Source organism: Odontesthes bonariensis, chromosome 12 (genome assembly GCF_027942865.1).
Source record: "Odontesthes bonariensis isolate fOdoBon6 chromosome 12, fOdoBon6.hap1, whole genome shotgun sequence".
NCBI lineage: Eukaryota > Metazoa > Chordata > Actinopteri > Atheriniformes > Atherinopsidae > Odontesthes > Odontesthes bonariensis.
This window is the reverse complement of record NC_134517.1, coordinates 16,364,321-16,508,499: the sequence shown is the minus strand read 5'-3', so window position 1 is coordinate 16,508,499 and position 144,179 is coordinate 16,364,321. Positions and strand designations below refer to the sequence as shown.

At 42.0% G+C, this 144,179-nt stretch overlaps 4 protein-coding genes across 5 annotated transcripts; 2 read left to right on the top strand and 2 right to left on the bottom strand.

The window, feature by feature from the left end:
• Nucleotides 1-75,936: 75,936 nt before the first annotated feature.
• cmss1 (cms1 ribosomal small subunit homolog) lies at nucleotides 75,937-109,871 on the top strand. 2 transcript variants are annotated; one of them, XM_075479307.1, is made up of 10 exons: nucleotides 75,937-76,053; nucleotides 106,315-106,448; nucleotides 107,246-107,317; nucleotides 107,798-107,933; nucleotides 108,023-108,082; nucleotides 108,184-108,286; nucleotides 108,357-108,417; nucleotides 108,512-108,599; nucleotides 108,681-108,769; nucleotides 109,572-109,871. In XM_075479307.1, the coding sequence occupies exons 1-10, from the start codon at nucleotides 76,005-76,007 to the stop codon at nucleotides 109,653-109,655; spliced, it is 876 nt and encodes a 291-aa protein (XP_075335422.1). In that variant the 5' UTR covers nucleotides 75,937-76,004; the 3' UTR covers nucleotides 109,656-109,871. The 2 variants fall into 2 exon arrangements, with proteins under 2 accessions (XP_075335422.1, XP_075335421.1); XM_075479306.1 differs by having other exon boundaries at nucleotides 75,938-76,053; nucleotides 107,795-107,933.
• Nucleotides 79,474-96,046, bottom strand: LOC142396291 (filamin A-interacting protein 1-like). Its single transcript, XM_075478850.1, has 5 exons — nucleotides 95,698-96,046; nucleotides 90,577-90,746; nucleotides 90,275-90,445; nucleotides 89,833-89,999; nucleotides 79,474-82,357 (listed from the first exon to the last, which is right to left on the bottom strand). The coding sequence occupies exons 1-5, from the start codon at nucleotides 96,044-96,046 to the stop codon at nucleotides 79,795-79,797; spliced, it is 3,420 nt and encodes a 1,139-aa protein (XP_075334965.1). The 3' UTR covers nucleotides 79,474-79,794.
• Nucleotides 109,872-109,955: 84 nt separating the features above from the next.
• tmem30c (transmembrane protein 30C) lies at nucleotides 109,956-114,049 on the top strand. The gene is made up of 7 exons (XM_075479305.1): nucleotides 109,956-110,675; nucleotides 110,875-110,991; nucleotides 111,215-111,322; nucleotides 112,011-112,101; nucleotides 112,216-112,359; nucleotides 112,476-112,688; nucleotides 112,858-114,049. The coding sequence occupies exons 1-7, from the start codon at nucleotides 110,478-110,480 to the stop codon at nucleotides 113,043-113,045; spliced, it is 1,059 nt and encodes a 352-aa protein (XP_075335420.1). The 5' UTR covers nucleotides 109,956-110,477; the 3' UTR covers nucleotides 113,046-114,049.
• dcbld2 (discoidin, CUB and LCCL domain containing 2) lies at nucleotides 113,960-137,248 on the bottom strand. The gene is made up of 15 exons (XM_075479303.1): nucleotides 136,902-137,248; nucleotides 132,334-132,558; nucleotides 130,822-130,959; nucleotides 124,526-124,577; nucleotides 124,372-124,444; nucleotides 120,687-120,820; nucleotides 120,548-120,588; nucleotides 120,053-120,268; nucleotides 119,223-119,347; nucleotides 117,635-117,782; nucleotides 117,402-117,536; nucleotides 117,226-117,319; nucleotides 117,083-117,132; nucleotides 116,856-116,990; nucleotides 113,960-115,701 (listed from the first exon to the last, which is right to left on the bottom strand). Exons 1-15 carry the CDS (start codon nucleotides 137,002-137,004, stop codon nucleotides 115,283-115,285), a joined length of 2,088 nt encoding a protein of 695 aa, XP_075335418.1. The 5' UTR covers nucleotides 137,005-137,248; the 3' UTR covers nucleotides 113,960-115,282.
• Nucleotides 137,249-144,179: the final 6,931 nt, after the last annotated feature.

Below are 144,179 nucleotides of genomic sequence, written 5' to 3'. Positions count from 1 at the left end.
GAAGAAACCCAGTTGCTTTACATTTAAGTACTAAAGACATCAAAACATGTTCTCACAGCATTGTCTTCAGCATCTTAAGTCACACTTTCAGGACCTTTAAAGCCACATTGTGTACGGATGAGGAAGTATTTAAAAACCCGAATAGAATTTCATGTGCGTCCGTATTAGCATATATGTCTGTTAAAGGAAGACAGAAAGTCTGTAATGTAAGAAATCTATGGGTTGCTCTCGATAAGAAGCTAATATATTTTATTTCATAAGATATTATAAATGTTGATCTGAATAGGAGGGTCTTTGGTTGAAGAGAAAAAAACATCTAATCCCTAGATAGATATTTCATAAGAATCTACAATCAAATTTTTATTTCTGTGATGAACCAGAAAAGTATTCAGAAATAATGTATTTGCATTCCAAAATGACCTTTCTATGTATCAACAATGATGTTATGATGTACTGTAATGAGAAAAAAAAAAGAAAAGAACTAATTCTATTGTTTTGGTAAATAGTATGGAAGCCAAGTGCGCTCTTATTATGAATGAATTTATTTTGATGCTGTTATCACGAGATCGCAAGTTGATTATTCTGTTATCACAAGATAACACAGCTTTTTTTTTTTTGCATGACAACAAGGTCATTTATCTAATTTTCATGAGAAATCTGCCTTTTGTTTTCTCAAGATCAGGATATGTTATCTTGAGAAAAATGTGATTTGATTTCTTGAGAACGCGCGAGAGAGAAAAAAAGCAGTTTGATTTCTCAAGATCCCAAGGCAATTACGATGAGGTCCAAAATGAGTGTCTCTTTTGTTGATACCCAGTTTCATTATTCATCGTCGCAGCCATCTCACTTGGGGTAGGATCTAAAACGTTCAGTAAAGGCATGCATATGTATTTCTGTTTGCTACTCTGAGTTCAATAAATGTCTGCTCTTGAGCACTGACAGTGTCGTCTGTGGGCATAGATAAGACCTTAACCAACACTGTTTCAGCCAGAAACTGTTTCACTGTTTATTGGGCGCTAACGCTATCATACTGTACAACAGAGGAAGAAGCAGTAAAAAGCTACTTGCTAGTTTTATGTTACAAGCCAGAGTGATTTGGGGTTTGTAAAAGAAGTGTTTGTAGTTTTGCAGGGAGTGTTGATCCACAGTTAGCTTCAGGCTAGGAATACAACTAAGTTGATCACCCACCTTTGCAGACATCGTCCTGTGGCTTTCACCATGGTAGAGAGAGTAAGTTGCACATAGTTTACAATCTCTTAAATATTAATTTTTCCATTGAAGTCTTGGTTGTTTTGCCCAATCTAAGATATCATGACATTCTCTCTTGGATTATCTATTAAGCAGTGACAAAGAAGGGGGAGATGTTTTAAACAACATATAAGAAAAGAAAAGCAGACGTGCACGGTGCTCGTTCGGTGAAGCGTCGCTTAATCATCGGCCATCTTCATAGATGCGGATATGATGGCCTGTCGTAGTATGAGGAGGTCATGGTTTAAAGAAATTTTGAGGAAAAGTTGCTCTCAGATGTGCACCATACACGTGATATTGTTTCGGTTGACAAACTAATGTTTGAACTTTGTGGATATTTTGTTTTGCAGTTTACTCGATTGTCTCTTTCACTTTACATAAAGTCTTATTCCACTTCAATCTTATTCAGTATCTATTATAATATGAGTGAAATTCTTTTGCCAAACAAAAGGGAAAAATGTGCAATATGATATGTTAAGTTAAATATTAAAGGGATAATCCGGAGTAAAATGCACTTTAGATCAATTTACGGGATGATTGGGAGTACATATGTTGAGTTGACATCAAAATCATGTCATTCGGATGTGTTTTGAGAATTTCAATTTGACCGTTTTTAGCCAAAAGTCGTTGGCCTGGAAGTGAGAGGGGCATATCGTTTCGCCGCTACAAAACGCTATTTGTATACCTCTTCTGCAGCTCCAAACAACATAACACTTACGTGGTAGTGAGTAGAGGGTCCCTAAAGTCAAACCGAAGTGTCCCGAGGTCTTCATGTGGTCGGATAGAGAGTCCAGAATGAATTTAATCAAGCCAGTACCTGCTCTCAATCAGAGCCTCTTCCGTCAACAGGACGCTACCTCACGCGAGACATCACGTCACGTGAGTCCGTAGGAGTTGATTGCCGAGTGTGGAGTAACACGCTCTGGAAATTCACAATTTCGTTGCCGTTTTTTTTACAAACATAGTCCAGTATTTCTTTCGAAAGTGAAATGAAGTTGTATGCAACAGCAAAGCCTAGCTTACTAACAGGTTGGAATTTTGAAATGTCACGTGATGTCTCGCGTGAGGTAGCCTCCTGTTGATGGAAGAGGCTCTGATTGAGCAGCAGAGAAGAGCAGGTACTGGCTTGATTGAATTAATTCTGGACTCTATATCTGACCACATGAAGACCTCGGGACACTTCGGTTTGGCTTTAGGGACCCTCTACTCACTACCACGTAAGTGTTATGTTGTTTGGAGCTGTAGAAGAGGTATAAAAATAGCGTTTTGTAGCGGCGAAACGATATGCCCCTCTCACTTCCAGGCTAACGACTTTTGGCTAAAAACGGTCAAATCGAAATTCTCAAAACACATCCGAATGACATGATTTTGATGTCAACTCAACGTATGTACTCCCAACATCCCGTAAATTGATCTAAAGTGCATTTTACTCCGGATTATCCCTTTAAGTTAAATAGTTAAATATCAAATTGACTAAAAGCATTCTTCTAAAGATATCATAATCTGCACATTACTGTTTTTGATCTGATTGACATCTGCATCTCTGTTTCGGTCTTGTATACAAGGACTGTATCTGACTGTCGGACTGTCAGTGATGTAAATTCCAGCTTTTTAATTCCAGGAAATAAAAAGTCCCTTCGTCAGCATTTTTCTTGTGTTTTAGAGAGTCATCGAACAAACAAACAAAAAAGAAAGCATTCACTGTACGCCATTAGATGGAGAGCTGCAGGCAGTACAGCTCAACTCCAAATTGCGTTTGCAGTTTTTATCGACTGGCTTCTTTATTAAAACAACACAGGCCTGTTTGGCTGCTCTGTAATCAGGTGAACTTTTTGCTCTGTTGTCTCTGACAAAGTAGCTTTTGAAAAAGTACATCTAATTAAACTGTATTTCCCATTACCACAGCAACAACTGGTGTCAGCAAATCAACAATGACTGTAATCTTAAGGGGACACATAAAATTATATTGATTATTTCTAGGTTGTTTTTTTGTGGGGATTTAAAAGCCTTGTTGCCTCCACATCTGTGGGGTTACAGTTTCTGTACCCTGGTTCTTCAAACTGGGGCATGTTAACCAAGATCTACAGTACAATACCGTTGTACAGAATGCACTGACCAAGGATAAGAGCCTCGTACAAACCCCACTTCACAGAATCAGGTTATACTAATAATCAGATTCCAGCTTTCAGAAATATTACTCAATTCTAGTAAGCAAACTTAAGACTCACAATGATTCCTTCTTCTTCCTTGACGTCCACAAATGTGCTGTGTCATGCATGAAGAGATTAAAATGTCTGAATGGGCGATGATAAGATGTCCAACTGCAGCAACAATCTTAAAAATTGCTTTTTCTTTTACAGCAGATGCGAATGAGACCACCTTTAGCACACTTTAGTAGCTAAAGAGATACATGTCAGCGAGACACATGAAGAAACTGCACCAATCGACACACAAAATTGCATCATCTGAATTACGATTTTGTGATGTGAGGAAGCGGGAGTGGCCCCTCTCCCTTTGCAGTATGTAATTAGCTGAGCCATCTGTATGCTGTGGGCTGTTTGAGACTCAGAGGTGAGGACAGCACAGGAGGAGCGCGGCTGTCCATCCTTATTTACACTCAAATCATTACTTTGGCCAATTCATCTCCTTTATTCATTACTGCTTTTCGCTTTTCCCTTGAAAATGCTTTAACAGATTAAGCCATCAGTGCCAAACTGCTCTATTTCCTCTGATTGGCCGTGCCACCTCTCGGTCCTCTTTGTGCGCTGTTTAACCTCCCAAACATCAGTTCACAACAACGGCTGCTTCCCTGTGCTACATTTCCTCTCCTGTCAGTTTCTCAGCCCCATTCAACTTTCATTGTCATCACTTCTCCCTCTATTTTGTGTCTGCCGTTCTGTCTGTTTCCTCCTTCGATCTGTCTTCAGTGTATTTGCTTTTTCATCTGCTCATTCACTCTCTTCCTCCTTCTCACTCTGGGCTCCAGGCAGGAGTGTTGGACTCTCAGAGGAGAAGTACAGGTTTAAATGACGGGCTTGTTAACGGGGTCACTGATAATTCCGCTAATTAGCTGCCACATCACCTTCAGCTGCAGTCCCGGCAGCGAGATAACAGAGACAGTCGAAGAGAGAAAGAGGATAGAAAAGAGACAAACGCCCCACAGATCCTGGCCTCACCTAACGCGAGCAACAATAAGTTACGTCATCTTTTAAAGATTCTGGCATCTTCTTCAACTCCGTATCAGGTTTCGGAATGTCTGAAACTATTTTCACATTCTCAACTTCTTTGCAAAAAGTTTGATTGTGTTTCTAATGAGAAAACAATGCGCAATTTTTTATTTTTTATTTTTGATCCAGGAAAGAAAATGATGAATAAGTTGAATTTGTAAGTAATCTTATAGGCACGGGGTGTGAATTTCAGACTGTGTCAGATTCAAGGATAAACAATCATCCTGCAACGTGACCTATTTATGCATTCGCCATTTGTGTGATACCTTACAATTAGCGTGGCCTGCTTGAAAAAAATGGCAAAGCTTGACCTTCTGCGGTAGGGCAAATCATCACATAATTAGCATGCTACCAATCAATTCACAGCAGACTTTATGTGAAATGTGAGGCCACTTCTCCCATTAGCAGCAGATGTCAAAGTAGATACCCTTCTACCATTGTACCGCTGGCTGCTTAGGGAGTCACCGGACCTGCTATTGGTCCTGTCAACATGTTAATGAGCCTCAGATGTCCACTTCACTTAGCAGGATTATCGTGCTGTTTAATATTGGTATCAGCTGTGCTAATTAAAGTCTATTAATTATGGAATAAATAATTGAAAGTATAAACTATACTCCAGTTAGTGTAATTAAAAAATGCTAATTAATGCATTAATTGATTTTATCGTTAATTTAATTTTCCATGAAATTCGTCGAATCTTGGGAGAATAACAGAGTGAAGTGCAGGTCCTTGGTCAAGGTCGATATGATCTGAGGCAGTCGGAAATAAATGTTGGACAAGGCGGCCATGTGTGAGCTTGTTGCAGAGAGCAGAATTTGCTGAAAGAAGTTCACGTAAAGCACAGCAGCCTTAAAGGCTGGCTTGTGTACATAGTTATCAAGCATGCCATTTCTATTAGTTTTTGCATTTTTCTAAAAATGATTGGAGCCTTTTTATAAGTTGGATTTCAGAGAGATTGCTTACCCATCAACAGGGATTGTATCTCAGAGAATCCAAAACACAGAAATAGTAGAAAATGGTGGAAATGCACATTTGAGTGGAATGGAGGCACATATCTGAGGGCTAGATGAGCCTTTGTTCTAAAAAGAGAGTGAGAAAATGAAAAACCTTCTTCGTCACTGATCTGGGTCAGAGCTCTGTGTTGCAGCCCAGAGTGAGAGTTTCCTCCACGGCTCTGTGCGGCTCTGTAAAGACTGTCTCTAGATAGGCTATGCAGTGAAGCTCCTTGGTAAGCCATCACTGAGTAGATCAGTAACGTCACCCACATAGTCGGTCTACTGTAACAGACAAACGCAATCAGAATTAAAATGCCGTTTCGCCCAGTTGCATTCACATCTGCTCAGCCCTGGTCATGATATGCAGCGATACAGAGCCAATGAGGCGAGAAGCCGTGTCAGGTTTTAAGACAGTGAATAGGCCAGCTGAGGCAGACGGCTCCTGCTGGAAAAAATCCACCCCTCCCTCTCTGCTTGCCTGATGTGTTTTTCTTAAAATACCACAAGAGTTATTCTCAGAGTCAGCAGCAATACTGATTTATTCTCTCCTCAAAGTTTCAACTCACAACCAGACTCAGCTTCCCTGTTGTCAGCACAAATGAGCTCCATCTCCAAAATGTATAATGAGTTAGCATGTCTTCCTTTGTGGGTCAGTGCACTTATTGTGCCACAGGACTGCAACAAATACACAATTAATTCCCCGACATATTCTGGCTCATAAACACGTGCAAACACATACACAAAAGCAGCCAAGGCCAAATGATGGAAGCACCATTGAACGACATTAGCACAGGGGCTGTAGATCTAATTTTCCCAGCTTGGTGGAGAGGAACAGCAATGGAGAATGCAGCAAATCAGCCTGTCAGTCAAAGGGGCGGCCTGCTCCTGCGAGGATGACATTTCTGAAGCAGAGCAAGAGCAGGGAAAAAAAAACAGCAGCACAACAGGTACATCAGTGTTGCTGAAGCAGAAATGATTAATCCACGAGTCATTATAGGGAATATATTGTTGTAATTGTGCCAATAATTTGCTGCAATTATCGTGGCTTCAGGGTGGTAGCAACACAAGGTGAACAAGAGCAACAACTGTAATCTTACTCCATTTGTTATTTTTTATTTTTTTTAAATGAGATACAAGTGGAAAAAAGTAGTAGTAGAGTGCTGTTAACAATAACTTGTTAAACATGTTTTTTCTGTTTAAAATAAAAGAGATAAACTAGTTAGAACCCTGTGTATGTGTGGGTTCTGTTCAGGTACCCCAGCTTGCTCCCATTGTCCAAAAGCATGCATGTTAGGTTAATTGGTGATTCTTGAGTGTACCCTGCTTCTCGCCCAATAGCAGCTGGGATAGGCTCAAGCCCCTACCACCCTGAATTGTATTGAGCAGGAATAGAAAATAGATGTTCTATTTTCTATTAAGGTTCTGTGCAAAGAGCCTTTAAAGCTCATCTCTTGAGGTTCAAATTCAAGGTGCATTTTGGAACACAAGAGTCAAACAAATTAATGTAATTCGACACATGCCTGTTCTCACTCCCCATAGGGTCCTACACTGCCATCAGTTTTCACTGAACCAGGTAAATGTGGTGAAATAGGATTACAGTTTATTGTTCTATTTTCCAACGCACAGAAGTAATGTTGAGAAGTATTATAATTGAAACCAAACTATGATCTTTTCCTAAACCTTACCAAGTAACCCGTGTGCCTAAACCTAACCAAACAATGAGGAAGAAAGAAATTACAAAAAGGAAAAAAAGATGAAGATGAAGGGGTAAATTATCTCGAACCCTGCTCTTATCATTCAAACTACTTGTTTCCACGGCACATGGTTGCGCCATGTTTCACATCCGACACGGTCCCCCGCAGGTTATCACACTTGATTAAATGCTTGTGTCTCTATCAGATTGACTGTTGTAAATTTCAAAAGCATCAGAAATGGCTCAGAGGTTGTCTGATGTTAACATGAACTCCATAAACTAGTACAGATTGCAAACAGCAGAGAATGTGGTCAATTGTTAAGAATAAGAAAAAACAAAACACCGTGCAGCCTTCCAATCGCATATCATATCACTGCTTCAGAATAACAGGCCGAAAACAGTCAGGCTGAAATTTCAATTCATGTATGGAGATTCAGCAGTTTAAAAAAAAAAAAGGAACAAAGGAACAATGTTTGTACAATGACTGGCTGAGTGTATGAAACTAGATACTAGAGAAGAAATTGCAACAGAAATGCATGGTATTGCTCATATGGATGTGGCTTTGACAGTCGCACAAACAGCATGCTTCACCACTGAAACACTCCCAGTGTGACAGGAAAAGCAATGGCACCAACGCATCCAGTGAAAATAAAGATTTAGTCCTGTGATTTTCAACCACCATCCTTCAGCTTCCTTGTAGGCATTTCTCATTTGATTATAAGAAAACAGTACAGATTGATATAAAAATGTAAGCTCTCTGCTTCTGATGCCCCAGGGCATCGTCACTTTTGCATATATCATAAATAGCGGCTAACAAAACAGCTACTGTATATTTGATGGCCTGCAATGGTCTTATCTCAAATTCAATTCAACTTCACTCAGCTTTCTAGGGTCAAACTTTGCACGTACGTCTATTTCTTAACCGGGAGATGTTTAAGAAAATTCCCCTTTGACAAAGAAAATATCTTTGCCCTCATGTTGGAAACCTGATTCTTCTTTTAAACAGCAACAGCGTGCTCTCCTTCTTCCCACATGATATTAGGCGTTTTGTCAAGCTTTATGTCAAAATGGATTGTTAGGTAATACATCATCAGTTAATTCTTAATCAAACAGATCCTTCGGGGGGGTTAAACAAGGTGTATACGATCGATTTAGCTGCTTATAGAGGAGGATTAAACAAGGACAAGGTGGTGCTGTGGGGCACAAGACAAGCAGAATAAGATTTCAGTATTAGGGATCTGATGTATCTCTGCTTTGCTGCCGGGAAGAAGGTAGGTGTCATATATGCTGTTATCAGCAGAGTAGGCCTGCTTCCCATATCTCTGATATCTCTATTTTATATAATCGCTATAAACAAAAGGCTCTTTGAACAATAAAAAAAATGGCCTGAGGCCAAGTATGGCCATGTACCTGTCGTCTTTTCTTCGCATTCTCTTTTCCTGTCTTTTCCTCTCTGATGTCACGGTGAGGAGACCAAAAAGGAAATGTGCCCACTCAACACTGACAGCCCTTGCAGATCCCAATCTTTTCTCCTTCGTCTGCCCCTGTTTAAAGAGCCTTTGTCATGGTTGACCACAGGTCAAGGACATCAGCTGTTCTGCTCTGCTCTGTCTTGTCTTGTTCTTCCCCCCCCCTCTCTTTTAACTGATGAATGGTCAGGATAATACTTGGAGAGATTTTGAAAACAGACAATGTAATGCTTTTAAATCTCTTTCTCTCTCTCTCTCTCTCTCTCATATATACATATATAGATGTATATACAGTACAGTACTATATATACACCGATATATGCATAAATCAGCTCACCTGTGAGCAGTTTGATCATTACCGCCCTCTTACCTAAGGCTAACACTACCGTGGTTGGGTTTTTTGGCTCCCGTGTTTTGAGTTGACTTTGCTAAGTTGGATTTCTGCTTTCTTGGATCAAATCTGTTTTATTCTGTGCAGACACTTCCAGTGCTTTCCCAGTGAGAGAGATCCTGTGACAAGCAACCTGTGGTATTTTGGGTGGAGAGAAATCTGAGGCCAGCTCATCTCTGAAATAAGGAAATTAAGAAGTTTTGTGCCCTGCATTTGAATCCAGGTCTGAGTTTGCTCCTTGACACATTGATGCCATTTTTACACATCACATGCAGTTACTTTCGTGACAACTGGAGATAGTATTGCCTTCAAACATAATTAAAAGTCGTCTCTGGCTGTATTAGCATGCAACCCGTGGGGTCATATTTGAGAGGAAGACAAGATGGTTTTTTTGGGCACTCTTGGCATTTGAGTGCTTTGCACCTTGCGATGAACCCTCTGCACTTGATCACATGAAGTCTTTTTCTTTATGATAGACTTGGATGATGATATTTTTTCCTTTTGGTTAATCTTTTGAATTTAGCTGTAAGTTGTGAAGAAATTCTTCTACCTTGGAAAAAATTCCTAAATCATCCACCGCTGTTTTCTTGTAGACGTTCAGGCCCTTTTTTTTTAATGTTTTCCTTTCATGCTCGGAATGTACTAAACATTTTATTTGACCACTCATAATGTTCCCGTTTTCTCCGTAATGGATTAGTTTTCTTTTCTTTCACCATAACTCAGACAAGTTTGCTTGTTTTTAGTGAGAGCTCCTTTGACCACATATTATAGTTTACAGCCTTCGAATGCAAATGCTACACTTATAATTACCACCAGATTTTTTTTTTAAGCAGCTCAATTTAAGAAAGACGATATAGGAATGGCCCCCAATGTTTCCTCGAAACAGTTTTTCAGTCAATTGTTCAAAGAAATCTGAAAAAGGGATATTAAAGAGCTAAAGATGTGTAATTCCTCAACACTCCTCAATTAAAGCAAAGAGTTCACTTTAAGTCCATTTAAGTCACAGATATAATTATAACTGTGATGTGTTTTGGAAAAAAAGCTAAAATGAAAAGATCATTCTTTTTCTGTCTAGTTCTTTTTTTGGAAAAGTGTGTGCCTAAAAAAATCTGTTCTCTTTGCATGTACAGTCATCTCCTTGACTTCTGCTTTCATTAACCTCTGGGTGTGCTCTATCAGAGTAGGGGGACTGTGCTACAATAATATCTCAGTGACGACACATGGGTCAGGACCCCTCTGATCCTGAGAGGGGAGAATATCTCATTAAGACAGAAAGCCTTTGGGACACTAAAGCAATTTGGCTTGCCCTCTGTTCTCAGGAACCAATTAAAACATTAGCCTAAACTATCGGAGCACTCACAGATGTTGATGCAGCCACAGTAGCTCTTCGTATAGCACTGAAAAGTCAAAGCTACAGTAGCTACTCCCAAGGCTAAAATAGTAATCAGAGATGGTGACAAATATGCTGTAAAATGTAAATTAAAACAGCAATCAAGAGAAAATGAGACGAGTGCCATAATTATACTGCACATGTGTAAACGGCTTGTGTGTCCACACTGCATATCCTTGCCCCAAAGTTGAAAAAGTCCCAAACGAATTTGTCTCATGAGCAGATATGAGCAGGGCAACATAAATGTGGCGAATAAACTTTGATTCATGCTGTAAAAGTTGCTCCACGACACCTCTCTCCCACAGAGCTTCCACTCCATTTTCTGCTCCACGATTTGATTCCAGCCTATTAAACTGTGCTTCCAAGCCAGCTGAGAAACCCCCAACAGCTCCATTCTGCGCTAATGAAGCGCACCGTGTCCATAACCAAATCTCAGTCTGCAATGTACGGATGAAGCTGGCCTGTGTCTCAATCTTTCCTGCGATTTCCAACTCAGTTCAGCAATTGCATGCAAATGATCTACAAATTCAAATTATTCTGACACATAAGTGGTGTGACAGAGGAAAGTTCAGGTCAGGATTTTCCACAGATAAACACTGACTAAATGAAAAATAATCAAAAAAGACAAATGAACTGACAATGACAGATTGTCTATCAGCCATTCAGCGTTTTTGCCACCAGTATCTCAAGAATATCTGATTACTCATGAATACTCTTTCTTTGAGCTGCTGCCGTTTCTTTCACAGGCTATAATCAGAGGTATAATCTGTCTTCCTGTGTAAAACTAGGAGTCAATGCAGATCCTTTGATTGAACTTAGCTACCAAAGCATGAGGACGCTACTGCTAAATTTCTGTGTCCAAACAATATTTCAGACCATTTAGAAACATTGCTGACAGAGCGCGGCAGAGAGAAAACATTGAAGCATCACCTCTGACCAAGGGTTCCCTACTAGCTGATGTGATTGACAGGACATGTGTCCAGATGTGCTGAGTCCACAGGATGTTTCACTGAGTGATGTCACTATGGGGTCATGTGATGACAGCCCAGAGTAGTGGGTCATCACCCCCTGACCTCTGAGCTGAATAAAACCGGAGGAGATTCTCAATGAATCCCTGCAACTTTCTGGAGTGAGTGACAGACAGATGCTGCGGCTCCTCCCCGCAACAGTGAGTGTTCGTGAGAGCTACAGGGGGAGAAAAAGAACCTGCGCTCTGAAAAATGGAGCCGAAAAGCAAGAGAACTGAACTACTTTTGAGCTTTTATTCATCCAGTACAATACAGTTGCATCATTTGCAGATAGATGATGCCTCGTTATCCCTGCCCTTATACACCATCACTCTGCAGGTCAGTGCTCTAGTCACCCCCTAGACTCATGGGAGGATGACGTTTGGATGCAGGCCAGCACTGAGAGACAGGCTGGCATTTCACCCAAAGCGCCTAACATCACAGCCAAAAGTATGCCTTTGCACAAGACCCTTAACAGCTACAGATCAGTGATCCAGACATTGTGGTTTTTGGCTGACCCAGTGTATTGTGACCCTGCGATAGAGGACTGATAGTACGCATGTGTCCATGTGTGTGCGAGGCTTTGAGTGGTGGAAAAAACCTACAACATTGATATGACAGGTTCTTTCTACTCATTTCACTTAAAGATGTTATGTAAAAGAGCATAAGGGGAAATTTGTTTTGGAAATGAAGGCAGCTATTTCACAAACCATTGTCATTTTTAATGATTTCATGGGAGCGGAGGGGACACTGTAAATGTGTCATTTTATTGGGTTCATGCTCATCCTTTAGGATGGGAAGCAAACCTGGAAAGATACAGAATTAATGGAGGGTCTGGATGTATTCAATCAGAAAAAAGTTAAAACACACATTCTGCATTCATCCCAGCTAACCAAGTGTCTTTAGTGTGTATGTATAACCAAAGAAAAGTTCAAAACGTTGTCCAAGGCAAAAGAGGGCAACAATAGTTTCTCGTGGGAATACAGCTCTGCTCTCTCATGTTAGAGGAGGATGTTTTAGATCTCCTGCCAACCCTCCTTTCCCCAACAAGTGCTTATTTCTTGCTTGACGTCTGACACCAGATAATATAGTCAAGATAATCTGCAGTGAGTTCAAGGAAACCAACTTAATCACCACTTGAAAATAGCTTCAAAAACAGTAGCAAAAGCAAATCTTCCTGCCTAATTTCCTCCTAGCTGAAAAAGATGGATGTGTTTGCTCCACTTGCTTGATGGCAGCACTGCAACAGAGAGGGGTTTGCCAAAAGACTTTACATGTCATTATTCTGAACCTTCATGTAGTCTTCATGTCGACTGTATAATAGTTGTCTAATACTTTAATGCGTGAAAGTCATACCGTTTACCACATGCACCCATTTATTTGGATTGTCCGTTCAGAGAATGGCTCTGTATGGAGAAGACAATACCAAAAACATCAGAAAATCTTACAGGAGCACAAACAGTGCACATGGATAGGAAAAAAAACACGGAAACATTTAATTCACAGACCCTGACACACACACACGCGCACAAAATGCAATCCCTTTTGGCGATCTATGACCCAAATCCTCTATTAACCCTCCCTGTTGGCTCCTCCACATCTTTTTCTCTCAGTCTGTCTTTCTGGCAAAGGATGAGGACCTCATACATACAGTTACTTTTTTTTCTAATCAGTTTAAATTTTACATGAACAGAGACACGAGCACATCCAATTCTCAATAATGAATGTCTTTTACATCTCTTCAAGTGGATATGCCTGTCATTGCGACTGAAATGGCAACTTTATTTATGTATGGAAAGAAGATTCGGGTTGTGTGTGTCTGCAGACAGAGAGGCTTTCTTCATTGGAAGGCTTGACAGCCAAATTCCTCCTTGTGCCCCGGGAACAATTCTATACAAAAACGTACCTTGCAACTTACCTTTGCATGCTTCTCTCCTGTCACTCCATAATGTGATAATGTGTCTCTACCTTTTTTGCTTCCGCAACCACCCCAACTCATGTCGCTGGTCTCAGCTCTGAGTCAACAAAAACAAGTGTTCTTTTCCCATGTGAATAAAGAACAGGTGTCTAGGAGGGAGAGCGGCTGCTGGGTCTACAGAGGGTTAAATGCAGGCTCTGACCCTCACCGATCACCCTGCTGAGTCTATAATACCACCCTTAGACAGAGGGCAAAGGGAGACACGCATGGCTCTGCTCTGAGAATATAAACTAGGCAAGACTTCAGTGGGTAACAGAGAAAATAGAGGGAAGGGATTTCAAAGAGAGTCTTCTGAGAGTTACCATATGTGCAGTAAGCCATTTAACGCCTGCTCTCTTTACCATAAGCAGGATATTCACACCGTGAATAGATACTTCCATGCTTTAGAAAAGTCCTCTTTTTACAAGCCTTGAGTCAGGGACACAAGGAATATATTCATATATCCGTAATAATTTGAACGATAGATCTTTTGCTTTTTTTCTCGTGAAATCAAAATGCTTGATGACTTGAGTGAGCATGTACCAGTGGTTTAAGTGTACGACACCGTTACACTAGTGGTTGAAAGTTTGTAAACGCTTTGGAATTGTTCAAATTTCGTAACATGCCTGATTTAAAACATAATCAGATCTTCACACAACAAAAATAACAGAGACAAAAAAAGCTTTGCAGAATCTGATGTGACCCCTTGCGTAACGCTAACTGCAACTTAATGTTTCTGGCAACTGTGGACAGAACTCTGGCACCGTTTCTCCTGAGATTCAGACAAATGTCCTTACATTTTCTTTTAGCATTCAGTTACATGATTCAGAATTTAGAGCTAAATCAATAATCATTTGCCAGTCCAGATGCAGCAGAAAAATATAAAGACAAAACATCCACCATCTTTCACAGATGGAATAAGGCTCTGATGTTGCAATGTGCTGCTTTACTTTCTCCATGCGTAATGCTTGTAATTCAGACCAAAAGGTTCACAAGATATTTTTGTCCAAGTGATCTTTAGAAAACTGCATATGGGCAGCAATGATCATAATTGATAGAACCAGCTTTCTCCTCGCAGGCTGGCTGTGCACATAATTTCTTGCTCGGCATTGTCCTGGTGGTGAACTCATGAACGTTAAGATTAGCCAATGTAAGATAGGATTATTGTTGCTCTGGGATCTCAAAGCCCTTTTAACACTCATCAAATAACCCACTGACAACCCGCTAACCTCTGGCTTTTGAGTCCAGTGGCAAAGTGTTCAACTGGCACTGGCATGGGTATTAATCGGCTCGGCCTCAGGTCAGCACTGATTTGAACACAATACAACTGCAGCTTACTCTCAGTCCCACTGTGTGTGTCCAGTCAGAAACAACAAATTCGTCTGATTATCTCAGAAAGTGGAGCTCATCGCAGACTGCTGTGAAACGCAGCCCGTAGGATACAGTGTAATGCCGTTTCTTTACATTCCCATATAGGTTTTTCCCTTGGAAAGCAGAGGTAGTTACTGGACTGGGTCTGAATATGTTGTAGCCCTCAGAGCACTGAGGATGCACCTGCTGCTAATCGAAAAGGATTCCATCGACTTATTTCAGTGGTTGAATAGCCGGTTTAACAGGTTTAAATGGTATATTACACACCTTCCTTGTACCCAATCTTTGTATTTTGACCACTGGGGAGGGTGAAAGTGGTCTTGAATGTCACCCACTTTTTTACAAATTGTTTTACTATCACTGTTCGCAAGACCAAATTCTTTAAAAACGGCTCTGTAGCGTGTTCCAGCACTTTGAGAATCAAAAACTACGTCTCTGAAGTAATTAGAAATCAGTTTTGTGCACGTCGCGGTACACCTCTGGAAGCATGTGTTGTAAAGATCAGACATTGATTGATCCCCTTCTTAAATAAAACAAAGCATTCACTCCCAGCTGATTGTTGTCCCATTTATTGTCACTTTCCAGTTAACAACTACCAATCCTAAATACTCATATGTTTGCCACTCACAGATCTGCAATTTTGAAGCAATTTCCTCAATAAATCTGTTTTTCAACTTGGAATCTCTTTATTTATTTTTCGGGCTTACATGCAAATCAGATTTTGTTTTTTACATTGTATCGTAATAACCAACTACTTCTAGGGTTAAAAAAAAAAACTGCGTTATTTGCCAGATGATTTGTGGGGATAGAAAAGAGAAAAATATTTCTTCTGTATGAATTTTTATTAGCTCTTTTTTGGAAAACGTCTCTTTCATCCAACAGCAAGGGCATCTGAAACAAGAAAAAGAAAAGCCCACACATCTTTTTGTGTGTGCGTGTATGTGTGAGAGGTCACATGCCCAAAAGGTTAGGAACTCATTTAATCGTCAACAATGTATTCTCTAAGCTTATCACATACTTGGTAATGCCTACAAAAAGAGTCTCAGTGTCCACAGAAACAATGGCTCAAAGGTCAGCGTAATTCAACACAATGACTAGCAAGGAAACGAGGCCAGTTCAACAACAAACTCTAATCATTTTTCAGGCGCTTTCGAAATTACCTCCATTACATGGGTAACTCTGTGATGAAGTCCGGAGACAAGTGGCAGGGAGATAATGCACTTGTGCACAGTGTTGCAGAGTTACTAATATCCACTCTGGTCTGGCATTGATAAATGAGATTACAGAATTATGTGGAGGTGTATTACGTGTGACGGAGGAGAGAAAAGGATGCAGAGAATGGACAGAGGCAGTCGGATGATTAACCAAAGGTTGTTTGAATGGACCCCTCTGATAGTTATTTCAAACATGTATTGTTATGGGGGTTGCTCCACAGCGTTTGAATGTGGAGTCTTATTATTCTCATGGCAGATATCCAGAAACTCCAGAGGAGGAAGGAAATTCTTTATGCAGACACCATTTCACCAGGCAATCTTTTTCCAGCGCCTCTTTGGTGTTCAGTTTTCTTTATGGTTCCAACAAAGCTGTTGTTTTATATATCACCTCGGAGAAAGTCATTACTTTATCACTCATCTGAATCAAATTCACCCATGATAATTTGCAAGGGCTTGGGGTCGAAAGCTGATACTGAGCGTTGCAACACTGCGGTTCATTCTGTGGTTTGATCTGTGGTTTGATCGAGCTCCTGAAATGATACAATTGAATATGGTTTCATCAATATGCGCCAAAAGTCCATTGTAAAGATTAACAAAGCCTGTGTACCTGAGTACAGGACTCTGACTAATCTACGTTTTATGGTTCTGCGATGAAACACTATACTCTCTCAAGATAAAAACCATAATCCCAACCTTTTGGCTTATGTTCCCTGAACAAAGATTGTTGTTCATACCCGGGGTCTCTGGGCATGTTTGTAATATCGATCTATTGCGTATACGCATGTTTTCCTCCATTTCCTTTAATGCCAGTTTCCAAAATGAGCACAAACACAGACAAATGAAATAGACTAAATAAAAAGCTAGAGCGAGTTTTTACACTTCCCGGCGTTGGAAAAAAATTGGGGCCAACTGTGAAACTTCCTAATATTCTATAATATAGTCTTGTGCTGTTTGTGGCTGGGCTTCACAGCAGCTAGGGGTGACATCAAGGATCAGGATGCCTTCCAAATACCTCCAGCGAGTGAGTGTACGGCGGGATGGCAAAATTAAAGACGCGTTTCATTCAAGACACAAATGTCAGTGCACTACAAAGTAAGGAAAACAGTCTCTGTGAATTTCCTCAGACTTAGCCTGGCACACTTCTGTCTGTTTAAAGTAAAGCTCTTCTCGGTTTGACCTCATGGCTATTCTGAGGATCTGAAAGCACCTTCTCAGATCTATAAATGGGTACCTCATTATGAGTATGATGACACCAAGCAGAAATACTCTTCTGTTTCACCAGGGAGCTCACACAATCCGATTCATTCCATACTTCTGTCGCAGATGCTCCGTGTACAGAAACGTCCCCTTTTCAAAAGGATTGTTCAGTCACCTTTGGGCAAACTTGGAAGTTGACAGCATGAGCACTTGTCTGTCAAATTTTGCTATTTTTTTTTTCTCTACAGAGGACATGTTTGCCCGTTAACAACAGTGAAACACATCTTGTGTGTTTGCCTACACGCCGCTGAACAACAACACGTCCGACACTGTGGCTGAATCTGACCTTTAACCTTTAAACTGACCGAGGGGAGGATTCCCCGAGGCAACCCCCATAAGAGGAAAGAAACAGCTTCCCGTTATTTTGCGTATTTGTCCCGTAGCAATGAGCAGGTGAATCTGCTGCAGCTGTGACTGCACTGGAGAAAATCAAGCAAAACTGCCTCATACAAAAATGATTTTGAAGATACAAAATAATTATGTCAAGAAGTTCTTGAAATAAAAAGGTAAAATTGCTCGTTGTCTTCACAGGTCATATTAGTATAAAATGTATTTATTTGAATGCAGTTTTTGCAAATGCAGTAACATGTAGAAGGGGGCTGCATGGTGGTTAGCACTGTCACCTCACAGCAAGAGGGTTCCTGCTTCCTTGTAGCATTTTCTCCCCATGCCTGCATTTCTCCCACCGACCGAAAACATATTGGGTAAGTTTGTGATTCTAAATTGACCCTGGCAGTGGTTGTGAGAGTGCAAGGTTGTTGATGGCCGTGATGGACAGGCAACCCATCCGGGGTGCACCCTGCCTCTTGTCCAGTGGCAGCAGGGATAGGCTCCAGCATCCCCGTGACCCTGAATTGGATTAAGGATTAAGGTATAGAAAATGAATGAACGGTAACATGTGAGAAGTTGATTTTAGCTACTTATCTACAACTATTTAACCCATTTCATTTGCTTTCAATATAGTACGTTTGGGTTTAAGGCCTTGATGTGTACGTGTTACGGGCCCCGTGCACAGGGACCGCGTAGACAAATAAGTTACCTGTGAAAGCAGGTGAAGAACAGAGTAATGAAACACGAGGCTTCTTTGTTTTCCTCCAGAGTGTGTCTGAGTCTGATTTATTTTACATAAAATAAAAGCTATGTAAACACTAGACAATCTTCTTATTCACTGGTTCTTTGTTCACATTTAACTCAACTGACACATGTTCACTTTAACCCTCTTTTTCAGTTTCTCTACTCATCACATTTCTTCTTTTACACACAGAAATTATATCAAACAATATCAGTAAACACGTTACCTGTTTGTATTGTTCAGTAATTAACTGTTAAAACCACTATTTAAAGTGTATCATAGAAATCCAGTATGTTGGTAAGTAACCAGTAAGTAACTGTTAACCACACAGAATTGCTTAGTGCTCGTGTTCCCTTAGCTTATCAGCTCACCAGCTCAGTCACTTATATAATTAATATAACAGTAAATATTCATAAAACACCATAACGAAATACATTTTACCCAAAACAGTTTCACAGTATATCCAGCGCACCGGCTTCCTTAACGAGCGCTAAACCATAACGAGCTCAGCTCTAATGGCGGCCAGACGGGAAACTTCCCTCGTTACAAACTCGCTTTTCCTGTAATTAACTCGGCCGAAACATCTTAACTCTCTGGTTTATATTAACACAGGTAACAAGCAACAATACAAACAATATTTTTGTCGGTGTTCACCACACTACCGACCTGTGAAAGCAGGTGAAGAACGGAGTAATGAAACACGAGGCTTCTTTGTTTTCCTCCAGAGTGTGTCTGAGGGAGCAGCGAAAGGTGGCGCTCTATTACCGTACCCCCGAACACCTGGAGCAACCACAAACGTTCCTCCCCCCTGCTTTCAAACTAAAATAACCCGTTTTATATGTTTTTTTCGGCTTTTGTTTTAAATAAAAATAAATACATTAATGAAAAGTGTCCCATTAACACAGCATTTACATAAAATAATATTAATGTGGCCATTCCCTCTCAGGGGTGCCACATACGTGTAATGATAAATTAATCATCTATTTTACTGATCTGTTCATTGTTTTTCTTGAACAATCAGTCAGTTTATTGCTTGCAGAGTAAAATGTTATGAAGTGTAAACCGAGGGTTTATTTTGCATCACATGTTAATATTTGCCATTACAGCTCAGTAAAGGCATGAGAATAGTGGGGGATACTTTGATCATAAAAATATAATTACTAAGCAACAGCATTTCATTTCCAATATAGTAACAAGGTACTATATAACCTGGTATATAGATTGTCTGGTATTGTCGTTACCGGAGGCAGCCAATGGCAGGATGCACCTTGGAAGGGCCATGAGTGGATATTTTCTTCCAAATCCTAGTCCAAGCTGGTCATTTGTTCACAATAATGTTGAAACTTATCAGCTTCATATTCACGATATTTCCTTTTGTTTCACGCTGATACTTACTGATACTTTTTTTAATGTTGATTAATGCTGAATAAAATTAGAGATTTTCAATGACTTTTTATCTGAAAACACTTGAGGTGATTTCTGTCTGAGGATTAGAAGTCAGGACTGTAAAGGGATGGACTATCTATCTCTATGTAAATCACCATCAGCATGTCCTAGCATACTTGAATATTTTTCTTTTATTCATGTTTGCTCATTTCACAGGTATTTTCTTAGTCCTTGTTATGTTATTTTGATTGTGAGGCCGGGGCTGCACGGTGGTGTGGTGGTTAGCACTGTTGCCTCACAGCAAGAAGGTTCCAGGTTCAACACCCAGCTGGGGCCTTTCTGTGTGGAGTTTGCATGTTCTACCCGTGTATGCGTGGGTTCTCTCCGGGTACTCCGGCTTCCTCCCACTGTCCAAAAAATCATGTATGTTAGGTTGATTGGCATCTCTAAATTGTCCTTAGGAGTGAGTGTGAGCGTGCATGGTTGTTTGTCTCGTTTGTCTCTATGTGGCCCTGCGATGGACTGGCGGCCTGTCCAGGGTGTACCCCGCCTCTCACCCATTGACTGCTGGGATAGGCTCCAGCCCACCCGCGACCTGATCGACGGATTCAGCGGTATAGATAATGGATGGATGGATGGATTGTGAGGTCTTGTCATTTTGTTTTTTAAAAGAAACACACGAAAAGCATAAAACATGTTGGAATTAGCCCCATCCGAGGAAAATATAAGAAATGTTTTTCTTACACCTAAGTAAGAATCATTAATCTGCTGTTTTGTGCTAAATGACTAAACTTCCATTGTACTTTGCAGGTGGATACCACTCCTTTTTGCACTTTTTGCAATGGTTTAAGCACAATAACTCTGACTAATTTAATGTTCCCTGTTACATTCAATAGACTCTTTACCACTGGACCAGGGGTTATTACCATTAAGAAGTAAGGTGGTTGTTTAAAGTGTCTTTTTGTTGTACTGGAACATAAACAATTGCATTTCACAATTCTATGATAGAAGTAGAATTATGAACTCCTACAAAGCAGCCGGGCTATAATGTTGTGTGCTCGGGATGTTAAATTGATATTTTGCTCTTGTTTTCCAACACTGCTCTTGCAGTGTGATCACAGTGTGTTTACAGAGCTCCAGTACCATGACAAGCAATACAGCCTTTACGCTTGGTATCAGATTAAACATTTTAATAGAGTTTCAGATGCCCGTTGGAACAGCACTAACAGCCTTGCCCGATTCATGCTTATTCAATCAACAGGTGCTAGGTATGGTTCTGTGGCCCTTGGTTTTCAATTTTACAGGTAGTTTAGTATTTTCTTTCTCTGATTCGTGGTTGCACTATCACACAGAGAGCACACGTGTTTCCAGGTAACCGTTGCTCTTCTTGACCATTGCTTTAATCTAATGCCACCAAGAATAGATAGTGTACAATTTTGCATCCAGGCGTTACAGTTTTTGTGCTGAAGTTCATGAATTATTCAAGGCACAAGGGACAACGAACAAGGCACAGCGTCAGAGATGATCACTTTTGCTGTAACAGCAAAACAAAAAAGAAAAGTTTGGAACATCAGGGAGGAATCGTTTCAGCACTGTAACATTACCCATTTTTCAATCTATCTTACCTCATACTTACCTTTAATGTCTCTGTTAATCAAAACATTGCAATGATATAACAATTCAAGAGGTGTCTGGTTATCACGATGAAACCAAACAGTTTTGCCGAAGAGCTATTTCTAAATATGCCTCGGCATCATCACACTGGGTTTTTGCCCTCCTTCTACCATGTTATATCAATATCATTCATATATTAATGTGACAAATCTGTTAAATTCAGTAGTTGGAGGTAACTCTGGTCATAACATGGTAGTTACCCCTTTATTATCTACCTATCACCCCAGCATATGCTGGAAAGTGTTAAGTGTTATCCATGACAAAAAGTTTGAAAAACTTTACGGTCTGGGCGTCCGCCAGACCACCGCCTGTTCCTGCTATGCCGTCTGCGGGCTGGGCGTCCGCCAGACCACTGCCTCCTGCTGCCCGAAGCCGGTACCACATACCCGTTTCTGGTCCCCAGCCTGACCGGCTTCGAGCCCCTCCCTCCCACCCTCGGATTTCTTAAGGGTTGTCTGGGATCCACCCCTTGAGGGGGGGGCTCTGTCACACCCATGGACTCACGTTTTTAGTTTTCATGTTTAGGTTATGCTTTTGTTTTCAGCCCATGTTTAGTTTTTTGTCATGCCTTAGTTTCCCTGCACTGTGTTTATTAGTTCACTCACTTCACCTGTATTTTTTCCCTCAGCTGCACTCACTCCCCAATCACTCTCACTCCCTATTTAGTTTCCTGCCTCCCCTGTCAGTTTTGCCGGATCTTTGTTGTTGTTGGTTGATTGTCATGTTTGCCATCCATGTTCCACGAGCCCGGTCAAGCTAAGTATTTATTATTCATGCCATGTTAAGTCCTTTGTTTTGTTTTGTTTTTCCAAGTATTTATCAAGTCAAGTATTTTGAATCCGGCTCTGCCGCGCTTTTTGTTATTACTTTGTTTTTGTGAATAAACCCGTTACCTTTTTTGAAAGTCCGCATCCGTGTCCTTCCTTCCACACCCTCAACCTGACATCCATAACTGGTAACTACAAATGGTTGTAGCCATACAATAGATACAATATCTATGAGAAATCAAAGACAGTAAATTTCAAAGTCGTATATTCTATTCGGGAAGTTGGAGGAACCTCACCAGCCTTGATCTCTAAATGCAAGAGTTGTTATTAACTTGTGTTGCTGCCAATAGCGAACGTCGTCATGGTTGATGTAATGTCATTCCCAGCCCCTCAGAGGCATGTAGGCATATCTGTGTTCATAAATTTGATATCTATTTATTTATTTATTTATTTACCCCATAATAATCTATTTAGGCCTACCGACAGAGAAAATTCAAGGCTCAAAGAATCTGATTCTCAATGGAACAAATGAACGACAGCCATTGATTGATTTTGCTCCAGTGAATGAGCATCAGAGTGTATTTTATTTTCATTGCTGCAGTTTGTGCATGCTGGGAGGTTATGATGATTAATATTGCCTCTGTGTGAGCCTGAGTGATGGAACTTGGGAAACAGACAGACAAGGACAAGACGTGAATACGCCGCTGCTTGTTGGCCCTGGTTAACTGTACAGCCATGCAGGTTGATGCAGAGAGTGAATATAAATGGGCTAATAGGGTCCTTCAGCATGTTGTTGTCCAGGTTATCTGCACCTGTAAATGCAGCTGTTGAGAGGATTCATTCTTGCGCTGCACAAAGTAAATTCCACCGTTTCAACCCATGTTTTTTCTAATCACACTGAACAGACTGGTTGTATTGATGAACAGAAGATTAAATGTAGGAAGCATTTATTTGTAACTGTTTTACCCCGCGACGTCAATAAATCACTACATTTAGAGTAATGATTCTAAAAATGTATCAAAAATCATAAAACAGTGCTCACCAGGAGGAACAACATCCAACATTTGGAGAAATTTGAGTGTTTTTGCCTGTGTAAGAACCATTGTTATTTTGGTTCTGAATGCTTTTGCATTTTTTGAATGCGATATTCTCACCAACCCAAAGGTCGACAGTAGATTGTTGTGAGCTATGAAGCGATGCACTGCTTCAAATGCTCGCCTGTAACCTTTCCGACTGAGCTTATTTCAGTCCCATGGCAGATGTAATTTGCAAAGAAATCTGATTCTGAGTCTTTTTCATCTTGAGAATGTGAAAACTTATTATCTGTAATTCTTTATTAACTTAAATTACTACCCAAGGCAGACATTGCTACACCAATCTACCATATGATAGTGTGACTGTATAAAGTAAGAAATTAAATCTAAAGTAGGTTGTGGCATATGTTAAACTACTAATTACATTTTACTCGTTGGGGGAAAAAAAATGTAAGCCTTTAATTTCCCGGTGAGATCCTCTTTTGTACCTTTGCTTCAAAGAAATATAGCCCAACAATGGGATGTTGGTGGGTTCAGGTCGACAGCATTTCTCTTGGGTCAATGTCAGGACTTTGACTTGGCCATTCCAAAACCTTTACAGAATCTAATTCATCCACTGTTCTAGCATCTTTAACTTGATAGGTTGTATTTGTACCCCACTCAGCTCTACTATTGTTCAAGAATGATAATACACCTTGCTCTTTGTGTGATTATGATTAATGGCTCCAAGGGAAGGGCAACAATGGTCTTGAATTTCCTGGCTGTAGCCTGGCGTAGTCCAAACCCTTTAGAGATGGTTTTGGAACTATTTTCCTGCCTGATTAGCATCAACCCTTTCTCTGGGGGTTTCAGATATTTTCTATCTTTGTCCCATACGCTTCCACAAGTGTAATGATGAAGGATGGACCCACACACTGACACCTGAGTGAATTGGAAGAAATGCCTTGAAGCATCCTGTATCATAAAGTTATTATGATTGAAATTGTGAATGGACCCTCTACTTCCACAGAAGTGTGGGAGAAGAGGTTCCTCTGCATCCACTGTGTGGCAATGAAACAAAAATACAGAAACATGCTTTTTTTTCTGCTGTGTAAAGCACCATGACTGAAACATAAGTAACATGTCATGTATACTCATTTTACAGAGTACCACTGTTCTTACTGGTGCTCAGAAAGTTAAGAAAACAGAACTCTGAGTCAGTAACACAGGTAAGTTTAACCCTTGTATGGTCTTCACTTTTGGGACCCTTTGGTGTCCCTCTGGTCAAATTGACCCAGGACATATTTGGGACTTTAAAAACAATTTTAACAAAAAAATTGATTTCATAAACCATTAAAATATATTGTCTTTATTTCAGTTTCAAACAACTGAGATAATATCTATGTTTAATGAATACAATCAGTCTCCACTAGAACACAATTAACAATGGAAGTGTGACTACTCTTTTTGTCATAAGGCTATAATTGATGTTAAAAATCCACTATACTCAATACTTGGGTGTCATAAATCAAGCTTATCTTGGAGAATACATGGCATACATGGAAGCTTTTCAAAGACATTGCGACTTTAAAAATTGCTCTCCCTGTCTCAGCATCCCACAGGCTTTCAGTCGACTCCTCTCTTGACCTGTAGACACCAGCAAGGATGAGGATGCCAAAGTAGGCATGCAGATGCATGATGTCTATCTCTTTCCACTGGTCACATGGGATGAATACCATTAAATTTGTCCATTCTTAGACAAATATGTCTGTGAGGCTCTTCCAGTGGCTGGCTCTTGGGCTGCTCCGGCAGCCACCTGTGGTGCTCCTTGTGGTGCATATTCGGAGTGAAGACCATCTTCAAATTCACATTCAGATTGAGATCTAAATTATCCTCATATTTGGAAATATCTTCCACTTCCACATCACTATGTGCCTGACTCTCTTCAAATATGAGTTCCAAAGTCCTCTGGCAGGTAAATCTTTTGGTCATACTGATGCTGGAAGACTGTAATTTAGAGGTATGTATCTCTTTGTCTCACTCCCTTGATGTGCAGGTAGGTGTAAAGCATATAGTGCGAGAATTTTTTTTATTTTTACAATGTTATGGAATTTTATCTAAAAAAGAAAGTGAGAACAAACAGCTTCTGTGTGCTTTGATGATAATAATTTAACATTGTGTGTGTCTGTGTGGGCATGTTTCTGTGTGTCTCTGTGTATGCGGGTCAAAATGACCCGAAGACCATATGAAGGATGTAAAAAAAAAATTTAGTTTGTACATGTTTATCACAGAAAATAAGCTAAGGCCATTGAGTTTCAGGTAGAAAAAAATGTCTACTTGTACCATTTTTCTTCTTTTGAAAATTTGAAACGGGTCAATTTGACCCGAATACAAGGGTTAATCAACCTTGACTTTTGCATTGTTATTAATTTCCCAAAAAGGCAGCTTAGCATGTACACATAAGCATTTCATGTAGTTCATTGACATAATACAGACATTAGACATTACACATTAAGTACTTTTAGACCATCTGAGCTAATTCCTATCTTCTATCTGCTGAAGGGTATTTGTTGATAATAGCAAAGCAACTAAACAAGCCTGGAGGCTATGTTCATTTCGCCACTTTGTACATCAGAGACGATGTAATATTGATCTCCAACATCCCACTTGCGTGGTAAAGTCAATGTTAGAATTAGAGCCTTTCAGGTGGGCTGAACCATTGTGAGACACAGGAGAGGGAATAAAACATTTTTAAAACTTTAAATGACTTTGAGTGGTATTAAGTGTGTAATTAGCACATATACTTTATAACACACTATATATTATTCTTCTGGTTTACAATTAAATGTGAACTAGGAAGTAAAAGAAAAAAAAACTCTTCCAGAGATAAAATCTTTATCCTAGGAAAGAAGGTTTTTTTTCTTGGGATAAAGAGATAAATGCATCTACTTTAGTTTTCATCCTTGTGTTAAATGCTAACCATGGAGCTTTATACACTTTGCCTCTAACAGATGTGTGTAATACGATCATTCCCCTCAATTAATAAATGGCAGAATAATATTTTGCCATTTGTTTAGTTGGGTTGTCTTTAACCATGGGACTTTCATTGAAATTTCCAATTACTTTTAAAGTCACGTTGGTGCAGAAATCAAAAACATTTTCAAGGGTTCATGAACTTTCAGGCACAACTGTCGATTAGAAACATGAATAAAATAGAAAATGTAGCTTTTTGCCACCTAAACTTCTTGAAAGACAGAATTTTGCACTATGGATGTCAACAACATTGAATTCGAAAGTTGTAAGACTAAAGATAATCCTCAAAACATTCATCAACAGATAATAATGAGTGTAATTGTCTGCTTGCATGTCAGATTACTTCTTCCTGTGTATGTATGCTGGCAGCATCTGGCTCTTCCATGTCCTTCTTTCTCTAAGTCCTTTCTTCTTAGCATACCCTCTTCTCCTCATGACATTCCTCCCCGTGTCTCTCCATCTTTTACTGTTGCAGCCGTTTGTTTCAGGCTATCTTTGATCATGAGCTGAGGACAGTAATCTTACTGGAAGCCAAGTGTTTATATCTAGGACAGCTGAGAATTGGGTCGCACATGATTTCTGCTGCCCCAGGCCCACATGGCCGACACCTCAAAGTTTCCTCACGATTGTCACCCTTCCCTGTGCTCAAGTTTGTCAACAGTGACTTGGCAGAATGGATTCATATGTCCAGCCAAGTGTCAAGGTGATATCATAGAAAATGACAGATGTCCTGTATATTATGCAGCACTTTCTCAATAGCATGGCAGCAGGCCAACTTAAAGGATATTACAGTGATTTAAAGTAACAGCCTATTAACTGCTGTCGGCATCTGGTGTGTACTGAAAACATAAAAACCAGGAATGCATATAAATATATATTTATGAAAAAAAATTCTATTAGGTTTTTACCAAACAATAATAATTCCATCAGAGGCATGACGTGATTGCGAAACAACTGAGTAAGATTACAGTATATGTCGTACATGCTCCGAAGCTCCATTTTTTTTGCGTATGTTTCGTAAAAACAGTTAAGTGAAAGTATATATTACTTCAGCCGAATTCCCAGTTAAACTCATGTTAATGTGCTTACTGTAAAGAAAAGAAAAAAGAAAATCTCATTAGTCAGCTTCATCGCCGACCATTTTTTGTGTAATACAATGTTAAACATATGCCTCTAATTCAAGTTGAGTTATCAAGATTTTTCCCACAAAACAGCAATGATAAAATGATGACAAAACACCTGTTTTTGCTATTGCGTCATCAGATATTGTTATAGGTTATAGGTTATAGGTTGTTATAGGTGTTATAGATATTGTAATAGCTTGATTTTACAAGCAAGTAAAACTAAAATGTGATTTCTTTTAGGCTCGCACAACCTCGCAGAGCAGCAGTGCAAAGCTTTGATTAAAAAAATACCAAACAAGCAAAAGAAAACATAGTTGTGTCTCAGCCTGCAGGGACACCGAACAGACGATCGTGTAGAAGGTGTTTATGAGCTATTATTTGATTATATTGACTTGACTGAAAGTAATACGAGAGTAAGATGACGGCTGACACCCTCAGTTACTGCATTATGCTTTGCTTATGAATTTGATGAGAGAGATGTCAGTGATGAAAAAATATTATCTGCAACTTGTGTTTCCTCACATTTAACCAATTAAAGACAGAATGTAATCATCCAGTTAAACTGTGGATCCATGGGTTCAAATTCAGTAACAGAAAGATTACAAAAAAAAAAAAAATGGCACTTTTAAAGGAAATCATATTTGGTTTAATGGCTTTTGTGGTGTAGGCCTTTTTTTTCTGCCTGAGAGCCTCTTTTTTAGGTGTACAGAAAATGAAAGGGTCGTCGTGAAGGCAGAAAAATGCACCACGACAACAGGAGTTAAGAGGAGAAAGGCAAACCATGCAGATGGCACAAAGAAAACTAAATTGTCGTGATTTTAGATTTAATTGAAAAAAGAGAAGACCCATGGATGTGACTTCATACTGCATATGTCCTTCAAGTGGGCAATTTCCCTTGACTGCCAGTTTTGCAAAGTCCCCTAGAGAATACTCCAAAATATGAATTGGAAAAAAAAAGGACAACATGGACGCTGCCATTACCCTCTATGTGTTTTGGAACATTTATTCAAACATGTTTAGGAATCTGCCCAATTGGCTCTAAGGAAAAAAGTAATATGACTGCAGAACAATGAGGGGGTGAATAGGAAGGAGGGAAATTTTGCAATTTTGTAGAACAAAGTTATAATGTCAGAGTAAAATGTCTTCATTGCTGCTCTTTCCTCGCTCCACCAGGCAGGCAGGCCACCCGAAGAGAGCAGCTCACTGCCCTGGCAGACAGCACAGTGATGTCAGAGAGGACAGAGGCACATGTGCAGCCACAGATGTGCCGGTAATTATGGGGGAATGAATAGTGATGTTTTAAGAGGAGATCGGGGGCAATTACAGTGATTTAAAGCAATGGAGCCGGGCCTTGAACGCACACCTTCTAATTACCAGGCAAAATCTCACAGCGAGCTTGACAGATTTGGTGTGTTTGCATAATAAAACAAAGGCTGCTGTGTGATGTTTGTTTTTCAATATTTAAAAGGTCCTAAACCTGCGTGCACTTGGTATTGGATTTACTCGGTGATGTGTTTCTTTCTGCTGCTGTTGTCGCTGCTAATGACTTTGAAGGCGCTTGGTGATATATTTAGCTGCTAATCAGACAGAATTAATCTAAAGTCGTTTGGAAATTTTGTTGCATTCCAATTGCTGGCGGGAATGCATTAGATAGGACTGTGTGTGTGTGTGTGGGGGGGGGGGGGTATCCACAAGAGGCTAAAACAGGGATATAATTTCATTTGATTGCCACACTCATCAAACCCAAATGAAGATTAATGAACACATGATGGAGGATTGAAAATAATAATATTCCTGTTGTCTTTAGGGCTCTAATTTGTTTGAGAACATGCTGTCACGCTACAGAGGGCTTATTGGCATTTGCTAATGGACTGCTTGTTGCAATGGAGACTAGAAGGGGAGCATCTGTAGACACTGGTGAGGCCACAGGCTATGAAGAGCGAGAATGAAAAGGGGACTGACAGTGTATGTGTTTTTAAACGTTATTTGAGGCGACTGCGATGAAGAAAAACTTCAACTTGCGAGTGCGTGAGAAGGAGCGAGTTAATGTATGCAAAAGGGGGGTGGCCAATTCCCTAAATAACTTGTTCATTGATCGTGGCAAGTAGATGCAGTATTGATAGTGTCTTCACCCAAAGGGCCCAGATCCACTAATAATTAATTGCGATTGAATAAGGAGGTAGGGCGTCTACACTGCATTGCAGCTCTTCACAGTACACTGGAGTTACTGTTTGCAACACCAATTACATTTTACAGGAAACTAATAGTGGTCTAGTTAGGGGAGAATCTCTCTGCAAAATAGGTTGTCTGCTTTATATACACACACACACACACACACACTTAGGCAAAAAGAAAAACACCTCATTTGATATTTAGAAGATAATCAGTGGCTTGGAGCACAAGACAGGATTTATCACATCATGGGCATTTAATGAAAACCGTATTGTCACACCTGAATCTTGTTCTTGCTTTTAACCTAAACTTAATCACACACCATGGCCACTTCTCACCCCCACATGCTCACTATGAATTCAATTTCATACTAGAATGTAACGCCTCACTGTAGGAAAGGCAGTTTCCTCTTATTTAAGGTGCAGAGTTATGCTGTCAGTATTAAATAGGCAAAGCAAGAGGCAAAACAGCTGCAAAAGTGCTTCACTGCAAAAGGAGCGTGAGTTAAGTGCATCTCCAACGAACTGTGTGTAGAAGTAATCATGGAAGATAGGAGTCATCCGGTGAGCTTTTAACAGCAAACTGGTTCGTTTTCCACCACAGTTTCACATCAGCATGTCTTATATGGCGGTCCACAGCCCAAAATGATTTCAAAGGTTTAGAAAAATGTTAAGATATCTGCAGTTTTTTTAGGCACGGTGATGAGGCAGAATTCGTCGATGACAACTGAGAAAAATGGAAAATACAGGATCAGCATTACAGCACGGATTCATTGTGAAAGGGTCTTTCAATGCAAAGCATAATCTTTACCTAAAGATAACCAAGTCGTTTTTTTTGACTGACCTGTTAATTCTGGCTATGGCCAAATTTTATTTTCCCCAAAAAACTGCAGGCTGCTTGGACAGGTCGCCAGTTCATCACAGGGCCACACAGAGACAAATGAGACAAACGACCATGCATGCTCACACTCACTCCTGGTGTCAATTTAGAGCCCCCAAATAACCTGACATCTAGGTTTTTGGACCGTGGGAGGAAGCCGGAGAGAACATGCAAACTCCACACAGAAAGGTCGGGACACCAGCCAGAGGGTGTTAGCCATCCCACCATCATTACTTCCAAGAATTATGTCCTTGGTATCAAAGATGATGTATCAAACTTATTAAACCTCTGTCACAGCTAGGCCTAGCCGACTCACAAAAGGACCCAAGAGCAGACGCCGAAACAACAGAGCTTGAGTTGAGACAAGGTTTATTAATAAAAGGTGGTGTGGAGAGCCAGAGCGGAAATCCAGGTGGACGGGAGATGATTAGTTAAAGTTCGAGTGCGAGATTAATCCAGGTAATGATCGGGTTTGTTCTTACAGAGTCCAGGTGGGTGCCAGTCTGGAGAGGCCTATCCCGACTGCCATTGGGCGAGAGGCAGGGAACACCCTGGACAGGTCGCCAGTCCTTCGCAGAGCCACATAGAGACAAACGAGACACACGATTATAATGATATCATTTGTACGCATTTGTATCCCTACATGCCTTGCACACAGTCTTCCACAGAGGACTGAGGTTCATTACAAACCTCGAATCTCCTACTCACCACTCCACGTTGTATTCTCAGGTTGGATGGTCTGTCTCGTCTCACCGGAGACTCAAACGCTGCTCTATTCTCATTTACACACCTATTCTTGGCCCTTCGCTCCAAAGATTTGCACCATTGAACTTCATCCATAGCCTGTACTGAGCTGGGGGAAATGGTTCAAATTCGGTGCCCCTTACACAAGGAATCAGTTTTTGGTTTTTTTAAATGCTTGAATCTCAAAGAGCTGGTGTCACTAAATATTTCTAAAAAAAACATTTTAAATTCCTGCCAATTGCTACCACTGTTTATGATGACTATTGCGATCACTTGACAATTAAGTAGTCTGATGCCTTTTTATTATGTTTGATATTCATAGTTTTGATAGCTTTTTTTGTTTGTTTGATGTGATGTGCACATATATACAGTACATTGTACATCGAACAGTGTATTGTTGTAACTATTTCTGAGCTGTTGCATGTCTTGGCCAGGACACTGATGTAAAAGACATTTCAAATCTCACGTAAGTCTCATCTCCTGAGTAAATATAGGCTCGCATTCCATTGATTAAGTATCATTTGATTCATCGTTTTGTAAAACTTAAGTAGACAGACTAATTGCTAGTTTGTTTAATAACAAGAAGAAATATTTTAATTCCGTTGTCTAGTCACATTAGGGGCTGGTAATAGAAAAGAAAAAGAGATATCTTTAATATCTGTAAGTACTTGGTACTGCACACAGGGGATCGAGTCTCGGAAACATTTTTACTGCCTTGTTTGTACTGAGTAATCAAAAATGAGTAGAAGAGGAGAAAAGTCAATTAGACCTTTCGAGCCAGCGTTCTGTTATCATGTTGAGTAATGAGGAACAAAAAGTTCATTCCAGCCTAGTATTATTGCAACTCGTATACTTTACCATCATCCTTTCTTTTAGTCTCACATCAACAAGTTAGCTGGAGAAAAGTGGAGTCATTATCTAATTTCTGCATTAGGGTTATTACTCCTATAAAATTGAAATAATTGCTTAAGAGTGGCAATGGTATAAGATATTTACAGTTTTCTCGTATCAGCTGTTTAATTAAACCATATGTCCCGGTGTGTAAAAACCATGAAGTTTGTTTTTACATTCAAGTAAAGAGCCATTTTCTTTGGGTATGTAGAGTTGTGTGATTGATTATATTCTGGCACTTCAGAACACACAAACTCCAGCTCTGCCAATGTAAACCAAAATGACTTAACTAAAGTAAATACAGTTATTTGTAATTTACATAAAACAACATTTCATTCAAATGCTTCCTCCCACCGGCCAAAAACATGACTCTTAATATAAAAATCATTACATTCTGTTTTAATTCTAATTTTGCACTGTCTCACAACTTTTATTTTGAATTAGGGTTGTAAAATATAATGATATCTGTGTAACAGTATGTGCCCTGCGTTTTCCAAGCTGAACATCAATTTAATCTCATCAACTAACGTCACAGAAGTTCTGAACAGTTCACAGAACAGTTCAGCTTTCAACACAATTCAAGCCCAGAGATTGTTCACCACACTGTGCGACTCGGGACTTAATAGCTGATGGGGGCATGGGTTTTTTGGCTCCCTGAAGGGGAGATCCCAAGTGGTGAGAGCAGGTAGATGCCTCTCCAATTCCATCACACGGTGTTGAGGGTGCTGTTGTACTCCCTGTACGTCTATTTCTGCACAGTCACTCACAGCTCCTGCTCTATTGTTACATTTGCTGAAGGCACAGTGGCACTGGATTTCATTTCAAACAACAAGAAGACAATCTACTCGAGAGAGGTGGAGAATTTGGAATCATCGCATAAGATTCACCGCCTATACTGTAACTGAACTTCAGCACAATAAAGGAACTAGACTTGAGGAAGTAGTAGTGTTACAACATGCATATGCCCAAGCCAAAAAGGCAATTAAGCACCTTTACCAACCCTAGCCTCTTTCCACTCTAGCTCTGCAGGAAGCCTCCGAACACAGTGACTGTAAAGCTTTACAGAGAGTTGTCAGTGCTGCAGAATGACGTTGGAGTACAGCTCTCCCATCTCTGCACGACATTTTGCAGGAGATGATGTAGGATCAGAGAAGTCAGGATGTGTTCCATCCCAGTTACTGTCTGTTTCAACAGCTGAAATCAGGCAAACGGCTAAACAGCATCATGGTCAATACAAAGCGACTCAGGGGGAGATTCTACTCTCAAGCTGTACAACTCTTAAGCAAGGATACATCTCTTCAACACTCACAAAATCACACAAAAACCATACAGCATCTTCCAACAAACACACATTAGAGATGATTGCACTTCACCAGCATACGATCACCTTTTCCATTTTATTCACTGAGCCTCCCGCCTGGATATGTCTATTACAAAATGCATTACACATATCATCAGCATATGAATAGCAGTGCCGTATCAATACTTGTATTGATATGTTTTATGTTTTCATTCATTTGTTTTGCCGTTGAATATTTTCAACATTTTAATCTATTCATCTTAAATCTTTATCATCTTAATTATCACACAGTCTTGGAGGTAAATCCACAGCACATTTCACTGCATGTTGTAAAAACATATAACTCTGCATGTGACCAATTCAAATCTTGAGTCTTGAATCTGGAATAATATTTGATCGTATTCATTTCTTAGGGGGGAAAAAAAAAGAAAAATTGTAATACTGTTGGATCATTATACACACTCGAACAATCATGTCTGTTTAAAAAAAGAAATTGCTACAACTGACAAAGGGCCATAGTATTACGATTCATCAAAAAATGGCCTATTGTGTCACAACAATGACACATGCTTTCATCCAGAAACACTACCGGAGCATTAAATGTTCACGGAGCTGAAAAAAAAAAAAAACACTAAGAACTTCAAGCATATTAAAGTTAACTTATATCTTCCGCTGTGGAACAATTTTCTTTCATGTTGCACTAAAAACTAGGAAGGCCATTCAATGCCAAATCACAGAGAGGTCTCCATATGGTTCATACTGTTTCAGAACACAATGGCTTTGTAATCTGGGGTCAAAAAAGGCTTTTGTAGCCCTAAGTAATAGTGATTAATGGTATCCTCTGTATCCCATGCCAGTCACTGTAATTGTATTGACATTGACATGTCTCCTGTATATCCACATTTCAAAGCAAATATGGCCATATATGTATCGATGGTAATAATGCAGCAAAAAAGTTCAAAACATTTCTGCAAAAAATCGTAACAATTTCCATTAGGACAAATGTGAGATTAGATTTGTCTGTCAAAATGTAGCGTAATTCAATCTGTTGCGCACTTCTGTCATTTCAATAGGTTTTGACATGAAAGTTAACTGTTTTGAGCAAGACAGTTTAATCTCTATGAAATTAGCTGTAGTTGCTGGTGGCGTATATTGACAGAGACGTATTCACAAATTTGGGGGGAAACTGTGATTGAATGAATTTGCAGAAGCAACGGTAAAGTTTAATTCACATAGAGCTACTGCTGCGGTGTTTAGCAACAGTGGACATGGTATTGGGACAAGTGTAAAACTCCAACGAAGATTCTTACAGTAAATAGTGATTCAGATTCAACACCTGCAGATGTGCTCCCTTGTTCCCCAGCCATGCAAATAATATCAATACTGGATATACATAGAGAGCCTACTGACACTGCATTGATAATAACAAACTTCAGTTTATGTGTTTGTGTGTGGTGTATTCTCAAACAATCAATTAGCCAATGCTACCACAGTAAGTACCATTGTCTATATCAACAATGCATACATATTTAGTGGAAGTCAATCTCCAGCATTTACTTGATAATATCTCATTACACATGGTGGTGCCCTTGTAAGGGAAAAATTAATTCCTATATACATTGTATGAGTGTTACTCTGTATCACCCGGTAATAACTCATTTAAGACACTTGTTTTTCTCTTTTCTCCCTCTTTCAATGAGGGTATTGTGCTCTTATGATTTAACAACTTTAAGGAGTTTGACAGGGAAGATGGCATGATACAGAGGCGCCTTGGCTGTAGAAAGGGAGGAAAGATAGATAACAAAGTCTTGAACATATCAAAGGAGTGACTACGTATTAACCTGTATATTAACTGACTTGTTTTCGTCTAAGAGTCAGAGCAACTCTGAACTCTGTTCTGTGTTGTTCTCTCTTGCAAGATATTGTTAAAAGCATCTTATCTCCTCAGAAAATAACTGACTCTGTGCCTTACTAAAATTTCCGCAACAATCTTGGCGTTACTAACAGGATCCCTCGACTGGTTTACCTGGACCGGACCGCAGTGCCTGATCAGCCTGGACTGAAGCTCCAGCCTCATACCTCCAAGGCCTTTCGGAGAGAGAGGGCTGACGGGTCTGTTTCCTGGATACCAGCGCTGGGGTCATCTTTTGAAACACAGTAATCTGGGGCGGTAAGATTGCTTTCTGTTATTATTTGGAAAAGAGGGTTTTCCCGGTTGTGTCATTAGCGAGACAGAGATTTCACGGGTAAGTGAATCTTAAATCAGTCCGAAGAAGTCTGACTGAATCAGTCCGAGGAAGTGTGACTGAAGTAGGTACTCCGAAGAAGTGTGAGTACAGATTAAGGTCCTCATTGGAGACGTCCTTTGAGTAAAGGAATATATTCCCCCATTCCAAGTCCGAGAATGGGAAACAGTAAGTCTCGGGCTTCTGACCCTCCCGGGGGACCCAAGTATGATGAAATGATAAAAAAAATATGGTCCGGAGGGTGTAAAATGGACTACTTATTAGATAAAAAATTGGGGTTTTCCCCCTGAAGGTTCTTTTAAAATGTCTGAAATAAGAAAATTAGAAGAGAAGATTTGCAAATGTGAGAAAGATATGAAGAAAAAAAAACAGTGAAGGTTAAACAGTGGGAAAAAATAGAAGAATGCAAGAAAGGTATAGAGTGTTGGAAAAAGGAAAGTGAAGTGAGAGAAAGAAAGAAAAATGCTAAACAAATGCCAGGACGGAATGATGATGATAATGCAGTATGTGGACGAAAAGATAATTTATCTCTGACTAAGACTGAATCTCCTTTTAAGCCACCACCATATTCTACTGATAACACTTTTTCCTCTCCCTTTTCATCCGCACCTCTTTACCCTAAACTGAGCGCTCTTGCTGTGCCGGATCCGGACCTGGACTCCTGCCCTCCACGACGCCTACAACAACAACAACCACAGCCACAACAACAACTACAACAACAACAACAACTACAGCCACAACAACAACTACAACAACAACAACAACTACAACAACTACAGCCAGACACACCACAAGCATCTGGTTTATGGGAAGAGAATTCTCCAAACGTCACTCCAGGAGAAATCTCTCCTCATCCTCAACATCTGTCACACCAGTCTGAAGATGAAGAAAAGGAAGAAGTTGAATTCACCAGTGTCCCAGCCCAAAACCTTTTAATGCAAGTAAAAAAAAACTCCTCTCCCCACAATCTGGAAGTCGGAAATCTCAACGTGTGAAAAAACCAACCCAGATCCAAACCATGCCTATGGTTGAAGTTGCAGGTCCAGTTGGACCATTACTGGTCTATCGACCCTGGACTGAGACTGACATCATCGAAGCATCACGAAGTCTCCCGGATCCAGAGAATTCTGGACCCCGATTTGCTGAAGAGTTGCGAGGCTTCTGCGCACAATTCCGCCCGACCGGAGTGGAACTGCGTCGCATATTGACAAGAAAGTTCAAACAAACCGACCTCTGCAAATTAGTGGCGGGTTTGCCACAACCGGATCTGCGACCTACTAACAGTGAGCCTGGACATAATGACAATATTCATTACGAAGCAGCCATCGAAAGACTGTGTCAAACCATCACCACTCAGTTTCCGACCAAAATCAACATGTCCCACATTTACACCTGCAAACAGAAACCCGGTGAAGGGACTGAGGACTTCATACACCGCATCCTCGAGGAGGTGAGCAAACACAGTGGTCATCAGAGACCAACGGATTTGGGCCATGAACCAGGACCATGGGAGAGTATTGCATGCGATGCAATAATTAAAGGCCTGATGCCAGATGTCGCCTCTGAAGTAAAAAACATCTACGTGGGATGGTGTGAGGGTCCTGGTCTAATTGACGTCCGCCGATATGCCCGACATGCCCAGAACCAAGTTGAGACCCGTCAAATAGCCAAATAGGACAAGACTGAAAAGGAGCTGCATTTGGCAGCCATGAGCATGTATTACGCAGTTGGTGATGTGACAGGTCACCCCGGAAACAGAGGACGAGGTCGGGGACGTGGACGTGGACGTGGAAGGGGAGGTCGACATGTACCATACCTGAACTATGACTCGAATGTTTGTTTTTACTGTGGCCAGAATGGACACTGGAAGCAGGACTGTCCACAGCTGAGAAGAGACGAAACTAAGCAAAAGGCTGACTGAGGGTGGGAGGCGGGTTCCGGACGTCACACGCCAGCGGAGCCTCAACAAATGGGTGATAACACAACACACACACATGCTTTTCCTGCTCTGTGCAATGAAGAGACACTTGCTGACTGTGACTCACATAGTAAAGTTTTGCATGCTATTTCTGTCCTAGAGCAAAGATGTTCACCTCAGATGATAGGAACTTATGCTCATTTGACATCTGAAGCCTATAAGGCTTTTCCAACTTTTCAGCTTAGTATTTTGTATTTTGGTTGTGAAGGAGAAAATGACAACACCCATTGCGTGTGTCACTCCCGATGGGCTCTCCTTCAAGCACTCATTTTTGTTATCAGAGCTGTGTCCCATTAACCTGATGGGCCATGATCTCATGTGTAAACTGGGCATTATTTTAACTTCCACACTAGAGGGTGTTAAGGTGATGTCGCAGCCTGAGAAAGTTTTTACAGCGGTGCAGTTTGACTCATCAGCACTTACATATGCTTATGAGTGGAAACTTCCCAGCTCTTCTTCCTCACAACAGCTTGTGGAGGAAGCAAAAGCTTTAGATTCACCCCTTTCTGATTTCATGCAACCTGCTGATCTGCACTGCACATCACACATTTCATTGGGGCCTGACTATGACTATGAGAAGAAGTGGTTTCGCACTCCTTTTGAAAAAATATGTACGTCTACTTTATTTTGGAATTCACAAACTGCTGCACTGGCTGTGTGCCTCACTCCAGAGCAATTAGAGTTTTTTAATGTTTGTGGTACTCGCCCTCACATCTCCTTGGCCAAACCTACACATTGGCACTGGCAGGGTGTGGGAGAGTTTTTTGCAACCTGTAAAAAAGAAACTGATTGGACAGTTTCACCTGCTGATCCAAATTTGATGTTTTCTGAACGATTGTCAGCATACAAGAAAACCTTTTTGAGCACAATGCATTGTCAAAAAACTGTGGAACTAGTTTCCACTACCGAATCACATTTTGAAGCATGTTTTTTATCTGAAACAGATCTGTCTTCATTACCCATGTTGGCTGAAGTGCCCACTGATCTTTGGGCTAAAAGCAAAAATGATGTGGGGTTGATAAAAGGCTGTGAACCGGTAATTGTCACCCCTAAATCGGACTTTCGCCCGTGTAAAAAACAATACCCTTTGAAGCCTGAAGCAATCAAAGGGATTAAGCCTGTTTTTCAATCTTTTCAGAAAACAGGCATCATTGTTCCCTGTGAAAATTCACCTGTGCGCACTCCATTATTTCCTGTTAGAAAGATTAGAGATGCTGGCCAGCCAGATGAATGGCGTTTTGTACAGGACCTCCAAGCTGTGAATGCTGCAGTTCAGCCACGTGCTCCCACTGTGCCCAACCCACACACTATTTTGTCTCAAATTCCATCAGATGCACAGTTTTTCTCAGTTGTTGACTTGTCTAACGCATTTTTCTCTGTCCCTGTGCATCCTGATAGCCAGTTTTGGTTTGCTTTTGAATTTGAGGGGAAATCTTGGACTTTTACCCGGTTATGCCAGGGATATTGTGAAAGTCCCACTATTTACAATGCTGCCCTCAAAGCTTGTCTGGAACCACTCCAACTAACCCAAGGCTCTGCTCTTTTGCAGTACGTGGATGACATCCTTTTATGCAGCCCATCTAAGCAACAATGTGAAAAAGACACAGTGACTCTGCTGAAGCATCTTCATTCTTGTGGCCACAAAGCCAGCTTTTCTAAATTGCAGTTTGTTCAGGACAAAGTCACCTTTTTGGGTCATGTGATTTCCAAAGAGGGGCGCTCACTTTCTCCTAAACGCGTTGCTGCAGTTCAGAACATTCCTAAACCAGTTACTAAAAAACAGCTCATGTCCTTTTTAGGCATAACATCTTACTGCAGGAACTTCATTCCTAACTACTCTTCTCTCGAAGCTCCTTTGGGTGGTCTTATCCATGGGAAAGGCCTCCAGTCAGCTGTTCGTGTTCCATGGACTTCTGAGGCTGAATCAGCGTTCACTCAGCTTAAGCTGGCTCTTCAAACAGCTCCTACACTTGGTATCCCAGATCCTCATAAACCTTTCACACAGGCAGTTGATGAAAAGCGTGGTTGTATGACATCTGTTCTTATGCAGGAACACGGGGGAAGACAAAGGCCAGTGGCTTATTTCTCCACAAAGTTGGACCCTGTGGCTGCAGGTCTGCCTGGTTGTCTTCGTGCTGTTGCAGCTGCAGAGAAAGCTGTCCTGGCCTCCCGAGATATTGTAGGCTACAGTAATTTGACTGTTTTGGTTCCTCATTCTGTTGCCATTATTCTTCTTGAGCAGAAAACCTCACATCTTTCAGCTGCTCGCTGGCTCAGATACACCTCTGTGCTCCTTGATATGCCAAACGTCACTGTTAAACGTTGTACTGTTCTGAATCCGGCTACATTGCTTCCCACTCCTGATGATGGGGAGCCGCATGACTGTGTAGTTGTTCTGGAACAGGTTTGTACACCCAGACCTGATCTTTCTGACATTCCTCTTCCCAACTCTGACATGATTCTTTTTGTAGATGGATCAGCTTTGCGTGATCCAGCCACAGGTACTAACTGTGTTGGGTTTGCAGTATGTTCTTCACATGACACTTTGCTGTCTGGCTCCCTTCCTAAACACTTCTCTGCCCAAACTGCTGAACTCATTGCACTCACTGAAGCGTGTAAGCTGGCAGCTGGTAAGTCTGTCACCATTTACACAGATTCCAGATATGCTTTTGGTGTTGTTCATGACTTTGGTGCGCTGTGGAAGCACAGACATTTCCTTAAATCAGATGGCAAACCCATCTTGAACTCCTCACAGGTTTCTGATCTTCTTGATGCGATCCTTTTGCCTACAGCAATTTCGGTCTGTAAGTGTGCGGCTCACACTAACTCAGATTATCCTGTTGCTCGTGGCAATGCTAGAGCTGATGCTGCAGCTAAGCAGGCAGCTAACTATTTTCCTGTTTTCACTTCCCTCTTTTTGCAAGCGGAAGACACGCCCACAGATTTCCATGCTTTGCAAAGTTTTGCTTCTGCGGATGAAAAACGCATTTGGTCCTCAGCGGGTGCAACTCATACAGATGGTGTTTGGCTGGGACCTGATGGTAAACCCTGTCTTCCTAAACATTTTTTTCCTCACTTTGCTAAATTGACACACGGGTTGGACCATGTGTCAAAAGGGGGATGCTGAATGCTCTCACTGCTCATTGGTTCACAAAAGGGTTCAGCTCATCTGCACAGAAACACTGTCAGTCATGTATGGTTTGTGCTACACACAATGCAGGGAAAGCAATACACACCTCACAAGCTGCACATCCTCCACCAGAAAGACCTTTTGAACATTTAATGATGGACTTTGTTGAACTCACACCAGCTGAAGGAAAGAAATATGCACTCGTAGTAGTGGACATGTTTAGTAAATGGGTTGAAGTTTTTTCTGCAAAACATGCAAACAGTCATGCAGTAACTAAAGCACTGCTGACAGAAATCATTCCAAGGTGGGGCATTCCAGAGAAGATCAGTAGTGATAATGGCAGACACTTTGTAAACACAGCATTGACCGAGGTTGGTAAGTTCCTGGGAATAAGCTTGCGTACACATTGTGCTTATCATCCACAGAGCGGAGGTGCTGTGGAAAGAGAAAATGGTACTTTAAAGTCCAAGCTAGCCAAATGTTGCGAAGAAACGGGTCTGCCATGGACAAAAGCATTACCTATTGTGCTCACCTATATGAGGATGAGAATTAGAGCTCGAGTGAACCTCAGCCCATTTGAAGTTTTATTTGGCAGACCTCCTAACTTGGGAGTGGGACCTGTAACCAGACCCCTCCCCTCCACAACTGTTTGTGATGATGCAATGTTGTCTTACTGTCGAAACCTTTCCACTGTCCTCTCTCAAGTTTCACAGACAGTGAAAGCAGCACTTCCAGCCTCAGCGGACACACCCCTGCACCCACTCCAACCAGGTGATTGGATAGTGGTGAAGGAATTTCGCAGAAAACACTGGAAGTCCAAACGCTGGCAAGGTCCGTTCCAGGTGCTACTGGTCACTCACACAGCTGTTAAAGTCGCAGAAAGAGCAACCTGGATTCACGCCAGTCACTGTAAGAAGGTGCCAGAACCAGTAGATGACTTCCACCCTGACATACATCAGCCTAACCAACTCGCCCTGAGGGACAAAGAAAAGAGTCAGCAGTAAAAGCTGTACTCCACCGGTGTGTTAAGTGCTAGTAACCTCTGACACCGAAGATTGAGACATCCTCACCGAGACCTGCGATGAAGCGACGTGATCATCACACGTGTGAACAATGGCAGAAACTGTTTGTTGTTTGTATTTTACTATTTGTAACCAGCATGTGTACATTTTATCTTGATTTCACAGGCAGCAATAATGCAGATCATGTTAAAGATGCCTCTCCTGGTGGCAAGTCCAGAAATGTTTTACAAGAACCATGGGTGACACGCAACGTTTGGTATCAATTGGCGAATTATTCTGTTAAATCTGTCACCGATGCTTCTTGTGTCGTTTGTATGAAAGATGCACAGCCTGTTGCTTTTACAGGAGTGCCTGGGGAAGTTGATCCGTTAACTTGTACTTCCTATGCCATCTGCTCTAAAGGCAGTCGTAATGTAACGCTGTACCTGCCTGAAGTTGACCCTGAGATGACAACATCTCCGTTCCATGATATGAATTGTACTTATCACCTGTGTTTGACACATTGTTGGCTGATGAGAGGAAGTTATTTTAAGGACATGGATGGCAAATATCATAGTAAGGGAGACCATTATCCTTGGAGTACTGAATGTCCGCCACTCACCGGTGGCATTATTCCACCACCGCCACATTTTAAGTTATCTAGAGCACGAAATACTTATATAGTTTGCTATGAATCCCAACCTGAACCTGCAAATGATTCAACTGACTCAGCAAACTCCTTTGCTTTCAGGTTGTCCTTTTAGTGACTCTGATTTTGACATGGATGATGATGTTTCTGTTTAATTCTTAATGTTTTGATTGTTTATCATTGGACCCTTTATCACTATGATGCCTGCGTTTTAAACTCACGTTGTGTGTGAATGCAGAATGATGTTTATTTATAAAGTTATTATTTTTCTTGCTTCTTTTGGGTTGATTAATATAATGGTATTATTATAATCAAAAGGGTGGAGTGTAAGGGAAAAATTAATTCCTATATACATTGTATGAGTGTTACTCTGTATCACCCGGTAATAACTCATTTAAGACACTTGTTTTTCTCTTTTCTCCCTCTTTCAATGAGGGTATTGTGCTCTTATGATTTAACAACTTTAAGGAGTTTGACAGGGAAGATGGCATGATACAGAGGCGCCTTGGCTGTAGAAAGGGAGGAAAGATAGATAACAAAGTCTTGAACATATCAAAGGAGTGACTACGTATTAACCTGTATATTAACTGACTTGTTTTCGTCTAAGAGTCAGAGCAACTCTGAACTCTGTTCTGTGTTGTTCTCTCTTGCAAGATATTGTTAAAAGCATCTTATCTCCTCAGAAAATAACTGACTCTGTGCCTTACTAAAATTTCCGCAACACCCTATTTAGAGGACTAACATGAGAACCTACATTCTTACTCACCGATATACGGTTCTGTATAATAGCTAAAATCCCTGTCTCGCTCATTACATCTGTTTCAAGCAAGTGACATTCGGTGTTTGTAAGCGGCACAGCTCAATAACACCATGCTTGTGCATATGAGTTATTAATAAGAGTGTGCTCTCGATTCTGTCAGCTCTCACTGGCTGACACTGCAGCCGATGTCTCATTCCAAGCAGTGCTGTCCAAATTAAAAGTACAGAAATGCCTGAGGTTTATGAATTCTGTCGCAGTCAGGGCCGGGGGATCACGTCCAACACAGCGTTGCAGATGAAATGTGTGATTCGAGAGGAAGGAGATGACATCCCTGTTATTTCCTGACTCCCGTATCCACCCTGATATCTTCCATCTGGCTTTAATTTCATCACTCCTTTCACTCTAGCTGTGTGTTTAAGTCCAACTCAACTGCCATTTTATTAGATTTTTAGCATAAAATGAGGTGGGTGATAATGTGTAGGTGGACTCTCTGGGCAATATCTGATCCTTTGCACTACTCGAGACAGAGAGAGAAGGTGAGAGAAAGAGAGAGGAAAAGAATATGTAGGGAATGTCAAAAAAATGTCAGCCGCTGGCAACTTGCATGACCTTTAGAAATAAAGTTCTGTTGTAAAGTAGACACAGCGTCAAAAGAGCAGAATAACATTAATTACTGTATGTAGAAATCTATTCTTGAGCTCAGGAATAAGGAAGAGCTCAGAAGAAGAATTCCTTTAGACCTTGTGTTTTACTTGGAAACCATGGATAACCTTCATGGCAACAGCACAACTCAATGACCTGATAATACACCACATCCCACTGCAAAAGCTGCTGAGGATCGACTTGGGGAGCAAAATACAACAACCAAGCTACTAACCTAGTTTTCAAAGCATCAAAACGTAGCATACACAGTGTACAATATACTTCAAGTCCACCAGCTGATACACTAGATAAGGTTGTTTGATCATACCATTAAGTACAACCCAAAACGTACAGCCCTTACAAGCAGAGGGTGGGAAATACGATTCATGAGCATTTCCACATCGAAGCAGACGTCAGTCTCAATTATTTCTTTTAAGAAGCCACAAAGTTGTCACAAGGACGAAAGAGGTTTGTTTTGGATGATGTGGCAAAGCACAGCACCTTGAATTATTCATGCGTTCATAACACGAGTTCAAGACCAACAAATGACAACGGCTTTTTCACTTCTGAGTTGTGTTATTAACTGAACACGACGCTTTCCTTAAATACCATTGTCACTTCCTGGTGACGTTTAGGCATGACATTAGTTGGTTAGGGTTAGAAAGAAATCATTGCTTCTGCATTGTCACTGTCACCCTTATTGAGGCCAGTTTGCTGGTCGTCTTGGTTAAATAAGAAAAACAACATGTTACAATCAAACTCTGTCAAGTTCTAGTTGGATTTTTCAAATAACTTCTCTTGGTTAGGTGACCCGTTTCAGCCTGTATGAACAAATGCCCCTATGAGGACATATCAAAATCCAGGCCCAATTCACAGAGGTTCCTCCCTGTAAACCACAAAACTACCAATGTCAGTGGCTCTTTTAGGTCTCTGAAGCTAAAAGAGCCACTGAGCAGAATAACATTAATTCGAGGTGGCAAATAAAATCAAACCATGACTTTTCCTAAACCCAACCTAGCATTACTTAACCTGACAGGTGGGTGAAACGGCAAATGGAAGTGAAAGTAAAAAGTGAGTGTAAAACCTCAAACAATGAGGTGGGATAGTGAGTCATACTATTGACAAATATATGACTGTACTCACCATATGAATTCGTATTAATTTTATGCAGCAATATGTTAATATCTCCACGTCCATACTTCACATCTTTAACATGGGCTTCTCTGCTCTGACAACAAAGGGGAATCCACTGCATGACATGATTTAAACATGAGAGGCTTCCTATATATGAGGAACAAAGCAAAGACAAATGGGAAAGTCTGTCACGACCCACTGTTAGTGAACTAACCACCAACCCCAGCAATGACTTCCTGCTTCACATGAACCCGAGTAAAGTAATGCTTCTACCTGGTGAGGACTCGTCGGCACAATACGTCTAACCTTCAAGCTTTGTCAGTAACAAGATACTGGTTTGGCTCTTTTCTCCACAGAATGACAGTATGCATCTGTTTGGTTTGGCCAACAGACAACAGTGATTTATTTTTTTTCAACTCTGCTCTCGCAGTCTCCTTAGTCGACTTCATGTCAGACGTCCCATCTGTCATCTCTCATCCATTTCGGAGCGTCTGTTCCAGTGTGAAGTGAGACCTGAGAGAGTGGCAGAGGCATCTGAGACATGGCATGAATTTAAGGGGTTATAGGTCTCCACAGACAATGTCTGCCTCTAAACCCCTCAGCCAGATGGCCACTGAATGCCAGGGAGATAGCCAGTCCCCCGGGTTCACATAAACCCACATTAAACATTTATACCACTGTAATTTGCCTTATTTCTGTAAAAAAAAAAAAACAGTATTTTATTCCAATTTTTTTTTTTAGATAACACAGAGTAGGAAAATTCATACTCTATTGGCAAACTATTTGTTCATTTGAAGCATCATATCAAGCCAGCGTTGAAGTAAAAAGTAATGGAAACACTTTGCCAACAAAAGGCACAGCCGCATTAAAGCCATATGTGTTTTCTGAGGCCATATGCAGCTTTGTTGTCCATCCCATCATTGGCAAGTGTTGGCCGTAACACGGCTGCCATCGAGGCAAGGCTAGTCCATGTTTGATGGTATCTGCCCAAGACTCCCTTCTCTTCCAGGGAGAGACGTAACGGTCTGTTAGCCCTTCGGATCGACAGACAGATGGAGACACTCATCTTTTCTCCTCCTCTTCCTACTCCTCCCTCTATTATCCCAGGCGGAGCTGTTCATCCTGCCCCGGGGAACATATGTGCTGCTTCAAGGGGGAAGAGCAAAATCTCCAATAAGGGCCAACTTTGAGATCTGGCATTCTTCCTAAGTGGCTATTTTATTGTTCTGTTGGACTTTTGTCTTGATGGACATGCAGACTTAGATTCAGTGCATATGTAACTGTGCCCACCTTTTGATCAAAGTGTATGTTGGTACAGTCTTGCACGCCAAACTGAAGGATTAGTGAAACACTGTCTGTCAGCATGTAAAATGAACCTGGTGCACATTGTTGGCCTTTTCAGGATGCTGTTGAAATGACCTCATCCAATATTCCTCCCACTTCTACCACTGCTGGGAAAAATTAAAAGCTTTTTTTCATGCAGGTGGCTGACAATTAAATGGACTCACCTCTGCCACTCTACAATCAACTCTTCATTAAATATTTCTATAGAGGAAGTGAAAAGAACTGAAACTGCCAAATAACAGACGAGCTCTTGCAAAAGGTATAATGAAGTTAACCCAGGAGTCGCTATTACTGCGTAGTTTTCATCATACTTTTATTTTCGCTTTATTCATGAAACTTTTCCGAAATGAATGGCCTTGAACTTTTTTGTCTTCATTCAAGCAGCAATAACATTATATCCAATGTCATACTGTGCGCCAGCTGAAGAAGTGCTGATCAAGTTATTATTGCAATCATAATGGCCCGTTATTATATGTAGTTATCCAATATGCTGGCGGAGGGCTGATGAAATAGTTCAATAGTAAGTGACTCCAATAAGCTCAGCCCTTTAATCCAGAGCAGAAAATTAAAACTCGGCATCACTTTATTTGTGCATCTGTGCATTTGACGGATTTAAGTTGATTATTGTTTGAAGTCCGTCGCGCAGCATTTCAAATTTGCCCATTCATGAATATTTTGAGACATTCAGGCAAATCTTCATGAGACACATAACTTATTAAATGCTCCAGAAAGCACTTCTCAATTTAAAAGATCATTTAAGGAAAAAAAGATATCCAGAATTGGCACAATCCTTTTCTTTTTTTCACTTGCTATTTGAAGAAATCAGTGATTACTTCTTTTTTCTGTCCACATTCCAATGGAAACGGCTGTAGGAGAAAAGATTAGCCTATCCAGCTAGGTAATTAAACATATGCTCTTTCATCTGGCACTATACAAAGAGTTTATATCGAGCATTTTTTCACATGAATCTCATTTAGTTTTTATTTTGTTAAGGCTTGGTTTTGGTAGTGTACTCTTGAGGTTTCAATCAACTCGAAAATGAAACTTTCTCCTTTTTGACTTAATGAATGCACTTACAACCCACTGACACAAGTCAGTACAACTGTTTCTTTTTTCTGTGTATTCTGTAACCTACTGAGCTACAATTGTTCAAAAGGCCTCCATATACTGCAGAAAAAGAGACATTCTGCTTTCAGACTAGTCAAAGCCTTGCTTCCCAGTAGACTACTTCTGCATTCACATCCCAGCAGTGAGGGCAGTTTCTTATTCTTTATTTATGCACACAACCCCACCATTACACGGTCCTTCAAACCCCTCGTTGGCAGCACATTTCCGAAGTATTTCCGTATTTATATAACATCTTATATGAAACATTGCACCAATTGAGGCGATGACTTCATGTACCATGTTCAGTTTTAGTTTACCAGCGCGATATGAAATGTAAATAATGTGTAATTCATGAGATGTTCAAGGTCTGTAAAAGTCTTCAGTAAAAAAAAATAAAGCTTTGACTTACATTACAACCTATCAAGGGAAAGGATGCCCTGGGATATTTCAGGCACATCTAACAACCGCACCTAACTTTTGCTTAGACTTTTTTCCACGTAAAATGGACTCAATTATGAGTCAAGGTGAACTTTTTTGCTTCATTTATTACTCGTATTGTTGGCACAGTTATCACTCTGGAATTCAGTTCGAACAAACTTGATGATGAAACCCCTCAAAATCTGTCAAATAGGTTCCTTGACCCAAATATGTTAATGACAAGTGACTGGATCCTGACACATCTTTCACAAGTACAGTGACACATATCTTATTTTATGTGATGTTGACAAATGTGGGGATGTTGGTTATTCAAGGTACGCAGTAGGTGGGATTTTTTCATCTACGTTGGAGGACTTGCCACAGTTCAACAATGAATTCAAGCAGTCTCCTGTGACTATGCCTCTTTTTGTAATCCCACTGACTCGTTGACTCTTTCTTCCTCTTTATGCTTCGGGTGGTTGTCACATTGTAGAATAAATGTGGGAATGATCGAGAAATTTACTCCTCGATTTTAATCTGATAGAAAATAACGTAAGCAAGATGCTTACGTTATTTTCTTCAACGTAAGCAGTAAGCAGTCAGTCAGTCAAGAAATTACCTTATATCTCATAAACGTATTCTGTACATTATGTGGGCTACATAAGGAGTTAACTGTGATTGAAAATCAAGTTGAACTAAAGGTGTTCAGAGACATGGAAAAAGTTCCACTGTTTAGATAAATGGTGGTTTGAAATATCATATTACTGTGAAAGTGTGATGCAAGATGGGCAACGTCAACTATAATTATGAAGTAGGGAGAAAACCTGTACAGTGGGAGCAGGAAAAGCATAGAGTGAGGACCAGGAGAAGGAATGTATTGAGCACTGATCATATAAGTCATCATGGTTCATGACTGAGTGCGATTCTAAGAAAGAGCAAGGGAAATTACTACACAGCAAATTAACTCGGCAGAGTGTGATTAAAAATATTTTTGTCAAACTAATTTGCACTTACTGTACCATAAAATTAAGGTTGCATTGGAACAGTTGCTTCAATTTTCAGAGGACCGTCAGGACTTTTGAAAATTTAATGATAATCCAAATTGCCTTTCTCTCCTGTCCACATCGTGTATTTGTAACAAGACAGTGCTGTCTCTGCCCGTTAAAGACCGAAAAAAACAAAAATTGAGCCACGGTAAGTCCAGGTGGAGGACCAAAGAAAATATCTTAGGTTTATGTTGGTTAAGACAAAAAAAAACAACTCTGGTTTTGAGCTGGGGACAAATACAGAAAGAAATTACAATACAAAGAAAAATATTGCACAAACAGCTCATCATAATGGACAACACTGCACACCCTCGACATATCACACTGAGAAGATGACAAAGTGTCTTCAGTCTGAGGCTACCTCCAGTATGGCAAGTTACCCCCCTCCTGTTGTAGCCTCATACAGTGACTTCACCTTTTTGATTAAAACCATTGTCTAACTCCCTTTTATTTTATTCATTTTTTTCTCTTTTGGTAAGTAACAGATTTTTCACTAATAATGCCAATATTATCATCAATACAATCATCCTTGATGGATTCACTTTCTTTTATGTTCCAGTGTGCAAACTATTCAGCCAGTAGCATTGTGCTCTGTTTCAAAAAAATGTTTTAACTGAAATGTCAAAGGAATTGTGGATCACCAGAGGAGTGCGTCATACAGAAATAACATTGAAAATGTGACCCTGTTACTTTGGATGACACAGTGGATGACCTTACAAACTCTGCTACAACCACAGGGCACAGGGATGGTTTAATACCCTTGCAGCAATTCGTTTGGAAATTCAAATGTTGTTTAGAAACTCATCATCCAAACCACTCACTTAATCTTGCTCAGATGGCATTTAAGAAAAGGACAAGAGAAAATCCATATAAACTTAATGAATATGCATGTAATCAGGCATGAAAAGTGCCCTCGGGCTGTACGATTTTCATTCATCACAGTAAAAGTTTTTAGAGGTATAATACCACTCGCTTTTGGGAGATCCACCCAGAAGTCTAGCACTTTGTATGTGTGCTGTGCCATTCCCTCTTGTGGATGCCACAAAGATTGGCCTACTTGAGGTGAAGAGAGTGGATCTTTATGAGCGCCTCATGATATGGCAGAAAGACATCAGGGTGACGGGTGTTCTAACCCATTCCCTTCATGGTCATTGTGTGGAAGAGAAATGTAGAAGGATGACAGCAGAGAGAGCAAGCAGAATATAATCATCCTTTACCTCTGCATGGCCTCAATCGAGCGGAGCAGCCCTTTACTTGTCCTCTGCCGACATTTGAGGTCTGTTTAAAATGACAGAATGAGAAGTTTTCAGGGATGTGTTGGAGGATACATGAGAGCTGGCCAGCTTGTCTGTGTGCACTTTTAGTCTGTATATTTTTAAGTGCAGGGAAAAGTCCATTTGCTGTATGTCCTCTGTTGGTATCGATTTGGGTTGGTTCTGACCTAGAAACTGCCTTTCAACTCACATATTTTGAAGCCAGGAGCATAAATGGCGGTGGCAAAATCGAAACATAAGGCTGCACCTTTGTTGGGAAAGGAGAAAGTCAAATGTAGTAATTGTAAAAAAATCTTTTGGAACTGCCACATTTAGCTCTGCAGACTTACAACTTTGGGTCGGTCAAACAAAAGCACGGGGTCAGATCGAGTATACGATAGTTTTCCTCAGCTCTTTTCCTTTACCTCAATGTAAGACGTCATGGGGGTTAGAGAAAGATGGAATGAAAAAGTCTTAAGACGATGTTGCAATGAGAATTCAACCACAATCACGCTCAGGTGTGATGTGGGTCTGCAGCACTGACTATACAGATGTTCATTAAATGTTCCAAAAAAAAAAACCTTTTAGATCCTTCATCTATCACAATCACATCATATTATTACATGAAGGTTATTCAATATATATCATATTACATAGAATATTACTTTATCACCAAGGCTTGAGGTTGATAAAAAAATCAGCTAAAGCCCAGATGTCAACCGATGAAGGTTTAAATGCATGCTGTATGTTGCACCTGCGTTACTTTTTTTTTTATACCATCCTTTTTTCTTTTTATACATTTTTTTCTTTTATTACAGAAAATGAATTTGTGTGATAGTTATTAAACAGTTCAGGATGACAATTGCAAAATTCAAAGGCCAGCTCTTTGGAGCTCTTTCCTGCAGCAGGATTAAAAACACCCGTTCCCACACATGTGGTTGTCGGTAACCTTGTACCTACAGTGAGGAAGCCACAGGAGGGCATGTTTCCGCGTCAGGCTGGACGCCTGCAGCTGAAGAGACTTAAGGTGATGGATTAGCAAGGCCTGAGCTTTGGTGGGAATGTGTAAAGGCAACTGAATCGGAGGGAGCAGACTGCAAGGAGGGAAGTTGTTCAAAAACTCATTTTTACAGTCTGTATGGTTCCGCTGAATACCAGCTCCCACATAACCATTCAGATCTGGGTTACAGCCTTAATCACAGCCTTATGTACACTCTTACAGTCTACTGAATACTGAGGAAGACACGTCAACACAACAAATTATTTTGGCAAGAAAATTGCAATGAGGAAAACTCTCTATTTGCCTAACAACAAGGAACAGCATCATTCAAGGTACTGACCAAACTATCTCTATTTCTCAAGGACAATTTGACAAGACAGAGCTTCCAACTGAGCCACTATTGTTGCAATAAAAAAAAGATTTTAAAGAATGTTTTCTGTTCTTTTTATTCATACCCAGACTCCAGTGGTAATGTTAACCAGTCTGTTTTAGAAAGTTTAGAAATTCCATGTTTTTTGCTCTGCATCCAGGGTCATCTGTGCCACAGGAAGTCCTGTGAGAACACAGGCCTTGCCTCGGACACTCAGTCGTCACTCCCCTGGCCTCGGAGCTTGAGGCCCGGATGATCCAGCACCTCTGCTCTCCTCTGTGACTAAGTCTCCTCCAACCAAAGTTAATTTTTAATGACACACTTTGTTATGTGGGTCCGTAGGGGGCCTTTAGCGGCTGCGCTTTAATAACGCAAGTCTCGCTGCTTGCTCCCATCTGAGAGGGCTTCATTAAAGGTGGTGACAGAATAAAAGAAAGGACTGAAGTCCTAGATTTTAAGCCAGTCCAACCAAACTTCATATTTCTCTGTCCATCTGTGTGTCTGCTACTTTTATCACCATGTATTTATTTTGTGTCAAAAGCAATAAACAAAGAAGATATTTCGAAGGACAGATGATGTGACTCCCTGAGGGCCACTTCTTAACTGTGGTGTAGTCAGAGTGTGTTACGTGAGTCCAAGGCAAAAGGCGTATATTGTGGAAAGAGATGGCACACGTAACACTGATCTTTATCAGTAATCATACAGTGTCATCCTATAATATCCAACCTCACCACATAAAAAAAGAGAGACGGTTAGGTTTTTTTAAACTGCACGGTGGCAAAATGGTGTTAGTATGAAGTAGTGTAAATGACATTTGCATGATTATTTCTGTCGTGGATATTGTATAACTGACGTGTATAGGCACCCAGAACTGAAGCGTCTCATGTGAGAGTGCTTTTGAGATACTACAGCTTCCCTCCAATGTCCAAAGACATGCAGGTTAGAATACCTGGAAGTTTTAAAATGCCTGCAGCTGTGACACCGAATGTGGATAGTTGGCTCTCTATATGTGTTGGATACAAGAAGTTAACATCGTAAGTGTATTGATAGAAATGGAACAATTCATGACAAACAACATAAAACAATTGCTCCTGATATTCATCAGTTTTCTTCAGCTTAAGGTCAGTGACTTTACTGACCAGTTCTCTCAGCTTGAAACACCACTGTGTGCTGATAGCATCACACTCACACTGTCACTCGCCCCGAGGGGCTTGGAAATAGAAGCAGATGGTGCAAATTTGATGCCAAGTGGGTCTGATTTCCTATTGCCCCGCTGCATTTTTATTAACTCTTTGCCAAGTGCTGAAAAGAGCACCACAAACTGTCGAAACATTTTTTAAATGTCACATTTTGGCATCACCGAGCTACTAGTTATGGATATAATGTAAACACCTGGCTCAAAAAAAAGAAAATGAATAATCTCTGTTAAAAATGTTTGAAAAAGTTTGGGTTATAATGGGGGGGGGGGGGGGGGGGGGCTACAGCAAAGAGTTGCAGAAAGAGAGCGGATTCAAAGACTTTGGGTTGGAATGGCTTCAAGGTACTGTGCAAATTCAAAAAGGGTGAAATATGTGCATATGCTGCAGATCGTGTTCAATATGTAATGCTGGTAAACATAAAAGAAAGACTGTACAGTTCTTGTCAATGAGGCTTGCAAGGAATTTGATTCAGTCTCCAAAACAACATGACGGAGAAGAGGGCAGAAGGTAGTAACCGTGATACAGGCTACGTGTATTTTTTCAAGTCTTTGTTATGCCGCCCTCCACTTCTACCCCAGTAGAGGTGTCAAAAGAGGGGTTGTTACTTTCATTTCAATGGTCACTGTGTACCTTCCAAACATTAAAGGGATAGTTCGCCTCTTTTGACATGAAGCTGTATGACATCCCATACTAGCAATATCATTTATGAACATTGACTTACCCCCCGCTGCGTCCTGTGACCGAGTTCCAGCCTCGTTTTGGCGTTGACGAAGGCAGTCCGGCTAGTTGGCTGGGGCTTAAAAATCGTCCATCCAGAAAAAGTCAGACCTCACAATCGCTTGGCGCTATTTTTGCCTCCCTTCATATCAATGCGTTCAGCCACCTGCCGATAGCTGCACCTGTTACGGTGTTTACTGCTCGGAACCAGGGGACTGCTCGGTCTGCACTTCGGTCTGCACAGTTTACAGAGCCCGTAGTGATATGAAGGTAGAGAGAAATAGCGCCAAGCGATTGTGAGGTCTGACTTTTTCTGGATGGACGATTTTGTGATGCAAATGTATTACTCTTTTGAACGCATATTGTTTTGAGAAGCAAAACGCTTTATTTTCTTTAAACCCAGCCAACATACAGCTTCATGTCAAAAGAGGCAAACTATCCCTTTAAAACTCTGTACAACCAACATAGATGGGACAGAAATATTTAGAAATGGACAACCATGGGAGTATCTTTCTGCACGCAACAAGCATGGCATAAATAAGCGGAAAAGATGAGGACTCAAATGTAATTTTTGTTGGATTTTTTATTTTTATTTTTTTTATCACGTTATGACATCGTATCTCTCCGTCCAAAATCACAAGAGCAGCTGACGATCATCTGAAACATGCCCCCAGGAGAGTGGAGGGAGTTGCAAACAAACAATGCATTAAGCACACATAAAGCACTATGCTCAATAATTTGAACGGCGTTTCACAGTTAATGTTTGCGGCGAAGGGACCGAAGTCAGTGCAATTTAGACTCTCATCATTACATCCTGAGAGCTTTCTTTATCCTGGTTTTTCACTGACGGTCTGCGCGACATCCAGAAACCACGTCTTAAAAACTTTCATTCTGGCTCCTCTGACGACGGCCTTCGCAAGAACCCGAAATTACATCTTTTTGGACGGGATGCATGTCTATCGGACATGATTTGGACCACGTTTTTGGTCATAGGGCTGTTTCTTTCGCAAGGCTATGCAACACTTACAGCAAATTGTCTCCATTGGGGATACATTATCGACTGACCTAATCACTGAAATATTAATGCACACAGTTTGTTGAACAGCCACATTAATGGGAAACACACTAGCTTCAAATGAACCAGGACTATCCTTGAACACCCAGTAGTTCTCAAGGAAAACATTGTTGATTTTGTTAAACAAGGGGGGGGGGGTTGCCTTTGTTCTGTGGAATTCAAAAGGAATGGCACCTGGTCAAGAGCAGACTTTCATGGTCTAGAGGATGAGTAAACATGAAAGCAGCCGGAGTCATCGAGTCAACAGCAAAACTAGGATTGGGTGAGGAAATGCATCTACCCAAATTGACAAGGCACAATGCTGTAAACGGGGAATTGAGCAGCATAACCTACACGCTGTGGAGAACAGATTTGTTGACATTCGAATAATCACCTGCACTGAAGCACAATATAAAATGTGAAAAAGTCCACGAAGTGTGTGATTTCCTGGTTTTCCCTCAGTAAGAAGGAGCTGTTTTTCTGCTAAAAATACAACTAAGTGGACTTCAATATCAGTGAGGGTTGGTCATTGAAGTCCTTAGTGTTTTATGTGAAGTACACGAGCAGAGTGCAAAATTGAATACAAACTAGCCTCCCCATCACAGCCATCACTCCAAACTCTCTTTATATGCTGAGCAATACACCCTGTTTTTAAAAGACATTATCATCTACAATAAACTACAGCAACTGACTGTTGTTTTTTTTAATACTTTGACAGAGTAATCTTCATCCTCAGCTGGGTAGCTCACGATATTAGAAACAGGTTGCAGTCCCTGTTTTTAATGACGCAGAGAGGACTTTGAAGTTAAGTGGAGTTGCTAGTAATTGTTCTCTATGGCGACTTGTACTTCTGTTCCCTGCCAAAATGAACACCTGGCTTTTGGCTTGTTGCTATAATAACGAAGGAGAAGAAAAAAAAAAGACTGCAGCTGTGCTATACTTGCAGTTAGCACCTAATTTAATAAATATCTCCTACAGGCTATGCTTAAATTGATTAGACACTTTATCAGATGTGTCTTCTTTCCTTTCTCCTATCTTTGAAAATACGTCATTTTCTTTACCCACACTTTCCCACTGAGAGAATAATTACACAAAAGAGGGATGTGAAATCTAATTGAATGCTAACTGTAAAACATGGGAGAAATGTCATCATTGAGGGGTGGGACAACCATGTGAGTTAAACTTAACAGTACACAGGACTAGTAGTTAGTGCAGGTAAGAAGGTCACAAGGAGCACATTGGATCAAAGTTGCCACACTATTCTTAATTGTAAGTTAGCGTCTTTGGTAGAATCTTTATAAACTTCTGTATGCGTATGAATTACCTGCATGAGATTTATTTTTTATAAGCAGCCTTTGCTGCATTTAGCTGTTATGCTGCAAACAAGTGGAACAAACTGCGAGATTAAACTTTCAACCAAATGTAGACATTTTTAAATCCAGGTTAAAAACATTTCTTTTCTCATGTGTCTATGCATGAAATCTGCACGATATCTTTGAATTTATCTGGACTGCTGCTTGTTTTTTTAAATTAATTTAAATTATTTTATTTGTTTCTCTTTATATTCTTTTATGTATTTCTAATGCTTCTTCCACTCCCTGCTGCAATGCTTTTATTTTATGTAAAGCACTTTGAATTGTTTGTACATGAAATGTGCTATACAAATAAATTTGATTTGATTTATGACAAATCAAGGATACAAAAGGGTATTCTACCTCCATGTTAAAATACAATATGATGAGCATGTACTGTTTGTTTAAGTTTAATATGTGTTTTACACATTTCAGTGCCAACAGGATAAGAAAAATCCAAGTGATGATTTTGGTGTCTGCATACAAAAGAGCATCACACACCGAGACACAGACTTTGAGTTTAATTTTGAAACTTCTCTTCTTTCGAGGGAAAAAAATCAAATAAGCGGCTTCAAGTCAACACAAAGACTGACAGAGATTTGTTTTATATATTCATTTATATTTAAATATAACCCAACATCTTCACAATATAGTGGGAACTTGTCGTCATCACACTCTTCTTTTTTAGTTCCTGAGCTAACACTTCCAACAGTAATTTCTAATGTATTTTCAGCCTTGCTTTAATGAGGCAAAAATTACCTGGAGAAAGGAGGCTTTATTGTGATATTCCTCTTCCGAGGATGGAATCCAATTAGTCATTTTCTAAAATGGCTAGTCCCACTGAAGCAGGTTTTTTTATTCTTTAAGAGCTGATCCGTGTTCTTAAAGAATAACAAAAAAACTATGCTAAAAAAAAAACTGATAGCTTCAGTGAATGAGGCTAAAATTACATTGTTGCCAAGTAAATAATTGAGGGAAAATAACTAAATACATGAGCGACAAAGTGAAATATGAAATTTGATCGAAAACACTCGTCATTTCACTCGGAAGTGTAGCAAAGAAAGACGTGTGGTGTAAATCTCAAGAGATCATCATGAACGCATTGGAGAGTGGAGTTTATAGCCTGGCACTAGAAGGACAGAAAGGTGAACTTCCTTGGTGAAAAACATGGACAGGAACTCCCAGCCAACAGTTAGACATACGGAGTGAAGAAATGGATCTTCTCCTAACATTTCCAGGTTTACAAACTTCTGTTGTTAACAATCCCTGCATGCACTCCTTTACTGTTACAGCTCTGTCTGCAGTCTCTGTCTGCTTGTGGAGTCTGAGAGCTGGTAAGAGAGGCACTGGAGCCACCGCAGCTATGTTTCCATATTCCTGCTGTTTGCTTATCAATGACTCAAGCGCTTTAATTTTATCTTCCATAGCTCTCACATTAACCACAATGATCAAGGGAATAAAAGGCTTTAACATCCTCCTCCTTTCTCTCTGTTTTTCTCTAGTCGTACATCCTACACATCTAATTTCAACTCATCTGGATTTGGGTGCTTATTCCAAGCATTACTTGGACTTTGGAAAACTCAATCAGCTCCTTCCACATGTCAATAACCTTCCTGCTGGCATAGTTACCCATCATAAGAGATGTTGACATGTGCCATAGTTACCGGCACAAAGCATTCCAGCAGCAAGACCCCAAATCTAGCATTGAAAAAATGCTTGTTTCCAAAAAGCTGCGATTAGAAAATTTAAAAATGTTTTTGATGTTGCGATGATGTTGTTTTGTAAAACAACACAAAAAGATGGAACGCTTTGAGGGTTTCTATTTTATATGACTGATGTGGGACTAACATGTCTATATGCATTTTAAAAATCCAGTTTAGTGTCATGTAAACAAGCTGAGTGCTGCCAAATAAACACTTTCCTCTTCTGTTGTAGTTCTAACATCTTTAAGTAACCATTGAAGGCTTACAGAATCTGATTATGTGCTTTCACTGTTTGCCATCTTTGCAACAAGAGCAAAACTCAGCATGTGACATCTCCTCGTTGCTACTGCTGTCTTCTCCACTTACCTACTAACTTCTTGCTCACTCTAACTTCTCCACATAGCTCAGGCCAACTTTTAATTTTTTCATTTTTCACATATATATATATATATATATATATATATATATATATATATATATAAACACAATATGGACATTTTACAACATGCTAACATGGTTAAACAAGGTTTTATAAATTAACCTCGTGAGTGAGACTTTGAAATTTGAAAATAGAGGATTTATTTATGTCAGCAACTCTTAAGATTTTTTTTTTTTTTTTTTAATTATTCTTGTTTCTGCCTGTGGTGCATCTCATTACCAAATACAATAGATTCCCTAAGAATCTATTGTAAGCGGTAGCAGATTGTGATTTAACCAGAGAGAATTAAAACAACATAGCAGGCATTGTGTTTCTGATTCAGACTGTGCACTGCTGAGGTAATGCTTGCTGTACTCTCCATTTAAATCATGTAATTTTGCACTCCCCTCTCGCAGGAGGGAAGAGCTGATTGCAGTGCTCTCCCTGTCTTTTTCAATAAGCCCAGCTCTGTCGTGTCCTCTTTGAGTCAAACACATGTGTGGAGTGACTGTCAACCCGCCAAGGCCCATTTACTCCAGCACACACCACATCCAAGCTCCACAGCTCCTCCCCAGCTCACTCTCTGCTCACAGTCACATTCAGCACTTTTGAACTTTAGAATTTAGCTCACCTCCAATCTCTATCCCACAGCCCCAATTCCACTTCCCCATCCGCTCTCTCCTCCCTATCTTATGACTCCCCCTCCTCCCTTCAAGCTTCACTGTGAGCATATTCACTCCATCAAAACAGCTCTGTAGCAAAACTGCTGTTACACCGAGTTTGCCATGTTAATGTGGCTGTAAGCAACACTGGCCTCCGCACACAGGTGTGCACAGGTGGGTTTCATTTCAGTGAGGTGCTTAGGGAGGTTAGAAAGCACAAAGCAGGGCCCTTCAGATAATTCATATCAAGGAAGCATTTCCTCTTTAATAGAGAGAAGTCCCTGCAACTCCCAGCAAAAAACTTGCTCGGGGGATGGCAAACTGAAAACACCAAAGCATACAGTAGCTCCGTGTTTTCTCCTCCATCTACCCTTTGAGAGGGATGAGACAAGAGGCTTCAAAGGGCTCGATTGACACCCCGTAAAGCTTTGAACTATGTCCTTGGACTGACATGTGGAAAGACAGACACTCCCCTTTAATCACACACTTACACATAGCATGCATAAAGACAGGTAGTCAGGTAGTCAACATGTCAACATCCCCTCACTCTTAAACCTACAAAAACACAACTGTCCGTCAGAGAGACTGCCGCCAGAAAGTAGTCTTCACACGGATCTTGCCGTCATACCGATGAGCTTTTACCTCTAACAGCACTTGCAACATGTTGTTTTTCGGCAAAATCATTAAGACACAGATAAGCCAATTACCATGCAGTGCACTGCAGTTTTCTGGGCTAAAGGTTGATCAACCTGTAGGCTCCACCTATGACGCCTCTGTCAAATACTTTTAATACGTAGTAAGTCAACTTGAAAGGAATCATTTCGTTTTTTGCAAAGGAGAGAAGATTAATACCACCCTTGAATCTCATGCAAATAATTTTAAGCCAGCTTAACTTTCTTTTTTTTTTTAAATCGAATTTGTTTAACACAAAGAGCTAGAGTTGTAGTTTCACAAGGGATGATGGGTGGATCATTTCTATTTCTATCATTTTTTCCTGCTGGAATAGCTACGCACTGGCAAAACAGATACCAAACGCCCTGAATGCTAGACTTCAAGTAAGCGAGTGGATTTTATGAGCTATTCCGGGCGCAGATTGGCTGAAATAAAGTCCTGCAGGTGCTTAACAAATAAGAAACGTTCAACGCTGTAAAGCACACCACCACAATAGTTCCTGAACTTTCTGGACGCACTACCCCAAGAGCAGGAAATTTTTGAGTGGTAAAAATCATCTCCCTGCAATTTATTTCAGATCCATAATCCGTGCAGTCGAAAGTTTCATGTATCCAACGAATGATGACGGGAGAAATTCTGCCATTTATGCCCTTTGATCTGTTTAACAAACACTCTATGGTGTGTTGGTTTGAAGAGTTCCTTCCAGTTCCAGTCTTTGTGCTCAGTTAAGCTAAATTTGACAGTCAGTACTATTATATGCGCAACTGGGTCCAGCTATGGTTCCAGCTAGACTTGGCCATTCAAATAGACCACCATCCTTATCCCAGGTTCATTGGAAATTTGACTATACTGATATGCACGTATGCTGGTTCTATAAAAAGATGGAACTTTTGAGTAAGACTAACACAACAGTTCTCATGTTTAACTTCTTTGTATTGGTCGACTTCTCCTCCTCAAACTTGGCTGGAAAAAAAGTTCTTCAGGTACAGCTAACCTGAAATCTGCAGTGCAAAGTTGAACCTCCTCTCCGAGCACTTCTTACACATCCCCTCATTTTTATTTCAGATTTAATCTGGTCTGCTTCTTGTCCTTCTCTGCTAATGTGCATTTCTAATCGCTTTCTTATGATGGCTACTCCCTTGAATTATTTACCAATTCACCTAAACTCAAACTAGATCAAGGCTTACATAGATTGTGTGGTATCTAACTGAAAATTACAAGTATGTTCGCCCCCAGTCACATGACTAACGTGGAGGAAAATTACAAAGTAACAGTACAGAGAAAACTGGAGTCATGCTGCTTGCATGAAACAGATATTTGTGATCCTCTTAATGTCTCTTTCTCTTCTCTTCTGTATCGCTGACAAGCTTCTCCAAGGTTGCTGTTAATATGCCCGTTAAAACTATGAATGACTTTTTCTTTTGAATAACTTGTAGAGGCAGCCCCACAGTGTAAAGACTGAGTTCTTACATGTCGCAGCCTGGGCTGTCACTGTCCTGTCTGTTGACATCCATTTTCACTGCATGTCGTTACTCTTTCACCAGCTGGAGGTGTGTGGTCATTACCCTTGTTTGTTTCATAGCAAGATTACTCAAAAATGACTAAGCCGTAGTGGGAGCATGGACTCAAAAAAGTTGTTAAATGGGGTGGGGATCACTTTGGTTGAATTTCCAACATGCGTCCAGCCATTGAAGAGGCCTTTGTTGTGTTGAGGTGGTGAGGTTTACGCTCTTCTTTGTACCATCTCTGCGTTGGCAAGATTAACAAGTAGAACCAGAAGCAGGTCAGAAGTGAAATCAACCACTATATTCTTGGAGTGATGGAAAATATACAATTGTTAATTCATGCTGCTGTTGAAAAAATGATCAGTTCTAGTGTTGGGGGCCAGGCTTAAAGGCACGGGGCATATGGGGAAAGAGCAGGGGCACAGATGCCTCCCAGGGCCAGAAGGCAGACAAGGAAATTTAAGAAGGACACAGAGAGGGAAGAGAAGGCATGGTTGCAGGAGGAGGAAGATAGAATACGAGGCTAAAGGCAAAGAGAAATGAAAGGCATGAAGTCAGAGCCACAGTTCAGAAGGAACCCTCAAACTCGGGACCTGAACTCGGCGTTTGAAGTGTTAGTTCAGGGTCTTGCAAAGGTGTTACCTGAAGAAGTCAGCCTTTGACTATCAGGTCCCATCCGAGTCTCCAACAAAAGTAAAACGCTAAAAGAAGAAAACTTATCTTGCTGTGACAAGACTACCCTCCTAAAAGGAAAACAGAAAAGTTTCACAGACACCTGGACACCGATATCAGAACGTCCATGTGAACCTTTGGAAACGTCGCAGCCACAGACTGAAAGCAGGCGAATGTAGGCCCTCACCAGACCCACAGAGCTTTGAGAGGATCTCAGCACCATCTACTGGTGGCTTTGTTAACAAGCTGCTCCACGGCAGCTGAGGGGAAATAAACAAATCAGTTCCCTAAAATCATTTTCTCCACCGTCTTTGCCAAGGCTGCCTCTTTCCATTTAGCACCTCCTTCAAGCCAAGAAACTAATCTGACTTGATTAGTTACAGTTTGCAAGTGCAGCAGTGTGCTATCTTTTATCATCCATCAAGAGAGGAGAAGGTACTTTTTGATGAAAATAAGATATCAAGCATTACATTACAGTGATGCCTGTTTCTAAGAGATAGTTGAAAAAAAATCTAAATCTCAGAGAAAATGAATTATCTTTCTGTGTAATAAAGGAGCACTTAATGGGTTGACACAGTTATTATTTTTCTTGCATTCTAGAAGCACTGCACCGACTTGAGTTTCTTCTACCTTCATCGTTTTTGCGCTTAAAGAACGCTTAAAAAGGCATTGTGTTCCTCTGATTCCAAGACTTGTGAGAGGTTTTTTTGAAGACTGTCTAACTTGAAACAACAAAGACTGAAATGCCCATCCACCCAGACAGCCAGCCATCCATTCGCTTTACCCGCTTAATCTAATACAGGGTCAAAGGGGAGCTGGAGGCGATCTCAGCTACCATTGGGCAAGACGGGTTGCCTGGACGGGTCGCCAATCCATCACAGGGCAGACCGAAATACCCAGACTTTATGCAAGACAGGCTAATCAAATGGGAACCTTATTTTCTAATTTGCAATAATGGCTCTTTGATTAGAGACCCGTTACCTGGTAAATAGAGAGAGTGAAACTGGAAAATCGTAAGTCCTACTTTGGGGACATAACTGTTCTCAACAGTATGTTCTTCACTTTACTCTGTCAATATAGATACAGTACGGGTAGGAATTAGGAGGTTATCTAACATTGATCATTTATTAGTTCTCCTATATCAGCGTTTATCTGCTTAAACAAAACAACACAGCAGCAGTTTATGGGTGAGTTGAGTGGCTGAAGTTCGGACGTGTCTGTCACAACATATGTAATTAGCTACGACGTTATTAGACAACAAAGGTTAGAGTTGCAAAGTATGGGTTACACATTTTATATGCTTACAAAATGAAGAAACAATCGTTTTCAGGGAACATGTCAAATCTGTTACATTTGAACTCAACAGCAAGCATGACTGGCACAGTCCAAGCTTCTGTCTATTGCCTGTTCAGGTTTGTAGAGGTCCAGAGCCAATCCCAGCTGCAATTTGGTGAGAGGCAGGATGCACTCTGGATGGGCACACTCACACTATGGCAAAGGTAAACTCACTAATCAATTGTGGAAATGTGAGCAAACAAATCAAACAACCGAGGAAAGAACCATCAGAGTCCACAAAAGGAGTTTTGCTCCAGTATCACTTTGTTCATCTATACATCAAAGGTGGTTTCAAGTGCTTGTCAACATGGCAGAATTTTATCATCAGCTGATCCCACAGTGAATCTGCTCCTAATGGGGGTATTGTCTTTTAGATAAAGTCCTCATAAGAGACCTTCAAATTTGAGGTTATTTTTTTATTAGATCAGTGGTGTAAATACTTATGAAAACAGCTCTACCGAACAAGTGTGGAGGGCACGAAGCTGGCATTATTTTTTGCCTAAAACACGTTGTAGCTCTCTTTCTGATAAGATTCTCCTGGCGCCGTGCTTTTTAATTTTCTTATCAGCGCCCGGCAGCAGAACAGCCAAATAATAAAACCTTTTGTGCGGCTACTTGTAAAAATCTCCTCCAAACTGCAACAGCTTGTGGGACATTTCCTGAGATTAAGTTTGTGCTTTATGTGGGAACACTTTCATGGACAATATTTCAGTGTAGCATAAGTGAGTGCTAGATAACCGCAAGTCGGAATCAGCAAAGCAGGTGAAAGGCTTCCCCATCTACCCACAATTACAGACAAATGCATCAATTTGTTATCAATGGAAACAGATGCCGAAGGACTGACTGTAAAATGCTAATAAGCTGAGGACCTGCTGAGAGCAGTGACAAGACAAATCTTCCGCAACAAGGTCCGCGGCAAGGTCCCCTACGGTCACTATCAGCACCCTGACCAGAAAAGGAAAAGCTTCCGTGTGTATGAAGGACTTCCTCCTTCGACCTACAGGCCGTCATGCTGTTATTGAACAAAGTATAAGGTCACATATTTATTCTAAATGAGTACAAAGCCTGAGCACAGCTAGATCCAATGGTGTTGCTGGTCCGATGAAGGGAACGTGATGCTCTGGTGGAGAAGAGATTTTGTTCATAACATAACATCGTCAAGAATCACACACAGTTACAGAGGGTCTAATAGCTTCTCGAAGGATGAGATCCAAACTAATTTACACCAAGCAAATCCCCCCGTGGTGGCGACACCTACATAACCCCCGTGTTAATGCCCAGTCAGTGTTCGTCTGTGATTGCACGGGAAAATTTTTCCATATATGCATGTTGCTCTCAGTGACAGCGGGAGAGTGTGCGCAGAGAGGGGGAGGAAGAAAAAAACAGAGGGGAAAGGGATGGAGATGTGTTTCAGTGCAGCTAATCTCTTTGATACCCACGCCATGACATTCTGTCCCAGACTGAGAACAACCTCAAATTATTCTTTTCGTTTTTTATTCATGACCTGTGGGACATCCCGACTTGCCCTCTCGCTGCTTTGCACCCGAGTCAAACTCCCTCCTCTCTGCTGCATTTTCCCCACTCTTTCATATCCCCCTCTTATCGTGCCATATGTGATATCTCACTCAACTTGTGCATTCATGAGTGATTACATATTTGCATAAAGCATAGAGTGCAGCGGTGGGGGGGGGACATCCACTAAAAGCGTTGGCATGTATTTATTTCTGTGATTGTGATCTACCATAATTATGCGTTGAAGGAAGACATCTCCAATTGAGAATGTAGGCTAATTATGTAAATATCCTCAAGATTAGTACGTGGCTTTCTGTTGTTTTGAGAACAATTCGCTAAAGGTTTTACTTTCAAAATTTTAGCTTATTATTAATTGATTTTGTCACAGATAAATTACTCAGAAGATGGTATGATACGATTTACAAACTGACCACAACGGGCTAAAAACGGATTCAAAGTTTAAGCAAGTTTTATTCAACTTGACACGGTGAAAATGCAGCTTTGGGCTAAATTAATCATCTTGAACAGCTTTACAGCTGCAGGTGGTGTGAGTGTGCATACATATATATATATATATATATATATATATATATATATATATATATATATATACGGTGTAATATATATATATATATATATATATATATATATATATATATATATATATATATATATATATACATATATATATATACATATATATATATATATATATATATATATATATATATATATACATATATATATATACATATATATATATATATATATATATATATATACATATATATATATACATATATATATATATATATATATATATATATATATATATATATATATATATATATATATATATATATATATACGGTGTAAATATATATATGTAAATATATATAGTGCCAAATCACAACAAATATCTCAAGTCTCTGCATAGATACGGTCCAATTTAAGCCAATTATAATCCAATTTATAATGTTTTACAATCATGATCTAATCAATTTAAATGAAATAAGATTCAAATTAGTCCAGTTCATACACTTCCAATTTTAAAAAAAAGTTAAAAAGTTGCCCTTCCAAGAAATGCAAACAACAGGCTGCATAGAAACGATTAGGTCCCCCAACACCCCCCCAACACCCATCCTGTGCGTGCACGAGGGGAAGGAGGAACGGTGTCTGTCGGTGTTAGCTGTGCGATCTGTCCAGGACAAATCGTCGCTTATCACCCGGCGTCAGCGGGGATAAACAGGTAATTGCAGCGGCGTTCCTTCAAAGACAAAAAGCACAGGGCACAGGGTGCTAAAGGCTGGAACGGTTTACAAACTATAGACATACTGTCACTTACTAATTTCATTTGATTTCATGTAATAGAAGTGTGCTGTTGTTTTTTCTGCTCTCTGGTCTCCTTTTTGACCTTTGCTTCTTGTGCTATTTATGATAATGTTTTACTGTTTTATGCATCTTAAGGGTTGTCAGCCTTTTATACTCTTTATTCCTTTATTCTATTTGTACACCTGTGTCTATCTTTGGCACCTTGGCTTGCCCCTGTGCTTGAAAGCTGCCACACAAATAAAGCTGAGTTGAGTTTAGTTACATTTATAAGGTCACAGTGCTGATCTGTGCATTCCGTTTTAGTTGCACGCTGTACTGCTACAATACAGTAAGGAATACAGTCATTTGTTGACAAAGCTGCTGCCGGTTAATTGCAACATATTTGCAGAGGTGGGTAGTAACGAGTTACATTTACTCTGTTACATTTACTTGAGTAAGTTTTTGAAAACATTATACTTCTGGGAGTAGTTTTAAATCACTATACTTTTTACTTTTACTTGAGTAGATTCGTGAAGAAGAAACTGTACTCTTGCTCCGCTACATTAGGCTACAATGACAATTCTTACCTCTTTGGTATTCTACGGATCATTATTTTTATCCCCCGTGTACGCCTCATTTTAATGTTTTATTTTGACAGAGATAGAGAGACTTCCGCCAAAGGCTATACCACGAGACTGTGTTTCACCAATCAAACGTAGCTGTGCAGTCTCGTCACGTGACCGTACTCAATCTCAGCGGCGGGACGGATTAGCTTTACAATTTACAGTCGTAGCAAACAAAAAAAGAAATAGATGAAAAATGTCAGAATCAACGGTCGGAAATGAAAACACAGACGAGGCCTCATACTGAAAGCATGTTTACCTTACAAAAAGTGCGAAACAGCAGCTACATTATGTGTCTTCTGTGTTAACCAAAACAAACGGACATTTAAGTTTCCTAAATTCGTTTTTTTTTTTTTTTTTTTCCCATGGATAGGCGAATGTTTGTTTTTTAGGTTACATATGGGTTACATATGTTTTAAACATTTCCTAAGTCTCTTTTATTTTTCATTGAAGTACTTGAATTTACCTGGATTATTTTAATTTAAGCTATTTTGTAATTTATTTATTTATTTTATCAATTGGATGAACTCTAAAGATGATCGCGAAATCTTTGGTTGATTAGACGATTTTTTTTTTTTTTTTTTTTTTTTTCCATACAGTTTTTTTCTCACAAATTGTGTGCAAACATGTGCTATCCACAGATGGTTTGAGGATTCATTGTCCCATCTACATGCATGTTTAAAGTTAAAATCTGTGGATTATTTGAATAGCTCAGTGTTGAATGTACAATAACAGAGTAGCTATGTTTACACTCGGCACTAGGCCCCGTTAAATATAAAACACAATTGTATGCCATATAAATAGTAGGGGGGTCCCTGCTCCAACTCTCCATAAGTTTGGGGGTCCCTGGCCTGAAAAACGTTGAAGACCCCTGTTCTAAAGTAACAGTACTTTCACTTGAGTACAATTTTTGACTACTCTACTCACCTCTGCATATTTGCAGTAATACGTTTTTATGGTTTGATTTGGGTGTCCTAAATGACTAATTGTATCGCATGACATCCACTTCCCACATAGCAAAATTGGTCTGGTGCACTTACACAGATTCACAGAATCCCACATACCGCAAAGAATGACGGCCCTTTACTGGCCCAGATCCGGTTTGCCAGAGCTGGTCCACACATGGGCCAGCACTGGGCCAGCTGCGTGCCACCATTGTCAGATCTGGCCCACATCCGGTTCACTTACCGCTTGTCATGCCAGCAGTAGGCCAGAAGTGCCGGCTTGATGCCAGATCTGGCCCAGACCCGTATGCTATGTGGATTGTTAATGTTAATCCATCAAGACGTAAATTATATTTCATTTTCATAATTGGGTCAGGGAGGTGATTTAACCTTTGGGAACCAAAGGATCACACGACAAACCAGCAGGGTGCACAGAGCTCCTCCTCCATCCAGACAGGAGTATTTATTTTCCGTTGATGGTCTCAAGATTTTTAAATTTCCTTCTCAATTAGTGTTGGCACAACTTGGCTTTAAACGTTTTTACGAGAAATGCGCACGAATCAGAAAGTTATCCGTATGAACCGACAAAAGTCGCTATTCAAGGCGAAAAAAGCGATACCGCAATCGTGCCCTCGTGCCCCCCCGTTTCTCCATTTATTCATTTGTTTGATGAAAACACCCCAAGCCTCCGTAGCGCACCCCGGCTGTGTTGCTGCAATTCGTGGATGAATTGTTTCACAATGGAGAACACCAATTCAGCGGTCTGTAACAAAGGGAGCGAATCAGATTTGTGTAAATGTCAAGTCTCAGTTGTTGACAAACAATCAATAGAGGCAGGCGTTTAAGGCAGTTGGTCTTTTCAAGGTCTAAGTTTAATTCAATAACATTCACACTGAGTTCCAGAGCAATTGCTATTGATGACTACTGAGAGCCTGACAGTGAGCTTGCACAAATTGCTCTCTGGATTTGCTGCTTTTTTGAGGTGCATCGAGGAACGCTGTCAGAATTTATTTGTGCTTTTTGGTCTATTTATCAGTACAGGTTAGCACGCTTAAAAGTTGCTTGTTGGGTTGTGTATGAAGGTAATACAGTAATCCAGTTGACTGGCTTCAGTTCCCATCTTAACCATGGCCCCATCTCCCAAAAAGTTGAATTTATTTTCTTTTAATCCAAAGTTATTTCAGACAAAGTCTTATTTGAGCTGGAGTTATATAAGGGGAGATCTGTGGTAGGGGATGTCAGTTCGGAAATTGAAAAAAAACAAAAAAAAAAACACACGTGACTTTGTAACAAAATGGTAGTTTAAAAACTGCTTGAGCAAGGTTTTTACAGCCGAACATCCTTTATGAGCCAAGGTGTACCCACACCATCAGAAATCTCGTTGATAGTGACTTCAAGTATAAGTGCCTGCTGGGTCATAAAGCTGCATAGTGGAGCGAGGTCCTATCTGACCCGTGCAGCATACCCCCGAAGCCCCTTCTCACCTTGTTTTGATCCGCTGTGTCCTTTTACGAGTACGTGTTGGTGCATAAATATGTCCTGTCGATGTTACTTCTCTCCCAGCCGTGTGGCTGGGACCCCTCAACGCTAAAGGATGCGAAGAGAATGCGTACTCCACCTAAGCCAAGGCTGTGTTTGTCAATTGTGACAAACGTGATCCCAGTCCACGTAAAATGTAATGGATTCTTAATTTACCGCATGCTCCTACTCTCCACCAGATTTTCAAATAAGACAAACAGTCAAATGGCCAAGATCAAACATGATCCCCATGGCCCGAGAGTTAGTGATGGTTCGATGTAGTCACTCGTCAAAACAAGACGACTGCATTCCTCCACCTGGGCTAAATGAAAAGAAAAAGCCTGGATCCAAGTCAACGTCAAACATTAATTACCTCCAAGTATGACCTTGCCCCACTTCGGGCAATATTTTGTTATAAAACGATGCAGAAGTTCTTGAGCGATCCTGATGATAAATAGGCAAACACACAAACAAACCGAAGGAGCCACATAACCTCTTCGGCAGAGATGATTAGGAGTCCTGTGATCTGAGATGTCACTAAGCAGGCGTCAGCAAGCTGCTTCCACACAGTGAAAGGGTATCACACATGGGAATCTATATTCTGTGCCATCTGCGGTAAACAAAACTCATGAAAAAGACCAAATTTTGATTACCGAGAAAATAAATATATGCTACACATATATTGCATGATGTCTTGAGGGCAAAGGTCCAATGAGAGTTTCACAAAACTGTTGAAAGTTCTGACGGTGCATTTCTTTTTTTCTTTCTTTCTTCTTCCTTAATACGTTTTTTTTTTGTCAGAACTAGCAGATTTGCTATCCTTTATATTAAACGACATACTTGACATGCTCACAAATTCTGCTGTTGTGGTACCGTATGGTGTCAATTTAGGGGCGATTCAGTTACTGTACGTTAGATAACAGCTGAAAAAACTAAGACGCATTTCTCCCAGCTAAACGACATACCTGTTGATGACATACAAGGACAAGGCTATGTCTGTACATGCATCGAAACAAAAATTAAACAGAAGTTCAGGAAGATGATATTTACAGAGAATATCACCACCTCAAGCTGAGATGATATGAGGTAGGGTGGCTTTTTCTAATCAGAGTTGAACTGATTTCGCTCATCATCAAAGCAAATGGCTTTATGACTACATACTCAGTACGTTGTGACTGCGGTGCTCTTTCACACACGTGAAGTGAATATCATGTACATAATCACTGCGGCTCCCCTATCAGAGGTTAAACAGCACAAATATGGGGAATTTATTTCTGAGTTTTTGCCGAATATTACATAACTTATGCAGTCTGCGAAGTCTCGTTGACCCTGTGGTGTTTTGAAATGCCAGCCTGTCAGCTGAGAATTCAGTTGGACATGTCATCCTGTAACCTCTGAGTTGTTGTTTCCTCTCCAGTACACTTTGCAGTGTGTAGCCTTAAAACTTCCATCAGGTGCAGCCTGATCCATGTGGTCTGACAGTTGGTGAGGTTGACAGTAACTGGGACCTCTGCGATAACGATGCCTGCACAGAGGTACCTTCTGTCTTACCTCTAACCCCCTGACACATCTACAGGAGGGCATTCAGTTGTTAATCCCATCTGTGGCCACAGACACACATGCGCGGGACCAAACGCTGACACCCCTCTTCAGTCATACAGATACGCAGTATACTGAAGATTAGAGAAGTTGCCAAACATGAGATGTTTTGACATTTTTAATTGAGCCCTGTGAATATGCTTTATGTCTCAATGCCTCCAATACACAAGCACATGCATACCACACACAAGCAGAACAAAGAGCAACATCAACAGTTTCATATTTGCCAATTGTTTAGAATGCAGCACATCTCCATATAAGTCAGGCCCAGACAGATGCTCATGAATACAGTTGTAACTGGGTTACGTGTGCTGAAGTTTTGAAAAGCTCAAGGTTACTTGTTGTTTATTTGTTCTTGGCATCAAACTTGCTGTCAAGCCCGTCTACTTTGTTGACCCTCCTGTCCTCGCCTTGGCATGCCGACACGACATTGCATTGTATTTGATTATGTATTCGTTTGACTCATCATTTTTCTTTTTTTTTTTCAAATTGAGAAGGGTATTGTTTTTTTCTACATTGTCCTTGGATTTCTGAGACTTTAATCAACCATTACCGACAACAGAAAAAGTCTCAGCAACTCCCCAAGTCAACAGTAAATGATTCAAACTGAAATAGATGCTTTTTCAATGCAAACAAAAGAGAAGAATTCATCAGAGCAAATCTTTCGTAAGAGAAGAATGGATTTATTTTCATCAAGAGAAGAGGTATGGAATAATGCCTTAGTGGATTTGTAGAAATTAGCGGTGAACTTTTCAAAGCCATAATTAGTCTGTACCCGTTCTCCCTTGCTTTTGTCTTCCTTTCTTCCCTTATGTTCAGCAGAAAAATATCCCTCAGTAAAAGAGAGGAGAACAGCAACCAAAAATAACACATCTTGTTGTGATCATTAAAATGAGAAAGTGGAGGAACAGCTGCGTACAACGAAATAAGCACATTAACATCAATGCTCCAAAGCATGCAATCAGAGAAGCTCGACGAGGCAGCTGCCTGCTTTTAATTACAGTAACGTTTATCTTCACTTTTAGTCTTCTTATCTTCTTTTACTTTATCTACTTTAAGAGGATTCTTTTACATCTTCTTTTTTTTCTACCCGTCTTACCACATTATTAAATCATAAATATGATATTTCAAATCTGTCGGAAATATTTGATATCGTGCGTAGAAAAGGATTTTGCTTCGCACACATAGGAAAAGACATTTTTTTAAACTCATGCTCCAAAATGATATGAATTTTACGTTAACTGGTGTGTACTTTGGGGGAAAACGTTTCAACTTATTGCCAAGATATAGAGAGTATTAATAGAAGACAGAATTTTTCAATTGAAGTACAGCTAGCAGCTGGTTAGCTTAGCATAAGTATGCTAGGTTGTGTCTGAATAAAAGTGAAAGGAAGCTGCTTATCAGCACCTTTAAAACTCACTTATGAACCAATTATTGTTAGTTTGTTTGATCAGTACAAATAAACAATTAATATGTGTGACAACATCTGGTTGTTAAGTGATCGTGACCAGTTTTTTTTCTTAGCTGGTTGCACTGATTTTCCGTGGCCATGCTAACCAGCTGCTAGCTGTTGCTTCATATTGAACAGAAAGCTGTAAGAATAGTATACTCTTTTATAACTTGCAGCAAGAAACAAATATGAGTATTTTACAAAAGTCCAAATACATAGGCTATAGGAGGAGGAACATCAACAGTATATAAAAGTGATGATTGGGTTGTAAAAAAACTCCAAAAAACTGATCTTTTGGAATTGTACAGACAAAAGAGAAAATGCTACATTTCACAAAACGAATTGTGTTATAAAACACGACATTTCCTGAAACACGTTTTTTTGTGAGTAGTTCCGGAAAATGTTATTGCACTTTGTAAAATTTTGTTTCGTTTTCTCTCTTTTTATCAGGGTCATAACTGGGAATGTGTGTACACTAGAAAAAACATTGGATGACTGGGGCATGTACTGTAAAGCACTCTTGAGTGGTTGATAAGACTAAAAAGAACAATAAATCTGTGCTTTTTTTCTTGGATGCTTTACAACATGGAGGAAAGTGGCTGCAGATAAAAAAAAAAAACAGCCACGTTGATTCACTCATTCATTTTATATACCATACCTGCTTTATCTTACTCAAGGTTGAGGGGCGAAGTCATCAGGTGAGAGGCAGACAACACCTTGGACAGGCCCTAAGTCCAACAACAACAAAAGCCTCTTGGCTCCTGTTTCAAATTAATTTTTAATTTAAAAAAAGGGGGTGACAAGGAGGTGCAGTGGTTAGCACTGCTGTGTGGTGTTATCCTGTGCCTGCATTTGATTTTCTCGGTTATCTGGTTTCCTCTAATAGCCCTGAGACTCAAGCATTAGCTTTATTTAGAATTCTAAACTGGCTGCAGGTGTGAATCTGCACCATGTTAGCCTAAAGCCTTTCAGGTTAAAGCCTTGTTTTTTTCTTTTTTTCTTTTTTTTTAAACGTTGGTTAACTCTCACAAAAGCGATTTATGTCCTACACACAGTTTGGCAAGTTTAACAAGTTTTTCTGAGGACTAAATAAAAGGATTGCTCTTTCTATAGCACATTCTTCCTAAAAAAAAAAAGAAAACATAGCCAAACAATGAACTAAAAGAAAATGACAAATGAGGAAGAGCCTTGAGTTTTACTGGGATGATTCTTAATTACGTACAAAGCTGCCATTTAGAAGCCATTGTCCTTCCTGATAGTTGGCAGACCTTGGCACTATGCACTACATCCTTCCTTTCTTCCTCTCTCTCCCTTTATTTGTTTTTATTCTCCCAATATGAGGGCAGCACAAGCATTCTGATCCCTTTATAATTTCCACAGTAATCTGTCTCTCTTTTTTTTTTTTGGTGTGTGTTTAAGCTTTAATCAAACATGCCATGCCCTCTTTCAGCCAGAAATGTGTTATTCCGACAGAGAAACAAAACACCGTGCAATTACTCCAGCAAGATCTGTCCCTCCTCTCTGCCACAGCTGCAGGATGGAGGGCAGCATTCCAAAGGCATCCTCCTCCTTCTTTCGCCCTTTCTTCTGTGTGTTGAACATAAGATCCCCCAGCTCAGACCATAATGACATAATAGCCATAATGAGTGTATAAAGATGTGTTTAGTAATATACAATCTAGACGCATAAAAGCACAAAAGTCCACACAAACGGGTTGGTTTTCACTTCCTATATACAATTCACCTTGAGATTAATGAGGGTTTATCCTGTGGTTGCCTTACCTTACCTAGTCATTTGTGTGAAGGTGAGCGTTTAAGGGTTATGACCTAGAAATAATTTTGTGATCTAATTAAATGTTAGATGAACAAAGGTAATTGAAGCAAAGTCATGCTTTTACATCATTTGATGTAAAAATGCCTACTGCACTGCCAATAGATAACTGCCAGCCCTGCTCTGTGATGTAACCACATCCAAAAAGCTGTGTCGAGCAACTCAATGTGCTAAAAGGAAAATAATGGTATTTGTCCATGATTGTCCATTATTTTCCAACTGACCTTCAGGGTAAAGTGGCAAAGATGATTGGAAGCCTCTAGCGAAAAATGGAAATATCTTCTTTTTTTTTTGCAAAAACATAGAGGCAAGCGAAGCATTTATCTGGATAATTGCTAAACAAAGTACACAAAGAGAGCACCGTGCTCAGGCAACTTCCACCAATTGGTGTTTATCTTTTGCTTTATAGATAGTTCTAATTTATCTCGCTGTATGGTCTTTTTTTTCATGCTGCAGATGGGGTCGATCAGAAGTTCTCTTTTTGTTTCTACGTGTTATATAAGAATGATTTGAAGTGCCTAACCCTTTTGCAGAATGCTGTATCATAAATTGTTTTTTTCCCCCTCCAAGTTAAAGGTGATAGAGAAAGGTTGAATGGGGCATTAATCCTTGTTCTGTGATGTGATATGTAGCCCCCCAAAAATTGGTTGGGTCTGTAATGGCTCAGAACCTCCCTAAAAGGCTCTCCGAAACAGCTATGCTACTATGCTGGGTTTAGAATGCGTCGTTTGCCCTTATTGGCGATATAGGTGTTGGCGCCAGAGTGGTGTAACTTTTACACCACTCTGGCGCCAACACCTATGGCTATAGCTCTGGTTGACGCTATTCGGCATGGATGGGAGGCTGCAGCCGATCACCTTCTCAGCGGAGCGCACAGCTTGCTGCAGTCTGTCTGTCCCTGTCGGAACTGACCATCTACTGAGCAAAATTCCGACTGAAGCCTGCTCGGAATCGTGCAAGGTTTGTGAAACTGTACTCCGTGAAATGCGCAGCGCAAAGGAAAAGTCGGCGGTTGTATGTACTGGGGATGCTGTTAAAAATAAATAAAAGCCATTGATCGCGAACATTGCTTTCCGGGGGAAGAATATGTAACGATCGTAGTCCGCTTTCACAGCCTTGGAAGGCACATCAGTTCCTGTTTCTCGCCGAAGGGGCGTGTCTGAAACGGGGTGGCTGTGGATTTGGGTGTGGGGGGCGATTGCTGAAAAAGTGACGTCACTTTTTCAAAAACACGGATTGGCACTTTTTCTGGGGGCAATTCAAAAAAGGGGGAGTACTTGAAATAGAGGTTCTGACACTTGCTGGCACTTCGTGTGTAATCCCCACAGTGGGGAGTCTCAGAACTAACACCAAAAACGTGAAAAAGATGATTTTGATTCTCTATCCCCTTTAACTTATAAAAGCTTTGACATTCCACGTTCAGCGGTGGCAGTACTGAATGTATGCATGACACACAGCAATGCTTTAGCTCTCTCTCTATATATATATAAATATATAGATATACTTTTACTGTTTTATTTAAAGATATTTTAGCATTACAGCCCTAGCTTTTTGAGTCATCACTTATACCTGGATCATCACCCTGGGACCACTTAACTGTCTGTGTTGCCTCAATAAAATCTCGTTATAATGAGTCCTTTGCTTCTGTAGAGATTTTACTGTTTGTCTCTTATCTTTACTGTTCTATTTAATTTATATTGTCCCAGACATGTTCTTTTATTGCTAAGGCTCTTTGTAATTGTGTGATGTGATGCAGACTATTTAGCCCATCACAAATAGACATAGTATAATGTTGGAGTTCTTTGTGTTTTAAGGAAAACACATGTAATGTAATGTGTAACTGCGAAAAACTGTGTCTCTCCTGTCCCGGGTTTTCTTCTAGTCTAACTTTTTTTTTAAACATAAACTGGAGATGATTAAGGTGGGTTACCAAGAAAATATTTGTCAATATATATATTGTTTGGTATGCAGAAGAGTAACCTAGAAAAAAAAAAAAGAATCACATGTTATACTTTGTCAATCTGTTTATGATTTATGTAAAATCCACTTCTGCAAGGTCTGTCATCAAAACCCCCTTTTCAGCATTTTATGGTCTCCTTTATACATACATGGTACATATAAACATAATAAATATTTACATACATACACAGTCAGTTTGAAACTCTAAACCATCAAAATTATATCAAAATCTCAAACTTTACCGGTTGTCAGTTTTTAATTTTTGCTTTGATATGACCTTTTATCTCCCTGTTTATTTTTGTACCCTTTTGTAAATGTTTTGTTTAAATAAAACTTCATTTGAAGAAAAAAAAACAACATGTGTAACGTTTAAGGTCCCAACGTTGTACAGACTCTTTGAAATTTTCTAAAAATATAAATTAGTTTCTGTGGCATCACTGGCCCAATTCTAATATTTAAATCTTTATATAAACTGTAGATCGCGAAAACAAGGCATCACTCGGTGACTTTGAGGCTCTAAACCCAACGTCATAGTTTTAAACGTACTGCATTTGAACACACTCGTGGCATAGCCTGTTAGCGGTCTATTTGGATTGGACAGGTTACGAGCTCAGGAAGATGGGAGACGATTTAGGTGACGAGTGGTGGAAACACGAGGGTAGTTCAGGTATTTTCCTTCAGTCTCACGCGTTTTATGTCTTATACATACTTGCTTCGGTGTTGTAATATCCTAATTAATTTACCCTGTCGGGAGAAATATCTGTTGTGCCGAAGCTAAAGCTAGCTTGCTAACTGGCAAACAACGGTCCTACAGTTGCTAACTTTAGCTACCGTCTCAGCACTTGTAACGTGAGTTGTTGTTTTAGCAACAATAGTGAGACACAGACAGCGTTTGTGTAGTTTCCTAGATTTATTATTTTTTTTTTTTTTTGGGGGGGGGGGGGGCAGACAGGTAAAGTAAACCTCCGTAGCACGAGATATTTCGAACGGGGAGCGTGTAAACACGTGTGTGCGTGTCTGTGAGTCATTTCATAAAAGTTAATCCAAAAGATTTAACCTGTTCCATCATCAACGAACGTTGCCTATGCCTCCCCCTAGGTCTTTTTTTTTTCATTAACTATGTGCACTGATTCAGTTGTGCTCATGTTAAACTCCATATCACTGGAAGTTTTCTTCTGCTACTTTTTTTGCGTCACCCCATGCACGCTGCATTCCGATAGAGGGCAGTCACGCAGTTTAAAGATGTGTTGCGATGTCATATGCCTATGAGATATCAAAATAAATGTTAATATCTGGGATTTTAAACCAGACATATTTATTTGTTTTGTTTACACAAAACAACGAGCGACACAGAAAAGGGAAACCGACACACATTAAGGTGAAAGGAATTCAAGGATAGGTGTTTAATTCCTTCTGGCTTTCTCACTGTAAAATGATACATTTATTATCACAAGAATGTGACTCTAAGAGAATTAGAATCTTGTCATGGGTCAACACTTGCAGCAGCTCATCACCAATCAACACATCAATGAACACAGTGCATGTGGAATAAAAATCATCCGCATGAAATCATCCACATGCCTACTTAACTGCATTTTTTTAAATGAGCATTTTAATTCATAAGTAAATGTAAATATGTGTAACTTTAAATACTTTTCTAGATTATACCAGTGTAGCTGCTGCTGCTAAAGCTGCTGCTTTTTGCAAGTGCAAGCACTTTGAACTGGCAGTTTTTTTATTTTTGTTTTATTTTTTATTTCCTTTTACATGCTTGTAGTTATTTTGTGACATGCCCATATAGATAATGTTTATAAGGGAGATATTTTCACTGTTTGTCGGTTCTAAACGAGATATTCGAGGCGTCTGTTGACAGCTGCTGCCGTTCTCTCCTTACAGATGTGCGAGATCTGCGTAAATCTATTGAGCTGCATTGATGATGAGCAAGTTGTCGGTCAGGATTGTCTCTGCACGCACTGTGACACGAGCCCTTTCTTGTGTGTCTACTTTTTTTTTTCCCCTTTTCGTTTAATGAAGCCGTATTCGATCGTGCTTCTGATGTGATGCCAAAGGAATTTGACTTCTAAACAGCAATACTCGTGTGCATGTATGCATACTGAAAGCCTGTTAGTCTGTTATTCTGTTAAACATTACCTTAAAGACACTGTTGCCTTGTTAAGAGTGATCAGTGGTTCTCCCGAAGGTGGGAAATCATATATGACGTATGGCTTCTTCTGGCAGCCACTCATTGCGAGCACATCTTACATGTAACATTGCCTTCCTCCTCCAAGGCCTGGTCTGGAAGGGGTTATGTTTTCTACTTCTTTGAGTCGTATGAAGGGAAATTTTTGTGTTTTTTTTCTTTTTCAGACTGTACTTCTTTTTTTATATTGTGGTATACTTTGAAACCGAAAAATCTGTCCATGCTTAGTGAGCTGGAGATTTGGCCAAGATTTTGCTCCTCCAGATTTCGTTACTTCTTGCAAAGCGCTTTTCGATCGCGTAGAGATGAAATGGCATCGCATTTTTACAGAGGGATATATGGCTTTTTCCACTGGGCTTTTATTGCATGCTGTACATCGTGGCTCATTGCACCGCAGTGTAAGAAGCCATGCTCATCTGCAGCATCGCTGGCAGTGTAGCTGTCCGTCTTTGACAAGAAGAAATGTCTTTTTCTTCTTCTTTTTTCTGTGATTGCTTATTTGGACGTATGTACATTTTATCATCTAGAAATGGTTGCAACTGTGTTTTTTTTTTTTTTTTTTTTCGTTATTTTTATCGTCAGTTAAACCTATTACCTGAACTGACACCCCACTCCTACTCTCACTTATCTCAGAGAACTGCTTGACAGAAAAGCTTATCAGCCTGGCACAAAAGAAGGGGTGAAGTCTGTTTGGCCACGAGATCGACTTTGAAGTCTTAAGAATGAAGCAGAGATTTTGCAGGAGGCAGCATGACTTATGGGGATGCGTCTCGTGGGCCAAATGTTCCCGCAGATAGCAAAGCTTCTCGTGAGAGCCTCTGTCGAGCCACGTCCTGCTGCCCGAAACTGTCGACAGATGCCTCGTCTCTCCTGGCCAGCCGTTGATGTCAGCATTGTTTGTGCTGCTCCACATTTCGTTGCCATGCTCCCGATAGGTTGGCTCTCTGCTGCTTTGTCAGGAGATGTTCTGGAATCCGTTTGTCGGTTTCTTATTTCGAAGACGCAGCTTCTTGTGGCGGTAACTAGATCTTATCAATTAGAGCAATTTAACAGCCACTTGTTAACTTGAGCCGTTTGATTTTTATTTTTTTTATTTATTTTTTTCCAACACGTTGCAGCTGTGCAATTTCTGGTCTTGTACTTGTTTGAAGAGGTTCTTGCTTTTTGGCTTCCCTTAAAACTACAAAGGCTGTCATTGGGGTTTTAGGGTTGCTGCTAGTCTCTGGTTTATTAAAAGGAATCGGCTGACCTAAATGCAGATATCAGATATACAGATACCACTTTGGCCTGTGTTGTTAATTTTGCTTTCCAGTTACTCATTTCATTTTGGAAGCTGAGACGTTATGCTGCATTACTCCATAATAAACGGTATGTTTTGTGGTCACCTTCGTATTACTGCTTTCAGAAATTACTTTCTTTTGTATTTTTCAGCTCTGTCCGTACCGTCCGAGAGATTCCGGCTAGATCCCCTACGTTCAGTTTGGGCAGTAGAAAGTCAAATGACCTTTTTGATCACAGAAAAGCTCAATAGAAAGCATGAATATAGTGTTGGGATTCTTATACAAGGGACACTCGGACAGTTGTACAATCTAACCAGCAAAATGGGGAATGTTCATAAAATGCAGCTCGATGCTTATTTTTTCTGTCTTTCGGTATTTAGAAATTGGCAGATGACAAGTGCCCGAAAACCTTGGGCTCTATTTCCAGAGTAGATTAAGCGAAGTAGAGGAGGTGAGTTGAAGGATGCGTTGATTGGGTGTCGATTGCAAGTGTCAAGCTCAGATAATTACAACTGTAAGTCTCCCAACTTTGAACGTAACCCAGCTCAGCAACCACAAAGCTTTCCTTTTTAAGCATCCATTGCTCATTCAAATTGGCTAGCAAAGCAACATATTTAAAAAGTACTCGGGATGAATGCGTAAGGGGAAATGGAAAAAAACCCCACTTTTAATGAGCAGCAAAAAAAAGCATTTATGAAAGACAAAATGCCGATCGTACATAACATTTAAACAGTGACGTCTCTCTCCGGCAGGCACACACATTACACATAAAGTGTGTTTAAAGTTCGTAAATAATGGTAAGCAGGCTGAGTAAAGTCTTCTCTGGGACACCACGTGGGCCTTGTTCAGCGGCTGCTTCTCCAGACCGGGTTTTCTTAGAGGTTTTCTTAGGTGTCGGAACTTTGGAACGAGACTGAAACTTCTCGACCTAATCACAGAGGCCACTTACTGTAATGTTTGACGAGTGCGCCGCAGAAGCATTAGCCGGGGATATGGTGATGCTGCTTGTAATCTTCCCAACACCTTTCACATGGCGGCCATTTGCGATGACTTGAGTCCTCTGTTCGTGTCGTACATAGAATGGCCCAGCGGGTTGTGGGATGCTGTTGGTCAAACCATTCAGAGACTGAATATACGGGCTCCCCAGATGGATATGGATCTTACTATCTTCCGTCGTGATGATACTGGGACTCGTGTCGTTGCTGCTGGACTTCTGGCTTTTCCAGCTGTTTGGCTGCTCGGGCGTCCTGCAGAACGCGGCGTGATTTTGACCTTCCGTCGGCTCAGGGGAGCAGGTCCTGACCGTGACGATTTGAATCGGTGAGTTGTTGTTGTCGGGCGTGACGGAGCGCGACGAATTTGGACTCAACACCCGCGAGGCGGGCGTTCCGTTAAGTGGGGAGATGACGCGGTCAGGGCTCGAAGTGGGGGTTTTGTGATTAATGGCCGGCTGACCTGAGTTCTGGATGATGGTGATTCTCTGTTTGGGCGAGGCTCCGCTTGTTGGGATGACAGCTGTGCTGGTGTAAGACGTGGCTGTGTCCCCAGCGGGGCTGCTGATCTCCAGCGTTGCTGTGTTGAGCGTGTGATGTGGTGTCACTTTGATGTGCAGCGGCTGCCCGGGCGTGTGCGTCAACGTCATCACTTCTCCGTTAACCGTTTGGTGCAGATCTATTTCTGAGTGGCTTTTTTGCGGGCTTATGTTGTTATTTGCCGTGTTCAAGCTGTTGAGACTGTTGATGAGAGCGCTTCTGTTTGTGACCTCTTGACTCTGGTTCGTTTCCTTATCGCCGTTTTCTTTATTTAGTCTCTCACTGCGCCCGTTGTAGTCAGGAAGAATGCTCCCTGCAGGTTCAGTTTGTACTTCCTTGGTTGTCTGGTGATGATCTGAATTGTGTTGATTGGCTTCAGGGGTCAGATTCTTGATTTTTCTGTACCCGTCTACCTCACTCTTCAGTTCCTCCATCTCTCTGGTCAGCACTTTGTTCTTGGCTTCCTGCTGGGTCAGTTTTCTCTGCATTGTGGATTGATCCATCTGCACCCTGCAGATGGACTCCTCTGTCCCTGTCAGCTTCTCGAGTTTCTCCTTCAGGGTATCTAGTTCTTTGGTTAGCAGCCTGGATTTAACCTGCTCCTTCTGAAGGCAGCAGAGCAGGAGGTGCTCCTGGTTAACCTCCTGCTTCTCTGCCTGCTCGTACCTGGAAAGCTCCTCCTTCGCCACCTCGAGCTCTTCTGTTAGAGCTTGTGACCTCCTCTGTTCGTCTTTGAGCCTCCTTTCCAAGGACTCAAAATCATCCTTTGCTTTCATCAGCTCTCCCTCTAACTCCTCCTTGTCCTTGAGTCTCTTTTGCAGCTTGTCCCGCTCCTGGGTCAGCTCTTTGACCTTGTTGTCTTCTGTTTGGAAGTGGTAGGTGGTGTTGTTTGGAATGGAGCTGTATGTGTACTTCTCCTCCTTTTCTTTCCTGTTGTCAAAGACGTTTAACTTTTTCTTCATTATGGTTATTTTACTCTGTAGCTCCCTATTGCTCTCCTCCTCTGTTTTTAGTCTGTCTTGGAACTCCTCTTTTTCTTTTACTATGCCCTTAATCTGTTCTTCTAAATCAGCCCTCGACCTCAGTGCCAGCTGCCTCTCCTCTCTCAGCCTCTCTGTCATTGTTGCCAAACTGCTGCCTTGCTCATTTCTCTTGCTTTCCTTCCTGTTGATCTTTTCCTCTGCCTGCCGAAGTTTCTCGGCCATGCTCTTTCTGTCCTCCACCAGGGCTACAGTCAGCGACCGGAGCTTTCCCAGGTCCTGTCTGACGACCATTTCACTCTTTTCCAGTCGGCCCTCGGCCGCCTCGAGCTCTCTCACCCTTCGCCTTAGATTATCGAGCTCACCGGACAGCATCTTGCTCTCCTCTTTCTCTCGCTCCAAGCTGCTTTTCAGTAGGCTGCAGTCCTGTTTGCTTTTGCCTAAAGCCTCCTCCAGCCTGTCCAGCTCACTGATTCTATCATTGAGCTCGTCCACCTCGACCTTCAGACTTCGGCAGTGGCTGGTTTCTTTTACCAGTCTGCGGTCCAAGTCTCGACAGTGGTCCGCCATGCGTATCAGCTCCTCGTCCTTGCCCTCCATTTCCACCACCCTTCTCCTGAGCACCTCCACCTCTGTCAGCAGGCTCGAAGCCGCCATCGTGCCCTCGTTTGGGTGCAGGTTTGAAACTCGACTGTGGTGCTCCTCCCTCAGATGTGTGGATTGAAGCTGCTCCTCTTCTTTTGCAGTGGGTTTAGCAGCACAGACCCCCTGCTCAATAACGTCGGCTATGGCCGTCAGATCTTCGACGCCACGCCTCTGTTCCTCCACCAGCTCGCTCAGACACCGTTGCTCCGTCACGACCAGCCGCGCGAAAGCCTTCAGCTTTGTCAGCTCCTCTTTTAGAATCGACAGTTCTCTTTCGCTCTTCCCGTCCTTTATTTCATGGTATTTTCTTTCCTTGGTTAACAGGAGCTTAAGTCTGCAAGTGTGGAGAGAGAAAAAAGAAGAAATGCACTCATGTCAGACTGATTTGTCCAGGTTTGAATGTGCAACTGACTTTTTTTTGTCATTCTCCAAGGACACCTCCAAACGGGTTTCTACTGAACCCCTTTTTTTTTTTTTTTTTTTTTTCTTAACAACAATTGTTCCCTTGGTTGTCCTCAGTTCCAGCATTTTGTCTCTCAGAAGAACCTCAGATGTTTTGCTGATTGATGACATTTTGACAGAAGCTTGTGATCTTTCCTCTGTATGCCCATAACGCGCACCACATGTAGATACATCTGTGTAAGTCTGTAAACGCTTTTCTCGGGCAGCACGCCATCCGTACCATGTTTTGACTCGCATGGCAGATGGTCCCCTGGCAGGGAGTGTTTGTTAGTTAGGAAGTTCATCTACCCTCGAGTACCCTCAACACTGCCGCCCAGTCACCCTCCCTCTGAGCACCTGAAAGGCTACCGAATTTCCAGCCTGCGTCTCGCAGGAATTCCCTCCCTGTAACTTTAAGCGTTGTCACTCCTCAACTTTTCCCTGGAAGTGAAGGAATATTAAATGCTCACTGAATGTTGTATTATAAGGGCGTTTCTATGGGATCTTTCCCCGATGCGTTTATCCTGTCAAAAATCACAGAGTTTGGACAAAATGCGGCTCGTGTTGCATGCCAGAGGAATACACAGTGATTTAGCTTAGATTTAGCTGTTTACATTTTCTAATTTAAAGTTTTCACTTTTGATAAACGGCCTGTGAAAAGTTCCTATTGATGCAGACAAATCTGAGACCGCGACTTCTTTTATTTATTCCCCCCCCCCACAATTTTACTGTCAGAAAGATTTAGCTGAACGCCATGTTTAAAGCAGCTGTCCTTCGGTATGAAGTGTGGGCTGTAGTTGTACTGCGTGTGGGTGTCTAGATTCTGAAAATTTCTATGTTTTTAAAAGGAATGCGGTGCTCCTTGGAAAATAGGACACGAATTCTTGAAATAGAAAACACAGCGTAACCTCAATTTTTTTGTGTGCAGTTTTGATTGTGCTTTAAAACATGCAAATTCCCAGTAAAAGCAAAGAACTGCAAAAAAAAATCTGTCGTATAAAGGATTTAGAGACTAATTTACCATCTTTAAATGCATAACTAGGATACCGTTTGATTATGTGGTGTCAGCTTGGCTTTGTAAGACTATCTCTTTATTTGATCTTTGCAGAATTAGCGAACGGTTACTTGTAAACGGTCCTCGTCGGCTCACCTTGCACTTAAAAACAAGTTTTTCAGGGACAAATGAGTGCACGCAAAAGTTTGCATCGTTTCATTATCGAGCAGCATTTTGTTCCTTACCTGGGCAGTTCAGCTGGCCTCCGTCCTCTTTTCTTTTCTTTTTTTTAAATAAAATCCTTGGATAATATATTGTCTCTACTCTTTCACCTTTCCCTGAGATCCCAGTGATGTGGACATTCCATCCCGAAAGCCAAACATTATGAGAAGCGCTCTGCACACACAGTCTCACTCGCAGTCAGTGGCGCCCATTACATCATCAGCAAATCCTTATATGGGACTGTACAGGCTCTACTGCTGCGAGTGTGTGTGTGTGCGCATGTGGGTTTTTCTGGACTTCAGCCCATTGCTTATGAGGTCATTGTGTAGCCATGCCAAAGAAGCTAATGGGAAGGACAGAATGGGGGTTTGTGTGTGTGCACGCAAAGCAAATCTTCAATCACGAGTCCAACTCAAAAGGAGAACGCTCTCTGTTTGCAGATTAGTTTGAGCAAACATGTTAACCGTGCCACAGAAGTGCCAGACCTGACTTGGCGTGTCCCAGGAAACTTTGCTCCTCGAGACGCATGCGAACCGCATTACCGTCATGTATTCATGCAGCACTCTCATATGTTTGGAGAAGAAAGACATGTTTTGTGAGCCGGAGCTGCCTTTGCCTTGGGCCTGATAATCTGACTGGGAGATGACATCATCAGTTCATCGGCCTTCAATTACATCCATATGTCTCTTTTGCTCTCTCTCTCCTCCCTCCAACTTTTCTCCATCTCTGTCATTACTCTCCTCGCCGTAACTTTTCTGCTTTTGGTTTTTCAGAAAACGTCCCGGTTTCCTCTTCGCCGACTGCAACAAATTTGACTTTCTCTCGCTGCCGTCGGCGTTTCTTTTTCTCCGTCCACGTGTTGGACAAAGTCGCCTCTTTTGTAGCACTACTTGAGTGAGTTCCGTGCGCTCAGTGGAACGGAGAGAAGTGACTCTACTCCGGTCACTCTCACAACCGGTCTTTTCATGTCACGAGAGGAATCCAAAAAATTGTAATTGGGTCAGAATATTTTAGCTTGTTAGAGGAGAGTATTGGAATTGCACTTGGAGGGAGAACATAAATATAGGCTTGGGTCATGTTCCCCTCTGGGAGCGCCTATTTGGGTTGCAGCTCGAAGGCCCTGCATTGACTGTGAAATAAACGTCCTGTGGCATTTCTTTCTGTCAGGCAAAACGCACAAAGACCTTCATTACCCCCGTGTCATGTTTCCAATAACCAAAAAAACCCACGTAACGGCCAAAAGGGTTCACTTGAACGTCACTTCACTTTTTTTCTTCTTTGACATTTATGTTCGCGAGAGTTTTTTCCGACAAGTATGAATACCTACACGGATTGTTCCCATTTATGATGTGCATGGAAAGCTAGTGAAACGGTGCCGAAAGCACGGAGCAGAACGAGAGTAACGCCATTAAAAGCTTTGGAATATCTGATCCCGAAAAGACAGACTTCCTCATTAAAATCGTCCACACGCGCCGGAAACGGGAACAAGGAGTCGCGCGGACGTTCACGGCCTGCATAGGGAAGCAGCGGCATCAAAGCGAAAGATTCCGTAAGTGATCAGCAGCTCTGCTCTCACACGGAGCGCTTTGACGGCAGCAGCAGCCTCTGTCGCCAAAACCTGCTGCCTTGTTATGTAGCGTGCCCGTTACACAAGCTAGTGATGTAAGGCCTGTGCTCTGAGAGGGGTTGGCATTCCCTTTAATCCTTTAATTGATTTAGGGTAACTTTGGCTGCTTGTTTCAAAAACAGACATGTGCTCTCAAAGTGTTAGCGTGTTGTCTTAGGAGGTGTTTTCAGTCGTCTGTTTCCTCAGAGGTCTCTAGAGGGCAGGATTAACGCAGGATTTCGGTGAGATGTGACCGTAAAGCGGCAACAAAGGCTGCACTCAAACCGCATTGCAAACCTCACAACTGGGGTTGTGAGTCCAAGCTCGGAACTTCCTCTGGTGATCGTTTGTTACTAACGTCACAATAGAAGCGAGCAGCGGTATGTCCTATTATTTGTGTGTTTGGCACCTGCCGAAGAGCACACGAGGTGTCCCTCCTCTGAGCCTGCAGCAGGATAGGCTGTCGTGCACGGAAGGGGAATTAAGGTTTGCTCAAAAGGTCGCGGCTTTTAAAAGTTCTCAAAAGTTGCTACGTCCTGTTTGCGACAGTTGAACTCGACTGTCGTTCCACTTGATCTTGATCGCTTGTTAATCTGGTTTGTGTAGGTCAGCCACAGTACATTGTTTCCAGGTCTGCGTGTGCAAACTGATTCGGCAGATGTTGACGCATTTCTATTCATACCGCCATTTGTGTCTGCTGTGCTGAAGCTTTCCGTACATGAGCATGTAATCGGTTTACTGTACGATGTAGAGGTGTGGATAGCAGGGATGCTCCTGCGATGTCCTCAAAAATAAGCATCTGTTATTCGTCTGCTTCTCATCTTCTTTGTTGGATTCTTTTTTTCCTCCCTGAGTGGAGGTTGATCCAGGCGCATGCACGCACGCGTAGTCTGTTTTGGCTGAACGCGGTCAACCGCAGAGGAACCCGTGCTTACTGTTTTAGATGACAAAATTTTGTTGGATTTTTTTTTTTTTTTTTTTTTTTTTTTTTTTTTTTTTTTTGCCTTGAGTCTGAGATATTGTGAGATGTTTCTGTGTCTCTTATTGTGGAATGCGAGAGACGAAAACCCTCCTCATTCCTCGAACTTCTTATGCTCTACTCCCAAACTCGAGTTTATGTGGTCATATCTCCCTTTAGGGAGGCTCTGGCGGCCCTAAAGGGATAAATAAATACCCGCAAACTTGGATGACGTGCAGTATCTGAGCGTGATCATCTGAGGGGGTCATAGAAATGGCAGAAAGGAAAAAGCAGGCAGTGCGTCCCGGCGTTATTCTATTCATTTATCAACATGTTTAACAAAAGCGACGGTACGGGTAAACTGACCTCAGTGCAGCTGATGAATGGACTCAGCAGCTTGCGATGGGAGCTGCTGCTCGGCCCTGAACTGATGGACTGCCAGACTCCCATGGTAAATTATGGACGTCTCCTCTGACACTTTACTGGCCGAGCGGTCACATGGTGGATGAGTGTTAGTGTGAAGGATGGACAGAACAGATGTGCATTTCTGTAAAGGCACAATCAAGTTTACTGTGTCCTGAGTAGAGCCCGGAGACTGTTTCCAGTGGGTTTTTATCCAAGCAAGAGTTTTTTTTTTTTTTTTTTTTTCTCAACTGTCATGGTTTCATTGTATGTGTAAGAATGTAAATGTATCTGTTTTGTGTTTCTCTAACTTGATCCAGACTGAAATTTCTTTGATATACGGCCTTTAAAGCGGCACAATGCAACTTTTTCATGGTCATAAAATTGCTTGGCAATCATCAGATTGCTTGGCTGACCCGTTCTGATGAAAACGGTGACATTTCCTTCTCCATCTGGTGGCCCTAGACCGAAACAGCGCTTGCAACTTTGCCTGTGGCGCCGCGTGCTTTGTTTACCTCTGGAAGTCTCGCGACACACGAGAGCCGAGAACTACTGCTTCACGGCAGGTCGTAAAGGGCTCCGAGCCGAGCCAGGTAGCCTGATAAGACACACCCCCTCTCCATTAGCTGTCGACGGCTCTCCAACTCTCTGCCAGTGTCTTGAAAAATAAACCGTAAATTGCCTTTACGACAGTCTGGCTAGACTGTCGCCTTATTTTCTACGGAGCTCCCCCTACAGCTTTGGGGTGTGTATTGCATGGTAAACAAACCCCGTATTACTGAAAGTTGCATAGTTCCGCTTTAAAGTTTGTCTCGGCGTGAACTTTGTTGGATCGTGTTCGCACGCAAGTTAGTTTTATGGCTAATTGCAAATGGAGTTCAAATTAATCATAAAGCCCTGCTGTGTGAAGCTGTGTAGAACAGTTTTTTTTTTTTTTCCTTTCCCCTTTTGATGGTATGCAATACGTTCCCTCATCTGTGGCACTTACTGATGATGTATCGAAGATAGGCCACATCAGTTGGGAAATGACAGCATGATGGATTTAAAAGTACTTTGTGGGGGTTGAGTCTCTCAGGAGTTTGTGATGCAGAACTCACATGGACAGATCAGTGTGGACGTCTTTTGTGTGTTTAACGTGCGTGTGCGTTTGTGAGTGTGTGGTTACTGTTGAGAGCGTGGAGACTAATCATACGAAGCACGCTGGCTTAGAGCATGTTCTGATAGCTGAGGTTGGAATAACCACATTGCTGCACATGTATTGTGATGTGCAATGTGTAATCACCCTTTGACACGCAATAGGGATACTATAGAATGAAAGTGATTATATGTCACGGCTGGAATGTGCCGTCATCTGCTGTGCACATGGCACCTGGTGAGGCCTTGTCAGAGGAAATGAAAAGAAACGGGTCCTGACTTTCAAACCGGACTTCCTTTGGCTCGGAGCGTGTGCTTCGGAAAGAAACGGAAGCTGATCGTAAGACATTTGAAGTAGGAGTGGAAATCATTTCAGTTGAAAAATTGCAGGCGACTGCCGAAGGATTGAAGCGAGGAAAAGGATGGCGAGGGTGATGAAAGGGATCCGGCATATCTTCAACGATTCAAATTTGCCAGAATTGTCGCATGAGTTGGGTTTCCGTTGCTGTTTATCGGCATGTAGAGTGTATAGGAAAAAAATATTTCTACTACTCAACGAAAAAGCCCATGAAGTTTGAGCTGACAATCGCTGAGTTCGCGTGACTGACTGGATCTTCTCTGATAATACGTAACATCCCAGAGATTTCCAGAAATCAAAGTAATTCCCAAAGAGGAGCTTTCTCCATTTTCCTCTTGTTGAAATTCATAACAGGTTTTGTTTTTGTTTGTTTTTTAGCCTGTACTTCCCACTCTGGTGACAGCACGAGGGCCTAGTTTATTCTCTTCAAACCAATTATTGTAAATATGTCCGATTCTTTTCAAATTTTTGAAGTAATTTTCAAGTGATTATTTTAGATTTACTCTGCTAAGCAAATGGAAAGCGAGCTAATCTCATCATTGGTGATCAAATACCTCAGTTGATGTAAAAAAAAAAAAAAGGCCTGGAGGTGAAAAAGCTTTTGTGTTTTCCACACAGGGTTCACACCACATCAGACGTGCTGTCTGCTCGTGTGTTTATCATCATTAGGTGAAGTTAAACCGCACGCTCTTCCCGTGCGAGTGTCCAAGGTCTCTACATTCTATTTGGATAGACCGAATTTGAGTAAACTTAATCACTCTACTGACATAATTCTATTTTTGGTCTTTAATTGCATGTGTTGCTGTGGCGGATCAGTAAAGCTTTTTCAGTTTGGCACGCAGCTGCAGACAACTAGTCTCCGTCCGAGGCTGCAGGCCCACTACGGGTCCGGCCTCCACATGCCCAGATTACAGAGCGGATTCTGTCGGTACACGAGCCAAAACAACCAGGGACTTCAACAAAAAACAACTCCGTCGCGGACCCAAAATTGCATAGAAGAACCAGCGATCACCTTCATGTCAGACTGGGCTGTATTTTAAGCCACATCTAAACGCGCTCCCTATTTGGGAAGGGGATCATTTCTGCCCACCAGCAAACCCTCAGTCCCCGTTCACTGAGATTAGAAGATGGCTTCTTCCCTACACTGTGTGGTATTGTTGAACCGGGGAGGAGAGTGCCAATTTAGAATGTACGTGTAATTGCAAGCGAGTGCATGTTTGTGTGTTTACAAGGGAGAGCGAACAGTGCCAGGCTGCCCACATAGTCTAACCAAGGCCAGGATGTAATGGACTGTGTCTGAGTGGAGTAACTCTAAGTACTGTCTTGAGGTCGCATGCACTGTCTCGTAGAGACGCAGCGGCCAACACTGCCTCTGCTCGCTCGCTCGCTCGCTCGGGCATAAAGAGATTTGCAGACCAACATAGACTAAAAGAATCTAAGCCTGCACAAGCGCTCATCACAGAGCTCGGGCCTGGCTTGTTCCAGTGTGCTGAAATACTTAAATCCCCCTCGCCTCTCCTACTTTGAGCTGTAAATCCTCATCTCTTTTACATCAAGAGGGATTCAGATAATCACGGATGGATATTTCTACAAGCTTAGCTTCATTACAAGCTGCTAATTTTGTGGGAACAATAAAATATCAATGTTTTTTTTTTTTTGTTTCAGCTTAGGCATTCATTTGAACTTGCACAAACCTCTCTCTGTCTCGCTCCTGTAGCGTGACAAGCCAGGTGAGAGCCTTGTGGTTTCTCTCTTGCTCCTCCAGCCTATGTAGAGCCCCTTTGTGAGAGCGGCACACCTCCTCCAGCTGCTCCATCATCTGTTTGGTGGCGCTCTTCCGGGCTTCCACCAAGTGACTGAGCTGACGGACAAAGAAAAGGAAACGTGGGGCTGTGAGGGTGAAACGTCAGCAGTAAGTTGGTTTGTTGCAGGTCTGCTTTGGGTGAGAAAAGGGACGGTTATGTAATAATATAGCAAGTGAATCTGACTACTATGAAAGGTTGATTCAAATCTCTTGCCTTTTTAGGTTGGATTTGGGGAGCTTTTCAGATTTAAAACTTGAAAATGTCTGCTGCTGTCTCAGCACAATTGATTATTCACTCCTTATGTCGTCTGCTTTCCTGCCACTGCTGGTACCTCAGCGATTGATTGGTCGTGCGCATCTTGCAAGTCATCCCGCTGGGCCCGAATCGAGTCTCTCCGCAGGGCACGGAGCGCCAGCTCCTTTCCGCCGATACCGTAGTGGGCTCTCAGCAGGCGCGAGTCTGTCTTCTCTGATTTCAAAATGGCTATGACCTCATCTCTGGCCTGGCGTGACGAAACATTACAGTCAAACGGTGGCTTTAATTTCACAACCTCGGGCTGCAGTCACAATACCCCCGACTTCACATCGGCTGCAAGAAGAAAAGTGAGAGAGGAAAAAAAAAAAATCCTCCTACCTGTAATTCTCCCTCCAGAATGCTGAGGAGAAACAGCAAGTCGTCACAGGACAAGTCCTCTCGTGAGCGTTTGCCCTTCCAGTCCTCACTCTTGCCTTGCATGTTTTGGGCAGTCATTTGGGGTCGATGTATAGGATTGAAGGAAGGCTCTGTGTTGTTTTTGTTTTGTATTATTTAGATTCCAAGATAGCATCTTGCTGTTACCAAGGAAGGGGGGTGCACAAAGTCCACCGAGGAGGAACTGGAGAAGGAGAAGAGATTGGTGGTGGCAGTTAAACATTAGAGACAAATGGACATGCATGCTTGTGAATCATCAGGTTAAACAAGGTCATGCGTTGGATCTTTACAGTACAAGTGGGTATTGTGTGGCTCTTCACAAGTGATGCAGATTATATAAGCCTTTATGGGCTAATCCAAAGTCAGAAGGCCTCTTGTCATAACAGTTAGTGTTACTGAAATGGATAGGCCTGCGGCTGGCGTTGCTTTGAGAGCGGCTTATGTCATCTCATAGTTTTGCTCTCAGCACATTTACAGCAATCGCTATTAGTTTGGCTGAATAAATGGACTTAAGGCTTCCAGCAAGTTCACCAGATTACTTACACACTATGTGTGTGTGACATGTGTCAAGCATGTGTATATATGTGTGTAATTGAAGCAAATCTCATCAGCTAAACATTGTCCGCGAGCCAGCTTTCTCTGAGTTAATGTTCTCATACCAGAAAGCAGGTTTGTATTAGCGAAAGATGATGTCATCTCTCCGCTCCTCAGCTTTGCTGCTCTGGTCCAAGCTCCCTCAGTGGCCAAGAACGCCTCTTATTTCCTAGCTGTTGGTCAAGATTTTATTTTTTGGGGTGGGCCCGGTGGAAAACAACTCAAGGCCCTTGTATTTGTATTTTTGAGAAAAAAGGCTTTTGGAAATGTTTAGGTGTCAATAGGTATGCTTTAAATAAAACCTCGTTAGATAACTGGCGCTGCCACTGAACAGAAAAACAGTGTGACTTGTTCTCTGCTGGTACGTGAGCTCTCTGTCTTTCACAAGCTCCACGCACACACAAACACACACACACACAAATAGCATCTACTTGCTGCCATCAAGGCCCAAGAGCAACCTTGAGTCCAAACACGGTATGTGAGGAAGAAACAAGAAAAAAGGAAAAAACCAAACCAAACAAAGCAAGATGTTTAACTGTTTCTCTTGGCTTCTGTACGAAAAGAAGGAGGAGGACATTTTTGATGCCCTCTGTTTATCAGTGAAGATCTAAGGCAACTGTTAAAGAGTTTTCTCTGTGTGAGGCTTACTTGGGAATCATATTTATGAAGCAGAGCTATCAATATCAAATAATATCAAATCACTCAGACTTTTGGGCCAAAGAGGAACTTATCACTCAACTTTAAACAGGTTTACCACAGGAAAGGTTTCAGATCAAGATGGCGCCATTCTGGAGGGTTGATATTAGTGAGCTTTGGCACCTATTTTCTGTGGTGGCACAGGGCCGATGGTCCTTAGACAAGAGGGGTAAATGGATTTCTCTTTTCTCCCTCTTTTCATCTGATCATGCTTTTAATGTGTGCAGTCAAACCGTGACACAAATGCGTCCGTTTCCTTGCCTTTCACCCTCAATTGACTCGCAATGAAAGGGTCTAAAAACCTGACAAATCACCCGGCGCACGGACAGACGGCACGGGTCACGCTGTGTGCTTTATTCGGTGTGTGCGCAGTGTCTAGACAAGCGCATGCTTTCTGATGTATAGGCACACAATGTGAAAATACTTTAAAACTTTTTGGCTCAGAGACAGAGTCAGGGTGGTTTTCAGCCAGGGATGCCCCCCCCCCCCCCAACCCAAGGACCATTAGCTGGCAGGCAGGTTGGCAGCCGCCTAACATGTGGCCGGCCGTCTCCGTTTATTCATCATAACAAACAAAGCCCAGCTGGTGGTGGATGGGGATCGGATGGCCACCCTTCCCGAGTCCGGTTCTGCCAGGAGTTTTCTTTGTTTTTTTTCTTTTGTTTTTTTCTTCTTCATTCCACAGTCGCCTCGTGCACGCTCAGGACGGGTCCAAGAGAAGTTTCAGTGCAATCTGTTGGCTTCCTTAGCCAGGCTACTTTTTTTTTTCTTTTTTTTTTTTTTTTAATTGGCTTTTTGTGTATGAATTGGACTAATTGATTGGATTCTAATTGACTTGAATTGGATTATATCTAAAGTTCCTTGAGATTACATTTGTTGTAATTTGGCGCTGCATAAATGAAATTGTATTTAATTGAATTGAACGTCACCCAGGGCAGCAAGCCTGCATCCCTCCCATCTGCCCCTTTTACTCTAAAGTAGACGAAAGATTTACCTCTTTCTAGAAATGAACCCAGTGGTGACACTCTCTCGGGTAATATCTTCACCGTGAAGGGAGTTGTAGTCGCAGGTTTAGAACAATGAATGGTTACAGGATAGTTTAATCAGCCCTTTTGGGTGCCTCTTTGGTCTCCAGTTTTCTTGGGTCACGTTGTCACAGCACTCTTTGATTTGCATTCTGCAAAACGGTACTGTAGATGTGTTTGGTAAGAGTGGCACAGTTGGAGCACTCATCCAGTTTTCAAGCCATCTCAAGGAGCCAGGATATTTTGAATAGTATATCAATTCATTTTGGAACCATCAGTGCTGCTGTGGTGATTATTATAGCTGCGGTTGGACTGCACATACTGAAAAGTGTGTTTTTGAACACATAGACAGGGTTTCCGCGGAGTCATAAAAAGTCATAGATTTAAAAATAAGAATTTTAGGCCTTAAAGTCATAAAAACATCCAGATTTTCCATACAAGGTCATAAATTACATTTCGCCACGTCTTGAATTTCTATGCTCATTCATTCATTAGTTCTACCATCGCCTCTCCACCTCGAGCCCATACGCTGGTGGCGGAATTCATTCGTTTCGCCTGTCCTCAGGCAGTAGCCTAGCAAGCTAGGCTACTGCCTGAGGACTCTGGGTGGTATCGCGTGAACTTCAAGATCCATGCGCCAGTGTAGCACTTCTATAGAAACCCGCGCGAACTTCAGAGCTTCACTGCCGGTGTTCTGATCATGTAGCCTTGGTCTATGGTCGTAAGGTCTACTTAGCCTAGCTCAGAAATAGCCAAGACCTTTACGTGTGGGAAAGATAAGACCTCGTACATCACACGCTTTGGCTTGGCAGAGTACATTAAAAAAAGACCTCGTCTCCAAAATCACGGGGCCTTACGTCCTCATGTTTGATGAGAGCTTGAATCAGACAAGCAAGAAAAAACAGCTGGACGTACACGTTCGGTTTTGGGATGAGGACAAGGTGCATTCTCGCTACCTGGGTTCCCACTTCATTGGCCACGCCACAGCCCAGGATCTGCTACAGCACTTTAAAGTAAGTAAAATTGGCTGAGCTGAAAAACGTTGAGGAGGAGATCACCGTTAAAGGGGACGAACTGAGACGCATGTAGACAGTAGTTGTTCATTTACAGTGGTACAGTTTACAGTTGTAACAGTTATTACAGTTGTACATGGTACAGTTGTTTACAGTTGTTAAGTCAATAAAAAAAAGATTTTTTTAAAGGAATCGACTAAAGTTATTTCTCATAATTCGTGTAGGTCATAAATTTAAATTATCATGGTCATAAAAAGGTCTTAAATTGTCTTAAATTTGACTGACTAAACCCTGCAGAAACCCTGCATGACCTTGACCATGACCTTATTTGTCCTTGGAAGAACTTTTGCCACCATGCGTGGATTTTAAATATCCACAAATACATTTTTATTCTTATTGAATAGTCTGGATTCCTGGAACATGCTTCCTCATAGATTTCTCATTGTAACAAGTTTAATTTCTAAAATCTAAATCTAATCCAGACAACCAGAATGTAATCTGACATATCTGACCAGTAAATACAAACCGTAGATGTATAAAAGTGCAAGAATAACCATAACATGAATAACAAGTAAGAATTATACTGCAGATATTCAAATTTCACATCAGATATCAACAATATTTAAATTTGTTTAAAGAAAATCACCTTTTAACCTTATTTTGATAACAGTAATTGTGTAATTTAGTTTTTTTTTCTATATAATTTATTCTATTTAAACACATAAATGAATGCAATGATGATTAGTGAAGGAACATATCTTCATGTTCTTATCTGAATGACACATTAATGCTGTTAACAGCTGAGAGAACAATGCACTGATGCTTTCAGGCAGTTGTTCAGGATGAAAAGATGCAGATGAACAAAAGTTATGTGAATTTGAATCATATTTTATTGATGATATAATATGCTGTATGGAGAAGGTTTTATATTCATTTGAGGTATGGACAAGCTGTTGATGAGTTGTGTGCGAGTCTTAAACGCTACTCTTTCTTCCTCTCTCTTTGTACTGGCGGCGGTGTTTTGGCATCAGGAATTTCTTTAATCTCCTCCACGCTGAAGGCACCTCTGGTCTTTGTTCTGAGGGCTCACATTGGTCCACGAGTTGTTCTGGAACTGCTGTGTCTTCCATGGGTTCACCTTTTAACCTTATTTTGATAACAGTAATTGTGTATTTGTTTTTTTTTTGTAATAATTTATTCTATTTAAACACATAAATCAATGCAATGGTGATTAGTGAAGGAACATATCTTCATGTTCTTATCTGAATGACACATTAATGCTGTTAACAGCTGAGAGAACAATGCACTGATGCTTTCAGGCAGTTGTTCAGGATGAAAAGATGCAGATGAACAAAAGTTATATGAATTTGAATCATATTTTATTGATGATATAATATGCTGTATGGAGAAGGTTTTATATTCATTTGAGGTATGGACAAGCTGTTGATGAGTCTTGTGTGCGAGTCTTAAACGCTGCTCTTTCTTCCTCTCTCTTTGTACTGGCGGCGGTGTTTTGGCGTCAGGAATTTCTTTAATCTCCTCCACGCTGAAGGCACCTCTGGTCTTTGTTCTGAGGGCTCACATTAACAAATTGAAATGATCTGGGACTGATTAGTAACCCTGATCAAAAAATAGCTGCCACTCCTTTTTGTACTGGCGGCGGTGTTTTGGCGTCAGGAATTTCTTTAATTTACTCCACGCTGAAGGCACGTCTGGTCTTTGTTCTGAGGGCTCACATTGGTCCACGAGTTGTTCTGGAACTGCTGTGTCTTCCATGGGTTCGGAGATCTTTGGTTCCTGGACATCGATCGGTGATGGAATGTCCTCCGTGTCTTGTTGCTCCTGAGTGATTTCAGGCTCGTTGTTCTTCACGATGGTTTCTGGCGTCTTCTTGTTCTTGCGCGGAGGCTTCGGTGGTGCAACTTTCTTCTTTGGTTCATCAGGGATCCTTTGTGGTTCCGTTTCTTTTTCCACGGTTTCGGAGATCTTTGGTTCCTGGACATCGATCGGTGTTGGAATGTCCTCCGTGTCTTGTTGCTTCTGGATGATTTCAGGCTCGTTGTTCTTCACAATGATTCCTGGCATCTTCTTGTTCTTGCGCGGAGGCTTTGGTGGTGCAACTTTCTTCTTTGGTTAGCCGAGTTAGCTTAGCCGAGTTAGCTTATCCCGAATAGCTTAGTAGGCTACAAGCGCTAACGGACCCTGGCAGTATCTCCAAAATTACCACACTAAAATCACATGCCATGACACCAAACTTCTACAGTAGTACAAATATGGTCCGTACTCACAAAACGATGCATTTGGAAGTTTGTACATAGTCCAGGAGTTTATTATTATCAACACAAGCCTGATAGCTTTTCTGCTGCTAAAGCTGCGTCGACGTCACTTCTGGGAGCTGGGAGCTTCAAAGTAAGATGAGGGTTGATCTACTACTGTAGACAACAAAGCAAGGCTGCTCAATTTCTCCATTGATAAAATAAATTCACAACTCTACAACAAAATTCATGTAGAATATAGCATATACTTTGTTGTCTACAGTAGTAGATCAACCCTCATCTTACATTGAAGCTCCCAGATCAAGGAAGTGACGTCGACGCAGCTTAAGCAGCAGAAAAGCTATTAGGCTTGTGTTGATAATAATAATCTCCTGGACTATGTACAAACTTCTAAATGCATAGTTTTGTGAGTACAGACCATATTTGTACTGCTGTAGAAGTTTGGTGTCATGGCATGTGTTTCCTTGTTCCTTGTCAACACTTTATGCTCAGATGTTTGTAAGCTCAAAATATACTATTGTGTATGTTCAAATATACTGTTTTGTTAAATAAAAATGTCAGTCATCAATTCATGCATCACCTCATGTCATCATAACAGAGGTCTGTCTTCCAGGAAAGAACAGTTTAAAATGAATGTAATATAGTTTTAGCCATACTGTATGATGTATTGCTTGTCTTTGTTTAATAATACAGAAGACAAAGACCTTAAAAAATAATCGCATATCGCAATCGCAATATTGGCGCGAAAAATCGCAATTAGATTATTTTCCATAATCGTTCAGCCCTAATTTTAAGCCTCAGTACAGTTAGAAACTCTATAGAAACTCTATAGTCGAGGCGGGAGATAACTGTGGCTTTTACCAATGCCTGGTTCATAAATTATGTTGCTAATATGGGATGTTATACAGCTTCATGTCAAAAGAGGCGAACTATCCCTTTAACGCTTTGGTTAAGATGGATAAATGCAAATTTGACCATGTGTGGCTTCAGAACGAACAATTTGCCTCGTGGTTGATGGAAACATTGATGAAGCACACTTTGGAACTTGGCCCATTGGGCATCAAGGCGTTGGGAGACCCACGCCAAAATGCTCCCGGATTCTGAGGCTACCTTTACACGGAAACGATCTGAAACCAAAACGCAAAAGTGGCGTTTTGTTTTCACTTTTAAATCTGCATTTAGACGAGCGTTTTAGGGTGAAACTCTGCGTGCATACGGAAACGCAAAAGTGTGTGACGTTTCATTATCGATGCAGTAAACACGCCAGATGGCTAGGTGGCAACACTACCAAGACCAAGTCTTTCTACTTCTCTTCATGAAGTTATCCCACCACTGAGAAGTCCTCCCAGGTCTCACCCACAGCTGTCTAGGTCGCCTGCTCTCTCTATGAACTTCAAGAATTTCGAGAATGTAAAAAGGTTTTGCGTTTTTAACCCGTTTTCGTTTCCGTGTAAACGGCCCCTGAGACGGCGAAAAACGTTTAAGCGTGGAAAAAACTTTTGTTTTGCAAGTAATTCCGAGCCTCTTTTTTTCCAGTTTGGACGTGAACTGCCTCTTAAATTGTATTAATTACGGTCTTAAAAAAGTCTTAAATTTGACTTGTTGAAACCTGCAGAGACCCTGATAGAGCATTAAGGTGTATTAGTATTAATGAGGCTTGTTATCAGGCCACTGCAGAGCTTGATGACGAGCTGATCATTTGAATCAGGAAACATCTAAAACATGCAGGGCAGTGGTCCCCGAGGACCAGGATTGAAAAACTCTCAGTATTAAATAACATTCATTGAAAGTGTTTTATGCAGTTATGGGGGAAAAAAAAGGCACACCCTCTTTGAATTCAGAAGTTTTGTTAATCAGAATATAACAAAAAATCATCTGGTCCCTGCCAAGTCTTCACCTCAGAGTCAGCAATACGTGACACATTGCGCTGTCGTTATTCAACAAAAAACGGAGACAAACTGCAGGAGCAGTGTGTGGAAAAACTAAGTCCACCCCATGATTCAACACTAGAACCACCTTGAGCAGCAATGACTCGAACCGATTGTTTTCTGTGTGACGTTATCAGTCTCTCACATCATTGTGGGTGTTTCTTCTTCGCAGCACTGCCTCAGTTTCTTGACGTCTGTCAGCTCTATTAAGGTCCCTCCCAAACCATCTCAATCATTTTCCTCTTTAGCCATTTCCAGCCATTCTGTTTGCTGGCGTTATTGAGATCATTTTCATGTGGCACGACCAAATTAGAACTGAGCTTTTGCTGTTGGACAGATGGCCTTTCATTTGAGGTTAGACTTCTGTCTTTTACAGAGGAGTTCACGGTCAACTCAATGGCTTCAGGGTGCCCCGGGTCCGGAGAGAAGAGGCTTTCCTCTGCAACCTTTAACAAGTCTCACTGATTCAGTCACACTGTCGTGGACGTTAACATTTAATGAGGCCTATTGAGTCTGAGGTGTAGCTTTTTCTTCTGATATTTTCAGTGCATTGTACAGTCTGACCTTGGGATGAACCTTCTGGTACATCCACTCCTGTGTAAACCTTTGTGTAGCGCGATGGCCTCTAAACTGTTTTTTGAAATGGCCGTATAACGAGATGGCAATCTTCCCAGATTGTTCGACGGCAACAATTTAGCTGACGTCTTTCTTCCTAGAGACGGTCACAGTTGCTGATAATCGCTTAATCAAGTTTGTTTGATCGGCAGCACCTGGCTGCTCCTCGTACTCTAAATTTCTATGGAAGCAGTAAGGGCTTAATTAGTTTTTAACACACTGTTTCTGCATTTTTACTTAGTTTTTGTGAAATAAATAACAACGCAGCATAATATGTTATGTGTTGCTCATTTTAAGACCTGGTGAGGAAAGTTTTTGTTTGTTTGTTTTTCCAGTTGATTTGAACTAGTATTGAAAGGGGGAAAAAAGTTAAAACCGTCTAAATCTTGAGCTAAAGTGTTCTATATTTGTCTGTCTATTTTTTAAGCCATTTGAAACCACATGACATTGTTTACACGTCAACGTCAGTTAACGTCTTCAAGATTTTCATCCGTGGTGATGTTGATTTGACGTCCGTGAGGGCCAACTGAACACCTCGATGGTGCGAGGTGAAGTAATGCCATGCCGAGTCTAGATTTTTGACTTGACATCTTAAACGATGTTTGTTTTGGTGTTCTTTTCCAAATTGTTGTATTGGGTAGCATGTTTCGTATGGCTGAAACCTTGTAGGTGGTCTCTCCTCCATTACATCAACAGTGCTATAAATCAAATGATAACCATAATTGTGGAAAGCAAACAACAACCATTTGGCGGCCCACATTGTTCTGTCGTGACGTAAGCTGTGTCCTGAAGTAGTTACTTCTGCTTAACGGGACTCGCTGGGAAAAATGACTTTGTGAAAATTCTACGATTTACCGGTCATTTGTGAGCACTGAATTCTTATGAACAGACGTGCCCTTTTCATACAAATATATTTAGCCCCCACACTCACTCTGAGACCAGATGTTGGATTACACATGTGTTGCATCACATAGTTGTAACGGAGATGGTTTTAACCCCCCCTACCTTCCAAAGGCAGGCAGGTAGGTATCAGATGGATGATATGAAAGGATTAGATGTAAGGATTATCAAGCTAAAAAAAGGAGGGATGCAAAGTTATAGTAGATGGATGTACTTTTTAAAGAGCTCCTCCGCTCCCCCAGACATGCTCAAACTACTCCGTAAAAGATGGAAAGATTCTTCACTTACGGTCCGGTCTCTGTGTTTCATCACCTTTTTATGTAACTTGTTTATTGGGACCACGAAGAGCTTCCAAACTAGTTGGGACATCAAAAATCCTGCACACGGGTTGATTTCTTAAGCTCAGTTGGCCTGTGCAGAGCATGACTCTTTCTGTTGAAGTTGAATTGTCCAAGAGACTAAAATCCTTTACTTTTTTTTTTCTTACTACTGAACTTAAATCAGTGCATTGGTTGTTTTAAATGGGGTTTTCCTCATCTAATTTTTCTTAAAGCTTTAAAGCTTTGGGGTATTTACATAGACTTATATCTCTGATTAGCACACCGCCTGCGCAACTTCTTTAGGAGCTGCTATCACACACTGCCAACAGGCATCGACATAACTCAAAAAACGTGGATGCTAGTGTTCCAAACTAATGTTGGAGATTGAACCGCATGGATCAATTGGTCAATGGCGCGGAAAATGAACGCTGCCACTAAGATTGAGGGATAGTTGCATAAATCAGACACGGGCTACGGCTGCGATCGTGACGAAGATCAGCCGAGACGACGAATACCCCTAAACATAAGGGAGTGGAGGACCGAGGTCTCTGTACATCATACAGTGCACAGTGAAAATGAGTACACCCCTGTTGAAAAGTAACATTTTGAACAATATTTTAATACACACACAAGTTATTCCCAAAACGTGCATAGAGTAAGTTTAATACAACATCTGTTCAGCTTACAACAGAAAAGAAGGGTCAATAATATAACTTAAATGACATATTTGTCCATTTTTGTGAAATTATGCTGGTGCAAAAGTGAGTACACCCCTATGTCATCAGAGACAAACAAACTAAGGATATGGATTGCTGGAACCATGTCCTGTGATCTGATGACACCAAGATGAACAAATTTGCTTTAGATGGTGTCAAGCCTGTGTGGTGGTAAAAAGTGATTTGTACAAAGAAAAGTGCCCAATGCTTAAAGTCAAGCATAGTAGTGGGAGTGACATGGTTTGGGGCTGTATGGATGCCATCAACAGTAGGAAGCTGAATTTCACCAAAAGAAACATGCTTGTCAACATGTACTGTGACTACTGAAGCAGATCATGATACTCTCCATAGGATTTCAGTCAAATCTTACACACGTCTCTTTTAGCCTGGTGCAGACTCAAAATGTAAAATTTCAATGTAAGGCAAGGATGAAACGCACAACGATGACCTCCCTTTTAATGCCTTTTCATTTCATGACATTTCGGGCCAACACGGCCCATTCTCAGGGAGTTTAACATAGGGGTGTACTCACTTTTGCACCAGCATAATTTCACAAAAATGGACAAATATGTCATTTAAGTTATATTATTGACCTTTCTTTTCTGTTGTAAGCTGAACAGATGTTGTATTAAACTTACTCTATGCACGTTTTGGGAATAACTTGTGTGTGTATTAAAATATTGTTCAAAATGTTACTTTTCAACAGGGGTGTACTCATTTTCACTGTGCACTGTACATGGTGTAATGTAGAAGAGCTTAAGGTGAAGTGGATACGCATACGTGCGCGGGAACCTTGTTGAGATAATAAATCCCAGGTTGTGTGTGTAGCTGTTTTTAAGGGGGTAGAACCCTATTACGTAAAGTTAATAGTTTTGGGTTTCGCGGGGAGTGTGTATACAGTATAAATGTCTGTTACCAGAGTTTTGCAGCATATGCATAAACCCACAATGTGGCTGTATGAATCTTTAGGTTGCCAGTGTTGCCCCCCTCCCGTTGAATACTTTAACTTTATTCCTGCACTTGAACACGTCAAGCCTTAACTGATTTTCATCGTTCTATTTTTAATCCCATTTGTGTTTCGCGTACTCGTATGGCAATCCGTAGGGCTACAAGTCGCTCAATACTGAGTTTGAATATTAGGATAACGGACTGAATGGGATGGACGGCAAAGTAAAGACGACGGAAGTTGTAATCTAAGATTTATGTCTCGTATCGACTGCCTTCAGTCATTCCTCTCTTTCCTGCTTGTTGATTTTGAGCATGTAGCCTTAAGTCGCTATTGATTTAGCAATAACTCATTGTGGCTTAAGAGAGGAAGCTGTATATCTCCAAAACCAATAAACCTGTACATTAACTCTCCCACCACCAACGCTCTCAACATCCATCAGCAGAACAATGCTTGTCATGATTTCTTTTTTAAAAAAAGAAAAAAGGGCAAAAGTATTTGCATTGCAGGAGGATGAAAGTTATCATTGGTTATCCCAGCTCAGACGTATATAAACCTCACTGAGCTTCTCGGGGGCTCATGACAGCACTTTTTGATGTAGCTGTATCAGTATGGTGCCAGATCACTCAAGTAAGCACATCGGCCTTAAACACCAATGACCAAATGTGGGCGCCGTTAGTCTGGAGCAGAAAGTCAATTGATCCTCATTACATCCATTCTGCACCATTGACCATCCATTAAAACCAGCCAGTCCATTGATCGCCCATTAAAGATTGCTGGGCTGCCCTAAGTCCGACTTCTCTCCAGAGCCATCGACTTTCATTGATCTATGGTTATCTGAGCCTTAACTTCGATGCCTCTCATGAGTCTGAAAGCATATATATTTCCTTTTCACTGACTGCACCATCTGGAACCTCTGTGGCAAAGAGGACATTGAGAGTTCAGGGATGCTGCGCTCTTCAGACAACATGCAGAAGTTTGTTTGCCTCCCTTCCTCACTAAAAAGGAATCTTTTCCATCTTTCTATTCTACTCATCTGACTTGTATCACCCACCTTTGTTGCAACTTTCATTCAGTCAATCTTAATTTCACGTGAGACAAAGTAACCCATTGTTGGTTCTTTACTTTTCGAGCTTTAAGAAAGGTTAACAGTTGCTGCTTTTCACTTTCTACACATACAGTGCAGCGCAAACATTTTTAACCACCCATCATTTCTTTCATATTTTGTTTTCAAGGAATCAGTTCTCGAAGGCTTTCTAAAGGCCTTTCAGTCCAGTCCTTTTAGCAGGCAATTTTCAGAGGAAGGTCTTCTTTGTTAGCCATTTAACACAGACCTATGAATCATCCCGAGTGTGAAATAAGCAACTCACTCAAGAGATGAACAAGTCATGTAACTGGCAACTTGGCAAAGAAACAATTCTCTTCAGGCGCTTTGTAGCTAGCTGCCTGTTGCAAAGATATATAATTGGTTCCTATTGCTGTAGTTGCATCTGTGAAAAGTGTCAAAATAGCACAGTTTGACCTACATAACAGATTTTTTATTTTTGTTTTTTTATTATTATTTTTTTTGCACAAACAAGTTTATTCCCAAACCTTATTAGCTGAAAACGTGGCATATCTCCGCACATGGGACAAAATAAGAGGCGGTAGGCCTAAAAAAAAAAAAAAAAAAAAAAAAGAGAGAGAAAATCTACAAGCAGATCAACAGTACCTAAGAGTGATGTCCTTAGAAACATTGGAAAATTAGAAACAAATCCAGAGATTACCTGACACAGGACCTGAGAGATGCATCTGGCCCTTCAGTTGATCCATCTTGGATCCCCACCGGAATATTATCAGGCAGGGTCCAATTATGGTACTATGGAGTGATTAATCCTCCCCGGAGCCCGCACCTCAACTTTATTGAAGCAGTATGACATCATCTCAAGGAAGAGAGAGAGAACGGAACAAAAGGCAGCCAACGTCCAAATAAGCGCTTTGAAATGTCCTTCAAGAAGCCTGGAGAACTGTTCCTGAACCCCTACATAAAGACATGGCATGAAAGCTTCTCTGAGGGATAAGGCTGATGAAGAAGGGAGCCCTACTAAATATCGGACTATCTAGCTTCTTAGAATTGTACAAACTTTATGTTAAATACGGCGTATTTTTTTTTTCATTTGTTTGCACGTTTCAATAAATGTAGAGCTGTAAGTTCAAATAAAGACCTTCCTAAATGCAACATGCTGACGGCTAAAGTTGATTGTGGTCATAAGACAAAGTGATGTTTTTTGATGAGCCAATGAAATACTTGAGGCATTACCACCTCCTGCATTAAAGCGCCAACGGTTTGCGATTCCACACACATTACTTTGCAGTATTAAACCGGGTTCAGCAGTATCCTTGCCCAACAATGACGAGTCACTCTGAGGTATCCCTAAATGTCTTTTAAAGTTCGTCTTTCTGTTGTCACAAGAGCGATCATTGAGCATTTAATGAGACGTTTTGTTGGTCTGAGGACTGGTGAGCTGTGTCTGCGCAGGGCAGTGGAGCTGACCAATCAAAACCAATTTTCAGGGGAGGAGGGGGGGTGTAAACAATACATTTGCTCTATGTCATTGGGAAATGACTTGACACCTTACTCGCTCTGTGAGTTTACTTACTTATTTCATTTGGTTGGCTTCTGTGCCCACAGGCCCATTTCAGAGTACCTCGCAGCTCTTTGAACGCAGAACAGCAGTGTCGGGTGGCTTCACCTCGTGTTGCCGGCACAAGCGTCTAAAATTGTGCCGCAATAAAGGTCAAACATGTTGAGCTTGTGAACACAAATCTCTCAATTATTACCTTGCTGATTATAACCAAATGAAGCCGTGCTAAACAAGTGACATTCTGTTGTAATATGCACAGTAATTGGCTACCATTTCGATCCCTTTCATCCTCAAAGCTGCCTGTTTAATGATTTTGACAAGGCATCCATGTAAAGATTATTATGGTCTTACCTATATCTGGACCGGTGCCCCACTCTCTTTTCATTCATAGGCCCGGACTTAGATTATGGGCCATTTGTGTTCAGCATCATGTCATGAAGTCCAACTCACTTTCCACTCATCCTGTCCCCTTTGATCTTTGGCATATTTCCCTACAGCTGTCCACGGTGCGAGTGAGGAGGCGTTGAGAAGCCCAAAAGGGAGTGAAAGAGACACGGCGGGCTCGGCCCACCGATGGCCAGGGGTGGTCTTTCAGCAGAGGGAGGGGTGTTTGCCCTCGCGGACGAATCTTAACAAGCAAGAGTGATTGATTATGAATCTCTTAAGAGGGAGGGGTTAAGCAAAGAATGACGAACGCCCACAAGGCAGAGAGTGAATCGACGTTCTTCATCCATCTTTTGTGTTGTCTTTACAGGGCGCTCGACTAGAGTGGCCGCAAAGAACAGTGGTACAGAGCAGCACTCGAGAGGAAGTGTAGGATAATAACCGCTGCAAAATTGATTGAGAGACAGCAAATTGAAGGACAAGGCAGAAAATTTGCGTCAGATGTCGTGTGTCTCTTGGGCGCCATCTCAGCCTGGAGCAGCAATACGCTGTGGCTCTATTTCCCTCAACCGCATTACATGAGCACAGCAGCCAGTTGCACGCAGGGTTAAATGGGGATATAGATCCGAATTAGATGTAATGCTTTGGATCGCTAAGATCGGTGATTTATGCGTCGCGTGCGTTGTGGTTGCTAAACAGGGAAAGCCCTCCAGCAGCAGCAGTTAGGAGGCAGAACGATGAACAATAAATCGCATTTGTTATATCAGACTGTGCACGTCTACGTGCATCGTTCTTTAAATCCATTTCTTCAACAACAATGGAACATTTGTGGAAAAACGCAGATTATAGATGAAACCAAAGGGGGAAAAAAAGAGTTTAATTTGTGAGTGAAGGTAAAGTCGGTGTGAGGTCACAGCAGTTTCCTGTTACCGTTTGATGAAATAATACCCAGTCGGTTCTCCTGATTGGGATTTGGCAAAAGGAGCAAACGTGCTCGAAATTGCACCTCACACAGCCAAGCAGGAGCAGATTTTTCCTGAAAACAAACATCTGGCCATGTGTGTCCTTTTGATATCGAAGGTGAGCGGTAAGACGCGCACGGTTGAAAGTGCCAGTTTTTTGTTTGTTTGTTTTAAAGCTGCACATCCATTAAGGAGATGGCAGTAAAAGCTAAAGGTTTATCAGCCTGGTATCTGTTTTAAAAGCTTTGGACCAAGAATCCCGATGTGCCAAAGGGTCTGAGCGTGACCTCCCCACGTGAAACGCAAGGAAGAAGTGGTAGAAACGGCGAGGCTAAATATAACCAGGTCCTTGGTTTAGGATTTGCTGCATTGTTGTTACCTCAGGTAACATTTCTGTTTTAGTAGTGCGACCCAAACAGTCTGAGAACTGTCATCATCTGTTGATCAAAGGGGTCAAACTAAATAAGCATCGCATGCCTCAAATTATCCCACTTTTCCTCACATTACACTCATTTCTGTTACGATTGAACCCAGACAAGAGAGGCAGGCAATCGAACGCAAAATTCACTCACTTATGTTTTCTTCATCGCCTCCCCTTTCCCCCGAACTGACCTAAAAACAGTTTGCACACTCCATTTCTCTCTGAGGGTTTTAATGAGGAAATGCTCTTTCTCTTATACAGATGCTGAGGAGGAGGAGGAGAGGGGGACGGAGCAAGAGACGCAGCCCGCAGAAATAACAAAGAAGAAGCCAGAGAAGAGGAAGAGGGAAACAGAGAAAACCGTCAAAGCAAAGAAGGAGAAAACTAACGAGCAGGTCCTGTCTTCTCTGTGTAGATGCTGCCCAGTCAGTGTGTTCATGCGATGCCGGAAGACGGAAGAAAATGTATCGAATGAATAGAGCTTAAAACCCGCTGTGTGTATTGGTGCGCAACTGCGATATCATAAAAACAATTCCCTGAACTATTTTTAGTTGAGAAGCATCAGCCGATTGTTTGTTTCCCAAGGCCAGTTCATCTGTGATGAGAGCAGACGCAGCGTGGCTGTTTTTCCACAGCAGGTCTTCGGTTCCATTTGTTTAGCACACTCATCCATCTCTTCAAAATAAGTTGCCTGCTGCAGACAGCCCGCACACTTCGATCTCCATGAAACAGACAGTGTGGACACAGCGTTATGAAACGAATGTTGAGCCACTCTTTGTCTCATTTGCTGTGAAACTGTGGCATTTCATTATGTGTGTGGGGGGGGGGGGGGGGGGGGCACGTTACGCTGTTGGGATTATAAATCGGCCGTTTTGTCATTTGGAGCACTTAAATGTGCTTGTTTTAACCCATAAACGCAAATAGGTGATTTCTGTAAAGTCATTCTAGAAGAAGAAAAAGATGCCAACTTTTCACTAGTTTAAGCCACATAAATTTTAAATTTCTTTTTTTTTTTTTTTAAATTGGCTACCAGAACCCTCAAAACTTTTTAACTGTTAGTTGGACAAAAACAACAGGGGTTAGCCCATTGCTCTGTGAAAATGTCTGCTTCTGGGCTTTTTCACAATTTTTTTTAATTTCATTTTATTTTTCTAAACTCTGCCCGAATCTTCTGCTCTTCCTGTTTTCACAGAGAGAAAGTGTAACCCCTCAAGGGAAAGAGACGGAGGGCGAACAGTCGGCTCAACCCAAAAAGAGGAGAAAGGTGATTGTGGCGACATCTGCTGTCGTCAAACGGGACGACAACTGTTACGTAGACGAGATGGAACCCACAATTGATTTTACATCTGGGAATTGAACTCGTTACAGCAGCTGCACAGTACGACTGCAGGTTTCAATGAGGCTTGAGAGCAGAAAAAGCTTCATACAATAAAAAAATGTAAAGTACACAAGCTCAATACACCAAGTACTACTTCACTTAGAGATCTGGCTACATGTTTAAAAGAAGATGCAACAGATATCGAGATGCACCCTCAGGTTATCATACATATGGAGGAAGAGCAGAGCATTGCACTGGAGTCCAACAGAGTACTTTTACAGAGAAATGGATGATGCAATATGCGATAGAGGATTCATTTAACGATGTACAGGATGGAGTTAAAAACTACACACATCAATATGCAGGCGGTGCAGAGTAATAGGTGAGCACAAAGAGGCCGAGCAGTCTGTGTCTGTTTTTCAGAAGAAGAAGAAGACGATTACAGATGTGTTGGCCATCTCCGAGCCAAAGCCGGGCTGCCCCGCCGACCTGCAGGATCTGGTCCTGCGGTACTTCTCAGACAAGCGCTCCGTGATCGAGCTGGAGGAGCTTAAACTGCAGAGTGAGTGGCAGCGATTCTCCCACTTTCGGTCGGTATCTGAAGACCGTTTGACTCAGAGGAGTCACCGTTTGTCCTCTCGCACCTTCCAGGTTCCAGCTTCCTGTCCAGTAACGACTTGACGCACAGTCTCTCCTCCTACCTGAAGCAGGGTGAGTGACATTCTGACCTTGTCGGGAACATTTTTCCTGTGGGCGTTTTACGGCTAAACTGGGGTTTCGCACCGACTGCGTCTTTGTTCTCTCGTTCCAAGTTTGTCCAAAGTGGGCAAAGATCCAAAAGCAGCACACGGAGAAGAGTTCGGTGGTCGTCCTCATCGTCTGCAGCTCTGCGCTCCGAACCATCGAGCTTATCAAGTGAGTGTTTGTTGGCTGTTTTTAACGCCACATAACATTTGTTTCTAATGGCTTTTTGCTTCATTCGCAGGCAGCTGACCTCTTTCAAAGGTGAAGCCAAAGCAGTGAAACTTTTTGCAAAGCACATCAAGGTAGTAGAGATCGGTTAAGGTCATAACAATGCCCGCTGGTTGCAAAGGTTCAGCGGGTTCCAGCTGAACTTCTGCATTCGTTTCCTCTGCACAGATAGAGGAGCAGGCGAAGCTGCTGCAGAAAGGCGTCACACACATCGGCGTGGGGACACCGGGCCGGATCAGCGCTCTCATCGAAAAAGGTGTGTGTGTGGACGCGATAGTCGACCCCCGTTTGACTTCAAAGCCTTGGAAAGGTTCTCATTCTGTCTTTGTTCCCACAGAGGCTTTGAACCTGCCAGCTTTGAGGTACCTGGTTCTGGACTGGAACTGGAGGGACCAGAAGCTCAGGCGACTGGTCGACATTCCCGAGGTGAGCTGCTGCCCCCTGCTGGACTGAAAAGATAATCAACCAGTTTTTTGTTTTTTTGATCTGAGGGAAAGTGTTTTGAATTATTGTTCCTAGGCTTTGACTAATTCAGCTTCTAAATATGCTCTGGGAATAGCGATGAAATGGATCTCTTCAAAGGATTGTTAAGTTCTGCACAAGCCTGCTAATGATGCCTTGATCTGAATCAGATGTGCAGAAGCAGGGAGACATCTAAAACCTGCAGGACAGCGGCCCTCGAGGACTGACTTTGGACATCCCTGACTTAAGGAGCTGCTGCCTTATCCGCTGCAGCCAAAATAACCGAAGCGATATGGTTTCCTCACCAAAAAAAAAAGTTTTCTTTTATATTTGTGACTCCAAAACATTCAAACAGCTCCACTAAGTCGTCTTTTTTTCCTGTAATCATCTTGACGCCTTAAACCAGATGCCCTGTGGCATTTACTTACCCACTATTAAAGAAAGGGCATAGAGGTAGTCAGGTGCTGATGCACTTGAATGCATCCATACTTCATCCTTCAAAATGAAGCGGTAGTGCCAGAGGGAGGAATTGAAATATGGGCCCGATGTTCCACCTGACCAGTTTGTGACAGGTTAATGGTTGAGCACTTCAAAAGCACTACATAGTGGACTTTATAGTGAACAGATCCAACGATTCGAACACGGCCGCAGTCTAATCCGTGTTCTGGAGGTCAAATTTAATTTTTTTGTGGAAAGAAATGAACCTTCAGTTTTTATTTACTTTTTATCCAACAACACGATTTGTTTGTTTGCTTGTTCTTCTCAGATCAAACTGGACTTCATGAAGCTGCTGGACAGCGGGATCCTGGCTGCTTGCAGAGAAGACAAAGTCAAAATCGGACTGTTTTAACTCGACACGGTGGATTTGCTGTGTCGGTAATCCGCGTGACACGCTGACCTTCCTTCGAATAGTCGGAGGGGGGGCTCGTCCTGTTTGTTTTCCCCCTTTGTCTCACCCTGCCGTATTTTCAGACACTGTGTGAAATGCGGGGTTGTTCGTCGGCTCTCGCGGGCCCACGCCGTGTTTGCAGTTTTGACGGATTGAATAAACGGACTCTGTGTGAAACCCACATCCCTTCTTGTTTGTTTACTTTGACTTTTGGAAGTCCGGCCTTCTCATGACCTCGCGCGGTCAGGAAGTCCCAGCAGCCGCTGCGTCCTTTTGATAAAGCATCGCGTGCAGCGCCCAAACCCGATACACTATCTCCCGTAGCTAACTAAAATGTAAATAACGTAATGGCTTTTCTGTTTTTGATATGGCAACAAAAACACTGAAACAACGCAGGTGAATTTGATGAAATTTGTCTGTTCTGGAGACGCGAGCTTCAGGAAGGAAGAGGAAAAGAAGAACAAAACAAAGTCAAGACACAGAAAACGGAAAGAGGCAGTTGAGTAAACGGTTGTGGTTAATAAGTAACAGGCCGCAACGGTCTCCCCCCACCCTGCAAAGCCTGCTGGGAAAATCTCTTGGCAAGCAGAGTTGTATTTGTGTGTTAGTGTGTGTGTGTACTGAGAGATATCGCTGACAATAAAGAGAAAACAGGAAGAGGAGATCAAGCGGTGCCTTCTTTTACACTTTTACTGGGGTTTTTTTGGGTGGGGGTTTTGTTGATTTAATACACCGACCATCCCATCAAGTTCTTCTTCCCTCCTCCGGCAGAAGGTGCCACTCATGGGCAAAGAGAAAGCAAAGTCTGGGCCCTTGGCCCGGAGGCCGGACAACTCTGCCTTCAAACAGCAGCGTCTACCTGCCTGGTCCCCGATGCTAACGGCTAACACCGTGCTGCCGTTCTTCTACATCCTGGCGTCCATATGCATGCTGCTGGGAGTGTGGCTGCTCCTTACCGTGCAGAGCACACAAGAAATGAAGGTGAGCCAAACTTTCTAAGTTCCAATCTTGGATTGTATGTAAATGGGGGGGTCAACAAGGGTGTGTATGCTGGAGAGAGTGGAACGGCTCAAATGCCCTTGTGTGCAATAAAACAAACAAAAAAACAGGGAGTGACAAATGGAGCAAGTATCCAAGGTTGAGTGTGAAAAGCGTTGATTCTGCCCTCCTGTGTTTGCAGCTGGACTACACAGACACCGGGGACTGCGGCAGGTGTTTTGAAACGCGCAGAAATGTGAGCAACGCGGCTCAGGAATGCATCTGCACGCTGGAGTTCTCCATTGAGAAAGCGTTTAAGGTAACGAGCACTGGAGTCTCGTGACGGACTGCGGCAACATCTGGAGCAGAGGGGGCACCTCGCGGCCGAATTCGGCTCGGAAACGACCCCTGTGCAGCGATCAACATTTGCTTTCACTCTTATTTTATGCCCTTTAGTTCCTGCCCGTGTTATAAAGCTCACGGTGAAAAAAAAACTAATGTATTTCACTCCTGTCTGAAGACGCGTTTTGCTCCTATCTCAGGGAGATGTCTTTTTCTACTACGGCCTGAAAAACTTCCACCAGAACCTCCGCAGATACATGGGCTCCAGAGACGACGGGCAGATGGTTGGCAGGAAAAACAGGTTAAAGGTAAAAACAAAAATTTCATTGAGAAGTTTTTAAGAAACTGCGACTGAAGCTGCCGCCGGAGACCGCTAAAGGTGTCTTTTGCCGCCCCCCCACCACCACATTTAGCTTACAAAATGCCATGTCAATGTATATTAGAAGTTATTTAATTTCACATATAGCTCACAACAATAAAAAGAAAAATCCCTTCATCTTTTGCCCGTTTCTCCTCTTCTTCTTTCTAAACTGGGCCCCTGATGGCTTCTGAATTTTTTTTTTTTTTTTTTTTTTTTTTTAACATTTTTCACATAAACCAGTTAATTACATGAAGGTACATGGGTTTATGTTGATTTTAGGAATGAAATACAGTTTGTGTTGTGTGGCCTGGGATCAGTGTACTCCCCCCCCCCCCTTTCCTCTTCTGACACACACAACCTGTATGACTCAGGAGCAAGTTGACCTGACAATGAGGGCAGGGCGCCCCAGCGCCCACTCCACTAACTTGACGTGGAAATGAGCGGTAGTCTAGAAAACTGGCGATTTTTTTTTTTTTTTTTTTTTTTTTTTTATTTTTTTTTTTAAATAGTGCGCCCTGGGCGGTCGCCCACATAGCAAAAACCGGCCCTGGTGCGCACAATGAGTACTGTTGGATAGTTTGAGAGCCTAAAGCTGAAGTTTAGTCCAGAATGTACTTTGTTATTTCCTTCCCTAGAACCCCAGTTCATATTGTGAGCCTTTCGTAAAAGACGAGCATGGACTCCCCATCGCTCCCTGTGGCGCCGTTGCCAACAGTATCTTCAATGGTAAACGCCACTCATCTGACACACACACACACACACACACACACACACACACACACACACACGGTCCATCTGCACATCCTCTCCTCTCATTATTATCTCCCGTTTTCCTCTCAGACTCCTTCACTCTGATGTATCAACGCTCCGGCCGTGCCGTTCCGGTCCCTCTATTACGGAAAGGCCTCACGTGGTACACCGACAAGAACATCAAATACCGCAACCCGAAGACGGACAACTTGACTCTGGCTCAGGTGTTCGAAGGTAAAAAAAAAAAAAAAAAAAAAAGGCCGTCGGCCTCGATCGCTGCGTTTTGTTTCCATTCTTTTCGCGGCCCGGGGGTTGCTAAGCGGCCGGTGTTATGCGCGCCTTCTCCGCAGGCACAGCGCGGCCTCCGTACTGGCAGAAGCCCGCCTATGAGCTGGATCCCTCCGACCCGATCAACAATGGCTTCGTGAACGACGACTTGATCGTTTGGATGAGGGAGGCGGCGTTCCCCAACTTCAAGAAGCTCTACGGGATTTTACACAGGGTCGAGGAACCCTTCACAAACGGGCTTCCAGCAGGAAACTACACCGTGGAGATAAACTACAGTATCCTTTCACTGCTGTTAGGGGAGTGGGATTGAAGTGGCTCACTTGTGTCTCATAGGTTTCCAAGCAGTTGAGCATTAACGTATGCAAAGGGACTCTTTCGGGTCTCCAGGCTGACCATTCTCAATTGAGCTTCTCTTTGTGACCGCCTTGACCTCCTGCCCCTCAGACTTCCCTGTGCAGTACTTCCGAGGCAGAAAGGAAGTGGTGCTGACCACCCTGACCTGGTTCGGAGGTCAGAACCATTTCCTGCCCGTTGCTTACCTGGTGACCAGCAGCCTGATCCTCGTCACGGCCGTCGTCCTCACGGTGGTCTGGTGGAAGTTCGGAAAGGATGGGAAGAACATGGAGGAATGACCGGGGCAAACAAACAACTGATGGAAAGCACCAACTGTCCTGCTAATCAGGAGACATGACAAGAGCACGGATGAGACTAAATGAAGTAGAATGGCTTTAAAAAGAAAAAAATAAGTTAATTTGGGACAATTTTTAATGGCGAGTGGAGAACTTCTTCAAATGATCCACGTGTTATGGCTTTTATTGACAATGATGCTCCGAACAACCATCTATGAAATCTGTGTGTGCTGTGCTGCATTTGATGCACCCCAGTCAGATCTCAGGTACGTCCTTTTAAATTTCGACTCCCTCCCAGCTTAAGAAGGTTCTAAACTGAATGAAATTACCCAGAAGTATCGAAGTGGCAGCCAAAAGAACTGGTCTACAACATCACAGCTTAGTGCGAGTGGGGTCCTTTTAACGTATTTCTCCGACCGGTTTCCCCCTAAATCTCACGTCGTTCTCCAACATCACTGAAAAGCGCTTTGGAAAAAGGTGACGGTGATTTCTTTTGATTATTTAACCAAAACCCAGCATCGGACCCACTTAAAGGTCCCGTCTACAGTAAGAAAAAAAACAAAAAAAAAAACACTGGGTATCGAACTAGAGCAACAGAACCTTCAAACGGCTCGCAGATCTCTGGTTATTATTGGCATCTTTTCAGCTGAAGAACACCGTCTGTTTAATGAGGGAACATTCACAAGTTTGGCAGAGCAGAAGCACTGATTCCTGAAGGATTTAAAGTACTGTTTTTTTTTTTTCTTCATTAAACCGCCTTTTAGCTCGATTTCTTGAAACTGTGCATTTGCTTCATGATATTTTTCCTTCTGTTCGTGTGATGTTATTTATTTTTGTAATCGACTTTCTGACATGATCCAGCTGAATTTGCGGCGTAATTCTTAAGAAAAAAGGCTGCAAACTGCAATAAAAAAAACTTTTCCTTTAAAAAGAATCTTTATTTCTCTTTGTACAATCAGCGAGACCCACAAACTCACACCCACGAAGCATCCAAACTCTGTACATCCGTCTCCCCGGCTGCGGGTGAGGTTGATGTACGGTTCCTCCCCCATCTGCACTCCTGCCACCCCAGTGTTTGGTCAGATCAGTACCACGGGTGCGCGGGAGGGAAACGCGGGTTAACCGGCGCTACAGACGCTGTCCTACAACTAATTAAGCTGCGGTCAAAACACACAAAGACTGAAATATTGAAACAGCTTAACGCACATACAGACATTGATGCACATGGATACAATAAAGGAACGAGTCACATCTAAATGCATTAGAACAGATTTAAACACCCATTTTGGGAAAACTATCATCACAGCTGTAACATTTTACTCACCTACCACGTTGTACCTTTCTTATGAGAGACTTTAAAAAAAAAAAAAAAAAACTGCTTTTCCTAAATTAAGACTGCTTTGATGTTCAGTTGGATCTGTTGTGATTCAACAGAACCTTTTGGTCTCCGATGTTTTCTCTTTTTGGGAAGTTTCGCCTGGATTGATTCTCCCGATCAGCACAAATATAGTTCAAAACCTTAATGTCAGCCATGACAGTGCATACCCACCTCCGCTAACGGAGGGGTGGGGGGGGCAGTCGCTCCTTAATCAGCAGGATGTGAAATAAAAAATAAATATATCAGTAAATCATTTTGAGTTTTTCAGGAGGTGGAATTACTAGAACTATACAAAAAATTTCAAGTCATGCTTTTAAAACCACCTAAGACCATAACGTACCGTGGCAAGAGTTTTCTTAAATGAGGAACGTTTTGATGGCAGTCGCCTAGTGCGACGTGCGGTCAAATTCAGTAAGAAAAACAAAAAAAAACCTTCGGCGTGATGAAATGGCAAATCATCTGGTATGGTTCAGAATGTAACAGAGTAACGACGGTAGAATGGAAATCACAGCTTCACAGGATGTAAGACCTACGAATCGCAGAACGGAAGTCTTTATCAAATAGTAGTCAGCTTTCTCCGTTTCAATCTTGCGACCCGGCACCGACACATTCATCTTTGGGCTTTTCAGTGATAGGACTGTAATGGCACTGCGCGAGCAGCTTGCGGCCCGGCAGAAGCGTTCAGGCAATACAGACATCTCCAGACGAATCTAAAGCTAAAGGCAGTGTTCATTCAAGACTTGAGCCCAGGTTTCACGCCTTGTCCAGCAACCCTCCCTCTCCTCCTCTCGCTCGCTCTCTCTGTCCCCCGGGTTGTGTTGGTGGTGAAAGGCAGATTAAAAGCCATGTGCATCTGGACTCTTCAGCTCTGTCCTGCTTGCGTTTGAGTGCTCCTCTGAGGTACCTGATAGGTCAGATCCTCTGTAGGCGTGACCTGTCCAGTGGCATTTTTCGGCGTGTCATACGCCGACCTCCCAGACCGCCCACCGTCCGCCTGTGTGAGCAGCGTGCTGGCGCCGGCGTTCAAAAAGCTACACACGGCGGAGGGCTGGTTCAGAGCGGAGCCGCCCGACAGGTGGCAGCCCATGTCGACCACGATCGGAGTAGCGTACTCGGATCCTGAGGATGGCAGTGGCTCGGCATAGGCGTGGTATACGTCCGGTGAGATGGGGGCGTCGTACAAGTCCGGATCAGAGTATCCTGGGCCGGGCCTCTCATCTGGTTTGAAGGTCGACCGTGCGCCTAATGTCGTCACTCCACTCACCAGAGGCTGGGCATATTCTGGAAAGAAACCATACCCTCAACTAGTAAGGTTCCTACTGCTGTCACTGGACATTCTTTCCACTCAAGTAAGTCATTAAAAAGCGCCACCCAGGTGTGACAAACTTAAAGCTGTACACTTAAATCATGGCATTGTTAATAAAAAAAGACCCCATTTGGAAAAAATGTTCTTTGAACCGTATACATGGTAAGTACAGTTTCAGTACGAATAAATGCATTTGGTGCACACAGAGGGTGAGGAAGTCTTTTTTTTGGGATGCGTTTTTCTAGCCATGTCTATCATCCAGGGTGCTTCCTTCCCTCGGCCTACCACCCGCTTCGACTAATTAAACGCTGCGTGTCCCAGCTCCTTTCATCCAATCAGGAAAAAACTGACGATTCTCCCACCTGCCTTTAAAAGCACAGCTGGATGGCCATTCAGTGGTCTGATGTGAGCATCTTGCCTTTTTTGGCCTTTTGTTCTGTGTAATTATGAGGCCTGAGGAGTTTCTGACCACCAGTCTTTGGACTGTTTCATGCTATGCCACCAATGTACAAAGAAACAGACGGACGTCGCTGTTACGATACTACCTGAATTCTACGTCATGACCAGCAGGGGGCATCTCCTGGGGTCAGAAAGAGACATCTAACTGGGAAGAAGGTTATGAGAAAACGACTATTTCTGGCTGCAGAGGTATTAGAATATATTTAAACGTATTAAACTATATTAAACGTAAAACAAGGTCAAGGAGCTTCAGTAAAAGACGGTGGGAGGCGCAGGGTGTAGCCACCTTGAGCTCTCACTAATGGGTGAAGTCAGGGTGGCCATGCCGATCTATTAAACACAGTCCATGCAAAAGGAGCGTAGCAATGTGCCAACAGATGAGGTGCGGGAGCATTAAAGATGACTGTGACCATTATTACAGTAGAAATGTCTCCGTTTGTGCTTTACAAGGAAAGAAATTCATCATTTCTGCCCGTTGTTACAAATGGGGAGTTTTGGTGGACATCTTTAAATCACAGTAATCTCCACAACTCGTGATCTTACCCGTCGTTTAGGAGTGTGGATTCTGCTGAACCACAGCGAGCAATCGAACAAACGGCTTTAGGTTTAAAGTCAAGCGGGTGTTTCGTGTTGCAGGCTCAGAACACCCGCTCGCTTCCACGGCTCGTACCTGCAGGTTCAGCGTGCAGGCTCGGCACGGCGCCTCTCCCCGTCAGCCGACCGACTTCACTCCTGCTGTACCGGACCGAGTCCTCCGTCTCCACCATCTTGGAGGGCAGCAGCTGCTTCATGCTTTTCCACCAATCTGCAGCATTTTAACAGAGCCGTGCACAGATCGGCAAAAAAACTCAGAACGCATTCAGACGAGCTGGCGTGCACTGCGGTGAGATGACATACCTGTGCGATCCCAGTGGGGGAGATCGTACGTCCCTTCAGAACTCTTTTTTCTACAAGGAGAGGAAAGTTGAGTGATGGCGGTGCCAAGTATCGTTTTACGGTTTTCATTTTTTTCAGTGTTGTGATAAGAGAAGAGTGCATACTTGTTCCTACAGTGCCAGGCACAAACCACGGTCAAGATCAGAACTGTCAGAACCATGACCAATACAGGTACCAGAACTGCTGCCAGCACCACAGCTGAAAGCAGAAATATCAGTTAACGCCAAATGACGGACATCTCCGTTTGGGATCAAACCGCTTCCTTTTCCCTCTGATGTACCTTGGCCAGTGTGAGGAGGCATGGTGGTGTTTCTGATGTCTGGGGTATGTGTGGTTTGGCCAAGATGAGGAGGGAGCTCTGTGCCTCCAGGAGGTGGGGTGTAACGAGACGGGGGAAGATTCCTCGGCCTCGGCACTGTCCCAAAAGGAAAGAAGAAGGACAAAGAAAATGTTCTGATCCTTGAAATTTCAAACGCTCGCTTAAGCTGTCGATATATACCCGACTTCATTTACCTGAAGGAAGCTGGCAGCCAAGCAGCTCCAACTTCAGCGCTATCCTCTGGTGCCACGAGATGGGATTTATCTTTACAAACCGGGCCTCAATTGGAGGAATGAAGTTATTCCTCACCTCGTCTAAGAAGTTGATGTTACCTTGAAAAACCTACCAGAAAATGAGAACAAATAATTCTTATTTGTGCCAGATATTTTAAACCAAACTATAAGGCAGAAGCTAACAGTTTGGTTCACTCTAACAATTCAGTTTGGAACATAAGCCTATTATTCCCAAACTGGGCAATACAGGGTTCAAGCAATAGTGGAGGACACAGCGGCTGGACCACAGTTTGAGGACCCTCGTTTTTCACGACCGAGTGAAGAAGAAGTTGACCAAACCATCCACTTAAAATAAAAACAAATGGCCACGTGAGACTCTTTAATGAGGTGTTTTGAAGTTTTATTCTTACTGAATTACTATTTTTATTTTAAAAGGGTGTGGTCAAGTTAAACAAGAAGGAAATCACTTTATTCTTGGAAAAAACTGGGATTCGCTTGTACTTCTGACAGCTACCATTAAGTTTGCTGTTCAATTCGATACGCACTCGACCTTTCATTAGGGATGTCCCGATCTGATCACATGATCGGAAATCGGGGTCGATCACGTGGTTTCAGACTCGATCGGGATATAAATCTATACATGTATACTTTAAAAAAAAAAAAAAAAAAATTTTTTTTATTTAAAATCAGGACTATAATATTTCAAAAACAAATGGGCAAAAATAACAGCTTAGTATTTACTGTTATGTGGTGGTACAGAGTCAGACCGTCTCAACTCCACATAGAAACAACCCATGCGACATGACGTCACTTTGCTGCGTGCCGTACAGCAAAGCAGAACACGGCAGCAGCTTGAAGCTGGGGGCGCGAATGTCTGCGCTGTGGAGGTATTTTTTTTAAATAAATAAAAGAAAATAAAAAATCAGGGACATCCTGGATCTGTTTCTTTGCTGTTTTTAACTTTTTTTAATGTACATTAGAAGAATCAGATCCGGACTAGGAGGCAAAAAAAAAACCTGATCGGGACATCCCTACTTTTAATATCCACAAATAAAACTTTATTCGCGTCAAACACTCGCCATCTGATAGCTGTAGAGTATCGACTGAAATAAAACTCGACTTTTGCGAATTCGTACTCCTTGGTAGCCGTTTTTGAAAAGCTGGGACTCATGAAATGGCAGCCTCTTGGTTCTGCAGGAACCCCTTACTCAATCTGGCGAGCCACTGACTACTTTCCTCCGCACAATCGGAGAGCCCGACACTCCCGGCAGAGAGCAGCTCAAGCCTAACAGCTCAGTCATTCAATCCATATCCATTCATTATTAATGCCCAAGTGTCCTGAATTGCCTAACACAGCACTTAACTGAAACCACCGACTGCTATCACTTCCTGCCATAAACATCTATTAGTCAATACCAGTTGCTATGGAGACAATCCGAGTATCCCAAACTGCTCTCTAGAGCGACATTTTCGTCCGTCTACACTCACTTGAAAGCAAGTGACAGAATTGTTGAGAAAGTGGGGTTTATTGATTTGGTGTTTGTTTTACCTTGTCTTGTGTGGAATTTGCTTCCCTGTAGATGTACCAATGCTGGAAGTCATTGCTGTGCAGGACCTGGTAGGCAGAAACATAGTACTGGTACTCCCTCAGGGTAGACCCTGTCGTGACGATGCCTGGATGGATGGAGAGAGGAGACGGCAGCATCGTGACAATCTGACTGGACAGTGAGCTCAAACACAGCTACAGTTGTGTCTGAAACCGTTTCTTTGCACCGCATTCGCCATCTTCACCAGCAACTCTAAAGCGAGCGCGTTTAAACCCACAGTCTTCTCAATTCTGACCTCAAACCAGACGAGCTCAGAGCTATGCACACCTTGTCCGCTGCATAAGCATGAAATTTTATGCTTACAGTGGCGAGTCTTCAGCGAGGATTAGCAGAAGTGGTATTCTAAATGGTTTTCTACAACAAGACGCTTTGAAAATAAGTTGGGAAATAGCTGAAGGCTCCACAAATATCGAAATTAGAGACTGCAACTCCAGTTTAACAAATGACGATTTTACTATATTTATGTGCATCAACTAGTAGTCAAAAATTTGACATCAATGATTGTTGCCGTTGCCCGTCAGACGACATGAATCCTCTCAAAAGTTAAAAATGGAATTTTTGTTCATCGATGCCAAAACATAGCCTCTTTCAACGATCTGTTGCACTGGAGGGGGAGGCACCCAAGTAATGAGATTTCATACATACATGACTGACAATCTTAGCGACAGTCCCGACTTATCCAGGTTATAGACGGCGGTTGTAGTTTAACATCAGTGAGTGTGGGTGCTCTGGTAAATAATAACCTCAGGACTGTGTTCATGTGGCGGTGTACCTGTGATCCTCTTCTCCCTCTTGAAATCGACCTGCAGCCACTGCTTCCGGTCGCTCTGCGAAGGAGCCCAGGGCCGCCCCGACCGTTTAAGCCGGGCCCCCGATGGCCCCCACAGACGGTGCTGACCAGTGTGGACGTTCCAGTCCCACACGGACGAAGCACTGAGCTGAGTGTCTGCGACAACGCCGGACTCCAAGCCCAGCGTTCCGTAGCAGCCTGCGAGCACAAAAATGTTTCTGAACCCGAATGAGACCAAGCTAAATTTTAGGTACCGGCCCACAATTACGTTATAAGGGAGAGTCACAATAACCTAACTCCATCCAGATGTAGACTTGAGTTCTTCTGACGTTATATACAATCTAATTCAACATTAGCTGAACTAGCTAGCAATAAATTCTATGGTTTTGAGACGGGCCAATGAAAAATGAGAAAGTAGCTGGCATCTACAGGACTTCCAAAGGAATAACTTTCATCGATAATAGTTCAGAAACTCACCGTTTGTCTTGAAGGTGAAGAGGCTGTTTGACAAAGTTCCTCTGAAGAAAAAAGAAGAAAGTTCAAAGGACTGAGTAAACATCGGCAAATTGACCGAGCGAAGCGGGTTTCTTTGTGCTGTGATGTCCGAATCTCTCACCCAGTGGAAGTGACGTTGTTAGCCAGTGTGCCATCGTAGCGATTGATGCCTTTGCTGCTGACCACGCTGATCCTCCCTCCCACGGCGTTGGACACTACACCTGCGTGGACAGCAGCCACACACAGAGGAGACGACTGCAGGATGAGAAGGGAAGGGAGAGACTGAACTGAGAGACTGTGGTCATGTACCTTTGTAGTTCTAACAATCAGTACCAGGAACCACGCATGATGAGCTGTGAAGACCATGCAAACGAAGACTGGCAAACAATCCTTTGTCTGAAACCTATTCTCGGAGAAGAAAACAGTGTCCATTTTGTTTCCAGGAAATTAGTCAAAACCCACAAACTATAGTTTTCTTGTTATTTGCATGTGCTGTAACCCACACGCCTTCTCTTCTCAGACTAATGAGGAGGTCATAAAGTGGTGATATTTACTGCCAATACTCGCTGCACAACGGTCCACACACCTATTGGACCAGCTGGGTTTCCACTCACTGGCCAAGCAAATCTCAAACGATCTTTTAAAAAGCCGTAAAGGAAAAAAAAAAAAAAGAAAGAAAGAAAGGGATGTGACACTTTTCCAGTGACTGTTTTTGAGGGGAGTAAACTGTAGCTGTGTAGTGTCGCCAGAGGGTGTCAGTCTAGGCAATTTTGCTTGTGGTTGTTAGAAACTGGGGAAAAAAATTTTCATCTTTGACGCTAGTTCGTCACGCGAGTTTATCGTTTGCCGGTTCATACCAAAAAAGAATTGGTGACACACATCACCTTAATGTGTGTCCGATGCAACTAAAGTGGTTTCTATTCTCCCTACAGCTTCTCTTCATAGGCTCCCTGTTAAATTCAGAATAGAAATTAAAACTATTCTCCACACATATAAAGCTTTTAATGACCAAGCGCCGTCATATCTTAAAGATCACATTGTTCGATATTTTTCCCCCAACAGAGCACTTTGCTCTCAGACTGCAGGTTTACTTGCCGTTCCCAGAGTTTCTAAAAGCAGAATGGGAGGCAGAGCTTTCGGTTATCAGGCCCCTCTCACAAATAACAAATAATTCAGAAAACATTTCTTCATTCACTTGTCGAATACAAAAAGGCCCTTTAACGTGTGTTTTCTGCCCCCAATTTGTGCGTATAATCCGGTTCCAAAAGTAAGGGATCTGAATTAAGATGGTATATTTTATACCAACATCAGATTTCTAAATCACGTTACCACTGCCATTTTGGACCCAAAACGCCCCAAAATTACCTAAATTAGGAGAGAAAAATATGGATCTAAGGCACACTTTTGGCAAGAAGTTGAAAAAACAAAAAAAAAATATCTAACAACATGGCTAATAGGCTTCTGCGAGTTAAATTAAAAAAAAGAAGGGGAGGTAGTCCTCTTGGTGTGATGGCCTCAACAGTTCTCCTCAGGGTGTAATTTATAGCCAAGTGAATTAAAGAAGATGGAAATGGTTGAAGCATCTTAACTAATCTGATTAAACGAATAAACGAGTCTCTGCCTAAAAAAGTGTCAGAAACAGCAGATCGTGCCCGAGGAGATTTCAAATTAAACTAAAAAGCTATTTTCAGATGAAATAACCTTGATTTTATTTATACAGGCAAAGTGTGACATATGGCATCCTTTGCCCGAGGTTTGATAAATCGGAGCAAACCGCGGCGTGTGTGGCTGTCATACCTGTAAGTCGCTTTGGATAAAAGTGTCTGCCAAATGCATAAACATAAATGGGAACAAATTTGCATGTTTGAAATGAGTTTTTAGGGAATGACCAAACTCGGCTGGTAAGTTTGGACGTTAATCATTTGCAATGCTGCGACTTCGCCGCTGAAATGCTTCAGGACCTGCCTCACGGCAGTCTTGTGACTTTGAACAGTGTGTGTTTACGCTGTTCTTTGCATTTTTGCACAAAGAAAAAAACAAAAAAAGCAAAGACCATGTTTACTGACAGTGCACGTGGGGTCAAACTCCCATTTCCAAAATGACTTTCCAGAAAAGACCTCGTCTGTATCTATCATTGTGTCAAGAGTTTGCATTCTCCGATTAAAGGATTGATCCCCGATCCATCGCTTTAAACCCTGCGATGAACGCAGCTGTGCATCAGGAACGGGGGACTGCTGAGATTTGCTCTGTTCTTAAAAACATTATCAAGGGAAGTTCCTGTGATGGAGAACCAGCCAGTAAGTGGTAATCTTCATAGCTGGTGCAGCTGGTACTGCGCCACTGCAAATTCAATTTATCTGAAAACGAAGAGAGAGGGGGGGGGGCTGTTTTACAGTCCGATCGTTTCAACCTTCAGACTCCAGCAGATAAAAGCCGATGAGTCAGGATGATGTCACCTCTGCTGCACAGAGAAAACTGAGAGGCACTGATGGGATTGACTCACTGTCAGCCACATTCCTGTCCGAACTTGTAGCCGCATCGCCGGAAAAAAAAAGGCTGACAAAACCTGGTTCCACTCGGAAGACGGGCTCCTTCCGATGAGCAGCTGGCCGAGAGACGTGAGGTTTATTACCAGGAAAAAAAAAAAAAGAAAAAAAGAAAAAAAAAGGCCCACACTGGAATCCACAGCTTAAAGAATTGTGGGGAAAACCGGTGACCCGCGGAGTGACAATGCACATGCATTAACACGTGTGCACTTACACAGCGGTAAAAGGCTGCCGCAAGCGATCAACACTCTCCCTGTGACTCTTAAACGTCCCCCCCAAGAAAAGATTAAAAAAAAAATAACAGGCCACATCCTTAAGAGAGCCTTAGCAAACCACTAACGCAAAGCTCTGCTCCAAACCACAGCAGCCTGCCTCCAACAGAGGAAACCACACACACACACACACACACACACACACACACACACACACACACACACACGATGAGACCGATGTGGAGATAATAAAAAAAATTTTTTTTTTAAAAAAGATAAAGGGAGAACAAAGTATAAGATACTGATGTGGAATAAGAAGAAAAGGAAAAGAACTGCATGGTTGTGATATGGGCAGGGCAACAGATGCAAATGAAATGATGCAGCCGGGATCACGGGCTCTGGAGGCAGTTACACACTCCACAAGACAAACATGAATGAAGCGCATTGCACACAAAAGGTTTTGCTCCAGCGTCTCAATCCCACTGACTCACTCCCGAGCCTTCTACCTCTCCAAAAAACACACGGCTCTGCTCACCCTCTTGCAGCTGGATTGGATTACCGGGTTATTATTTTCAGCCAAACTATTATCTCACCTCCCTTTTCACCCACTGACCCTGCCCCTCCTCTGTTCCTGTGAGGCGCCTCACTCCCCGAAGCACACCCCCACGCTCCTCCCTGTCCTCCCATCTGCCAGCAACACCCCTCCACTCCCTCCTTCCTCCTACCAGTCCTCCAGCTCGGAATAGGAGGTCATCGGCGAGAGACTCAGCGCCGCCGTGACCTCACGCACAGCGGGGGGGTGCTGTGAGGTCATCGGTCCAAGACGAGGGGAGAAGGGGAGGGGGCTTTGCTTGGGAACGGAACGGCGGCAAAAAACAAACAATAATAGATAAAGGCCATGAAATCATGAGTAAGCAAACGCTAACGATGTGGTGACATGTGTGGGGTTAAAAAAAAACAAAAAAAAACGGGAACCAGACAGAGAGAGAGCGCCGGAGCCCATGACTCGCCCCAGAGCGCAACGCAGCAGAGAACGACCACAACTCACCTCTCTATATCCTTTAGGTATGGTTCCAGAAATCTCCTCGGTGGAAGTCAAGCAGCCTGCGGGACAGTACTTACTAAGGAGAGAAAGACACACACGCGCGATGAATATCTGACAGTCGGTGCACACAAACTGACACAAAGCAAGCGTTGTTTACCTGAACTCCGCCTCAGGGAAATCAGTTCCTTTGTCTAGGCAGGTGATCAGATCTGCGGAGCAAAACACACACACACATAAAAAGTCAAAACTGGTTTCTCCACACGTTTCTGCAAAAAAAAACAAAAAAAACAAACAGTCGCCCCCTTTTCTCCTTCGCGTTCCTCTGCCTTCGTAGAAAACTCTTCTATCCGGCTTTTAAAAGACAAGGAACAACCCTCAAAACAAACCAGATGGTTGCACAAGACTGGGACTTTTTTAGATTAACACAAGAATGTCATCAAATGGTGAAAAAGATCAAAATATCAGGCTGGAAACAGTAGAATTCACTTTTATGGGAGGACGAGTCTCATTTTCTTTCAACTTGTAAAACCCACAAATGATAACAGACTGTTGATTCATCAATTAATTAATGTACAAGTACTTCATGACTTAACCCTTTAACGCTCTACCGGCGGGACGTTGCGTATTTTTACGACAAAACTTTAAATTTATGCCGATTCAAAATGACAGGAATCTTAAGCTACAATCGATATCTTTTTTGCATACTTTTCTGTTTTATAGCATCTTCAACAGGCTTTGAACAAGTTAGTTCAAACATGTTGAAGACGTGATGGTGGACTTTCACATCTCATCGTAAGCGTTTTGTACAAGAATTCGTCGAAGAAAAGCTTAAAAACACGTAGTATCAGTCAAAGGTTTCATATCACTGCGCACTGCCGCGCCCGTTTCACAGTGTAGACCAAGCAGTCCCCTGCTTCCGAGCAGTAAACACCGTGAAATAGGCGCAGCAGGCGGCAGCGCGCAGTGATACGAAGGGAGAGAAAATAGCGCCACGCGATTGTGAGGTCTGGCTTTTTCCTGGATCGCAACGATTTTGTGATGCAAATGTATTACTCTTTTGAATGCATATTGTTTTGAGAAGCAAAACGCTTTATTTTTGTGACCCCAGCCAACTAGCCGGACTACTTTCGTCAACACCAAAATGAGGCCGGAACTCTAAGTCAATGTTCATGCACGATATTGCTAGTATGGGATGTCATACAGCTTCATGTCAAAAGAGGGGAACTATCCCTTTAAGACAAAGCCATCCAGTCTCCACCCAACTTCAAATTAAATCATGCCGCATTCGCTTGTGCCTCAGAAAGTGGGAGAGTATTTTCCTCTCACGTTTTGCTTCGTTATCAACATCGACTCTATTCTCCAATTTCTCTAAACGTGAGAAACAAATTAGCTAATAATGCTCTGCTTGTATTTTGTTTCATCTTTTACACTCCGACAATCTGACTTCTAATTTGGCGTTCAATTTTTCACCAGTCCTAAGGTGGAAATTCCAATTGTCCATTTGTCATGAATGCACCATCAGAACAGCGCTGCCATTACAAGAAGAAAAACAAACAAAAAAAACATTGTAACATAAAACATAAAATATTGGCCACCTTTGCCGCTAGAAACTTAAAACACAGTCAAGCAAAATGGCGTCACAGTGAAATAAATCAATTCTATGAACACTTGGAGTCAACTCTCAAAGTCGGTGTTAATATTGAAACGTCAAGGTGATTCGTGACACTAGAGGGAAAGTCTGGGAATCACCAAAGCTGTTAGCATTCCTCCTCTGGAGGAACACAAGGAATTCCTGTCCAAAAACTCATGGCAGTCAAGAAAATAAAAGGGTCCCTGAAGTTTTCGGCCTGGACAAAAGAGGCCGGTGGCCTAACTCGACTGCAACCTTTTTCTGAATTCCTGCCGCTATTTTGACTGCGAAACAATCCCAAATTTTCTCTGCACAAGCCGAAAGATTTCAGCTGCTTTTTTCCAAATTACTCAGATATTCTATTCTAGTCTACCAAAAAAAAAAAGAGACAATAAATGCAGCTAGCATTCACATTTAAGGAGCCTGAATCAGTGAATTTTGACCATCGTGACTGAATAAATCTTTCCAAGGCGACTCTGAAACACATCATGCTGTACCCACATGAAACCGCGTGTCTCCGGGTGTGCGTTGGGTGATGACATGAGCGCTTTAGCGATGACACACACCATCGCGTCTCCCTGGAGGATCAGGCCTGCCAAGTGTTTCATGTAAACCTTTGTGGTGATGGTCAGTCTCTCCGAGTCTTTCCCACGTGAACGTTTACAAAAACATTTATCTTTAAAACCAACCAGTGAGTCAGACTGAAAAAAAATACCCCCAAACCACCTCAAGTCACCGTGGTTACCGATTGACTTTGTGGGCGAAAGGCTGTCCGCCCACGCTCACCTGTGTGATCGGCTGCATGACAAGCGAGCACACGCATCGACTCTGTGGTGGGAAAAGGGGGCTGAATGCAGCGATGACTGCGTTTGCCTCCCGATGTGATTCAGTTCAGCCAAAGTTACAAAATGACTGCTCTGCTCCTCACCCGTCTGTGTCTCTCAATCCCTACAAATGCACCACATCACAGAGCGAGCTCACCAAAAAAAAAAAAAAAGAAAAAGAACATCCTCAAACTTAAAGCAATACAATGTAACTTCACAAAAAGCCCATTATGGAGCTCCCCCTACAGGCTTGGAGGTAATGTACGGGTACACTGTCGTAAATACAACACCCTTTCGCTTTCACGTTTCACATTTGTTGACGAACCGGCGAGGAGTCAGAAGGTGCAAGCTATGTCGACCGAGAAGGTAAGAGTAATCAAATGTACCTGGGAGCGTGAGAGGGGTCTATTTGTTTTTGCAGTAGGTGTGCCAGAAAGCAAGTCAAAGTACTTCCGCTCAGCTCCCGGGCCGGTCCAGCAAAGTTACATAGCGCAGTTTTTCCAACTCAGGCCCCCGAAGGGCATAGGAGACAGGCCAATCGTAATATTAAAACTTATTCTAGCCGTACAATTTTTTTCAAGCTGTTATTTTAAGGTAGAAATGTTACATAGTATTGCTTTAACAACAACACTCTTATTCCAATTAAGCTATTCTTAAAAGAAAAAAAAACTTCAAACTCCCTGTGCACTACTTTAACGTTAAAATTACTCCAACAAATAAAGATCTGCTTAAAAATGGCAGGAACTTTAGCTTATTGTGACAACATGTTAATATTGGCCAATAATCTCGTTTCTGATCCCAATCGTCTCCTATAGCGAATGAGACGAACTATATTAACCAAGCAGCTGGGACGCAAAACAAATTTCAGATTTAACTGACGATAAAGCATCGTCGTCATTGACAACGGCATCGAAGGGGGCCGATAATAATTTACCCACATTCCTTTGAGGTAAAGGCAAAGAACCAAGAAGATCAGACTAATAAGAAGAAAAATAATAACCACACACACACACACATTAAAGTTGCTGAGAGGTTGGGGCTTCACACACGCTGCGATGACAAACAGCTGATTCCATTCTGTACGGAATGGAAAACAAAGCCGGACCGTACCATTATAGAACATTCCCACAATGGGAACAGGGTCAACAATCCAAATCTAGGTAAGGTTTCTAAAGCTGAAAGCTCTCTGAAGAGTGGGGCTTGCATCTATTTGGTAACGCTGTGCCGTTACCGCAGCCGGAGTCGAGCAGGTTGTAAAGTCGAGTGCAAATATCTCAAAGGTTTCTGATGCATCACTTCACACATTTGCCAAACGTTCATATTACTTGAGACTGCGGTGGAAGTCCATATAAAAAGGAGCTTTTGGGTCACGTTTAAAACGGTAAACCTAACAGCAGAGATTTCCCATTTCAACTCTTTTCCGTGACAATCAACTCGTCTCCTTTTGTCCTCTTGCTTTCCACGGCAGGAAACCCGGACACATCTTTTAATGGATAAAAGCTCAGCGCTGCCCAAACGAACCGTTACCAGACGGTGGGGTGAAAACGCCGCAAGGCCACCGACCTGACGGAGGCTTCTCACCTGGCGGGCGCACTGCAGTCACGCACACCGTGTGCACGAAACACAAGACACAGACACCGTGAACTGTGCACACGGGTTGTACAAACATGGCTTACGGTTGCATGACCTTGCTTAGACGGCAACGGTAACGGGTGTGCACGCGGCTCACGGTAGGTGAGGTCTGTATCAAACAGCCGTCGCGCTCGCTCTGAACAGATGATGCTCTCACACCGTGAACGACCACCCTACGCGACAGGAGTTTTGAGTTCCTTCGGCTTCTGCTGGCGTTGACAAAAGCCGACTTGGGATGCGCCACTGGAAGCTTTTCCATTGTTCAGAAATAAAACTGCACCGAGTGTAAAGACGAACGACATTTAGGCCTGACGTAATAATTCAAAGTGATGAATTTTTTGTGGGCTTTTTATGCCTTTATTATATAGGACAGTGTAGAGAGACAGGAAGCAGGGGGCAGAGAGAGGGGGAATAACACGTAGCAAAGAGCCGATGCGGGATTCGAACCGGGGCCAGCTGCACAAGGACTATAGCCTCTGTACATGGGGCGTCTGCTGTACCCACTACGCCACAGACCACCCCGTGATGATGAGTTTTTAAGTCAAAACTATTTTCATCTACAAACAGGACACTACTACAATTTACTCACTTCTTCCCGCTCTTCTCGAGCTTCCGAAAACGCCCCAAATCTGACACCTTTTACCGTCCTCTCGCTACTTGTGCCACCACAGCCCCGGAACACTGGACGGCAGATTCATGTTCTCTAAGCCGTTGCATTTAAAGACCGACTAAACCTGAACCTTTTGAGCGACCGTCTACAGATCCGCTGGCATCCCTGCTCTCTCTCCTCAGAACTGTGTGTGTTATCATGATCAGCCTGCAGATGGAATTCCAGATATGCGGCCGATCAGAATACAGCATTCACAGCAGAGCGGCTCCTTATCTCTGTTTTTGTTTTTAATGCATTCTCAATGGTAAGCAAACACATTTGGCTTCAAGCGCAGCCGCCACACACAGCTTCACACACGTTAAACTCCGGTCATCTTGAACACACGCTTATTTTTTCCTTTTTACCAACTGTGGGCATTGCAGATTGTTACGACCCATGGGTCGTATTTAGTGTGTGTGTGTGTGTGTGTGTTAGGGCTGCAGCTGGGTGAGTTGGTGAGCATGTAAGTTGTCCCAGCTGTAGGTGACTAGGTCTAATCAGCTGGGCTGCTTTAAAAGATGCTGGAAGACGCGCCAGTGGAGCCAGTGGGTCCAGCTATTGTTGGAGTGTTTTTCCAATAGCTTGTACAGGTTGTCTGAAGCTCAACTCTTTCAGTGGAAGGAGGTTAACAGTTTGATTTTGGGTTTTGTTGGTCTGTTAATCATATAGGTTCTTGTTTGTCCTCAGCAGGTTCCGTTGGGTGTGTGTTTTTCTTCTAGGTTTTGGTTGAATAGTATTACTTTTCTTTTGCAATAAATAACCATTTAAACATCAGCCATAAGTTCTCATTGTTTTATTTCCTCAGCTCGGGACACTTTATTGTTGCCCTGTAACACAGATGCTTGCAGGAAAACGGGAAATTTATACCACAGGTTGGCAACGAATTAGCACAGCATAGAAGATAAATGCATTTTATTAGAAGTATGCTCTTAAGGAGTCTTCTCAGTTCATTTCAATACCGGTGGAGATCACACAGAGAACGGCCGGGCCTCAGCTGAATGTATTAAACTAACAATGGCATGATCTATAATGTAGCCAGCTACATCAACGCAGCTCTATGGGTGACGGAAAGGTTTGAGGGTTAGCTGGTGCGTCACCTTTGTCCAGACAACAATGGATGGACAAGACGTTGTCTAAAGCCTGCCATACACCGAACCATCACCAACTTTGACTTTGTAAAGTCACTTTGTGATCTCCAGTTTTCACAATTTCGTGTTTCAACTTGAAAAAAAAAAAAAAGAAAAGAAAGAAAAGCATCCTTGCACAAGGAGAAACCTGGCTTGTATCAACAGTTTCAACCTTATAAAAAGCCAGGAACGCACGTTGCTCAATCTGTTTGATAGCACAAAAAGCTGATACTAAGATATGAAGTGAGATGTGAAGGAACGGTGACGAGTTGCCAGCTTTTAGACAAGCCAAAAGTGTTAAAGATCTGTGTTCCGTCTTTCCAGGACGATAGAATTACTCCAGAACCATTAAATATATATATATATTTTTTATTTTTTTTAAATAGGACCGTGGAGCAGAAAGAAACAGCCACGACAAACACGATGGTATGCCACCTCTGAAGCAACGCTTATCCCCCTCCAGGGCCAAAAGAGGAACGTCATAACCACACTCAACACAGAGGTCCCTTAATTAAATAACATCCCCTGCAGGCTGAGCCCAACACACAGACGATCAACAGACTGCAGACAGAGTGAGCTCAGAGCGCCTACCTGCATGCTCGGTGGTGGAGTACGACAGGTAGAATCCACGTCCGGTGCGGTGTGTCCCGCTCATGAACTGGACGGTGACTTGGTTGGCCGAGGACTCGATCGGCTCGTCGATCTTCAGGCCCAAACCGCAGTACTTCACTGTTGCACAGCGGCAGAGGGGAAAAAGACAGAAAACAAAGAGAGCCCGCTGAGAGACACAAACCGGCCTTTTTCAGAATGTTCACTTCTAAACCCCAAAGCTGTACAGGTTGGATCTTTTCTTCTGTCTTACTTTACTGCTGTTTAAACACCAACATGACTAAATGTACTAAAACTACTGCAGTGATACGACGAGTCTCTGAAACTCTAATGTAGTCTATCTATTATCAAATTGCAAATCCAAAAGAGATTCCTTCCGCTGGTGTTTTAATGGCGATGGTGAAGAGTGCTCTCCAGTGCATCACATCCTCAAACAATTGCAAAACTCCTTTTAAACCCTGTGTAGTCATCCTAGAGGAAACCTCTCCCATCAGGGCACAACCGTTAGGAGGACAACTATGTATTGATTTGTAGCCACCCCTCCCTTAAGGACTCCTTTTTTTTCCCCCTGGTTTTGAATGCACACATCAGCAACTGCATCCTATTAGATCCATAATGGTTCCTATTATTCAAATCCAGGTCACTAATGCTTGCATACTGAGCGACCTCTGCGCCCAACGATCCAAACTCAATCAATGCAGCCACTACTTAATAATTAGGCCGACGTTTCTTACTGTATCCAATCTTGAATTTTGTTCCCTCACTTGGACGTTACTTCCCTGCTAAATGGTTGAATGTAAACGTATCATAGCAACCACGTGAACTTTGTTCCAGGGGGATCAGTAGAGCACAACACTCAAGTAGTGCTGACGTACTGCATTACAGAGGAATCTGATTACTAGTTTTCTCCATCAAATGCAAATTGCACCGTGTTTGCAAGAAAATAGTTTAAGTGGTGTCCGAAATGCTTGACAGCCCGTTTCTACAGGGCCAAATTTCTTATTTGTGCATAAAGATGGAAAGTTCATGAGATTTGGAGAGAGCTCAGAGCTAGGTCGAGCTAGCTCATGCTACATGCTGTCTGGCTTCATCTGAAGTAATTCTCTTAGCAAAATGCCGTTTGTCACTAAGGAGGACAATTAGACAAAATTTAAATACTGAATCAAAATGGATGGTGCTAACAAACACCAACTTCAGCAAACGGATGACCACGTTTGGATTTTTGCAAAGACATGCGAGCTCAATTTGGGCTTCAAAATCATGTTATTTTCCTAAACCTGCCCACATCGTTTAGGCGCCTAAACAACACTGCACTGTTGGTGATGATGAACGGAGTTGGAAGGAACAACCAGACTCAAACCAGTCTCCAGGGGACTCCGACCAACTGCATGTGAAGAGTCAAAATGGCGTCCATTAAAGTGACGGGAGCCGAGCAAAAAGAATGTATTTTAGCTGGGGTGTTTTTAAGATCTGGGGTCTGCTCGCCGCTCTCACCGATCTCACTCCTCTGGGATCCGATGCCATTGTAGAGACGGAGGTAGTTGACCTGGCAGTCGCTGTCTTCTACGTCCAACAAAGCGAACCGAAAGTGGATCCGCTTTCCACGGGGCACGCCAATCTCCCACTCACACACCGAGTCGTTTGGGTATGTCCTCGGGTACCCCAGAGAGGACAGAGTCCCGCTGCTGGGGCCGAGCACACTGGGGCCACAGCCATCTCCTGCGGGGACGAGACAAACACACGTCTTCAAAAACAACGTATATATATATATATATATACACACACACACACATACACACACACACACTAGGAGGCAAAAAGAGCAAGTACAATGGAGGGAGTTTTTTTTTTTTAAAGAATGGAAAACGAGTTAAAACTCATCTTGAAAGCTTCAGCCTCTGTTTCTCAAAGTTTATCAGGTCTGCTTCAGGTCACCGTTTCGTCGCAGAAGTCAGCTTGCTCAGTCCATCTCTTGACTCACTGCACGACATCTGATAATATTTAGGGGAAGCCAATACTGCCTTTATCCAGCCAGTGTTCCCTGCACCTCTGCAGAATATTTCAGTCTACTCTGAACAGCTGAGAAGGTGTTCTTTTCATCAAAAGGCCGCCCCTCTTTTTCTCCTCTGAAACTACCTGCGCCGATAGTGGCCCGAAAAACATCTCAAATTAAACCTCATCTGTTCAAAATGACTTTTCCAGATGTTGCTCTTTACACTCCAGATGATATCTTTTGTGATCAGGTTGCAGATAAGACACCTGATGAGTCCTCCATGTAGACCCTGGTTGTGTCTAACCGCTCCCATGGCGACTGAACCTTCCTGCGGCTCCGTGCAGTCCTGTGGTAGTTTGTCTTTTCGTTTCCTTACCGGACACATGCAGTTTAATCCCTTCCCTTCCAAATTTCGTCTCGACTCCTGCAGTTCTCCTTAACTGCAGAACCTCGGCAACATTCCTGTAAGTTTCACGCTGGAAGCCCGCTGGAATATTCTTATATTCTATGCCTGCCTCATAGGTTTTCAAACAGTTGAGATCAAGCTTACTGAGTCTCACTGTAACATCAAAATAAGCATGAACTCTGAGGTTCAGCATGAGTCAAAACCACTTTCCATCTGTTAAGTGTATTGTGAATAGTCACAATCACATAAATTCTCAAAACTAATCCCCAGTAAAGTGTTTCCATCAGTTTGCTGAGACACACCATAGACCACCGTCTTATAAATGGACTTAAGTCGGTTCTTAAAAAGAGGAAACCGCATATTCAACATCGGAAAAACATCGATACACCTTTGAAACTGAGCGCAACAGATACTGAAAAGAAAAAGAGAGACTGAAGTGTGACTAGTTTGACTTTGCCAAGGGATGCGTTAATAGCCACAACAGCTTTGGCGGATTTTTACACTGGTAAAAGGACCCGGACACATGCTAACATCTGGCTTTTGAGTGCAGTGTGAAGGTGTTTGATCAGCATCGGACCCGCATCAAATATCTCCACAAAAGTCACAAAAATAAATAAATAAATCGGCTTAGGTTCAGCTCGGCATTGATCGGAACACGACACCTGGGGGCACGAGCCATTTCTCACTGTGGATGAGGCAGCCGGGGCGAAAAATTGTGGACGTCGCTCACTCTTTGTTTGCATAAATACGCAAACAACGGCTTAATCAGTCTTACCGGACTGCAACTCAAAGCGGGGCTGACGTCCACAATCGCGTCAAAAATATTAAGCAAGCCTTATCGTCTCAAAGTCGAGCTTGTCAGAAACTCTTATCCGACGCAGCCTGCAGGATACAGTGTGGCTTCACATGGTCACAGTTGCAGGCTCGTCCCCTGGGAGGTATGCTGATCCTGCCGTAGCCCTCAGAGAACCTGGATTCACTTTGTGAGGCGCAAACTCAGCTAACATCTTCACGTCATGCGGACATCTGTTGCTGCATCGTTTGGCAGGACTCGTCTGCCAGTGACTGTATGATAAGCAGTTTAAGAATGCTGGTAACTCTGGCCACAGCTGGAAGGTGATGTCTGGAAATATGTTGGCGGATTTGTGCTTTCACATCTAATCAGTGTGGTTCAGCGAAAACAAACAAACAAAAAATAAAAGCTCAGAGTCTCTTTTGCTCTTTTAGCCCGACATGTTTGAGCCGATCTGAGATCTGTCGAACAGCTTCCTCAGCGGAGACTCCTCCAGCGTCCATCACAATGTGCCGTATGACAGTTTTGGTCTCATATTCGTTTTGAGGGCTTCGTTACACGATTTTCGGTCACGTTTCAGCTTTTAAATGGCCTTAAAGCAACACCGGAGAACTTTGTGAACCTTGAAACTACGTACTTCTGACTAGTTTTGAAGTACACCGATTTCGAATATGCACATTCTCGGGCCTGCAACTGCCTTGAAGCTCCTCGGAGCTAAGATACCACAGTTCACGACTTTGGTTGCTAATCCCGCTCCACGCAGTTTTGTTATACGGCCGCTTGACGTTTTTTTGTGGGCTTTTAAAATCGCGTCTGTGACCTCTTCACCATGACAACAAACTCATGTGTGTGGCAGTACATGTGGAGGGCTAAAAGAGATTTGTGTCTATAAGAGTGGTGTTAAAGCGGCGCTATGCAACTTTCAGTAATACGGGGTTTGTTTACCATGCAATACACACCCCAAAGCTGTAGGGGGAGCTCCGTAGAAAATAAGGCGACAGTCTAGCCAGACTGTCGTAAACCCACCAGAGGCAATTTACGGTTTATTTTTCAAGACACTGGCAGAGAGTTGGAGAGCCGTCGACAGCTAATGGAGAGGGGGTGTGTCTTATCAGGCTACCTGGCTCGGCTCAGAGCCCTTTACGACCTGCCGTGAAGCAGTAGTTCTCGGCTCTCGTGTGTCGCGAGACTTCCAGAGGTAAACAAAGCACGCGGCGCCACAGGCAAAGTTGCAAGCGCTGTTTCGGTCTAGGGCCACCAGATGGAGAAGGAAATGTCACCGTTTTCATCAGAACGGGTCAGCCAAGCAATCTGATGATTGCCAAGCAATTTTATGACCATGAAAAAGTTGCATTGTGCCGCTTTAAATCCCACAACTGTAGGGGGAGCCAAAGAGGGCAAAATTGCCCAATTCCCTCGTGTCAATTTAAATGTTTTGTTCACATACTGTTACTGATACATTTGGCATTCACTAAATAGGTGCTTCAATTATTAAAGCAAAAACATTGTTGACTCCACACCATCAGAAGTAAGGAGCTACAGTTTTACTTCATTCACTGTGATGCTGAACTGAATTTAGTCAGGTTTCAGGCTGACAGTCAAACAAGAAGTTTGAAGGCATTTAGTAAATTGTGAGCCATAGCAATGGTATTTAACCATTTTCTGAAGCTTTACAGCTGCACGACAGGGGGATCAATAGCGAAAGTAGCTGTTTGTAGCTGCCTTACTTTGAATAACTGCCAAATGAATGGGTTCAGCTGAGTGGTGTTTTTTAAAGAAGTCTTGTTTTTGTGTCCGGTGAGCTCTGAGCTGTCAGAGAGCTGAATTGTGTCTGTTGATGTTGTGGACTCATGGCTCTCAGATAACATTCAGCCAGTCACGCTTCATGGTGCTAAGTGGATGTTCTGTATGCCTGGAGTTATGCAAGAGCTCCTCAGTGGACATTATCCAGATGAACAGGACAAAAACAAAACTGCCTCCCTCACACTGACTCACAAATGTTACTGAACAACTGCACGGTTTCACAACAGGAGCCCACACTACTCTCCTGAAAGTTGACTCCCATACTTAGAAAACGAATCAGAGAATACTTTGGTACAATCAGAAATGATCCTCAAACTTTTACCATGCCACCTTTTCATGTTGCTGGACAATTTGAAGAAATAACAATCTCTGCCCACGTGTTTAGGACCGTACACCCCCCTCACCAACTGAAACCCCACCCCACCCCCAACTATAGCCACCTGAGTTTAATGCACAGCTCAGAAAATAACTACCAATCATTTCTGTGAGTGATAAAAAACAAACTGTCTAAAATAAAATTAAAAAAAAGTTTGCATTTGCTGTAGTTTAGTCTTTTTTTATGGTCAAATTGGGCTACCTGAAACCAGTAACAAGGCCACGAGCTCTGAAATGAGCTGCCCTTTAGTAAACACAGACCTGAATGGCCATACTGGCCATTTCAATTTAACAAGCTTACTGGGAAACGCAAAGAAGCAACACATTGTTACTCAGAACATAAAATAAATCATTTAAGGCCGCATGTTAATTCGGCTATCCACATAATCCACCAAGTAGCACGTATCCCTTCACTCGCTAAGTTTTAGGTACCGGTCTGTCTGGTTTTCCTTCAACCGTCTTTCTCCTAAAACACCATGACGGGCGGCGGCGAGCGGTGTAAACCAAGCGTGAACTCCACGTACACACGGCCATGTAAGGCAGGTTTAGGTTAGCCTGACAATAACAGTACACTTCGGCATCTTATAAAACATCTAAACGTTAGGAGTTACACTTTAAACCAGCATGGCTGCGTGTTTTCGTGGTCACACCGGGCTCCCCCCCAGTTGTCACCGCAGCTGTGTGGCACAAACCTTTCTGCGCTCGACAGCCTTCAGCGGTGAGAATGATGAGAATCGACAGGACGAGAACCCCGGCCCCTGTCGGTCCCCTGCCCACCATTACCGCTCTGCCCATAGCAGCCTGCAGTCTGAATGCATAATGCTCGCTTCTGGACCGGCTGCACCGCTTCAACCTGGACCGAGGAAACAAAAAGAAGCAGAAATCCTCGAGTCGTTGAGGGCGAATTCACGCGTGGTTTCCTCTTGAGGATGATTCTCTTTTTTTTTTTTCTTTTTTTTTTTACTTGTCGTTTAACGATCCAGTGGTTTGCGACACGCTCACTATGGAGGAGGTAACTGCTCCACACTCGCTCAGCCAATCTGTGCAGCTACTTCCTCCACCGAGGCTCCTCCTTCAGACCTGGAAAAGGGATACACGAGTCCCACTGTAGTACTCTGATTGATTAGGGTTTGGCAGCAAGCACCCCATTCAGATCAGTGCCTGCTTCGGTCTTATGGACCCAATAAACAATGTTTTGTCCCCTTCTGGTAAGTGTTTGTCATTGTGGTTCTTCCAACGCTGACATTGTGAAAAGGTTGCTGCAAATTAACACTAAATTATTGTTTCCTGGATGCCAGGAAGATACTGTAAAAAGGTTCACAGTTATTACTATGACTGTTTGTTCCTTTACAAAACTATTAGAATATTTTTAATTTTCACACAGTTGCATAGTTACCAGAGATGGGGACTCAAGTCACTGTGACTTGGACTCAAGTTGACTCGAGTTGCTGTTTTGATGACTTGTGACTTGACTTGACAAAAAATAAAAGACTTGAGACTCGACTCGGACTTGGAAGTTAAAGACTCGGCACTTGACTTGACTTGAGACTCAATGACTTGAGTGTTAAGCATCTAGTATAACTTCTAACTTTGTTCGTCATTTGAAGATCCATTCTGACCAGTAAGTGCTTGTCAAATTAGCTAATATTATCCTGTTAGCCTAGTCGGTAGTTAGCTAACGTTAGCTTGATATGATATGGGGTGGACAGGTTGGACACATTGGCCAATGATGTTTACTGACAGTTACTTATATCTTGTCTTTTCACTTTATTAAGATCAGATTCTTCAGGTAAAATTGCAATAATAAGGTGACTTGACTTGACCTATTACAGGACTTGACTTGACTTGCCTAAGAAAAATTACGTGGGACTTACTTGAGACTTGAAAGCTAAGACTTGAGACTTACTTGAGACTTGCACATGTGTGACTTGGTCCCATCTCTGATAGTTACTGTATTTAAAGTCACCATACTGTACCTCTGTGAGACATTTGCAGAAAGGGAACCCCCAACATTTTCACAATGGCAGGCTTACCGAGATGCTACTCAAAGGGACATCCTCACAAATTCCACCCACAAAAGCCTAATGCAGATAACACGATACTGAAAAGTCACAATACTGTTACTGTTTGTGTTAGGGCTGTTTTGAATTGTAGGTTAGTGTCTACTTTCATCAGAAGGAGAAAATGTCAAGATTAAACTATTAACCACAATCCATCCCATTGATGTTCAGACCATATGTTGATGCACTGCGTACATCTGCATGCTCCTATTGAAAAGGCTAACACGAAAAAGTTTTACACCAGTATGGTTTGCTAGTTTACACCATTAACCAGTTAGCGCTCAATGCTAACTGCAGCTGAGATTTACAACGATTACACAAACCTTATGTTCAAAAAGGTTGGCGCCTTTTCTTTTTCAAAACACAACAAACACCTGAATTTGTCATTTATTGATCAAGTTGAAACTTTATTGAACGAACAAATGAAACAATTTGATGCCTGCAAAACAGTTAAAAAAGTTAGATGGTCGGAGCCTATCCCAGCTGTCATTGGGCGGGAGGCGGGGGTTACACCTGTCCAGTCCATCACAGGGCCACACAGAGACAAACATCCAAGCATGCTCACATTCACTCCCAGGGACAATTTAGGCTCAGAGACACCAACTAGCCTAATATGTATGATTTGGGAGTAATTCAGAGTACCCAGAGAGAGCCCACGCATACAAACTCCACACAGAAAGGACCCCGTTCGAACCAGGAACCAGGAACTCTCTTGCTGTGAGGCGACGGTGCTAAACAGCACACCTACCGTGCAGCCCGTCTTTCAATATCTACAGTGCGTAATATTTTGAAAAGATTCAAGGAGTCTGGGAAAATCTCAGTGCATCAAGCCAAAGGACAGACGCAACAGTTCAATGACCTTCGTGCCCCTGTGATCAATACGGACACATGGGCCTGGGAGCAGCTTTAAATGTGAAATTTACGGGCTCATCTCACATGGCCAAAAAAGACGGTGGACACATGTTCTGTGGTCAGATGAGTCCATGTTTCAGCTGCTTTCGGGGGAAACGGGGATATCTGGCTGTCTATGTGCCAAAGATGACGAAGACCACCCGGGGTGTTATCAGTGAAAGGTGCAAAAAACAGCCTCTGTGGTGGTGTGAGAGGAAATCTGGGACCATGGCGTGGACGGCTTGAATATCTCTGTAATTTAAATGTATAGCCACTATAGGGAACCTCACCTTGTCTGTCTTATAAATAATACTCATTTAAAGGAAAAGAATCTGTGCAAAGTAAGGGCTTTACAGTGACAAACGAGTGAAAGCTATTCAAGGATACGTTTGAAGACTTGCATTGTAATGTTGTAATGTAGGCGAGCACAAGAGCAAAAGTGCCTCTGTGAATGTGCGCTGCTGGTGGTTGACCCACACTCAACAGGAGTAGTAAAACAATCCTCTAGCTTCGTTACCTCTGGACTTTCTGGGAGTTGCTGAAAATATGTCACTGGAACTCATTCAGCACAAAGATCTTTTTTGAGCTCATACAATTTGTTTTCTTCTACCAAGCTGCCCCTCTCTTTGTTAAGCCATTAATGAGTTGTGTGTTCACCGGAATCCAACAGAAGAGACCAGTTGTTGACCGTGGCTGATTAATGACTGGGTGGCACACATCGTCCGTACAGGTTTTGGCTGGACATTTCAGAACATCTCAGCGGAGACTTAAGAAATATTTGCTCATTATTGTTCTGTAATACACCCTTGTCTGGCAAAGAGCTCGAAAGTGATGCAACTGTAGGAGTAACCATTAGTAACATGCAGCAACAAACACAGTTTTTAGCCTGTAGCGTCTGAGTAATATGTCAGAGGATTCAGGATCTAGTTGTTGTTTTTTTTACCTCTCTGGATACATGGCCAGCTTGTGTGTGTGTGTGTGTGTGCAGTCTACAGGCAGATGCCAGAGAGGGTGTAAGAGAGAATACATAGCCAGACTGTCACTCATGCTGAAACTGTCCACTTTTTCATTCTCTCTTGTGAACACCCTGTCTTTCTCTTTTTTCCATTCTCCATCTGTACCTCTGTGTGACATTTGCAGAAAGGGAACCCCCAATACTTTCACAATGGCAGGCTTATCGATATGCTACTCAAAGGGACATCCTCACAAATTCCACCCACAAAAGCCCAAGATTTGAAAAATTATGAGCAGAGGCTTATTCTAACTTAACCCAGCAGCAACTGTCTTATCTGTCTCCATCCCGATTTGAGGTTGTGACCCTGACCTCCGCTGCTTACTCAGCTCTGATTAACCCAGGTTTGGTAATTGAGCTGAAAGCATTTTTACAACACGGTTTGTCACGTTTGATTTGATTCAGATAGAATAGAAAGAATAGAAAATAGCAGTAACTTGGTCAGACACACCCTAAACGCACTTGCCCGTCAAATCTTGTGTAAAAACTTCCTTCCACAAGGCATTATCTGTTCAAAATCATTCTTATCTCTATGAGATTAAGAGGAGTCATAATGAATCAACAAGAGGACAGTTACAGACGTGTCAGACACGAGTTCATTCATATTAACATGACTTGACTGTAGTGACCACAGTTTATGGGGGAGTTGTATTTGATTCTATTGCATTGTGCAATGTGACAAATACTTTAATCATAGACTCATTACAGCAAATACCCAACATTTTATTGCTTATTGGTTCGAAATGTTCCATAGATATGCTGCATCTTCACTATTATTTCCCAGAGATAATGATACATTACAACGATGTTACTTCACCTAATTTCTTTACATGCATTTTATGCTCTCGTGTCTTGTGATCTTGACTAACAACGCCTGGATTTTCGACCTAATTAGTCCACTGTGTGTTCTTGTGTTTTGGTGGCTTGACCTGTGGTTTCTGAGCAGTGAAGTTTGTGAAGACACATTCACTTCTCAGCCAGACTGTGATAACTCTGCTGGAACCTGCTCAGACTCCGGCGGTGAGATCAGACAGCGCCACTATGTGGTCGCTCGGCATCATGACGTGTTCTGAACATTTTTTATGTTAAAATTCTGGGGTGTGGGAATGATGATTGACCGCTGTCTTACAACAACAAATTGTATTGATTCCTTTTTTTTGTACACATGATATATACTTCCACGTGATATTATGCAGTATCTACTACCTACATGTTTTATCTGAGCTGAGATTCATTTAGAAATATATGCCAATTCAATTTGAGCCAAACCATCATTTTATGTTTCCAGAATTTTGTGTGTTTGGTTTGATGCGGACAACCATTTAGATATCAGAAAAATCTACTTTCTTTTCACATGTCAGACAGCTTGATGAGGGCTTGGCAGCCTTTTGGGGGGGAAAAAAAAGGAAAGGAAACAGGAGATTAGTCATCACATGCCAGCTTTATGTCTGTACCCGTCGCTCCAGTTCTGCAAGACAATCGACACAGGAACCAGGGCACCAAATATCAGATGAACCAAAGAAACAGCTAAATCTGGCCGGTTCAGTCTTGTCAGGCTCACCAACAGCAATGTCTGAAGGTTTCGATATTAAACGCAACCACCACAAATGATGAGATCTATGTAATGATACTCATAAGAAGCGCGGTTTGATTGATATTACTCAATGTGGTGTCATGGGGTTTAACTTTGCGCTCGCCCTTTATTGCTAAATCACAAGCTTGGAAAAAAACAAAAGACCATTACAGATGAAAAGATCTGTGATACTCGCCGCCAATTGAGGTAAAAGTTTTGAGGTATTTCATTTGGTAATGCCGTTTATTATGAGGTGACACTTCCACATTTCGGAGGGAAAGGATAGTAGTTTTATTTCTGCTGCATTTTTCTAACTACCATCTATTTTTTATCATAATTGCAAGAGGAATAGACAGAGGGTCCAATCAAACCTCCTAACTGAGTGAAATGACCTGGACATATCGAAGCAGCAGCCAACATAAGAGCTGTTCAAATTCTCCAAATGCCAATAAAAAGAAGCTGCAACGCTTTCATTATTATCTCCTTTAGCATAGGATACACCGGACCATCCTTTTACGAAAGAAAGGAGATAATTCCGTCCTTCAATCCTGTTTTCATCCATAAATACTGCGATTCATGTGGATAAATACAAGAGCGGGAGGGTGAGAGTGAGCAGCTTGTGACACGGATATATTTAACTTTTTTCCTTAACCCCAAGACGTTTTCCATTGAGGTCAAGGAGAGGAGCTGAGGAAAAGATGAAAGGAGGACTTGGAAGTTTCATCAGCAGTTCACAGTCCCACAGAGAGTAATCAACAGCAAGCGTCAGCACACCCACACAGACACACACGAATATTCAATCGACCGTCAGTTTGCGTGCGTGACAAGCTGCAACAGGCCATCTGCTTACAGAAAACAAACTAAGTCCTTGTACAGGAACGCTGGTCAGAATATTGCAATTATACACATCAACATGAATTGCATTGAATGCTCAAATGTTCAAACTCAACTTCTTTCTTATGTCAGAGAGATATCATTGCGAGTTCCTATCAGTCTAGTACGGATCTTTTGCTGTTGTAGCTGATGACATTCTAACACAGTCTCCTTAAGGAACTGAGAGTGGTCACAGTTCCACATGTTTCCACGGTCACCTTCTCATGACAGCGTTTTGAAAGCTGGGCTCTGTCAGTGAGCTCAAAATCAACGGATCAAAAATAATTAACCTCAAGATCAAAATAATGCAAATGACAGTACAAAATCAAAAGTGTACTCTAAAATCTAGAACAGTCTTCCAGAAGATGTGAGACAGGCCTCAACTCTGACAATGTTTAAATCCAGGCTGAAAACAGTTCTATTTAGCTGTGCATATGACACCTGAAAGTATTTTATCTGCACTCTTCACTTTTAAATTAATTAATTAATGATTATTTTTAATGTTTTTTTATTAAATATTATTATTATTATTATTATTATTATTATTATTCATTTTTTATTTCTTGCCTTGTGTATGAATTGTGCTCTATAAATAAAATTGCCTCGCCTTGCCTCTTTCGGGTTTTTTTTTTACACAAACTTCTTACACATGACATTTATCCCCAGAAACAAAGGTTAATGATTTATTAAGAAATAAATGAAAAAAAGAGCACTGCATAGTATCTCCACTGGGAGTCAGTACAGGGCACAGAGAAGAGCAACCATGCTTGTTGCTTGAGTTTGCATGTTCTGCATGTGTGGGTTCTCTCCGGGGGCTCCGTCTTCCTTCCAACGTCACAGGTATGTTGGGTTAATTGGTTATTCTAAATTGACCATATATATATATATATATATAAGTGTGAGCATGTGTGGTCCATTCGGCCCTGTGATAGACTGCTCATCTACGCTTCCTTTTGCCTTATGATGGCGGCTCCAGACTAGTCTAACTAATCCACCTAGTTAGATTAGGAGGACGTAGAATACTTTGTTGAAATTTGCACACACTCGAGCTGGAATTCAAACCGTCCAAACAAATACCAAAAAACACATCCAGACAAAGAGCTGCACAAGAAACCAAGCTCAAGGTGAAAAGACAAGGATCTGGCAGTGAGTTTGTCAACTGATTTTTGTATTTTCAGTGTTTTTTAATTTTGTTGTTTATTTAGTTATTTAATTCATACTGCATTAATAGAATTTTCCTTTGTATAAAGTATTATTCAGCTAAATTCAGTTAATATTGGGGAAGGTAATGACAGATGTAGCAACTTAAACCTGCTGTGAAAGAAGAACGACGAGCAAAACACAATGCACAAATGAAATAGGACAGAAGGCCAATCTAACCAAGGTGCAGAAGTAAACTAGAATACAAAACATGGAGAATGTTTATGATGACGTCATTCCATAATCACAGAACATTACAAAAACAACTTGATTGACCGTGACACATTTAGTTTGAATTCAAGAGGCCCTCGGAGTAACAAGGTCTTTAAAATGCAGTCAGATGATATTTTATAGGCAGTAT

What these genes read in the sequence shown, in the direction of transcription:
- tmem30c (XM_075479305.1), top strand. Translation starts at nt 110,478, where the DNA reads ATGGGCAAAGAGAAAGCAAAGTCTGGGCCCTTGGCCCGGAGGCCGGAC. An exon ending in AGAGCACACAAGAAATGAAG is followed by an intron (nt 110,676 to 110,874) that starts GTGAGCCAAACT and finishes CTGTGTTTGCAG; the next exon opens with CTGGACTACACAGACACCGG. An exon ending in TCTGGCTCAGGTGTTCGAAG is followed by an intron (nt 112,360 to 112,475) that starts GTAAAAAAAAAA and finishes CCTTCTCCGCAG; the next exon opens with GCACAGCGCGGCCTCCGTAC.
- cmss1 (XM_075479306.1), top strand. Translation starts at nt 76,005, where the DNA reads ATGGGAGACGATTTAGGTGACGAGTGGTGGAAACACGAGGGTAGTTCA. An exon ending in AACCCAAAAAGAGGAGAAAG is followed by an intron (nt 107,318 to 107,794) that starts GTGATTGTGGCG and finishes TCTGTTTTTCAG; the next exon opens with AAGAAGAAGAAGACGATTAC. An exon ending in CGAACCATCGAGCTTATCAA is followed by an intron (nt 108,287 to 108,356) that starts GTGAGTGTTTGT and finishes CTTCATTCGCAG; the next exon opens with GCAGCTGACCTCTTTCAAAG.
- LOC142396291 (XM_075478850.1), bottom strand. Translation starts at nt 96,046, where the DNA reads ATGCCAGGAATCATTGTGAAGAACAACGAGCCTGAAATCATCCAGAAG. An exon ending in TTCTGGAGGGAGAATTACAG is followed by an intron (nt 90,446 to 90,576) that starts GTAGGAGGATTT and finishes TCGTCACGCCAG; the next exon opens with GCCAGAGATGAGGTCATAGC. An exon ending in CAGGAGCGAGACAGAGAGAG is followed by an intron (nt 82,358 to 89,832) that starts GTTTGTGCAAGT and finishes CCACACTTGCAG; the next exon opens with ACTTAAGCTCCTGTTAACCA.
- dcbld2 (XM_075479303.1), bottom strand. Translation starts at nt 137,004, where the DNA reads ATGGGCAGAGCGGTAATGGTGGGCAGGGGACCGACAGGGGCCGGGGTT. An exon ending in TACCTAAAGGATATAGAGAG is followed by an intron (nt 120,821 to 124,371) that starts GTGAGTTGTGGT and finishes CTCATCCTGCAG; the next exon opens with TCGTCTCCTCTGTGTGTGGC. An exon ending in GAGGGAGAAGAGGATCACAG is followed by an intron (nt 119,348 to 120,052) that starts GTACACCGCCAC and finishes CCATCCATCCAG; the next exon opens with GCATCGTCACGACAGGGTCT.